General features: G+C 45.8%; 1 protein-coding gene and 2 pseudogenes across 2 annotated transcripts; all 3 read right to left on the reverse strand.

The window, feature by feature from the left end:
• Window positions 1-16,418: 16,418 nt before the first annotated feature.
• On the reverse strand, window positions 16,419-76,463 carry LOC146200095 (uncharacterized). Of its 2 annotated transcripts, none has more exons than XM_084595351.1 (2): window positions 75,617-76,463; window positions 16,419-23,127 (listed from the first exon to the last, which is right to left on the reverse strand). In XM_084595351.1, the coding sequence occupies exons 1-2, from the start codon at window positions 76,341-76,343 to the stop codon at window positions 22,742-22,744; spliced, it is 1,113 nt and encodes a 370-aa protein (XP_084451477.1). In that variant the 5' UTR covers window positions 76,344-76,463; the 3' UTR covers window positions 16,419-22,741. The 2 variants fall into 2 exon arrangements, 1 of the variants encoding a protein (XP_084451477.1); XR_014705187.1 differs by lacking the exon at window positions 16,419-23,127 and adding an exon at window positions 59,948-60,554 and having other exon boundaries at window positions 75,617-75,755.
• Window positions 34,157-40,552, reverse strand: LOC146200096 (uncharacterized; annotated as a pseudogene).
• Window positions 76,464-89,436: 12,973 nt separating the features above from the next.
• LOC146200097 (uncharacterized) lies at window positions 89,437-90,555 on the reverse strand (annotated as a pseudogene).
• Between the last annotated feature and the right edge of the window lie 14,593 nt (window positions 90,556-105,148).

Here is a 105,148-nt window from a genome sequence, read left to right on the forward strand (position 1 = left end):
GGGAGTGAAAGTGGAAAGAGAGAAAGAGGAGCCGTAGTGGAGGGCTTCGGAGTAATTTCGACCACCTGGGGATCTTTAACGTGCGTTGACATCGTACAGCACACGGACGCCTCTTCGTTTCGCCTCCATCGAAATGCAGCCTCCGGCGGTCGGGATTGAACCTGGGTACTCCGGTACAGTAGTCGGGCGTCATACCACTGCACCACCGTGGCGATAGCTAGTACTGCGTCTTCAACAAGACAAAGTTGGCTACTATCCTGCTGGATGGTTGTGAACAGGTAGTCTCTTTGGATCGCCTGAAACCCGCGTACATGAAGACTCCTCCCCAGGAGCTCCCCTCGAATGTTAATCCCCTGATGGAGCTGGGACAGATAGGTCACCGCCGCTTGCGGCGGGGGCTAGCCTGCCCAGAATTTTTATCTATTGTAGGCCGTCATTGCTCCCGTCACCGTTTCGGTGGTGGACGACGGCTGTTGTTGCGGCGCGCGTCTTTCTCTCCCTCTTCCTTTTCTTTCTTCTCTATTTTCTCTTCTGTCCGCACGAGGCACCTGAGGTGGCTCAGCTACAGAGCCAGTAGCAGGCCCGTGCATTTTCTTTTCCTTCTTCCTACAGTCACAACAACAGCCCTCGAATGTTGCTGGCTTACTGCCGACCTGCGTGCCGCCGAGGCACCCTCATTAGATTGGCTAGAGTACTATTCTATCCACTGTACTCCCGTCCCTGCCCCGTCGGCGTGTACATTTCGCCGTTTGGTCTAGGCGGGGGACCCTGTAGCGCACAGCGCCGCTGTAAAGGGGAGGCTCTAAAAGATAACCGGCGAAAGAAGAAAATAAAAATTAGAGGGTCTTTTAGATGTATATAAAGGGAATGGCGAAAGCCTACCCATTCTCTCTTATCAATCGCCTCTCATCGTCTGCCTCTTATCGGCGTTCGTAGCAGTGCTGCCTATAATTATCATTGATTTACAGGAAAGAAAAGGCGCAGTATCCTTAACATACTATCCGGCAAGTGTGACAGGCTGATAAAACTTCATTCACAATAAGTGGGAGGAATAGAGGAAGTCAGCTAACATGCCGCAGGCCCTGGAGACATGGCAACGCCTTGAACGGAATGCCAGGGTCATCGCTGGAGATTGATTGATGTATAGGAAGGGAAAGGCGCGGTAACTGTCTCACTTGTTTTCTGTGGACACCTGAACCGCGCCGTAATGGAAGGGAGGAAGGTGGGAGTGAAAGTGGAAAGAGAGAAAGAGGAGCCATAGTGGAGGGCTACGGAGTAATTTGGACCACCTGGGGATCTTTAACGTGCGCTGATATCGCACAGCACACGGACGCCTCTTCATTTCGCCTCTATCGAAACGCAGCCGCCGAGGTCGGGTTCGAACCCGGGTACTCCGGCACAGTAGTCGGACGTCTTACCACTGCACCACCCCGGCGGGGAGGGTCATCGCTGGACCTTAGCTTATCCAAGCTTCTTTAGAGGGATCAGGCAAAAGTTCTGAGGGAGGCTTATGGAATTTGCACGCCCAGATCAAATGATCGAAGTTGTCTTTCTCCCCGCAAAACCGGCAGAAGGGATTCATATCCTTATTTATGAATTTTGATATCTAGTATGGGTTGCGGAGGGTCCGCCCATCTGTCTCCACATGACTTGTTGTTGCCTGGTCAGTGTTTTATGGGGTGGTGGGAGTGTTCTTATTGCTTTGTAATGTGCGGTGAGTTCGTGGTATGATAAGGCTGGCTCATCGAAGTGCTCCGGTTCCTGATTTTGCGCTACCGCTCGGCCGGCTAATTCTCGAGCGTACTGGTGGGCAGCCTCATTTCCCGGATTCCTCGCATGAGCTGGGGTTCATATTAATTCAATCTCTCTCTCAAGAGAGAGAAAGAAAGCATTTTATTTGCACCAGTCAGAGAGTATGGACGATCGGGTGAGACACAGCTCCCCCTTTCACCGTCGGAATCGGTTGGCTTCCGGCGTTTGCGTGGGCTTGACGGATTACTTTTTTTGGGCTCCTTCTTCCTGGCTGTGAAGGGAGGATTCCCATGACTCTTTATTTCAATGTATCCCGTTTAGTGCTGGGCAAGTATTTGTGAGGCGGGATTGGAGACTACCTCTAGCAAAGTTACTGATTCCCAGTTTGGAGTCACTTACTATGACATTTGCAATAGTAAAGGCGATGGCCGCTTCCTCCGCCACTAGGGGTCTGGATGTGGAAACAGTCTCCGCCATAACGAGTCTCACTGGGTTAATGTTGGGGTGTGCGACTCCACATATCGAATATTTATTAAGGTCTTCCGCGTCTTCTGCGGCGTCGACGTAGATGACATCCTGTAGCCGGCTCAGGGTCTTGTGCAGGCTCTTAACTCGTGGTTCTCTTCGGCTTTGATATGCGTGGGGGTTCATGTTCCAAGAAGAGGTTTGACGGTGATCCTCTTTCGGATATCGCGTGGAATAGTTTGAGGGAGGTCTTGTAGGGGTTCGCCCTCAATACCTAATCTCTCAAGTATTGTCCTAATACCCGAGAGCACGGAATCGACCGAGGAATCGACGGAGATCTCCCCCGAGACCTACAGACAATATACATCAGCTCCCATCGCTCGACTATCCTTCCAACGTATGCGGAGCCTGCAAATCCAGAACTTGACGCCACCACACCACTGAGGCCGAAGTATACGCTTGTCCCTAAAGCAGCTTCGCGTAAACTCTGCCCCCGGTGCGGATAGTGTTACACAAAATCTCTACGAAACTTGGACGAAGTGTCAATCACAGCATTTACAGATTTCATGAATGTTGTCTGGAAGACTGAATTCCTGCAGCATGGAAGCATACGAAGGTAACGTTCATACCCAGTGCAGGGCAGTATCGAAGATACATGTATCTTCGATACTATTTTTAGATACATTTTGTGTATCTGTATTAGGTATCGTGTGCTGAAAATGAAAGTATCGGAGTATCGGTATCGAAAATACATATTTAGTGTATCGTGTATTTTAGCGATATTCGATACTAAAGAAAAATGCAAATATTGAAGCCGCTGTGAGACTTTGGATTGAGGGCGCGAGCTCAGGCGGTATTACAAGCCCAGAGAAAGCTCGGCTTCTAGTACCGCCTGAGTTACATCCAAATACCCCGTCCCCTCAGAATCAACCACCTTTCTAGATTCCTTTCTTTAAGAATAAAGGAACCAATGTTAAGTAGATGACCACGAGGTTCTTTACTTGGGAGCACTGAGTGCATACCACAAAGCCGCTCGTTAACGGGCACACACAAAGAAAGGAACAAAGCGGAAACGCAAGGCAGGCGAACGCGCAGTAGGAACTATGCACACTCCTATACCCCTAGCCGCTCTTCCACCTTTTACTCTCTCCCCTCCCTCACCAAAAAATCGTCCGTCTCTGCAGTGAAAGAGAGTAACAACTTTTATTGCTAAAAGAGTGTGATCATTAGGGCATGTCGGCCTGGCGTAGCACCCAGGTGGCATCTGATTCTCGTCAAACAGCGTGCTCAATGTACTGTTCAACGCAATAAATTATGCCCGACCCTTCTCCCAGCCCTGAGCTCCGCGTGTCGGCTCTGCTTGGCGGCAAGAACACGAGCTTCTAAGACCTCAGTCGGCCATTATACAGTCCGCTAACCGCCGTTCTTGTAGTTTACAGTTTTTGATTGAAAACAAAATTGTAACAGCGCACTGGACTTTACCTAGGCTTTATCTCCTGAAAAATTACTGCGTCTAAAATTTATTCAATACACAACATGAAAGTTATGAATGCAGTTTTCAGCACATAAGTTTGAATAAGAAAATATGTGTTGTCAAACAGGTTTAATTTGTCAAACCCTTTTAGTAAACTTTGAATGAAACTTGTGAAGAGGTTTTTGTATCTTAAAGGCAAAACTGGTTATTTTTTAAAAATAAACATGCGGTTGATTGGCACCAAATTAGCCACTCTGTTAAGAAAGAAGACTTCGATCTTATATCTACAGCCAAACGTAGTTCTCAAGCGACGCTATCAAAACTTGAGTTACCTAACTATGGCTCAGCCTTACCCGCTGATAAAAGGCATCTTCATTCAATGTAACACTGCTCTGTGTGTATGCATAGAGGCTTTCTCATTTGCTTCATATTATCAGGTCCACATCGGGCTCTTTCCAGGCTGATAAAACGTTTTCGCTAGGTCGCTTGTGTAAGCGATCACTTCATTGCAACCATGGCTTCAATCCAATGTGAATTCCTTACAAGGCCAGCTGCCCAGAGAGAGGAGCTTTAATAAATTCTTTCTGTCGGATTGGTTGCAGCCTTTTCTGGAAAACTACGCTATATGACTGCACTAACGATTGCGGAAAGCACGGTAAATTTTCTAACGTCGTTAATCATATTACCACCTTTATTATGTTGGGATTTCAACGATGTATTGAAGTATCGACGATACAGTACCGAGTAGCTGTATCGAAAATCGATTTCGATTATGTATCTTGTATCGGTATCGAAAATACAAATTTTCATGGTATCGAGGATACCATCAAAGATACTTTTTTGAAGTATCTTGTCCAGCCCTGTTCATACTTAAACCGGGAAAGCGGCTAGTCCTTGAAAACCTAAGGCCCATCTCTTTAACATCATGTATAGGAAAACTAATGGAGCATGTTATTCTCAATCGCCTCTACACCTATGTCGAGGATCACTACCTCCTACCAACCACAATGTTGCGTTTCCGTTCTCGACTTTCAGCACAAGATGTCATGCTGCAACTTACCGTCCATCTGCGGAAGAGGCCGAAACAAGCCATGGACTGCCTGCCAGCCTCTAATCCGCGGGCGCACGACTCCACGTCTTCCCCGGCATGCGTGCCGGGGACGGGGAAGAGGACGCCCATTTTCGTAGGAAATAAAAGTTGTCCAACCAGCCAACCAAATCCCACCACATAATACAACCGCCCATTGGCTATAGCACCAAAGCTATTCTAGGTCTAGACTTAGCCAATGCAAGTGCTAGTGTAGCACATGCAGCTGTGCTTAACAACCTCCACTCAATGAACTCCAGTCCGAGCACTTTGAACTACACAAGGGATTTTCTCACAGGTCGAACAGCCGAACACAATTTTGGAACCCTCAAATCTGACAATATATCACTTGGCAGCCGCAGCACCCTACAGGGGTCCATGCTGTCCCTTTTCCTCTTTAACTTGTCCCTCTTACCATTCCCAGAGGAATTCAACCGTATACCCAATCTGTCCCATAAGTTATATGACGACGATATAACGCTGTAGGTCACATCAGGAAATGACGCAGAAATAGAAGAAACTCCACAACTAGCAGTGGACACCGTTAACGAATGCGTAGAGAGGGTGGGTCTATCCTGCTCCCCAACAAAATCGGAACTTCTGCTGATGCGTGGTAAACCAGACACAAGGGGCTATATCCAAATCCGGGGGCACGTTAAGGGACAACTTATACCGGCGGTGTCCATCATACGGGTTCTTGGAATTTACTCCAGAACAATGGCCGAAACACAAAGTCCCTCAATCACCTTAAGGGTAGTGTCTCTCAGACAGTGCTTCTCATACGTAGAATCGCTAACCAGTATTCGGGTATGAAGGAAACTGATCTCGTAAGCCTGGTCCAGGCTTTTGTCATTAGTAGAATTACCTACACGCTACCATACCTCAAACTGAATGTAGCAGAAACACAATGTGTTGATTGCTTGATCAGACGGGCGCTCAAGTCCGCACTCGGTCTCACCATGAATACCTCATGGAGCACTTCAGTGCCCTCGGAGTGCACAACCCTCCTAGCGAGCTGGTAGAGGCCCACCTCACCTCCCACTATGGACGGCTAACCCACACACTGACAGAACGCTTTATCATTGACACCCTCTCAATTGGTTACCCCGCAACAAGGAAGTACGAAGTGTCACTTCCAATGAGCCTGCGAACTTACTTGAAAATCTATACCTCTCCCGAAAAATATGTACCCTGAATTTCATTCAGACAGGCGAGTAGGAAGAACCAAAGCCCTACTCAAGCAATACCATTCGAAACAAGAGACGGTCTACGTCGATGCAGCCGAACACGCGGACCGTAATGCCTTCATGATTGTGAGTGTAAATTATCAGGGTCAACTAATCACGACCGGTTCGGTCATTACCAACGACACGGAGGAAGCAGAGGAGGTTGCGATCACCCTTTCGATAAGCTCGACCTCAGCCCTTCATATTATTAACGACTCGAAAAACGCAATAAGAAAACCACAGCAAAGGTAGGAAATCCTCTATAGCACTCAGATTGTTGCTTGCCTCTCAAACGACTCACAGTTCAATACAACTAACCTGGATACCATCCCTTTCCGGGCAATGAGGCTGCCCACAATTTAGCCCAAGGACACGTCAGCAGGGCGACGGGACAACTCCTCATGAGTTTGGCGAGGGACCTATGGTTTCCTATAAAAAAAATTACGCTACACTTCCGTCAAACACGTACCCTGTACACAAATATCTCACAAAGGCACAGGAGTTCACCTGGCGAAAATTAAAGACGCGTTTCTTTCCAAATCCAGTCACCTACGCTCATGCATACCCTGTAATATACATCCCTTACTGTCACTTATGCCACCAGAGGGCCAACTTACACGCCATGCCCCCCCCCCCCCCCCCCCCCCCCCCCCCGGTCCAGAAAAGAAGTAGTGTACCTCAAGAACATTTTGCACTTTCGTATGCGCATGCGCCACCGAAGTACTTTTATGTACCCTTTTGTCTAAGTAAAACATCTGTTGATGTTTAACGCTCATCCTGTCTTATTCTACGTCTGTGTCCTATGTTAAATGTGTTAGTCTTATTATTAATGTTTATCTTCCTCCTCCTCCTTGGACGGTACACCATAGCTCCTGTCACGCGGCGTTCCTTGGCGCGCGTTCAAGTGTGGGATTGCTGATGGCAGGAACGCTAGACGAGAACACATCTCACGGAAATGACAGATCTCGTGCACAACCCTCGCGCACGGGATTTCGTTCCATGAGCCTAGAGAGGCTTTCGCCTTACAAATTGAACGGCGCATGCTAGGTGCGCACGTACGGCACGGGCTGTTCGAGAAGCCTGCCACGCTAGTCCTCTTGTTCTGGTGCTCCACTGCGACTCCGTATTCGTTGCGAAAAAAGGGATGGCAAATCAAGCAGGAAAACTCGCCAAGGTTTGAACGTGCGTTCTGATTGAGACGAAGCTTTTCCTTGAATATTCTAGACAGCGACGGCTTTCCCACCGAACCAGCTGTACACGCTTTCCGTAAAATGGAAATTGGTTTATATGCGGAGAAATTGGTGGAAATTCGGAGTATATGTGAAAAGAAAGAGATAGTGAACAAAAGAGAGATGTGCCGTCATGGCAGCCGTAGCTACCCCCATATACATAATTATAGTAGTACACAAAGTGGTTTATGTCATATATGTTGATAGTATGCGAAATGAAAAGCTAAACACAACAGCTAGCATCGCTTTCGTTGTGGCTGCGCGTGGCTGACACACTTGTCTACCCGGAGAACCTAAAGTATAAGTATTTCGCCAAATTGTTGCTCTTGATAAAATTTTTGAAGCACCCACACATTGCATTTTGACACTTCCAAATACGGAATAGCAGATTGCGTGGCATGAACTTTTTTTGCACCTTCGGATATGGAGGTGGTAAGCTGCTAATTAGTCAAGTTAACTGACTTGTGCTTTAGGAAGGAAAGAAAGATGGCTCTGCGTCGGCCAACGAAAGTGTACGCCATGTAAGAGGGCCATCGTTTACAGCGCTGCAGCAATAACCCAGCCATCTGCAGAATTTCTGGTGCTGCGGTCACTTCTAGTGGCACAACTTATCCGTCTGTCTTAGAGAAGTGCCTGTGATAATAATAGTCAGTTCACACTGGTAGAAAATATATGAGCATTAATATACTGAATGCTAGATCCTGTTCAAACTAAGTATGTATTTTTTGGCATTCTGTTTTGGATTTTCCTGCAGGTTTTTGTGACCTTATGAAGATGCACACAAGTGCAGTGCCATCTTGAAAATGAGAAACTGGAAGTTGCTTTCGGGTCTATTCAAAGCTCAGCACAAAAACTAGAATTTTATTCTCCCTTCTTTTACACGAGGCAACCCAATTAAAGAGGTGTCATGGCTAGGAATATTTTTAGAAATTATTCAAGTAGATTTTTTATTGATACTCCAGCTGGCCTGCTTTTTGCCATGCTCTTTTGAGAATTTTTTTAATGTAGTTTTACTTAGCATAAATTTGAGGTTGTTTATGCAGTTTTTGCAATAAGGCCTAAAAAATTGAAAGTTCAGTTTTTGCAACCAGACTTGTGGGTGTGCTGTGTGTTTGCATGTTTTCAGAGACAATGCATTTGTGCAAAGCTTGGCTAGCATATAATTTAAATTGCACACATTCAATGCTTTGTTGTATTCATGAAGTTAAAGCAGGCAACAAAAATCTTTACGGTTGCACGTCCTGTTGCCGGCTTTTCACAACAATAAGGCAACGAGAACTAGTGTGTAACTTAAATCTCTACATGAGTGGCGCACGTGCTAACTGAGCACTGGGCGGATGCTACACTAACGGGGCGCGGAGAGCAGGTTTTGGGGAAAGTGCAAATGTGTGCCTATGGATGTTCGTCGGATGTCCGTGGTACACGATCTGAGCCGCTAACTATAGTCGGACGGATGTCAGCGGTACGTATGTTGAACATAAGCTGATTTCCCACGGTTATCTGAACCTACGGATGTCGGTGAGACCTCCATAGTGCGTACATGGTTGTCTGGGAAGACGCTAGTTCTTACCGAAATTAAGCGTCTTTTAAGAATTGTCCTTTGTGTTCAACCATGGCTTGTTGCAATACGTTTGACAGGTAGACTTTTTCTTGATTATGGCTGTGACGTATATATCTGGCCCACGACTGTATTTTAAAAGCAAAGTCACTTCGTTTCCCCTTCGCGAAATGTCTCGTAAAACGGAATGTAAATGCGAAACCAAACAACTTTCGACTCCGCTACGAATCTTCGTAGTTCATTTTTTTTTTGTACATGTAAACAATTTTTCGTATGTATAGGCAAATCTTTAAAAAAATTTCGGTTCAATATTTGCGGTGAAGTCGCTTTAGACGTTGGCAGCACTGTTTCGACTGCTTCCAAAACACTACTGATACCGACTGATCTTGTGTTCTGCGTTCTTGCCTTATCGCAGATTTGCTCTAATTTCTTTTTATCGCAATTCTTTGGCATGCTTTCACTTATCGGTAGCAATAAACTGTTGTGTCTTGAGGTGTTCACATCATGATGTGTACGTCGCCAATCCAAACTTATTACTGATATGTTGCCTTGTGCAGCTAGAATGACAAGTTATCTCACTGCGATGGTGCGCCAACCATTGGGCTATACTGAACCTAACGAATCAGTTTGTTCCCGTATAACGGGCTTTGTGGGGCTCCTAATTTGCAGTAAGCTGAAATGCACTGCTTTTGGTTTTGCTTGGTTGGTTTGGTTTTCACGTCAGAAAGTGGCTCAGAATATGGGGGACCAGAAGTAAAGTGGTCGGGAAATTTTGACCCTCTTGGGTTCCTTGAAGTGCGCCGTTCTTGAGGAATGTAAGGCGTAAAAATTTGCGTTCCACCCACAAGCATACGACATGGGCCAATTTGTAGGGGCTGCCAGCCAAGGTTGGTAGCTTTACAGCTTTGCAACGCGTGCCCCCTGGGCGTCTCCATAATGCTCGCTGGGCTGTGCGCCTGACGTCAGTACGGTGAAAGCGACAGCGGAATAGGTCTGCAACAGCCCAGAGAGGAGGTGTATTGACGTCCTTCTCGCCCGATGCAAAAGTCTATATTGAAATGGGAATCAAACCATGGTACACCTTCCGGATCTAAATGTTGCCTGAATTCGCGTTATGTGTCTCTAGAATGAGGACAATAGACAGTAACAGTGCAGTCTACGTGACATTTTAAAACCAGCAGGACAGGAGACCATTCAGTCGCGCAGGTATTATTTTTGTTTACAGAATGAAGAAATATACGCAACCACCATGGATATCTGGTTATACGTACGCACCAGGCCTATGGTCCATGCCGGTATTTAAGCAAGTTAAGCCATTCGAATAGGGTAAAATGATGAATGCAATAAATAATGTAAAAAAAAAAAAAGATTGCGGGTCAATTTTCACAATTGCCACCTATACGGGGTCGCTAATTACGTGTACAGACCACAGAAAATAGAGGCGGCTGCCTTTAATTGACTGCGTCTGTTCACATTAGAATGCGTAGATAAATGCATATAAAACTCAACGAGCAGGTTACGAACCACATTTAGTACTTTACATACAGAAATGCAAATAAAAGACATTTACATACCTTGTATGTATATATGCATGGAAGCACGTTGTCGTAACTGAAATGCACCTGGGTAACAGAGCTCCGAGCTTTGTCCAGGAGTGGTGCACATGCGAACGCTGGCAGACTAATTAAGATCTAGAAGCGCCAGTCCTGCAGAAATCGAGTTCTCATCAACATATATAGAACATGTCTCAGGATAAGAGCGTTCTCTCAAAGCCAGAAAGTCGACCACTCTTCATATGGAATTTGCTGCCGCTGTGGACTAGGGTGGCAGTGGTGAATATACTGTAAAGGTTCGGTTACGTGCACGCCCCATAAATGCAACGAAAGTATACGTTAACCAGCTGCCCCCACATCACAGTTGATAGGACGACGCACGCTACAGAGATCGGGTGTTCGGATCTCAATGGTGGCATGAGATAATTTTTTTTTTTTACTAATTAATGGTTTGGTTTGGTTTTGGGGCTTAAGCGATTCAGGCTACGAGAGACGTCCTAGTAGGGGGCTCCTGAAATTTGGATCACCTGGGGTTCTTTAACGTGCACTGGCATCGCACAGCACTCAGGCGCCTATAGCCTTTCGCCTCCATCGAAAAACAACCGTTGAGGCCAGGATTCGATTCCGCATGCCTGGGCACTAGTCGAGCGCCCAAACCATTGCGCCATCCCGACGGGTTTTCTTTCTGTAAAAATGGTTACACTACTCATATCGTATCGATCAACACCAAAAATTAAAAGAATTCAGTATGCTTACCTTGATTTTGGCAGCTGTTTGTTTCTTGCATATTAATGAGCCCTGCATTTCCATAAAATTTGCTGCTCAGCAGCTTTCTAGTGCCTTGGTTTTAGCAGCCTCGATGCCAAAGGTAGCCTAAGGGGGTACTCGCACAGGCGCAAGCTCTCACTATTAAATCATGTTCCATGTTACACCTGCGCTTGCGCTATATCCGCTGCTATATGCACGAGGGTTCCACAGATGACTCTTCTCAAGGTCACGTTACAAAAGACATACACACGAAATCAATTAAGCAGTCAACGACGTAGCACAGTTAGTGCAGCACCTTATCTGAGTTACTAGTGTCGTGGATTTAATTCGGACTACTGAGACGTGACTGATTTATCTTATACTTTATAATTACAATGCAGCATAAAAATGATTGCGCAATTTTCTGATTTATCAACACTACAGATTTAAAAAAAAATGAATGAATGGTGCCTTTATTGAAACGGAAGGGATGGCTCTCGGCCGCACTTTGGGAAATTGGCGAATTAGGAGGAGTGGGGGCGTAGCTTCTCTGTTCTTCACATCTTCATGGTTCCTCTCTCTGCTCGGTTCTTCACAGTCTGCGCAGGTGCACGTTGGTAGCCGACCTGTCCACTCGAAACAATCCGCCCTCACTGCGAAAAAAAAAAAAAAGTTTTCCTACGCTCACTTTGGTTTCCATGGATGTTGGTACCGATGAGAAGGTCACGCTGAAAACGAAGAGGAAGCAGAAATACAAAAACAACAAGAACATAAATGAATGAAAAAGAGTAACGAAGGCATTAAACCGAATATTACGGTTGAAATTACAAAAAAAAAAAAAAAAAAAAAAAAATGTGGGCCAAGAGAAATGATGCGCATGCACACCACTACGTCAAACTCAGTCAATATGAGAAAACGGGAGCGAAAGAAAGGTAGAAACGGAAGTGTGGAGGCATCGTAAATTAAAAAAAAAAAAAGACGCACAAAACGAAAGGAAGGAATTCAAATAATAAGGACGGCGCACATATGCATGCACCCCTCAAGAAAAGTCGTAAAAGGAAACTGTACCAGTGTAAGAGCAAGCAAAAAATGTAGCACTCTTCCTCACATGTCTGAGAAAGCAATAGAAGTACCCAAGTGGAAAGTAGGGTGTGAACGATCAGGCGTTGTTGACTGCAGTAAAGGGTACGATCATAATATATGTAGATAGAAAAAGCATCTAGTGCTTTATTGTGGGAGTGTACGATGCCCCAGTATTTGCTATTGGAATGAAGGTGTGTCTGTAACTCCCCTCGAAGAAGGGCACGCAGCCATCCTCCGTGCACAGCGTGTCCAAAAAATCTTACGATGGGTGCTACTCGGATTATTTCTGCATTAAACATCCGAACTTTGACAGTATGGCTGTTCACAGGAGCCTTGTTATGATAGCGATGGCTTGACATGGAACGCTCCGTGTACGCAAAGCCGTCAGCCCAGCTGCGTCACACGCAGCTCAACTCTCTCTCTCTCTCATGTACCAGGTAGTCGACTTCCACTTTCATTCCCATCTTCCTCCCTTCCCTTACGGCGCGGTTGCGGTGTCCACAAAAAAAAACACAAAAAAAACAAGTGAGACAGTTACCGCGCCTTTCCCTTCCTATAAATAAAATAAATCAGTTAGCAACACGTTTACTCCTTTCGAAGCGCCGCCATGTCCAACACGGCCACCAAATAGAGGTAAATGGCAGGTCATGAGAAGCACCACCTCCGGTCCCTCTGTTATTTACATACTTCCATATAACCTTGTCTTATCTAGCTGCAACTACCCCTATTCTGATCCGCACACAAATCCTGCTGCTCCGCCATCTTTCCTTCGTACTAAATGGCCGACCCGTTTATCCTGGTTGAATATGAATAAGGCGCCATCGACAGGCGTTAGTTCCATGACCCATCTCTTATTAAAGCTTCGCCCGTAATTTTTCTTTCAGTAACTTCCTGCATTATCCCCAGTTCAGGCTGAAACTTTTTTGTTAGCTTCTACGTTCCTAACCCATAGGTGAACACATGTGATGCAGGTGACGTGACATATACTTCCGTGGTACCGCATCCGTGGTTTCGTATCACTGCCAGCGAATCATTTTCATTGGACTGCGCGTTCCTACTTCATGATACAGGTATCATAAAGTTTACTTTTGAGCGATAGTAGTTAACGGCTATCGCTTGAAAGTGCCTGCTAGATGCACTCCTACCCGAATCTTCTCTTAAATATTTCATGTTCCTCGTTCGGATCTGAGGTCACTGCCTGCTCTTGGTAGATGGACTTATTCGCTTATCAATGCTAGCGTCTCACTACCTAAAGTAACCTGCTTTTCCCTTCCGAGCCTGTCGTACTTCACGTTCTGCATAATAATTCTCGGAACCTACCTTCTTGATTTGCCTATTTGGTGCTTAGATCAATAACTACCTGCATTACGCTGCATAAAGCAGCAACTAGATTGTATGGAAGCATGTCAAAGGTTGCTTTTCAACTTTACTGCATCATCAATCTATCACGAGCGAGACCTCGTTACCAACGGAGAAGAGAGCTTCTCTGCGAAACCGAAGATCAAATCACAAAGTCTGCTTTACAGGAGCGAGAAAGTGGGAGCACTTATTTTCACAAATACTTTTATGGCTAAAAAGCGCAGGGCCGAACTGATTGCAGTTATTTAGGGCCTAACTGCCTTTCTAGTTCGCACGAAAAAAAGAAAAGGAATAGAAACTTAGTACCATGCAACAGCATTTCCTGAGTGAGTAAAAATAAACATACGAAGCGAAAACACGACCCTGAACGTGCAGATGGTCAATAAAGCGCTGTAGTGCTCGAAAGGCGCGATGTTAAAAAGATCTGCGCAAGGGAACTCTAGAGAGAGTCTCGTCGCCAATATTTAGACAGGGCAGTTCCGAGAGCGTAAACCCAAACATGATATCGATCACTGCCCCCTAAAGCAAGAAGGATGCACGCAAAACACGGTCACGCAATTCATTAAATTTTTATTTTTAACTCAGGTGTTCAGGTCGCCATTGAAAACCATTGCGCAGTCGCGCTCGTACTGCGCGGTCAGTTTGGCATCAAACATGAAAACTAAAACAATATGACACAAAATTAAATTAAAAGAACAGATAAAACAAGAAATCTTACAAGGATAACTACATGATCCATTTAAATATCAGATAGGGCACTGTCTTCGCCCCTTTAACGCACAATTTTTATATAACTAGCAGGTCCCCGAAAAAGAGTGTAATGTCTAAGAAAAAACAACACAAAACCGAGAAAACACAAATCTCTAGGCCGCCTGCAGAGAGGGAAAGCAGGCAGGCCTTTACAAATAAAATGGCAGCTCTCTCTCGCATTGCTGGCCCGCAGTCTCGAGAAATGTCCCCGCCCTCGGACGGACTGAGTTTATCAGAAAAACTGATGCTTTTCTGAAGCAAATATCAAGTATTGTTTGTTGAAACAAGCTGAAGAAGGAGATAGCGGACGAACTGCTGTATAATGACTGAACTACTGTAATGAATATGTGTAATATTATGTTCACGGTTTCCCTTGTAAAGGAGATCGTGAGAAAGCGCCAACTGCGTTGAAAAACCGAGCAACTAAACTGCGCCGTAAATGAAGAAATTACCGAACGAAACAAAGCAGAGACATCGGTGGCGTAGTGGAGGGCTCCGGACTAGTCTTGACTACCTGCAGATCTTTAACGTGAACGATATCGCACGTTTTTTTATTTTGCAACGATCCGTGCGTCTACCGGCGTCTATTTGATGTGTTAAATAGACTCCGGTCCCCGAAATTTTGCTGTTATGGTTCTGCTCTGTACTCTCCTAGCATGGGCGTAAACATCCCCAGACAAATGGACATTCGTAGACATTTTTCAAGAGCCTATCTTTCAGATTGAAGCGTCCACTGGGAAGTGAGACATTTATTGCGCATTTCCCTTTCTCAAAACCAATTATTGATCCGCGTGGCAAAGGCTTCGACCAAACATCGCATATCAGGTCACCGTGGGCCGAAAACATGACTGCTGAAACCAACAGCAGTAATGAACAGAATTCATCGGCTCACCGCGGATACTGCGAAAAATGCGAGTGCAAAGAAGCCAGAGGCTGCGCTGGGAAAAATAGATATTCTAGCCTCACTCCGGGCGACTCCAGTGTTTATCGCATCGCGTTGCATAAGATAGTACGCAACCTACACAAGGGCCAATACTGCACAAGAGCCAATATTCAAATGTCATTCTCTGTTAGAATGGGCTGCAACTTCTAGCCCAGAACGCACTTGATTTTCACCGCTTGCATGGCCAGTGCAGAAGGTCTGCTCAATGTCTCACTAAATGTTGAGAGGAACAAAAAAAAAAACAAAAAAACAAAAAACAAAAGAGGACCAAGCACGGACACAGATCCGTCCGGGGCGCAGGCATTTCTCGAAGAGTGGTCCGAGGGGTAACAAAACTTTTCCAAATTTCCCCCCCATCAGCAATCCACGCTCACTTTTAAGTACGCCAAGACCAAATGAGTCGCGCTCCAAGTGCGGTCTGGCGATCGACCAAAGCACAAACACAACGCCTGCAAGACAAAGCAGACGCGCACACACACAGAACCCAAGACCACTGACCATCTTTACCACCGCTTGGTACACCGCTCTCACACACACAGGACAGCAAGCAAACCGCCCGAAGAAACCGCGACCGCCGCAGTTGTATTCATTCCCGTTCGTTGCAAATGCGCACTGTTCTCTGGCAACTCCGACGACATCGCTGGACCACCAGTTAAATTTTCGAGTAATAGCCGCAACCTGAAGCACGGCCGGTCTCGAGGGAGCGTGCCTGAAGGGACGTTACCGTCTACCGCCACCTCGCAAGCGGCGGCACGCATGCGCAGATCACTTTGAGAGCGACAGATGGCGCCATGTTCCTGTCATATTCCGGCGGACTCTGCATGGAGGGAGCAGTCAGCGCGTGCTGTGCTGACGGCGCGCGGTAGCGGTAGACGGCCGGGCGCGGTAAGGGGCCGTATAAAAGTCTCTATTCTTTATGGCTCGACCGTACTGACACAAGTCGACCATTTCCTTTAAAAAATGCACTCAATCTGTAGCATAGTTGGCAACTGCTGGTAGGAGCCTTCGTGAGAAGGCCTGTTTGGTTGTAAGGCTGCAATGGACAAAAGTAAACTTGGAAGGCTCATTGTTTTTTTCGTCGTAGAATGGCTGTGCATAGGTTTAAAAGGGTCACCGGCGAACCTCATGACCTTGTGAAGTCTAGTGAAAGGATATGCTCCGTGTCCGTACCTACCCCCCCCCCCCCCCTCATACTAATATAGAAGGCGTATTTCTGCGCCCACAGGCAACCATCTGAAATGCAGCAAGAAATGACTCAAGTACTCACTCGTGTGATACATAACACCTGTGTTACATTTGGCATGTATTACCTCGTGCTTGATAGTGTTAATGGGTGTTAGAACCTCAAAGTGATTGTTCATTTTTTGCTTAAACCAGACACTTTCTTGGGCCAAGAGAAACGCATGAATGTAGTGCCTACCTGCATTCTTTTGAAGACCATGTGATATTGTGTGCATAGGGGATAACGGCAGGGCACTACTTTTCTTGGATTCCTCAGAATATTTAGATTTGTTTTCCATTCAGTGGTTGCTTTATATTCGCGGAAATTCTTCCAGACTTGTTAAGTCCAACTTAGTTGGGATTAACAGGAAATCTGTTTAAAATGGTGCTCAAGGGACCAAGCTCCACCTTCGAGCTGCCGGAGCAACCAGTCATCAAATTTGTTTGGACCTCAATAGACCACACATATTGGGTTTAAAAGACTGTTGGGTTTATATGTACACAGATATTCGCATAATCTAAAAAAGATTGCAGGTAGGTGCAACATTCCTGTGGTTCTCACAGTCCCCCCAAAATCTATCCGACTTATGAAATAAAAAGTAAACAACCATGGTTGTGTCTTAAAACCCACTTGCCACATCAGGCACAAGGTAGCACATGTTGAACGTGACACAGGTATTTGATACTACATGCCGCTTTCCTGCAAAATGTAGTAAGCCAGAGAAATCGGCCATTGCATAAATAAACGGTTACATGAGCATGCCAAAAACTGCAGTCCTACACGCAGCCAGGCACATTGGCTGAATATTGCCATCATTGCAAAAAATGCATGCCAATGTTAAAAAAAAAAACTGCAATCATATCGCATTCAAAGAGTAAGACAGAAAGCGAGATTATAGATGCCTTTGACTAAAGATCTGATGGTGGAAAAAGTGCATCGGCAATGTATTCTCCTCACAAAAGGAACTCGAACTGCATGGCACAATGAGTTTGCACTGACTTTCAGATCTGCTTGTGATTGTAGACATCAATGTTTTTTCATGTGCTGTGGCCCACAGCACATGGCTCCATGCACTTCTGCATAAAAGAAAACCTGTTTCACCCATTGAAACTAGTTGCCAGTTCGCGCTCTGTGTTGTGTTACCATCTCTGTTTTTGTCTGCAAAAAGTTAGCATACTTCACCACCGTGAACTACCAACTAGGCCAAATACTCGCAGTTCTAGCAATGACTCGTGGTTCTTACAGCATTAGCAGTGAGGCACACTCGCACTTGCAACGTCCGAGAATGAATAACGGCGGCTTTTCATTAAAGAAATAAACACATCGAAAAGCAGCAAAAAAAACAGTCTCTAACGAACGAGAAAACATGGGGAGATCTCAATACTGTACATATACCAAAGGCAGTCAGTACCAAAGTCGAGGAAAGAATGGCTGAGCACACATCCTCAAGCTACCCACACATAACATTCCACAAATTCAGTTCGATGGAAAACTAAAATGAAATGTGTCGCAATAAAAACAAAAGTAAAAGAACGAAGACAGCCCCATTCTGCTGCTGCCGTCAGGAGATTTGTTTGGCCAGACATGTGCGACCATTATAGAACCATAGTTTTCATCTGTTTTTGCAAAAATATTTCGCTGGTATATCCTTCCCTTTGCAAGGGAAAAATTTGCATATATGAAATATGTATATATGTACAAGTATTTACAGATGCAAAAATGAGAGCTAGAACTGTACAAGGAGCGATGAAACTTCGAGCGAGCAGCTCGGACTTTAACACCTGCTTATCAGCCTATTTAACTTGTACCACACTCAATTCAATCCATTTCACTTTTTTGTTTCCATCAGCAGAAAGTGCACTCAATCATTCGCCTCGTTATTCCTTGAAAGCAAGCAAGACCTTGTGGCACGTTGAAAGCCATCTGTTGCATGTGCAAATCACTTTTAATACATTCCAAAGTGCATGTTACACTGGAGGTGCAAGATGGGCCACAAATGAGATTTGCATACTGGTAACACCAAAAATAATGAGCTACCAGGAAACACCAGCAGGGACACCTGCTGTATGAGAATATTATGAGAGCACGGCCAAAAATCTGATGAACGGCTTCCCGTGTATGCATGCCACATATGCTGGGCTTTAGGAGGAGGTATCAAGGCCTACAATTTAAAAAAGGCTGTTATTTTTCTTTGCCCACAACTCTTAACTGAGTGATGTCTCCCTTTGCAGCCTGCATTCAGAGTACTTCTAAAAATAACAATGACTTCAAATCCTTGCAGTAACCTGAAAATGCTTGGAGCTATGTTAACTTGAGTTTACAGTGTCGAAGATGCCTCCCTTAAACATGTAAGCAGTAGATTTCAGTTTGCAAAGATGACCTTATATTGTACTGTTGCTCTTATAAGCAGTGCACCATTGCTTTTGACAAAGACATGGATGACAGCTCGACCAATGGAATTTAAAAGCTCACATAGGTAAGCACTTAGTAGCAATCAAAATAGAAATTTCTTCATTTTTGTTCAGGTAACAATCAGCGAGCTCCCTGCCATGCAGAAATCAGTTAATCTTAATGTGATACTGTGCTGACTCAAATGGCGTTGAGAACATCATGCTGGAGCACCAGACTTTCCGTTGCACAAAACGATTTGGCTCGATAGCATTTGAAATACCTGTATAGCACAGGTATTAGTTGTCTTAATAAGCTGAGGCTTATCTCAGGGAAAGAAATAGGGGAGAGAGAAAAGGGAATATCACAACCTCATTTTACAATAATTATTAACTTGCCATTCGCATGGCACTGAGCCGCTATTAATATATTGTGAGTAGCCTTTCTTTTATATCTTGTTGGCTCTCAGTGGATAAAAAAAATTAGAAGGCAGTGAAAGAGCAAGACCGCCAATTATTGTCATTGTTACTATATTTCTAAATAAAAACAACTCCTTACAAGCATCTGCAAGGAAGAATCAGCCACTTCAATACAATTCGTACCTGCAAGAAAAGAATTTGCTACACTAATCATCATCACAACTAAATGTTGTGCCTTAAACTTTTCCACAGCACACCTGTGAAACAAGGAATGGGAGTGTGCCTCTACTTTTTAGAAGAAAGGCAATGTAGTGCTCTAGGGGTTAGCAGTGATAAGGTGGAAAAATGTCCCTACTTAAGGAAAATAAGAAGCTATAAAGTAAATGTCTGTAGCAGTCTTTTTTGTAATATATAAAATGCAATGTTGTCAAGTTGAAAACAGGCAGGACAACAATCTTCAACAGTAATTTGTAAATCGAAACAACGAAGTAATGGGAGAGGTTGCCAACAAAGGAAAAATTAGGTAATCTTTGAAACCCATGCACTGTTGTTTAAACCCATATTGTAAAAAAAAAAAAAAAAAAAAAAAAAAAAAAACCCACCTGAGCCATAGAAAGAACACTTAAATTTTGATAATATCGAGCCTAAGAGTGTTCAAGTGTTACAATAATGTTCTTTATTCCTCCATTGGCAGTGTTCGCACTCTAAGCAAAAGAACTCAACAAAACATAATAAGGTGTGACAAACTTGATATAATGCGCCATTGAAAGAACACTTAAATTTTGATAATATCTAGCCTAAGAGCGTTCAAGTGTTACAATAATGTTCTTTATACCTCCATTGGCAGTGTTCGCACTCTAAGCAAAAGAACTCGACAAAACATAATAGAAATGACAAACTTGATATAAAGCACCATAGCTAAAATGCCCGACAAGCCCGATTTCTTTAGACTTAATATGCGCAAAATTGCACTATGAATTGCGTGCTAACCATAAATGTTGATCACTTTGCTTGAGGCAGTGTTAAAAAGCAACTATGATTGGCCTCTTAATTGCTGTCATGTTCGAGCAATGACAATGAGGCATTTTTAACATGAAAGGAATATTTAAGACATATTTGCCCATCTTGCACCTCATATAAGGCATGCAAATTACCTCTGTAACATGGCACAATGAAATACTCTTTTGTAACCAACAAGGAACTGTAATAAAATTAAAGGAACATCAAGCCACAGTTATTAGTCACTCATAACCCGAGCAGAGGCTTGCTACTAAAATATTTCCTTTTTGCACATCATCTTGGCCCAAGGCCACAAGTGTGTTAATGAATTTTCAAGTGTCTTTTCTTAATTCTGTACTGCTCACACTCAGATACCAAAAAACAACACATCTAGACAGCCTAGAGTAAATCCAGAGCAGTCTCTTAACCCTACACTCAGTTTGGCACAAAGATAACTTCTTTTCTGGAGCAGCCTGGAGAAATGAATTATTGCTCTGCTCAAGAGGCATATGGGCCGCACTTTGAACACAGATCGGCATAGTTGCAACAAACAGGACTGAAATGTCTGAGCTCAACCAAGTTCAGCATAAAGCTGCCATGCTTTCATACATGATAGCTCAAGGCACGTGACGTATAAGCACATAAGATGAGGCACCCAAAAATGTCTACACCTTCTCAAAACCTGTTTGAAATCCTGTGGAGGGCAGAGGCAACCCGGGCCATTCGACAAAGGCTGTACTATGTAGTAGTTTTATGCCTATTCCTATGTGCCTGCCTCCCCTCTCAACACAACTGAGTTCCTACTCGCCTGCCATGCCCACCAATTCATGATAGGGGCAACAGATGCATAAGTACGCAATTATGTAATGTGTGTCATTTTTACTGGCGTACAGAGTGCCCTTGCCTTTCATGGCATTGCAAACGACTCAGGAAATGGAGCATAGGCAAAAATAATACAGTACCTGTTATGAAGGCAGCATAACTCACAGCCACTAGTATTCCCTGTTTTGCTGTTTCTGTCACAGATATATTAGCCAAAATGTTACAGAAAAGAAAAGATATTTGATGGCAAATATTGACAAATAACATAACACAACTTTGGAAAAACCAAACTGGTAACAATTAATCCCATAAAATCGTATACTGCTTTAAAAACTGCAATAGAGAGGGCAGGCAAGGCAAGAGCTTAAAGATTAGCCACATGGCAGAAACATCAAGCCAAAGGGCCTGGAAGTTTTCAGGGTGGGTTTTCTCTCCCCACAAAAGCTGGACAATATAAAAAAAAAAAGTGGACTTTGCAAGTTATACATTCTGTTATGCATGAGTGGAACCTTCATTCTTAATTCTCTTTTTTCTATCTTTCAACAGCTTGTTCAGATATAGCTGCGTGCAGAAAACAGGGAACTAAATAATGAAAGTACTAATGCATCTCCAAAATTCGCACTCCACTGGAAGTTGGGATTTAACCCGGAAACTGCAGAGAAAGAGAGAGAGAGAAAGAGGTGCCTTAGTGGAGGGCTGCGGAATAACATTGGCAACCTGGGCATCTTTAGCGTGCACTGACATCGCACAGCATACAGACGCCTCTGAGCCGCCCGTGGTCAGGATTGAACCCGGAACTCCGGGCCAGTAGTTGGGCGAACCCGACCGCCGGTGGCCCAGAGGCGTCTGTATGCTGTATGCTGTGGGATGTCAGTGCATGCTAAAGATCCTCAGGTAGCCAACATTATTCCGTAGCCCTCCACTATGGCACCTTTTTTTTTTCTCTCTCTCTCCCCTTTCACTCCCACCATCACTTCCCCTAGGTATCCACAGAACCAGTGTGACAGGATTCGCGGGCAGAGGGGAACCCTGAACCATATAATGTGGGTGTGTTTACATTCCCCAGGCAGGGCAAACAAAATTGATAGCAGAGAAATTGATTTAGAGGACGAAAAAGGCGCAGTATGTGTCTACCACACCGTAAAGTAAGGGAGAAAGGTAGGAGTGAAAGGAGAGGGAGATAGAGGTGCCGTAGTGGAGGGTTACGATCCATCACGCTATAATGGCTTTCACCTTATCGCACTTTAGTGGTCAAAAGTGCCCTCTAGAATTTTTATATTATTATTATTACTACTACTACGGTGCCTCTTTCATTATTTGTGTCATTGCCTTCTGTGTTCAACTATGTGACAGCCCTCCTGCGAGCACGCACAGAAAAATAAGATTTGTTAGTCGCGTTGCACTATGCATGACCTCCGTGATGCCGAAGACTTGACAGCATTCGCCGAGCGGCCTGTGGCCATGACCGCCCGCGGTGTTAGGCCAGCTGGTCGCTGAGGCCAGTTAGACGCCATGCGCACTCCATGGCGTATGGCCCTCACGGAGGCCATCGCTGCCCAGATCAGCCATCTTCTCCCCGGCAAAGGTTGGCCAGTGTAGGCCGTCTACACTGGTTTGCACTATACATGGAACAAACAAAACACAGAGATCCACGACACAGCTAGGTCACTTGTGGTCCACCTGAAGAATGTGGACCACGTGTGTCCGTGCTTCGGGAGGCTGGCCGTCAGAGCCCGACTTCACATTTTCGTGGGCGCCCACCTGAAGGGCTTCGCTCCAAATTTGAGAGATTTTGTCCACGGGGTTTCTACACCCTTTACACCGGCATTGCGCACAGCTGCTGCCGGCAACGTAGCACGGGCACCGCTGACCGCAGCAGGTCAGCTTCCCCGGATTGATGCTTGCTGCACCGCACCGGCAGCCACGCCGCCCCGATGACGACACCGGTGGTCGGGATATGTGCAGTACCGTGGCCCTGGGCGCCGCCGCCGTCGGCGAAGAGTTTCCGTTGTACTCCGATGTGTCTGACTCGTTGCTGTCCAGGTCCAGCACTGCACAGAGACACGAGCGCCGGACGTCAATTGGCTAGCTTGCAGATCGCTTACGCCCCCCCCCCCCCCCCCCACCTTTTTTGTTTTGTTTTCCCCCGCCTATTTAGTAGCAACCTAAACACGCGCGACACGCAAGCGAAATCTCTCGCCGGCACGCGGATGGGTGTCTGCACGGAAGCGTCCGCTCGTTCATTCCACCGCAAGCGACCGTCGCGGTAATGACATCGGTTCAGGGCAGAGTCCGATCAGAACGACGCCTCGCAGCTCCTTACTATTTGCCTTTTTTTTGTTTCACCTTTTCGCTGCTGATTTGGGGGACCGGCCCTGCTGAGAATAAATGCTGACAGCTGCATTCTCTTTACATCGAGGGGGCATCCGTGGAGATGCCTACACGTATACATATATGGGACAACGAAACATTTATTGCCAAGTACTCAAAAGTCAGTCCAACACAATGACAAGGCAGTTGTGTGCACTGGTTAGGAAAATGCTGTCGTAAAATAGAAACTACCACTTGCTATTGTTAACTTACCCACTGCAATAAACACAGGTCGAACCCAACACTCCACAACACGGTTCATTTTCGTGAAAAAGAATTTACGAAAAACCAAACCAAAGAAGCTGAATAGCCGGTGTGCCGAAATTCCTCATACGGAAATCAAAAGATGCGCTCCTCTACGTCGCCAGCCAAGATGACAGTTACCTAAGTCCTAATTGCAGCATCCGCTACACCTGGCCAAAGCCCCGGCAACAGAAACGCCTCCGCCTCAGCAGTGATTATATATATATATATATATATATATATATATATATATATATATATATATATATATATATATTTCTCAATATTAAATATTCTGAATATAATATATATTCTCAATTCTACCCTGAAGCAGGACGGTCCATCATCCGAAACTGTTGTTACAATAAAATAGATAATCTGGAAAGTTGTGTGACGTCACAATTCGCCATTTTGTTCAAATTCTGAGGTACGCGTGACATGTGCAGTAGGACGGTGCCAGGTTACATCAGCACACAGTCGGGTTACGCATTCTGAAGAAAAAGAGAAATAAAGTGACAGAAAAAATCGCGCTGTCGTCTTCTACCATATATCTTGCGCCAAGTATGAAAAACGACAATGATCCTGCAGGAACCGATACTCTGCGGTGCATTCCATGATTCGGAAGCCTCGGGTTGCAGTGAGGCGAGTGAAGTATGTTGTGGCGTTGCGGTATTCGTGGGTCATGGCATACTTGCGGTCGAACATTCAGCATCAGCTACGCACGGAAAGGCTGCGCGAGTTTCAGTTGAAGAGCAAGAACGGCAATGGAATATTCGCAGTGGGTTGGTGCAAAATGGGAGCGGAAAGCAGCATTGCTGTTCATAAGCGCCGATAACCTCTCAAGTTCACTTATCAGCGGCTTTTAAATGCAGGAACTAAAACGTTTAAAGAGATAGAACACTGGCCAAAATATGTCATGAGATTATGGTGGAGATTAAAAGACCTTGCCTCATACAGTACAGATGGAGCACTACAATATCAAAGAAGAGAGGCTTTACAATTTTAATTTGCCATTGAAAATCACATAAAAACTACTGGGGCGATATCTAGCGGAGAAACTCTGTTACTTTCGGTGTAGTACCCCACGTGACTACATGTCAGCAAAATATCGCTGATTTTCGCAAGTGCACAGTTCTTTTTTCTTCTGGGAGTGCTTGTCATAATGTATTATATTTTGCGCTTTCTCCACTGCGTCCTTAAATAAAAATCACCCCTCCTTTCGCACCGCGAGAAGCATGCTTTCAGGTGTTTTGCCACTAGATGGCGCCACAGTGTCTGAAATTTCGCGAATTAAGCAATGATAGTACCCATTAAAACTTTCGCCGGCGAGGCGTGCGTTATTGTGCCGTTACAGCATTGAGTGTGAAACTGAAAAGGAGGTTACTCTAAACAAAAAATGTCAAATTACTGCCTGGCGAGTGAAATTTATGTTTTCGGTACGTCTTTTTTGTCGACCACCAGTCGTCATCACGGTCGCTGCTCAAGGTTTCCAGCATCGGACTACATAAAAACGGGAGCATGCACTGATCGAAAAATTATCGGTAAAATATTTTTACTCTGTTTCTACCAAACCCGTTATGGAATCGAACATTTTCGACATCAATCTTCCCATTGCGCCGAAAAACATTTGAGACCTAAATTCCAGTGTACTGTCCCTTTAAGGACTTTGTCGTAAACAGAAGCAATCGACAGATTTCCAAAGTAGCTCCAGCACTGTAGTGCCCATCTCTGAGGACAACGCTCGCAGTCAAGTAGCAATTACCGTTAGGTACTGGCTATGCTACCCACCTTTTCCGAAAAGCCGCGTTATGACCAGCTACAGTCAGGTCACCAAGTCTGCTTAAGTTTGTAACAAATTGTGTCGGCTTGAGTTGTGTAGAGCGCGGAAAGCAGCGCAGAGAGAGAGAGATGAATGGAGAGAGAGAGAGAGAGAGTATTCCACACACACACACGCACGAAGTGGAAGGCATACGCTGAGGCATACACCTAGTCGGTTAAATTTTCATGCGCTGGCGTGCGAAAAGCTCTTGCGAAACGCAAAAGATGTCCGAGAACGAAACAGAAGAACAGAATAGCAGGAAGGTTAATTAGGCGATTTTCAGGCTACCGTACCCGTGCAGAGGCGTAAAACAGGCAATAAGGAAAGAAAGCTAATGATGACTGAGAAAGTCATGGTATGAAGCTAGGGTGGCACCGCGCGCATGTATTCCCTACTGTAGAAACGGTAAAATGCAAATCAATAATGGGAGATTATTTTCAGGCTGTATTAAAAAAAAGCAATCAACACAAAATGCCACTGCTCAACTACATCATATGATTAGAGCGTACCGTCATAACGTGCTCCGAAGTACTTAATTTTTTTTTCTAAAAAATCTCAAATGGTGAGCCCGCATGCATATTAGAAAAAAACTTTATATATGAAACACACCACATGGTGCAAGCAAACATGTGTCATGAAACATACATTTCTTTACAAAATAGAAGCTGTGATTATTTTTGCTTGCTTTGCCCATCGTGGAAAGGCTGTTCAATTTATTAACATTGCAGTGAGTGCATAGTGCAAGACAAAAAAGGCAGTGTTTAGGGCCGACGTTTAAGGAAGTATTTGGTGATCCCTCGCTGCCTGTCGCGCCATGTTCCTGCACAGCCATCGAACCATATGACCCCTCAGGTTGTTTGTGCTCACGAACCGATCAGACAGATAATTAGAAAGTATCACGGTGCTCTCTGAAATTCATGTTGGTTTGGTGGGCGCTGTTTAACACAGAGGCAAATAGAAGCAAACACGGGACTGGGGCCTTTATTTCTCTTTTTTTTTTTGTCTCTGTGTTAAAGAGCGCCCACGAAACCATCATGAACAACCTACAACTCGCCAAACTTCCCCTTCTGTTGTTCTCTGAAATACCTTGTCTCGCGCAGATCAACCGCTTGAGTTAGCGGGCCGCATTGGTGCGCTTGGCAAGGACGGCGCTGATGGATGGTTTCTCTATGAGAGCAAAGCATTTGCAACGGGAGGGTAGCTACGACCCTCGTGTGGCTGTAAATCTGTGTCTTCATTATTAATCCTCTAAAAGATGACACAGCTGAAAAGTTCCCTTATGACGTCGTTTCAGTGCTTTCTGCAATTACAAGATGTGTCAGCTTACTTCACCACCCACAAAACTCTCTACCAAACAGCGGTGAGCTAACAGCCGCCTACACTGCACGTCGTCGAATTCGCCATGTTTTTTATTTTTTTTTTTATTTTTGCGGCCGCCTCAAGTGGCTTAAAATTCGGCGCCCAACTTTGGTCATTTACAGCAATGGCAGAACATCCTTTGCGCAATGAAACGTCATTTTGACGTCATCATTAAATGTTTATGCATGACGTATTTCCCGCCATACAGCGTCAGCCAATCAGAATTCAGGAGTCGGCTCTTGACAGTGGGCGGTTCATTTCAGCTCATTCGTAATACAGGGTCTGGAATATTTGGGGGCTGCAATTTTAAAAAATTCCTACGCAAAATATACTACCAGATTCGAGCTGAAATAACGTTCACAAAATAGCAAAATATCGTCTACGTTATCTGATAAGTGATTCAACATCGGTATTTGCCTAGATTTTCCGAAATCGAGAAAAAACTGCTCTCGGCGGCGTGCACAATTTTCGCAGAAGAGAGTCGAAAAGCTGTTTTGACATGGTGCGTCATCTGTCGGGCAGCGAGGCAAGCGCGCCAACGGCCGGGATGGAGCTTGTCTCAATGCTCGACAGATGACGCATCATGTCAAAATAGCTTTTCGACTTTCTGCGAAAATTGTGCACGCCACCGAGAGCAGTTTTTCTCGATTTCGGAAAATCTAGGCAAGTACCGATGCTGAATCACTTATCAGATAACGTAGACTATATTTTGCTACTTTGTGAACGTTATTTCAGCTCGAATGGGGCAGTAGATTTTGCATAGGAATTTTTTAAATCCCAGCCCCCAAATATTCAAGACCCTGTACAAGCGTAAGTGCTTCCCTTTCTATCATATATACCTCTGTTTTCCATCCACAGTTACTTATATATACCCTCCATGCATCATGAATATCGCTGCTAAATATCCGTTTTCACGCTCACGTCATTTTTACGCCACCACAAAAAGTCGTTCCGACATACTGAAATTTCGCGCCGCAAGTTTGAAACACGTGACTGTTCTGAGAACCAATCAGAGAAACAAAATGGCTTCGAACGGCGGCCATGGGCCATGTGTGTCGAGAATAGGGCCCCTGTTTGATTTTGGATTGGAAAACATTTATTGTCAGCAATAAGCGATTTGTGGGCGCTACACTTAGATGCCCTCAAGTCCGTTGCTCTCGGCGACCTTTTGAGCCCACTCAGTACAGGTCTGAGCTGGCCAGTATCAAAGTATCTATAAACGTTGGGCCAGTATAGGGGGTATTCACTGACGCGCTGTGCGCGGTGCATTGTGGGTAACTGAGGCGCAGTCGGCCATTTTTGTGTCCACGGAACGAACAGGGCGAACGTACGTATCAAGTGCTGTCGTGCGGTTCTACAAGCAGTGGCACCCGCAGCTATATGTTGTTTATTGAGCTACCGTAGACTGTAATAGGCGCGTACACAGTGTAAACAACGGAAGCTGAAGAGCTGCGCGAAAGACCTCAGCATTTTAAGGTTCTGGAAGTACACACGAACAACTCCACCCGAACGAGACACTTCACCGAGATGCGACGCTACGTATGGCTGGCACGGCACAACCGCATAATTATCATGGAATATGAGAAATGTATGTCAAAATGGGCTGGACTGGAATCTTCCGGATGTGCCCTAGCAGCCAGCTCTTGTCACTTTCTGTGCACGATTGTTCTTCACGCACTCGGAAGACGCATTCCCAGTAAAAGAGCAGCGCGGCAATGTATCGCTTGCAGTCATGCGCATGCATTCAGCGCGCCGCCAACACCTCCTCGTCATGTTTTGTTGATATAAAATCCTTCAAAGAGGACTCGCTAAACTTTGTGCCGCAGTACTTGCCTCATTCGATCAGAAGAAGTCGGATGTTCACATCGTCTATGTCGGCTGCTAATCAAAGCAGACCGCATGCAGATTCGGCGAAGTAACACGTAGGCGGGCAGAGTTGTTTTGCAGAAGGTTTGAAGAACTTCATAAACAAATTTATCTCTAATAACAAATCAAGTTTAGCTTGGCCAAAACTGCGCTGTATTTGAAGAGTTTTGTTGCAAAAAAATATTTCGAGCCCGCAAGGCAACGAGGTGGCGCTACCGGTGTCATCGCTGTGGCGTGTGGCAGCGGTTTCTTTTGCTTCCTTACCGCCACAGACGATGCAAACATCCGACTTCTTCTGATCGATTGAGGCAAGTACACCAAACAAGTTTCTATAAAAGATACTGACTACTAAACGCCATTTCTATGCAGAATATCAGCTACAAAAACTCAGCGATTTAGTTGGTATAAACGATGGACGGCACGCACGTAATTGCACAGAGAGAGTTCGTCTGCTTCAACCGCGGCTCTTAACCCAGCCGCTTGTAACGTAGTTGCGTTCTTCGAGTGGTCAGTAGGCTTGCGATTGGTGCCTTGTGATGAAGCTCGTCTGTAGGACAAGGAATTCATGAATTTAGCACATATTTATGCGTGGGCACAGGCCGACGCTTACCGTGCAGTTGCGCATATCGACTGCACACGGGTTGGTACCAAAGTTTTGTTTCGTACAGGTCTCTGTGCGCATCGCGCCCACTTTGCTGATAAATCAAACTGTCACTCATGATACCGATTGAGTTTTCATAACAACGGTGCTGGCATGAGGCAGAATGACAGAGCAAACGGACGCGCACGAAGAGCTAACCTAACCACCGCCCCGTACTAGTACTAGTCAAAACAGGACGCAAAGATGGCGTCGGCTGCATACTGACGTCAGCTGTGACGTCATGTGAATACCCCCTATAACCAAGGTCTATGTACAACGTATAGACTCCCAGCGCTCTAAAGAAGGGCTGGTAGTAGGTCCGCTGGTGGCGGCGCATTTTTGCAGCTCCATAATATATGATCGTATCCAGCTATTTCGCCGCAGTGTTTACTATTTGGATTGTATTGTGCTGGGTACATGTGCGCTAATTTAGAAGGGCTGAAGAAGGCACGCGCCAGATTACTTCCTGCCTTTTGTCTAGTTTCTTGTCTGGTGGAGGATATATCCACCTTTCTAGAATAAAGTGATTAGTGTAGTCACGAAAGGACATAAGTAGATCTCTCGAGAAATTGGGGGAATCAACCTGGCTCACTGCTCGGCTGACATAACCTCGAGCTATACTGTGAGCCAACTCGTTTCCTTTGTTCCCCGAGTGTGCCACTACCCATATTAATTCCACCTCTTTTTGGTTCCAGTCTTTATATCTTAAAATTCGCTCTGTCTCTTTGGAGATCATGCCCCTCGCAAAATTGTTTATTGCAGATTTGGAGTCACTAATTATAACCGCTTCGGTGCTGACCATCGCCATGGCGATAGCCGCCTCCTCCGCTGTCACTGAGTAGTTTCTTTTTATTGAACCTGCCATTAATATTTTACCCGAATCGTTCACGCCCACGATAGCAAAAGGGTTGCTTCCTTTGTATTCCGCCGCGTCTACATAAACAGTGTATTCAGAGCCCTGTTTGAATTTATCTTTGGCCCATTAGTTACAAGCAAACCATGTCTATATATACCATGAAATTCTCATGAAATTGCAAGAAAAAGCGTATTTTATTTTAAGCTATCAATATCCCTGTCATCAAGCAGAAAACATTATAAACATTGAGATTGCTTTGGATATTACATAAAATAAAATGGAGCAATACCTTTTAGTACTTGATATTTAAAAAGCACTTAGGATTGTTTTTAATTGATTTTGATGGATATCGAAGTCGCAGTAGTTCTTTAAATTCAAATCAAAGTTTTTGGCCTATTTTTTAAAGATAGGTGGTGTCCAAGTGTCCAAGTTTTGGCGGACATTCCGTCACGGCCAGGCCTTTGTCACGTGAATTTTAACTTCTGGGTCGTTTTTGTGGTTTGGTGTTTGGTTTGGTCTCTGGCGGCATTGCTTGCAGGCGGGCGGTTGCGACCTGTATTCTATTGATATTTGCGCCCAATTTGCTGGAAATGTAGTGTTGTGCTCGGCTTCCAACTACGGCAACTCAACTAGAACGCGATACAAGACGTTCGGAGTGTCGTCGAGTTGTGAACGGCGAAAATGGCCGTTGCGATCCGCTGGCTGACCGTAAACGGTGAGTTGCACGTGGAACACAAGGCTTTATTTCGAGTATTTTGTCAATGGGAGTGTTGAGTAGCGAGTTGTGAACGGCGAAAATGGCCGTTGCGATCCGCTGGCTGACCGTAAACGGTGAGTTGCACGTGGAACACAAGGCTTTATTTCGAGTATTTTGTCAATGGGAGTGTTGAGTAGCGCTGTGAAAGCTAGGAAAGTTTGTGAAGTAGATTGTTTTCTCCCGTTCAGGAGCACCAAGTTATCGCTCAGGCGACTACAGCTGTTTTCGCATACGCTACAGCTGTTTTCGCACAATGAAGGTAGCAGCGAGCGGTCGTTCCACATCTTCAAAAGGTTCGTAAATTGTGTTGTTTGGCCTCCGTCAGAACAGCGTGATAAGATAGTATATGTACTGAGCAATTTTTTCCCCGGCAATTTCTGCTAAATGCAAGTTTCTACAGCTTTCGATGGTTGGTCTCGTTGCCTGACTAGGCCAGCGTGCCACCGTTAGCAGTTAGTTGTAAGATTTATACATTTTTGTGTAAGCAATGATTTGCTGATTTAACTCCAGACAACGAGACATGATTTCACTAGCCAAGCAATCAGCGTGAGCATGCACAAAATTGCGAAGAAATACAAGCAAGATGGATAGTTTTCTGCTTGTGCAGACCTACTACATGGTGCTGTGGTGTTTATTCTTGTCCTGTGTGGAGAGACAGTCAAAGACTGTTTCAGGGATAAAAATTAACAGTATTTTTCTACACTCTGGGTCAGAGTCATGAAAATCCCCACTTCAGGACAGCACTAACATTTTTCAGCTATTTTTCATCTATCATTGTATGACACATAGAAAACTAACAGCTGAGACACATGGTACAAAACCAAATTTTGCTGTTCAGCAAAGCAGTTTTATAATGGCCTATGTGCTGCTAAACGTTCATGCGAAAATTAAATGAATATCTACATAAGCTACTTGACGCAAGGTGCTGCATACGTGAACTTTATGTGTTATTTTCATTTGCCGAGTGGCCTTCAAATGGAAAACAAGGCGCTGGTAGTCATTGGCTATCTCAAGAAGTGCCAAATTCTGCAAGGTAGGCAGGGGCTGGCCTAACTAGCAGCTTTTATGTCTGTAAGGATAAGAAGTATGAATCTTGCCAAGGCAAGATTTCTCTGCTCTGTACTGTGCATTTTCTTACAGCTTGCTGTTACTTGCACACAGACTTATTGAAGCTCATTTCTACAGCCTGTATACTAGGCATTTTGTCACAACTTATTATTAATTACTCTGCATGAGCCTTGCTTGGAGATCAATGACTCACATTCTGTAAAAAATGTGTTGCAGTAGTTCTGCTGAAAGGTGTAATAACAGTATGAGAATGGTTTCTCATTTCCAAGAATCTGCTCTTTCATGGCTGCATAATAAAGACTAGTAATTCTTATCTTTGGCTATTTTCTTGTGCCTGACTGTTTCTCTTGGGAGAACGATTTCCTATTTCCTAGAATCTTTGCTCTTTCATGGCTGTATAATAAAGGCTATAGACACTTTTATCTTTGGCTATTTTTTTGTGCCTGACTGTTTCTTTTGGTGCCCGTAGCAAAGCTGTGCTAAGCGTTGATACCACCAGTGCCAACGTCCATAGAAAATACATGGTAACTTGCAGAAGCTCTAGCGTGTCCAAATGCGGTTAAATTTTCATGGGGTTTGTGGCAGCGTTTTCGTCTTTAGAGAATAGAGGAAATGTTGCGGGCAGATTTTATTTTTAAGGCTTCATTTTATTTCAAATCATAGACAAATATTCTTAAAAATTGCGTTTTTAGATATGTCGGTCTTCCTTGTCATCTCATAAAAAAAACTAGGCTAGACATCAAAATTTCCTCCGCAACATTTCCTCCCTTTTTCTTTCCTGATTGTTAATCTGCAATTTTTATCCATATCGAACCTATTGTTAGCGTTTTACAGGTTCTGAAAGTTGTGAATGTATTTTCTGCGGGAATTGAAGTTCGCGCCAAATTTAACTATTTGCGTCGTGGCTCCATCTGGTGTCAAACTGTTTAGACAATACTACACTCTACCACCAACCTCTTGCTTGTCAGTGTTAGTGCGCGCATGTTTTTCTTGAAATTTTGACCAACTTGACTTCTTTGTCCTTTTTTCTTGCTTGGGCTGTGAAGTGAGATGCCAGGTGCAGTCAAGAAGAACCCCTCCCCCGCTGCCCGAGGATATAACATTTTTCGCACCAAAGCATAAGTGACTTACAGGGCCATTTATGTGGGAGAACAGCATTGTTCCCACCCCAACAAAGGTGTGCAGTGGTTCAGGCGACCTATTGTAGGATACAAGTGAAGGCAGGAGCAAACATCCTTGGCACCTATCCATTGTGGATGTAGAAGAGGCGCGACAGGAAAGCAAAGGAGATGACCCTTTGTTGGCTTTTGTGCCCATGATGTGGGAAGTGGGCTCTTGAGCTCTAATCACCTCGCACCCTTTCTCCAACCTCCCCCTTCACACCTCCGCATGAAAAGCGAACATCCACTCCCCACAGCAAGGGGAGAGAATCCTGTCTCCTTCCTTTTCCTGCCTAACCTCTGCTGCATTGCCCACGGATCGGTTGGTAGCGCCAGCTGAAATATCAATCCAGCGAGCCCTATGGTACCTATGGCTTCAATCAGGTTGGAAAGGTGTATACACGCTGACATCTCCCCAAGGCAAGGGGTGAAATAACCATTTCGTTCCTTTTCTTGTCTAGCCTCTGCTGTACTGTAGCTCCGACCTCATGAGAACTGGTCGAACCGGTCCGTCGTGTAAATAACATGACCTCAAAGGCGAGTAGCCTGGCAGGCAAAATCATTTAGTTCCACTTCTGAACCGGTTTCGCTAAGTCAAGCGTTCGACCACTGCCTTTATTCTCCCATTTAGAGCCGGCTCGGTATGCGCCGCAGCTAGCAGGACCTCCTGCACCACGCTGCAAAATACACAGCGACAAAAAAAAAAAATGCAACTCGAAGTAGGGCGCCTACTAAGCCTTCCTTGGAAATCATATGAGGTAAGGAATTTCAGCTTGCAAACCAGTCGCAATTGGTTGGAAGATTTCCTTTTAGGGTTGCTGCCCCGTTTTTGCGTGCAAAAGATCATACGCGGGTGGCGTGGCCACCACCCCTCTTTCCTTCTGTTTAGATCGCATTTTTTTTATTTGAACAAAATAAACCAGTAGCAAGAAACCTGTTCCAATACATGATCGTGACAGTGACAAAAGAAAAGGGGAAAGATGCTCTGTAGTCAGGAAGGGTGTCCTAGACGATTTCTCGGCTGTCTTAATTTTTAGTTTTTGCACTCAAAGGTCGCTTGAGTGAGCGAGTCATCTGTGCTTCGACAATGTAATGAGGTTCGCGAATTGGAAGGCCACGGCTTCTTCTTGGGTCCACGAGTTCTGGCAGCAAACAGTGCATATAAAACTTTTGAGACGTGGCAACATCTCGTCCTCCCAAAACGATTCATGCCTGGAAATCACCTCAATACTCATGCCATTTTTGGTCCAGACTACAAACAAGCACTTCTGACGGCGAGCAATATTGAGCTGGCCTTGTACTTGGTACCAATAATTGCTGTTAGTCTTCAGCTGCAATCTTCCGTCCTTGTTTTCGACACAGCAGGTTATTTTTTTGGCGCGAACTCCTTCTAGTGGAGTAATGTCCCTCGCTGAGTACGGACACTTGACTTCGACAGGGATGTCCTCCCCAATGAGTCCGTCAGGGGAAGCGCCAAGAAAGGGGTTTTCCTGGTCAACAAACAGGCCGCGCTCTTTTACCACAACGTTGCATTCCTTCTCGATTTGCTTTAGTGCTAAGCACTCGTGGTCCTTTCCGTACCTTATGGCTTCAGATGTGATTTCTTTGTACAGGATATCGCCAACTGTCCGCCCACATCCCGTCGTTGCTTTCATTTTACACACGATCAAGGATTGAACGAAACACACATGTCTTGTTGGTACGAAGGAGCGGAAGATATATGTGTTCGGCGACGTGAACGCTGCCAGGCAACTAGGCAAAGTAAACGGTCATACACTCGCGGACACCTCTCTGTGGCTATGTAACCTAGGCAATGCTGGAAAGGGAAGCAGACAAGATTTTGTGCACTAGGAGTTCCTTTCTTTCCTTTTATCTGGGGGCTGAATACTAGTGTCCCCAACACAATGGATTGTTTTCCAGTAACCAAAGGCTAATATGGGGGAAGGTTCCCTTCACGCCTTTTCAACTCTGTCAAAAGATGATTCACACCTTTCTCTCTCCCTAGTCGAAACCAGCCCTGCTTAGTACTGCCTGCAAAGAATCCTCACCCTACCACTGTAAAGAGTAGTAAACCGGTTTCTTTTACGAGTTAACCTCCCTGCCTTTCCTCCTCATCTTCCTTCTCTTCCTTCGCACAAAAGATGGGAGGGGGCATAGGCGACCCAAACTGGAAAACGCTACAATTGTGCGCTACTGGAGAAAAGGACCATTCTCTGGCCCCCACTCCGGTCCCCCAGGTTTGGCCGCATATCAACTGAAAGTTCTCGGCTCTACTTTTTGTACGCGGAAGAAGTAACACTTTCGTGTCACGGTGTAATTTACACACCTGGACGGGGAATAGAACTTTCCTCCCTTTTGTGGTGCTTAAGTGCTGCCATCTATCGACAAAAAAAGTTCAAATCTGAGTTGCCTTGCAGCTGGTGAGCCCTCTTAACTCCTTTACCTTGAACACACTGCATATAGTGCAGAAGTTATACATTCCCACATTTCAGTATGTATGCTTCAACAGCATGTTCCTGCTGGAAACATCTGAATGTATACAATCTAGTTTTTCTGTCAGACTCCAGCCCAAAGTACACAACAGCAGAACAGTTGCAGGCTCTTCCCAGCTTTTATTGAAAGAAATAATGGTTTCACATTCTGATAATGAAGTTTTTGGGGGTTTCAAGAGATGCCATTAAAAGAAAGCTTTTGTTTTCGTACTTCACTTTTTTGGCCGAAATAATGCAGCAATCAGTATCGGGGAATCAAGCATGGGAATTTCAAGCATGGAGAGCTTCCAAAGTTGTATTTGAATGGCGTAAAATGTCCCACACACTATATATGCTTGGTTAATTTTGCTTATGAGTGGAGTTTTCTCGCATGCACTGCAGCCTCGGCAAGTGAATATGTCTCTCTGACTGCCGGAATAGCTATGTTACTAGCTGACCCAGGCCCTCAACTAACATTAGTAGAGGTTTTTGGTCGTACAGTCTTGGCTACATACAGTTTGGGGTATGATGCATGCAAAATGAATGCAGCAGTGCTAAAAATGCAACTCATACATATCATGCAGTTGCATTTTCGCAATACTTGTATTCTTCAAATAACTTTTAGGCCTATGTTTCTGCTTTTCCTGTCTAGATCATTAATCATGAATCATTCTGAGGTATTGAAGGCACTAAAAATGAAATGTGCTGAGATGAAAAGCTGAGGCCACCAAACTGTGTGCCGCCTGATGGCGATCAGGAAGCAGGTCTAGTGAAACGAAGGTCATTTTAAGGCATTATTTCGAGCGATTTGCTGACATGGACACAAGAAGTGATGGTGATTGCCTTCCTCAGGTAAAATCAACTTTTGTTGTTATGACAGTGGCTATCAATGGATGGTGGAAGCTGCCCCTTAGGTTCTCTCTTGTCGATGGTCTTGTTGGTAAGCAGCGTGCAAATTTAGTAACGCAAACCCTGTTGCGTTCTCAAGCTCCACGTAATTTGCCCATTTTTGCAAGAGCTTCGGTGTCACTTCAGGAATGTGAACTACTTGAAAGCAACATTGCCTCATCCTGCCACCAAAAAACCTATGGCTGCATTTCTCGACCATTGCCCCATGTTGAAACTTGTGTGAAATTCTCTAGCAAATGAAGAAAAAACATTTATAGACATCAATGGGAATATGTTAGCACAGCAGCATGTACAGCTGCTGGACAATCTGCAGCAAAAGGAAGAGTTCCAGTTGGCAAACAAATTGTCCAGAGCACATATTGAATGGCACAGGCAGCCAATTAAAGGCGCTCATAATTACTAGAGTATTTCTGTGGCAGCAACACTTGCCGAACGTTGGGACCTAAAACTAGAAGGTTCTGCTGACTCTCAGCCCACTGAAACATTTTTGACGTGCACGAACAACACATTTGATGCACTAAATTCAAAGACCATGCATGAAAAGGACTTCAAAAAACCATTAAATGAGTGAAATCTGAACAGTCATGTTTAAAGCCTTCATTATTTTTATTGAAAGAATCTATGAATGGTTGAAGACTTATTGAGAAGGCTCGAAAAGCAGGATTTATTGGTTTCATCACCTGCATAAAGAGCCTAACAGCTTTTTACAATTTCACGGTTGGGGAAAAAGAAAGTCCTGAAATAATTTCCAGCCTAAAACATTTGTGATGACCTCCTGGAACTTTTTTTGGCCTCGCTAGGGGACATGGACAACCCAACTATGCAGCAGTTCCGCACTGGATTAAAAAAAAGTCACTGTTATCAATTAGATGATGCCGTCACTGGGAATTGTTTACCTCTGGAGAATATGGTGATCTTGTCTCTGAGCAGTGTGCCTAGTGCTTCAGCAAGCTAGAGGCTAAATGTGTCAACAAAAAGAACAATGATTTTGGATACTGAAACAGCTGCTCAGCAACAGGTAGTCAGTGATCATGACTATGTCTCTCATCTGGAACACATCACTGAATGGTAAAACAAAATAGTTGTGTACATGGCTGTCTACGTAGTGCACAAGTTGAATACAAAGCTTCTGTGTGAACACTGCGCAGCAGTGCTGCTACATCTTGGCCTGATGCACCTAGCTTCAAATTCATTCAGAAGAATGCCGGGGAGGACTATGCCACCCATCACAAAGTGCAATTAAATTTACAAAAAATGTGAGCCGCTTGGGCGACTAACAATGCATACTACGAGCATAATATCAACAGTGTTCGTACAGACTGAAAAGGGGTATATTCAAGAATATCCAAGGAATTTCAACGCCCTGTTGAAGTATTTTCAAGGACTCATAATGATACATCCATCAGTTTACAAGCAACACCATAGTCAATATGTATGATGTACAATTTTTACTGAACAAAGTAAAAAAACAAAACATCACTAGGAATAGTTTGTCTTGCACTAAGCCAACAGAATAAATAGTCAATCTTGAAAAACTGCCCACAGTGCATTGCACTAATGTCAAACAGTAGTTCGTTCTGCAAAGCTGCTTCAGGCAACTTCAGGAGGAGATCCTGTCGCTTTTCCTGAATATTCTGCTTGAGGCTATGGAGTTCCTCAGTCATGCTTCCTGCCACCTTTCTTAGACTACTGAATTTGGCAATGTACTTAAGATAATTAGCTGACTCTGCTTTTTCAGTGTGAGCATAGGCTGAAGCTTCGAGGTCAGTTATTGTTGCCTCGAGTTTCTTTTTCTTTTTTCATCAAGTCGATCTCTTTGTCGATGGAGAGCCTATTTAATTCCCTGACATCATCACGTTGCTCATTTTTTTCTGCTTCCAGAAGCACAATACTGCTGCCTGGCAGCTGATACAGCAGTCTTCAGCTCTTTTGTAATGGGGACATTAGGAGCATCCCATCTTATCCACGGCATCACAGACAATATGTTACGAAACGTACGACAGATCATTCAGGTTTTCACAAAAACCTGGAGATTCATTATACATAACATAGTAAATATCACAAGACGACAACATGCTATAAAATTCTGCTGGATACCCAGTTATGTTGGGATAAGGCGTAATGAACGAGCAGATGTATGCACTGCACGGGCAAAATATGTGCAAATAAAACAAATTAACGTGCCACACAGAGATTGTGTGAAATCAGTATGCTGCAAAATGAGAGCTAAGTGGCAGGCCGCTTGGGAAAATGAACTAAATAACAAGCTTCCTAACGCAAAGCCCATATTGGAAGAATGGAAATCATGCCAACATCAGAAACGATTCATCGAGGCAATTTTATGTCATTTACACATAGGTCACATGCACATCACTAAGACAAGCCTGTGTGTGAAATGTGTGGTGACGAGCTCACAGTTAATCATATTTCAATTTCATGCTCACATTGAAAAACACAGGAAAAAATATTTTACTTTATTTTACAACGAGCACATTCTATTTCACCTTGCATTGCTTTTATGCGAACAAGCACTCATCGATGTTTCTATTGTTTGCACATTTCTAAAGAAAGCTGATGTTTTAAATCAAATTTAGGTATCATAACCCCAGACATCTGATAGATCATCTAACCTTGTGTCAGGCGCATGATAGCCGCCATTGCTTATACGCCATAACACCCCATATAACTAACTAATCATGCTAAACCCTCGCTCCACGGTGGCCTGTCTGTGGCTGAGCACAAGCAAAAGCTTCACGACTTTCTAGAGTTCCCCATATGATTAATTAAACTTCATCAGCTCAGGCAACTCGTCCAACCTGTTTAAATTATTATCAAACATTCGCAGGTTATGCTTCTCTTCTGGCAGGAACTCTGCATACTCCACCAGTACAGTGCCTCTTTGGTACTCAGGCATTCTGCCCCCCCTAATGACAGCGTCCAGCATTCGTCTGAAGCCAGCCACACTCTTATCTGGCTTAGTGCACATTTGTCATGGGTCTAGACAAGGCAAACTCTTAATGCTTGGGAATTTTACTGGGCTTCTCTCGAGCACCTTCTTTGGCACACTAATCAAGAAGTATCTGCATTCCATGCAGAACTGGAACACATCCTTCTGACTTGCTTTAGTGTTTCTGACAGACTGTTCAGTGGCATGACCTAAATAAACTTTTTCAAGTGGAGTGTGGTTCTCTGTGCTTTCAATGTCCACCGTCAGCAAGCCGGTGACTCCTTTTGCTGAAGACAAGACCGAGCACTTCAGAAACTTTATTAGCAGCTTCCTGATTACAGTTTCCAAGTCCCTTGCAAAAAAGAACACTACGGTCTGATCCATTTGGTACTCTGTGAGGAATGGATTGAGGGTCATGACACACCCAGTGAAAACTGAAGCTTTGCAAGCGGCACGATGTCGCTGGCAAGCTCGCACAAGTTGTGAAAGGATCCACATTTGGGGGCATACTTCCTTCTTCCTTGCAATAAACATCTTAATGTCACACCACAATCAAGGCTCTCTCTAGATCAGGGACACTCTCCAACCAACGGTGCCAATGAACAGGAGAAAAGTCTCCTGACCAGTAGCTGCTGAGAAGTCCTCCCTTCTTGCAGAAGAATCATGGAAAAGAGCGCTCAGACTGAAAAGCGAACAGTTAATTTCCAATTTACTTGCTGTGACACCTGCCCTATAGGTGCTGTGCGTGATGTAGAGGCCAGAGGTGCCAATGTCCATGCACTGAACTTGGTATGCTTGATGCAGATGCTCTTAGAAATTCTTGAGAAACCTAAGGTTAACATTAGGACCATACATTGATATCTGAAGTATTTTCTCAAGAGGGAGATTCTCAAGTGCACCCAGCAGCTTGCTTTGAATGTCCTCTGATGTGGAGTGCTCCATGAACATCAAGAAGTAGTACCTCATTGCCACCTTGTGAGACGAACTCCAAAACCGGATGTGAACATCCATTTGTGTCCGCTGCAACCTTCACGGGCTCGTCGAAAAGTACCATGCAGTACTCACAATATTTTATTTCTCGCTGCAAAGCAGATAAAAAAAATGGCCTCACGTCACGTATGCGCATTTTTCCTCTTTGCAAGACAATGCTTTGCCCGCATCACTGTCCGCTGGAAGAGCGGGCCTGCTTCCAATAGTGACCGACAAAAGAAGTGCACTGTGACAACCTTCAAAGTCCACAGTATCTTGATATTCGTCACCAGCTTATGCGCTTTACAAGCGTCAGCTACCTTTCCCAATTGCAAAGGAGGTGGGACGGCCGACGTCCACTCATACTTGGAGCAAAGTACCTTCGCACCGAGCTGTCGGCTGCAATCGTCATGACACCAGCGTGCTTAGCACTGTTCATATGGCTCTTCAACGCCGTCTATCCCATGGTTGTGATATCGAAGTCTTGCTGCAAGGCCTGCATTTTGCACGGTGCTCACTCGTCATATCTGGCACAATCCAGTCTTTGCAAGCGTCATTGCAAAGCCACGTGCCTTGAAATTTGCTTTTCCCAGACATTTGCATTATAGGCAGATGCTTCAGCCACAACAAGTTGGGTGCAGAACGAACGACAAACTACAATGCCACCAACCACCACAGCAAAGCCTGAATCCAATTGGATTCAATAGGCTGAAGTTGGCTTCACAGCCGAGTAGCTGCAATGAGGCAAACTGCAGTGTGAACATGGCTATATTAACCCACATTTTTTTACACCGATATAAAAATATTAAACGAAAATGCAATTATTGTAGCCGCATTTTTTTTACTAATAGCTATTTGCATGTACTATGCTAGGAATTTCAAGGACGAGCAAAAAAACACAGATCTTTAAATGCTTTGAAAATGAAAATTTTTATTCAAAGGTATTCAAGGTTTTCAAGACCCTGTGCACACCCTGTGCACACCCTGCATCAACACATTTACTAAGGGACTGTGTGTAAGAATTTTTAATCTCTTTTGAGCACAAAAAGTGTTTCCCAGAGCTTCATGAGCACATGTTGAACACTTCTCTGCTAGAAAATCATTAAATGCTACTTGCAGAAAGCATCATAGAGTGCTTCTTGAACATGGGGACTTTTCATGCAGGCAAACTGATCATGGAAAGCTCCCAGGATACTATTGTATGGCAAATGTAAGCAAGATTCTCAGTTTGAGGGTCAGTAGCATGCAAATATTTAATATTTGTTTTCTGAGATATGAAACAAATTTAGATGAAAGCAAAGTAGCGATGGAGGCTACTTGGTTGAACATTTTGAGAAACTGCACGCTACAGTATGAAGAAGACAAATGAGGAAACAGGACAACCAATGAACACAGGACAAGCACATACTGACAACTACTATTTATTCGTAAAAGGGTTACATTTAACATAGTCCACACGGATGAAGGAAATCTCGCAAACCCTTTGCACAGGCAGTATCACATCCTTATCTCATCACTTGATAGCAAAACTGAGGGTGTCAGTCTTGCTGTTTCGCACTGCCACACACTCAGTTTTGCTATCAAGTGAGGAGATAAAACTGATAAAGAGTAGGTGCGTAAGGATGCGACACTCCCTGTGCAAAGAGTTTGCGAGATTTCCCTCATCCAAGTGAACTGTGTTAAATTTAACCCTTTTACGATTAAATAGTACATGTCAGTATGTGCTTGTCCTGTGCCTGTTTCCTCGTGTGTCTTCATACTGTAGCACGTAATTTCTCAAAAACAAAGTTTCGATGAAGCTCACTCAGTTTAATTCTCAGCAGCATTTACATAAAGGATATATATTTTTTTATGATTTCATAGTCAGACTGCATCCCCAACAAGTTCATTTGGGGAAAATGGGAAGAGACTGTCTTTTTTGCTGAAGCTTGGGTTATGTGTTATGTACAGCTGTCATAACTTGTGCTCGCTACAAGATCATTTTTTGCGGACAATAAAAAGAGCTCCCCTCATTTCAGGAACTTTGGCATCATGAACAGTACTCCGAACTTGTACTGATTGGAAATATCCACGCTTATACTGATTACAAACAGGTTCGCTGCATAAGAGCTGTAGAGTGCATTAATGGTTGTTTAAACGCTAGCCTGTTTGTTAAGCCCGTGGGGTGCAACAAATACTATGGAAATAATAATGAAGGAAATATCTACAAACATACTAATAAAGGCATATCGTTTTTTTGTAAAGGTTACTGCCCTTAAACTTGACTGGAGCTCCAAGAGAGGCCCCAGTGTAAGGCTCCCACATACTTGACCATTTGGATTTCGATTTTTTTTTTCTTTTTTTACCTTTGAGAAACTTCAATAGCTCTCAATAGGTGCTGAGGAATCCCAAATATCTTGGCCCTCATCCCTTGCAGTCTCACATGGTGCGGAGAAGAGCACTCAGGAGCATATATTTTAACAAATGGCCAAATTCAGTTAGTACTGGCTGGCTGTGTACAGTAAAAGTCTTCCTAAAGACGACTGCAACATCTGCAATTACAAAATGAAACAGCCAAATGAGAGGTGGCTGATGAAGCATGCATTATGGAAGCCCTTTGGAAATTCCAAAATGCACTCAATGAAGACTCATGTACATTTTTGTTTTCTCATTTTACAGCAACAAAACTGCACTCAATGTAACAGAGGTCAAATATGCAACTAATGCCATGCAGCATAATATATTAGCCTCTTTTCTATATTTTCCTATTTTCTATTTTCTACATCAAGCTTCATTTAACACGTCCTCAAAGTGCATGTTGACTATGAAGGGTCTTGGGAAGGCATTCTGATAGCACCAACCACCAAAAGTCTTTGGCATGCACTGACATTATTTTAAATTTCACTGACAGTAAAATGTAGTAGCAGCACCCCTGCAAGCTGCCCTGCCATCACAGACTGGGCACATGTAGACAGTTGTATGCAGGCTAAGGATGAATATAACAAAACACGTCATTGTTTCAAAAGTATGTCTTGAAAATTTGCATATTTTATCACAGCATGTGTATGCTTAATATGCCATATGCCTAGCACAAGCATAATTCGCAGTTGGTAAAAAGCTTTTCTATGCAGTCATAAGTTATGCAGATTTATATGTTGCCATTTATATTATTTCGCAATGCAATTCGCTAAGAGTCTAGCTAAATGTGTATTTGTTAACATTAAATGTCTTTTCGCTGGCTACAGTGCTTGGTCGAGATATCTTGAATAAATGCTTTGGTTATGAATCATGATATGCCACTGTACAGTATTTTGACTGTTAGTTTTTAGAGGAAAAATAAATTGATGCAAAACCCTAGGCCATACACATAATTTTGTTTATGAAGACCTTGCTGGCCTACAAGAAGCAATGATATGGTTGCATAGGGAAATAAAAGGTAGGCTACCTTGCATATGACTAATAGCAAGAGCTACTTGCCCCATACAACCACCATTAGAAGCAGACCTTGCATAACAAGACTGAGAAATGTAGAGCATACTGCAGAAAGTGCATATGCATAGATTTGGCTTCATGTTTTTGCCAAAAGAATAGATGTGTAGAAGGTAAGGCTAATGTTATAAATTACCGAGAGAAACTTTTGAAGTTATGCTATAAAAATGAACACTCGTACGACCAAACATTTTGCCACTGGAAGCAATGGCAGTGGAAGTATATTTTTTGTAGGGCGGTTGGGAAAAACCTTTTGTTTTATTCCATACTTTGTTAATTTTCTGGTCCATGCACAGACGCGAAGTACATTCCGGTACCAAGAAATGTGATATCGCAAACGTGCGCGCCATGTGTCCCTATGCGATGTTACAATAAAGCGCAGCGGCAGCAACGCTGAAAATCACTTACCGTCAGAGTAGCTTTTGCACAGGCTGCAGTAAGGCATTGATCGAATCAATACTCGGCGAAGCATCGTGCCTATATGCAAGCGATTGGCACCATCGTAACCCATCGCGGTGAGTAATAATAAATCTTGATTTGACGAGAAAAAAAAAAAAAGTGACTCAGAGCTAAAATGAAAAGTGCAGAAGTGTGTAGTGTGGTGAGACGTGTATGGATTCGAAACCCACACTTTCCGACGATGACTCCGACGATAGGCCAACCATTGGCACACCCTACGAGTTATGCGGCAGAAAAGGGTTTCGCAACGGGTCAGTGCTTAAAGTCTGGCTCTACAGGAGTCACTAGAGCTTCGAGCACACGTATAGAGAGAGAAATAAAGAGGGAGAGTGAGAAAATGACTAGTGGCCTGCTTTGCACATCATGTTATACAAACAGTACAATTTTTTTTTTTTGATCTAGGGCTTTAGAAAATATACATTGTGTGTAGGTGTCTCACACCCATGGGGCTGGGGTCGGTCATATTTTTATGTACCGCTTAACATTTATTACGCCGAGCAAACGATCATGAGACGACGGAACGGGGCTACATGCTGCGCTGTCAGGTGCGCACTGTTGTATCCATCGGCTTTAGTGTGCGAGGTACACGTAGTTGAAACTGCATGGCCAGGCCGTGCGCTTTAAAATTTTGCATCCGGGCTCACCGCACCTTCCGTACCCTTTCGTAAACAGACGCCGCTGAGCGTCAGGTTGGTTACGTACGTATGGCATGTAAGACGTCAACGGGAATTTGAAAACTGCTTTTTCTCAGAGCGCAATCATTTTCGTAACATATCGGGGGCTTATAAATTTTTTTGCACGCTCAATTTTTATTCATGCAATTATTTGCGAAAGGCGTTAGTTGTTTGGTCGTTAAGCAGAGCGTAGAAAAAATTATGTTAAATTGAACAAGTTGAACAATTGAAGGAACAAGGTGGGAATGACATTAAATTTTCCATGTGGCAGGAATATTGCTGCGTGGAAAATAATTTCACTCGCAGCTAGGCGAATATGGGGTCGGTATCGACTCGAGAAAAAAAAAAAAAGAGAATTTATAGTAACGATCGGTCGCCCTTATATGTCAGCCACTTGCATCAGGTTTGTGTGTGCATAAATGGCTTTAAAATTCTAGGAAATTGATTCTTCATAAAGCAATAATATAGCCGCATTCAAGATCGCTCGCTAGTTCTGCCCTCATTAGCCATGCATGCCAAATATTGATTTTTTTTTTTTTTTTTTTTTTTACTGCATTTGGATGATTATCGTCCTAGCTGTTCCCTGTCCGATGACATCGAGGGTGGCTCACCAACATCGCATAATATGTTTCACATGATGCCGTACGCGACCACGATTGACGTTCGCACACCTCGGTAGAACAAAACGGTAGCGGGTGCGTGCGGCGCGGCTGCACGCCTGTGTCGTCATCATCTGACGTCACGCAAGGCACTGCTCTCTGGGCCACGCGCGGGAGTTTCAATTGATTCAAGGATTTTGCTTTCTTTAAATTATTGCTAGCGTATTGTGAAAATTGGACTAGGCCTACAACGGCGCCAACCAAACCGACGACCTCCCCCTCCTTCTTTATTGATGTAGCCCTGCACTAGGCCGACAACAGCGCGGACACAACCGACAACCAGAAGATGTCAGTGTGACATGTTTGAGACCGGGGACGCCGACAAAACCAGTCTGCGATAGTCGGATGCTCCCGAGAAGAAAAAAAAAGGGTTATCGAAACGCGAAGCCGATTCCGCAGGCCATGCCAACGACGAATACCTTTCAGCACTAATATATGTATGTATAATTACCGCAAAATCCTCGACCTATACGTAAACGCGAACCGCAAAAAAAAAAAAAAAAAAAAAAAAGAAATTGCAGTGCGCGTTGAAGCTTTGAACAATGCGTACCATGCTGTATTTATGCAAAGTGAACGAAGTGGGCGCCAATGAAAGGAAAAAGCGTTCATCTTTCCTGGAAGCTGGCAACACAAGTCGTGCGGAATTATGTGCGTCGTTACTTCGCAAGCCAACTTCAACTGCTACATTACGCGTCACGCAAGAAATAGTTTGTGTGCGAAGAGAGCAGAAGTGGAACCAACAGCAGCCGGCCCTGCGGTGGGCCCCGTGAAACCTGCCGAAGGTTTTTACCGGTTACAGCATTGCACGGCATGATACAAAATACGAGTAGTTTCCTCCCCGCAAGCTGGAAAGAAAGCCTAAATTAGTCTAAAGTCAGGTGCAAACGCCTATCGCTTATTGCCTTGGCAAATTCATACTGCAAAAAAAGGAAAAAATAAAAATAGGAACACTATATCGGCTAGAACCATACACCTATACGTCTCAAAGCAGTCGATCGATTCGGTTCCTTGCTGCAATAAAAATGCTATATATATATATATATATATATATATATACACATATATATACTGCTTCTTTCATTAGCTCGAACTGAATTTTTCAAGCCTGCTTTGCTCTTGGGGCCAATAAACAAAGAAGTCACTATTTTGTTTTATTAACTGCAGAAAAACCAAGGCGGAAAAAGCCACTGGAGACTAAGGTAATCAACTCTGGATAGTTCCCGATTGGTTTCACTAGCCTAGACCACTCTACCTAATTTAAAGTTTTATTAAATTTAGCCGGCATACTTACAATGCATGGTTTGCTGGCATAAAGACAGGTAAGTTTTCCTCTTGGGGTCACCTTCAAGTGAAATGGTCATGATGCAGCTGTGGTGTCAACTGATATGGTGGAAGCTGATGCACTGCCCCCCCCCCTCCCCCCCTCCCCCCCTCTCCCCCTCTCTTCCAGAAGCCTGCTAGCAGGTAAAATTTTTCTCTGGTCATTTTTAAAATCGAGATATAAAGACCTTGGAAGCAGAACACTACAATTCAAATATAATATTGCAAGCTAAATATAAAAACATTATATATGAATATTGCTCACAGAACTGTTGTATGCAAAGCATGAGCATTTACTTTGTTTGCCATTTATTGTTCAACAACAAAGCACATGGTATTATTTGACAAATAAAAAGTAAACAAGGAAATTGTTTCTATCCTTTTTTGGTTAAAAGGAAGCCCTTTTGCTCACCCTAAAACCAAACCCTAGGACTGCCACCATCGTGATATGAAAAGGATTGATTACTCAATAATCAACATGTCCCGTATGACATGGACGGTGTCATGCTTTTCCAGGTCATAGTTACTTGAGATGTAGATTTAAGGCTGCTATGCAAGGAAACGAGATGTCCACTTTGGTCGCATTGCATATGGGAAACACATATACAACAACATGTAACAATGTTCTCCTGAACAACTAGCAGAAATTCTGCAGCCTTTTCATCTACAATGACAAAACCTTTGCTTTCAGTATCTGCTTGCGCTCTAAAGAAAGGCCTCAAAAATTGGCTTCAACATTACTATTTAGAATTCTGTCAAATATGCCTCTTCAGTGACGTGGTGAAGGTATGTTGCATTTGTCACTGCTGTTAAATGGATTAAAAGGTATGCCAGTTGTAATTTTACCTCTAGAAATCTACTGCACAACCTACATTGTGCTCAATATGAAATGAAGTGCTATTCTTGACTGCCAATGTTATACATTCTTTATACAGGTTGGTAATGCATTGCGACTAAGTACATAGGTAAGAGTCAGTATAGATGATGTCTACGTCATATGCCGTGCTCAAATAGTCCTGTAGTCTCTTATCAGATGCTTTATCAGAAGGGGTGCATGCTACTGAAATCATGATGAGAATAAGCAGCCTTTTGAAGCCAATGTATATGAGGTGGGCAAATATAGTAAGCATTACAAGTACTACACATATACACTGCTTCCTGTACTTTGACCTGTCGTCACTTTAGGTAAATTCTAAAGGGCTTGATCTCAGTGCACTGTAGAGCTAGCTTGTGGACAAAGAAAAGAGGAAACTGCATGAAGAAACAAGGAGAACAAGAATTTCTACCTAGTACATTGGCATTTATTCTTTCCTATTGTCCTTGCCCTTTAGCAGTGTTTTTGCAAGCTCCGCAAGACCCATTTTAATGTGTTGTGTAAAAGTTTTAAGAGCAGGTTAAGCCGACATATTTTCCACTCAACAAACTTCTGTTCCATGAAGCACAGTGTTGTAATTGTCTTGCACACTTTCCAGAGAGAAATATCCTTTCTCGAGTCCCACAGTTTAAAAACACGCAGCCTGGCTGTTTGTGATATTACCATAACTAAAAAAGAAATAAGTTCACATATACAGCTATGCCAAGTTAACATGGACCCTGTTAATATGGACATGTACGACTAATATTACGAAAAGATTTTCTGCATATGAACTTGCAATGCCTTTACACTTCATTAACATGGAAGTTTGCTGTTTGGACAATAATCAAGAGCCTATTGGGACCCTGCGAGCCATGTATTTTTCATTAATATGCAGAGCAATGCTTGCAAGCAAAACTGCCACTGTGGTAGCGAGGTTTAAATTGTAGTGTGTAGGGCTTTTAAAGCTCTTTGTGTTTGAGTAGGAAAGCAGAACAGACCAAATTAGATGGCTGTTACTTTGTGAAACTGCCATCGTACTGTTCATTGCACTGTGCACAATATTTTTGTAAACCCATGAACTGTGAAGCACACAGAGTCCTTCAGCTCGCACTCTTTGGTTCCCAAATCACTTTTTCTTATATTAAAATAGTTAGCAGTAAGTAACCACTGCAAGGCTTGGCAGCTCATTTGCTGGTCATTGCACAAAATGAATTAAGCAAGGGTGGCAGCAGACTCAAGCATTTTGGAACAGCTTTGGGAGCAGTAGTAAAGCCATTTTGAAGCAGCTTTGGAGCAACAAACGAGTTTTGGTGCATTTGAATTATGTTTTGAAGCACATTTCTACGGTCAAACGCCCTTGATAATTGCAATTTTCTTTTTCGGAAATACAAAATCTCAACTCCGATTCCTTTTTATGCAAGTTCAATGGCTTTGCAACTTCGCACTCATTTCTAACATGACAAACGAACAAAGCATGTAAAGGTATATAACACAGGCCGACCTTAGCAAAAACTTGGAACAGCTAGCAACAAACGTAACACTTGCTTGTGCGCTTCCTAACTGAACATGTAGTCTGACCTACTATGTTTACCTATTTTGACTTGATAGATTCAAAAGTCCAGTCTACCACTTCGATACGTTCTTGCAGCAATACTAACTTGGAGTTCAGATTAATGGGCATGACATTTCCGCTCCCTATCTTGCAGATATCTATTTTATTTTATTTATTTAGAATACACCTCAAAGCCCCCCAATATAGGCTATTACATGATCCTTTTAGGTCCTATATCTGGGCTGACAAATTCCTCAGTACATGGATATTTTGTCTGCCAAAAAGGTACCTTCCGACCACAATAATGCACCTTGACAAGCTTGGTGCTATTGGTGCTCCCGTGCTTTTTGCCTGCTGTAGGACCGCAAACGACTACAGCATGACCTCGATCGCCTTGTCTGTTTGTAAATATGGCGGAGGTCTACAGGAGTGGACATAGGCTCGAGCATTTTGGAGCAGCTTTGGGATATAGATAGACGGCATTGAAGGGTAGCCAGTCCATCCTACAGCTTTTTTACTTCACTGCCTCCTGCCAATATAGTTCAGTCTTTGCTTGAACAATGCTGGTGCTCAAGCAAAGCCCGTACGCCTTTCCAACACTACTGAGAAGCTCCCTAGCGATTGACAGCTTTGGCGTACCTACCCATATTGCTCCAAGTATGGTTTTGTCTGCCATAAGCCTGGCAAGCTTGTCACTGACAAAGAGGCTCGATGGTGAAGTACCTGCTTGTTTTCACAGCAGAACCTTTAAAATAACTCATGCAGTTTTTTGAAGTCGGACAAATGTTCTTCCTAACGGTTCACAGTAGTTTGTGCTACCTGCTTTGCTTGCTGATCTCGCTTCTCTCCACCGGCAATTCAAAAGACAGAGGAGGTGCTACATCACATGCACAGTGCATTTTTTTTCGCAATTATCTCCAATCGCTGGAGGCTCATTTTAAATTTACTTGTGAACTAATATTTATTATGCTCTATGCTTCCTTCCCTTACAAAAATTTAATTTGTATTAAACCCAGTGCAAGATACGTTATATCTCTGCTACTGGTGCAATAACATTGTTCCCATGTTCTGCTAAATTTGATGGCAGGACATCAAAACAGCTAGTTTGGAGCAGTTTTGAAGCAATATTGCATTTTGAAGCAGGATACAGCAGGGAAAGCAGTTTGGAGAAGAATGGAGCAATTGGAACAGCACTTCCACCTCTGATTAAGCTGGCCGCTTCGATTGTAACAATTCTGTTATAACCTTACCCTGCAATGCTAAGGTAAGTCTGCATAGGTGCAAAGCAAAGCAGTGAATCTGTGAATGCAAACGGCAAATCCAATCCAAGCAGAAAAGGAAGGAATTCAGATTAGGTTACATGTGACCTCAGTGTCAAAAAGTCAGATATGTTACATCCATGCCTCAGGGCTTTCAGGATGGATCAACATTAATATTGTAGAACTAAAAGCCATGTGATAATGCTTAACACATGATGAAAATATAAGGTAATTAATCTTTGCAAATGTGGTATGAGGCCATGTACAGCGGTGGCCATACAATAAATGTGTACTGACATGTGTACCCGAAAACCCAGTTGGGCACTGTGCAAGGTGCAAACAAATTTAGGCGAGCAGCAAATGCAACAAGGACTAAAGAAATCTGTAATGCATCCTACATTGTCGAAGAACTTAAGGTTCACGCATGCCCACCATCGATATCACTCAGCAGGCAAGTAATCATGGGCGTCACAGCAAAATGAAAGCAGCAAATAGGCACGAACATATGCATCATTGACAACTGATTTTGATGGCGTAGGAAATATCTAAATTAGTGCACCTTAGCAAAGAAATGCAGCTGAATAGCTATTCAATATCAATAAAATTGAGTTGGCATATAGTCTGGTGAGAGTAGAACTGTCAGTGCAACAACTCACTGCGTTCCGTTGACACTAACTGGAAATTATTTAAGTACACCGTTGAACGTCTCACTAAAACTTTCATGCCGCTTAGATCCTTGAGGTGCAACAGGGAATCTCCTTGGTTTAATAATCTTTTAAAAAGACTTTCTAATAAAAAGAAGCGTTTGTTTCGCTCTGCCAAGTTGTCGAATTCTAAGCAACGATGGGAATCCTATTTCCTCGCGGCAGCAGAGTACAAAGCTGCGCTAAAAAGCGCCAAGGACTCATTCTCTAACCATACTTTACCTGCTATGTTGATTAACAATCCTAAACAATTTTGGAACATTGTCAAGAAGAAAGACACATCCACAATATTGCTCACATCTTCTGACGGTGTTGCGTTTCCGCCTAACGAATGTGCTTCTATTCTAAACAATGTTTTCGCGGCAGCTTTTTCTGACAATGTTTCTATTGCTAATCGTGAGGGCCCTGTTTTTGATGTTGTTCCCATGGATCCAGTTCTGTATGATGTATCAGGTCAGGCATTCTGAATCTTATTGAAAATCTTAAGGTCTCCTCCTCCTGCAGTGTTGACAATATTAATTCTAAGTTTTTGATAAACACAAAGTCATCGTGCTCCATAATCCTTACTAAATTATTTGATCGGTCTCTTGAAACAGGTTGTATTCCCAATGATTGGAAAGTTGGGAAGGTGATTCCTTTGCATAAGTCTGGAAATAAACATTGTCCTCACAACTTTCGTCCTATATCACTCACTAGTATCCCTTGTGAGATCATGGAACATTGTTATATACTCGCATCTTGTTTCTTTTTTAGAGTCGAATTCCTTTTTCAGCATAACCCAGCATGGATTTCTTAAGTCATTTTCATGCGAAACTCAGCTAATATGCTTCACACATGACCTTCATTGCATCATTGATCGCGGGCTTCAGGCAGATTGCATATTTATTGACTTTTCTAAAGCGTTTGACAAGGTCTCTCATGCGCTTCTCTTCCTTAAATTAAATAACCTGAACATTGACCCTAAGGTGCTTGCATGGCTGAAGTTTTCTTTCAAACCGTTCACAATACGTTACAGCAAATAACGTTGATTCAGATTCTATACCTGTCCGTTCTGGCGTACCTCAGGGGTCCGTTCTCGGGCCCCTCCTTTTTCTCATCTATATAAATGACTTACCAGCTAACATTTCTTCTTCAATTAACCTTTTTGCTGATGACTGCATTATTTACTGTGTAATTAATAATGACAATGATGCCTCTTGCCTTCAGTCTGATATTAACAAGGTTCTTGATTGGTGTAAGGAATGGAATATGAAATTAAATATTAGTAAGTGTAAGCATGTGCACATTTCTTGTAGTTCCAGCTTACCCACTACTTATCAGATTAACAATGCTTCTCTCCACGTTGACTATATCATAAATAACGCAAACCGCGTGCTAGGGTACCTTCGGAGAAATTTCTCTCATTCATCCAGTTCTTCAAAATTATTGCTTTATAAAACTCTGGTACGCTCCAAATTAGAATATTCTGCATCTGTCTGGAGCCCTGGCATTGATTCACTCGTTTCCGATTTGGAAGGTGTGCAGAACCGTGCCTGTCGCTTCATACTGTCAAACTATCACAGAACAAGTAGTGTAACTGCCATGAAATCAAGTTTGCCCCTTCCACTTCTATCTCACCGCAGATCAGTAGCATCATTATCCCTTTTTCATAAAATTTACCACAACAGCTACCTGAAAGAAAGATTACTAACAAGACCATCTTACATATCGGTGCGCATTGATCACTGCCATAAAGTTGGGGTTTCATCTAGTCACACAAAATGTTTCCATGACTCATTCATACCTAGAACTTGTGTCAGTTGGAATCACCTTCTTCATGATATCGCATGTATAACAGATAACTACGCATTTTGCAAAGCCATTGTTTTTCTTTGAATGTATCTATGCTTGTTACGATGTTGTTTGCCCTTTACTTCCTGACATCGTTTTTACTTATCCCCACTGCATTTGTGTTTTGTTTTCCTTTTTCTTTTTGCGCATGTTTTTTGTGTACTTGTACTGTATTTTTTCTGTAACTTTGCTGTACTTTCATATACTTTTATGTATCCCACTCCCCTCTGTAATGCCTCCGCGCTCTGAGGGTAAATAAATAAATAAAGTACGGGATGTAAAGTGTGCAGCTCCATAACAGCATCATGTCAGTATAAAGCCTATATCACATCATTTGTCTAAGCAGCTGTCCAATGAACCTAACTCATCCAAGTTATGCAAGAAGAAAGCAGACTGTAATCACAATTTGTTCCAAAATTTTTTTTCTTTCTTTTTAAGCAAATACGTTTTTATGCTCAATATACCTTAGGTACACGAAAGTGTCCATATCACGAGGCACAGTTGCATTTGGTGTGCCTTTTTGGTGATAAGGTGTTTAGCCCATCACATACAAAAGTTGTTTTCAGTCGACCGATTTATCGCGCAGATACTTATTTGTAGATATAGGTGCACATAGCCAGCAAGAAATAAAAATAAACACGAAGGCACTCTCAAAGTGACAGCTGCCATAAAAGTACTCATATATTAGAGAGATTTAGCTTACCGTGATCCGCGATCCGCCACCGTGACCCTCTACCGCGCGTGGGCGGGGTACACAAGCCGATTGGTCCCAACGCGGCAGAACTATGTGCCGACGTCCAGTATGTGGCACCATCTATCGGCGTTAAGGGGATCTGGGCATGCGCAGTGGAACACGCGGTAGCGGATCACGGTAGTGGGTCACGATAAACTAAAGCTCTCTATTTTCACAGTTAACACCCATATCAGCACAAAGCTCAAACCGCGGAATAGTAGCAAGTAGCCCGACAGCCGTGCAGCTAACGTCGTTTTGTGTACAATATCGTTTTCGAAGGGCTCGACGCACGTACGGCATTTCTCAAGCACAGCACACACACACAAACCGCGATCAACACAGGTGATAGACACGTCGCGGAAACAACGCCGTGTGCTCGTTTCTGTTGTGGTCATTGCGACTAGCGGAACGGGTGTCCGACTAGCTGTCATCGAGCTAATTTCAGCACTAGGAAAACACAGTGTGTGACGAACTTTGCAAACATAGACAGTGCTCTTCCTTGCCAAGAGGCAGTCGCTCAAATTGTGAACACTTTCGCAACACATGCACGGGCACTTTTCGATGCGCTATGGAGCCGATTCGTGCGCACGAAAATCACTGTGAACTATTTTTACTGGACGTCGGCCGTGAAGATTCTCGCGGGTATTAGAAACACTTGCGATAATCACAAATATTTCGTGACACCGGTGCCACGTACACTTCGTCGGTTGGAAGATTGGTCTCTTTAGCTCAGCGCAGATAACAGTAGCGCAAATGATCCTAGACTTGGGAGATATGTCCGCATTAGAAAGGAACAATAGTATTAGCCACGCGCTAAGTGTTATTGGTTTTTGCGGCAAAGCAATAACCACCATCTACGCTGCGCTTGTCACTTCGCACAGCTGGCGGCCATGTCGCCCTGGCGAGATCGAGGAGGCCGCCTTGGGAATCAGCTCGTGCGGGCGAAAAGTTGAGATTGAGACAACTTTTCTGCGGACGACGGATGCGGGTGAGCGCTATTAGAGGCTTTTAGTTTAGCGCTGCCGCTTACCGCGGCCGTCTACGGCCGCTACCGCGCACCGTCAGCACAGCACGCACTGATTTATTTATTGTACCCTCAGGGAAAAGCATTGGTCCCCGCGTGGGGCCTCAGCCAATATTTGTCAGGAACGTGGCGCCATCTGTTGCCATCGGTGTTATCTGCGCATGTGTACTGACGCTCGCACGGTAGGCGATAGCGCTAAACGTCTGGCCCCTCCGGACCGGCTGTCTCGGTGCGGTCGCATACGTGCGGAGCGGGTCAAAAAACGACCGTACAGCGGCGTTTACAAGGCATGAGAACTTCTCCAAATTTGTGATGAGTTGAGCATCGATTTCGGCTCAACAAAAATAAAAACGGAAATTCTTGAGATCACGCAGGCAGAGAAAGTGATGGCTGAGGAAGCCGCAGAGGTCTGGGATTGATATTCACGAGAGAAAAATGAAGCAGGAAGCCGAAAGGCTAGAATAAAGCTAGAACGCCAAGAGTACGATGAACGTGAAAGGCTAGAACGCGAAAAGCGGTTTGCCCGCTTAAAGAAGCTTATGCAGCTCGAGCTTTCAGCACATGGAAAAAGCGTTGAAAGGCGTGAAGCTTTAATTGCCATTCTAGGTAACGGTTCAACACCGCGAGACGGTTTGCAATCGTTTGTCATTGCCGAGGATATGGCAGAGTATTTGGCAGATTTTCGAGCGAGATAGTCGGGCACAAAGATTGGTAGCTCTTCTCTCCGCTGAAGTGTCGGAAGAAATCAAGCGCGTGTTAGACGGCGACTTGAAAAACTACGATTACTTGAGTCATTGCTTAAAAGATATAGGCTGTCACCGATGGAGCTTGGGGACAGGTATCAACGCGAGAAAAACTCTACCAAAACGTACTTTGATTAGGCGCATCAGTTGAAAGCCGCTGTAGCCGAATGGCTAGACAGTCAGGAAGTTCCGGAGCAAATTGAACTTGCACCAAAGAATGACACACAGCTAGGTGAAGTGGTCGAGCAACGCGACTGCAGCAGCGAGCCGACCGAGCCTCGAACAGCTAGAAGAGTATCGGGTTAACTTAATCGAGCCACGGGCAGCTGAGGCGGTTGGCGCCGGCCCCATCGGCGAGAAATCCATAGTGGTGCCGTCAGGCAAGGTGAATTGCACGTTGCCCCACGCAGCTGTAAGCAATCTAATTCCATCAAGCGAGAGTGGGGAACTGGCAGTAAATGAACCGCCTGACAACTCAAAAGCAGAAGTTGTGAAGCGTGGCTGAGATGTAGTCAGTCTAGGAGCCGACAAATTGGCAATTTCCGAGATCAGCGTTGTCGCAGATCATCACTTGCGGAAGAATGAAGGGGCACTCATGGAAATTGTGCAGCCCGCGAGTTTTGATCAATAAAGGCAAACCCATGACGCGGACGCTGTCGAGAACCGCACTTGTGAAGTTGACAGCGAGCGACTAGACAGCAGCCAGGAATTTTCCTGTCCTGACGCGCTCAGGTGTATATTCGCGAAAAGAACCCTAGTGCGAACATAGACCTCCCGCGATCCGAAGCGCCCTAGCCGTCGGACGAACTTGATCGTGCGCCAGGCTATAACCCTATAACCACCATAGCTGAGCGATGCGACAAATCGGCGGATCAGGGTAACCAGAGTGGCAGGCATGGACAGAAAATGGGGGGCTGGCGTGAGCGAGCCTTGTTCATACGCGACTGGAAGTGAGTCATGCGCTGCTGGCCGCGATGCAGGCGCGGCCGACGCCACTGCCATACTCGCTCCGGTTACCGCCAGTTTTCAATAGCTGGCAACAAAAGAAAGAAGGAAGCGAGCATTCACGTGCTGCCGCCGAAAAGAGCGGATAGGCAGGCGCATGAAAGAATGCTGTCATCAAAAGGAGAGGACTCACACGATCGCGAAAGGAAAAGAAGCGATGCTCCCAGCAGCACAAATGCGCCCGTGCTGAGAAAATGCGCGACTGGTGCGCAAATCAACAAAGATCGTTCAGCAAAGCGAGTAACTTGTGCTCCTCTGTTCCTTCACGCACAAAGTGGAAAGAAAGGTTTCATAGAGAAATGGACAGCCGAAGCTGCAGCGGAGGGAGGAGAGCCAAACCGCCTGAATACTGCTAGGCGCTCTGCCGCTTGCGGGAGAGAGCAAAGTGCGAACTCCGATGCTCTGTGTTGTGCTTTCGAGACATAGCCGCCTTCGACAAGCGTTTCGTCGCAAACTTTAGGCAGATCGGGGCAAAATTGAATGACCTCCTTCCTTCCTAAGTTTTGTGTTCACGGCCCGATGGAATTTACCTGATTATTAATTACTGTTACCGGTGATACAATGCCGTTCAAGCCTTGTATGCTGCATCATAGCCTTGTCTCTTGTTGCAGCGGGAACAAAAAGGGGACAGCAACGTAGTTATTTTGCATTGAACTATCCTACGTCTGTTGTTTGACAGGTGACAGAGGGTGCTTGTTCGTGTCGGGCAGTTTTGGTGCCGACCGGTTTCAAAGGGTGTGGCCCTGGGAATCATCATCATCATCATCATGTTGCCTGTTGTCGGCCGGTTTTGGAAGCTGCAGAACGACCAAACGTGACCAGAGGCGAGAAGCAAAGCGACCCGAGCGAAGCTGGTCGGGTTACTTTGGCGACACGGCTGTGAGCAAAGATCCTGGCCTGGCGAGTGGAACCCGAGGCACATGGAGCTACCTGGCGCCTGGGCACAGGACGTCAAATTTGTAGGACCTGGCGAACGAGCGCGCTCGGTATCCGAGCCACATGGAAGGTGGTGGTGACAAACGTAAAGCTTACTTATTTTTTTGCACAAGGAGGTGCTTGGACCAAGGCCCTATTGGCCCAGCAGCTCGTCTACCCGGCGCATTGCCTGATGGCGGAGGTGCTTTATGCCCGGACGAGCCACCCGGATTTTGCTCAAATGAACGGCGGGCTTCTGCTGACACCCACTTTGCCTGCTCCAGTATTGCTCAAGACAGCGGCGCACTGTCAGAAAGCATCGGGCGGTCAACATGATCAGACATGTCTGGAATGCCAGAGTCAGACAACCGGACGCCGGTTCCCTGGCGGCGAGTCGCCTTCGCACTGCGGGAGTTGCGAAGCGAGTGATCAGCTCCGCTCGCTGATTGGTCCTCTCGGGTTGCCGTCATGTGCTGCCTCCGGATTGGACAATCTGAGTGCTAACGTCTTTCCCACGCTATATAAGCGAGCGCACTGCCTCCGGAGAGCGTGACGTTCGTCGAGTGCTGTGCCGTTCGCAAGGTGGGGACGCGTCGTAGTCTCCCCGGTCGTCGCTGTACGACTCCAGTTGTGTCTAGCTGTTAGTCCTCGTGCCGATTTTGCTGTAAATATGCCCTGTATGTATAAGGCGCCTTGTGCCGGTAATATCTTCGACGCTGATTCGATTTCATCGATACCGCCAAGGGAACAGGCAGCTCTCGTTCATGAAACGGGTGACCTGAGCTACGGGCCATACCAATACCACCTATTGACCATACTCCATTCGGCACAACATTGGTTGGCAGCGTTGGAATGACTCAGGCCTGGCCGCACAACAGGAGCAAGTTATATCGCAAATTTTAGCCACAGCCGAATAAGGTGCTCGCTAAGAATCACATTATAGAAGAATATTCAACGATGTTCCGGAATTTTTTCACAGCTCTACCGATGTATACGACGGGTGCGCCGCGTCGCAGGCCGCTTAAGGAACGTGCAAGGCGAACGGCCGAGTGTCCAATTTCGAGGCTACGTGAGGTTTCGCTTTTTTTTTTTTTAATTATGCATCGCTACATGTCGCTTGAATACCCTCCAGATGGGCAAGACGCTATCACACGTCGTTCGCAACTGTACCGGTTTTGAAACATTCTCCCGCCTCAACCGGAGGCTTATTTGAGCTGAAACCGTGCACAAAGCTTGCGCGTTGTTGTCCCCTTCTATACGAGATAAGTTTGAACATGGTGCTTATTTGGTTTGACCGCTCATGATGAGCAACCAGAACCGTCTGAGAAGAGGCTGGGGAGCAGAAGACGCCATAGTTTCCAGCAAACGGCAGCTGTAGCGTCATCTGGCGTCGCTGGAGGAAAGCACCGGCTTCAAAAGCGCCGAGGCAAGCATGGTACGTTCCTGCAATGGTGCTAGATGGCACCACCGCTGCCCTTCGGCTGAAAATAGGCGCTTGCGTTTTTTGCTCCTCAGTCTAGTCCAATTTTTCATCATGCGCGGCCAAACCAAGTAAGCACCATGGTCAAACTTACCTCGTAAAGAAGTGGACAACAACGCGCAAACTTTCTGCGCAGTTACAGAGCAAATGAGCACCCGGTTGAGGCAGGATAATTTTTCAAAATGGGTACGATAAAGTTGCAGAACACTGCACAAGTCAGCGGCTGCACATGCATGCGCTTTTCGAAAATCCAGTGACAGCAAATCACAAACTTCGAACAAGTCATTAAATTCGGGCTAGCTATTTGATTAGTACGTTTGAAGGGAATCGGAAGCTCAGGGGTACCTCAGGCGGCGGAAAGGGGACGCTGCCTTCTCACCTTTTTCCTCTTCCAACCTTACCTCAAAGTGGCCAAAAAGTTCGATCAACGCGGCCTGTGTGGCGAGTTGAGCCAGGATATATCCAGGGCACTGACTGATTACTGGGTCCTAATGACGACGACTCTCGATGAAAACGACAGCTTTATATGCCACTGCATGCTCCATAGGCCATGATAGTCCACGAGATGAGCTTGCGAACGACTTCCAGTCGAAAACCGCGGTTTTGTAAAGGCTATAACATGTTGGAAAAAAGTATGAACATAGTCATTCTTCTACCTGCCATATTGCACGCACATATCAGTGTGACGTCAATAAAGCACAACTCCCGCCAGATTTGACGGGCCATGATAACGTGTATATGAACCAGCTGAAAGTGAAAACGACAAACACAAGCTCGGATGACGACCTCCGCAAGTCACACTGGAGGACGCTTCGGGCTATTACAGTAGCAAGTGCTCCAAAAAACGCTCTTTCACTGTGAGTATATTGCATCTGAGCAGGCATAATAAGGCAACATTTACACTTTGCATCCTTGCGTCGCAGTATGTTGTCACCATTTGTGACTGACTAGATTACCGGTCAAATAAAAGAAGCGAAGCTGAGAAATAACAAGCAGGCCAAAACTGTGGACGCTGGAAAACAAAAGGTTTATATTGTTTCCCTTATACCCGTACACTCCGTACACGTAACAAAATGTAAATAAACAAAACAAACACAGTCCACTTTCAGAGATCTGAGTTCGACTAGCCAGCGCATGCTGCGCTGGTGACTGGTTCCACACGGACGACGCGTCCCGGGAAAAATTAACAGAACCGAAACATTATAGCGCCGCTCGCACGGGCTGATGGCGAGGGATCACGGCAGCAGGACAGGTGGCGGAATGGACGTCCGAGAGATGACTTCTGAGGGCCAGGACCGTCAGCTATCGGGGATCCTCTGCCTGTTCTTTCAACGCCGAGACCGCCGGAGTCCGAGACAACCTGCTGTGCGTATAAAAAAATTGAGACGCCCCTAAAGATCCTGGGCCCAGGTGGCTATATGTGCTCGCGTGTATGTTGCGCCTGTTTCCAGCGTACTCGGAGGCCTCTCAGCACACCCAGCCCGATCCGACTCCCGTCCTCTGTGCGCGCGTCAAAACACGCCCACGAGTTGGTAGACTACAGCGGCGCGACAAAAAATATATGTAACAAATTATTTCGAAAATATAAACCCTTGGACGTTACCGATAACCTGACTGCAAAAAATGCACAAGTATGTTGGCATGCTATAGGGTAGTTTCTGAAAGCTCGGAAACGATAACACTGCGCAAACGTATGTACTGAAGTCGAATAAATTCGAGAAAAAAAGCGGCGGGTGCCCCATCAAGGGAGGTTCTTCAGCCAATGACGCCTACCGACCTTTATGGCGTCGCGGTTGACCCGAATGAGGCATGGCGAACTTCATTTCATCTGCAACACTCTGCCTAGTCCCGCTAGCAGGTCCAAGGGGAAGAGCCGGTCCTATGAGGGGGCAAATGCAGCTTTCTTCATCAGGTGTATCCTACTACAGGGGCCAAATGCAGCTTTCTTCATTAGGTGTATCCTACTATAAGGGACACATACACAAATGTCATAAGCAATTACTCATTAGCATCTTCCTAGGTGCAGCCACGAGGATGAAAATGAGAGCTATGCAGCTTTTACACAAACTTCCTTCAAAGTTTCAGGTGACGGTCCCGGGTTTCACTTTCGGACCGGGATGAAATCGTATTTAGCCAGCTATACGAATTTCTGAGAAAGGTGTATAGCCTTCCTCTGTGACCGTATGGCTGCCCTTAGAAGCAGGCTAATGACTAATCACTCCCCTATCACAGATCTACTAAACATTGAGCGATTCCTCGACACTCAGTGAAACAAGATCACAAACAAATAACACGACTCAAAATCGTTCTGTCACGCACTGAAATCTTTAGTTGCTTCTCTGGAAAGGTTATCTCATATCTTTCAGCACGTCTTCCGTATCTCTGGCAGCTGACACAGGCATTGTTCCACCTGATAAGTAGACGATTGCAAACGGCGCGGCCTACTGCAACATTGCGCCGTTTATCGGACACTGCTTTGCGAGCAGACATACACGACTTGCTGGCTTCTACGCTATCTGTACTGCGATACATACATGGTTACTTCGCATGTCGAAGGAAATAGCATGCGACTGGTACAACCGCGAGGGCGGACAAAAGTAAACAAAAGCAAACGAGGATTGCCTCCTAAAGCTTTGTTAAATGGTTGCCTAACTAAAACTTGCTACTATGTATGCGTTATCGTGCTTTGGCGTGGACAGAAACGTCTCTCTTCTCTCATAGAGAAGGCGTGACTGCACTCTGAACGGCACCACGCGCTCTGCTTACGTCTGTGCCTACGCAATCCACATTCTCCTCGCGCCGAGCAACCTGTGAAAAAAAAAAGAAAAAAGAAAAAAAAAAGAAAAAAAGAAGCAGCGGCCGTAGCGTCACCACCAATGAAGAACCAAGGTCGATCTGCGCACGACAAGCATCGCGCACCCTTTCTCCGTTCCCTTTCCTTTGCCCAACCGCGCTGAGGGTCACTCCGCCTATCCTATGGACTCTTAGGTTTAAACCGAGCAACACCGATAAAGGTACGCCGAAAGCATTTTAAAAGGTTCGGTTTAAACCGGTTTAAACCGAACTCTCGATGACGGGAGAAAATTACAACAGTGTTCTGTTCAATCCAGGGCATGATGTGACAGTGGGATCGGTGGTTTAAGTACAGCGGTTGAGAGTTTTGAGGCATAGTTCATGGCCTCACGAATGGGGAAACAATAGCAACCGTGTTTCCCGACCCTCATAAGCATATCAAGTGTGCAAGGAGGGGCGCCTGCGTCAAGGCAGGTACTTTGAGGGGCGAAGGAGAGAGCATATCATTTGAAGCACAAGAGCTTCCCAAAAATCGCGAAGACCAAAGCCCACCAGTTCCTTGCCACGTGAAGCTTCTCAGATACAAGCAGAGAGAAGCGCATTTGTTTTTAAGTGATTTGGTTCACGATTTGATCGTAATAAATAATATTTCAGTTACTTCTTTGTATAACGTGTGAGTTTGTTTTACATACGCCTTTTATCACAACGCTGATTTTCATCAATGCAATATCATTTTCTTCCAGGAGGTAGCTGTATACATGAAATAAAAGTTCATAAAACAACATACAAGAAAAAAAAATCGAAATTAACACTACGGCACTTTTAACTGCGAAAAAAAAAAAACGAGAAAAGAAACGATATTTCTTCAGCAGAAAATAATGTCAACCGAAAAAAAAAACAACCCAAAAGTTGTGCTTACAAATAAACACCGAAAAAGTCCGCCGAATTTTCTGAACATAAAAATCGAAAATTCCAACCCCTGCGGCTATGCCACAGAGTACCGCTACCGCTAATCCGCCGCACGCCGGAGAGTGGAGTGAACCCTTGCAATAAAAATACCACCGTCGACGGCAGGAGAGTCCCCCCATCTCTGTTTACACTCTTTCTATGCGCGCGGAAGAGGCAGCATGAGCAACGCCAAAACGACGGCAGAAGCGAGTGTGGAGCCAAGCAGACAGCGCGCGCTCCACGCTTTCAGCGGAACGTCATCACGGCGGGGGGGCACAGTAAAGACTCTGCGGGGAACTATTTCGTACGCAGTGGAGTGTGCGCGCGCGTTGAAAATAATCCGTGAATGGCCCAATATTTGGCTAAATGAACGCTCGCCTATGGCGACAGATGAGTTTATGGGCTATAGGACTGCAGCCAAAGCGGAGGAATTTGCGGGACACACGCAGTCCCGTGCAGCGATGTTTTGTGTACAGTAAAAACGGGAATTCGTCCCGCACACTGGACTTGCGAGGCGCACGCAGTTCGCACCGTAATGAAGTAAGCTTCGTGCTTACTTTACAGCGACTGCTAGATCTGCTTGCGACAAAGCACAGTACGCTCGCAATAAAGTATGTTATCGCCAGTGACTCAATAATTATGCTTGCAACGGTTCGATCCTGGGTGTATTATCGTTATTTTTTTATTTATTTTCTTTTATTTATTTATTTTATTTTATATTTTGGCATTACAACTACCCCCGTCCCGGAATACGCTCGGAGGATGAAATTATGGGGTGATGAGTAAAACCCGGGCTTATTTTTTGGGCAGCCTCACGAAAGAAGGGAAGGGGGGTGGGGGTGACGCCATTGGGGCTCCGAAATAGGAGCTCCACACAGATTTGTGAGGCATAGAGACTGGATACAAATACCTCCTCGTACAAAAGAATAAATAAATGTTTGCCACCTGGCCGCAGCGTGCCCAGGCTGGGCCCCCCACCGAGCTTGGTGGCCCGGGCTCCGGCTACAGTGTTAGTACAGAACTTCCGCGGTGACGGAGCGGTTAAGGCGCTCCACTACTGAGCCCGAGGTCACCGTTTGAAGCCCAGGCCGCAGCTACCGCGTTTTTCATGAAGCCGGAACTCAAGGTGTCCGTGTGCGAGCCCAAAGGAATAAAAATTTCTGTAACCTTCCACTACGGCACCCCTCATAGTCTGAGTCGCTCTGGGACGTTCCTAGGTCCTTCGCAGCCAAGATGGCGATGAGGGCGCGTCAGAGCAGCCAAGCGCGCGACAAATCAAAAGATAGCAATAAAATCGAAACTCGCAAGATATCGGATGTCTCTGAGACGCATTTAGCGAGCGAAGCATCTTGCGCGGCGGCCGCTTTGCCTTTAAATAGACCGCTACTACTAACTTCCGGGTTTTGGTCACTGCGCTAACGCAACACATTTGGCAGCGCACCAAGGCGTTGCCGGGCTAACAGCGGCACGATGCGTTAGTGAAAAAATATCGGCTTCCGCGCCACAGGCATACTTAAAACCGTTCAGCGAGTGTTTTAAGACGAAGGCCTTTAATAGCTGATGACTCGGCAGCGTGTCCGTCGGTGCGTCCGCGAGAAGTGTCCCACTTCCTCGTGAGATTCAGCGGGATTACACTTGTCAATCATGCTCATGACGTCACCAGAAAAATAAAAATTGCGTTTTCATCGGGATCGAACTTCCATCCCTCAGATCCCAATCCGAGAGCTTTAACCAACTGCGCCACGTTCGGGGTCGTGAAACGCACATCATAATTCTCCTTGTATACCGTGAGGATGATGGTAGCGGGATTACGCGAGTGACAGATACAGCGCCTTTCCTTAATTTCTTCCATACCACTTGCCGAGCTACGAAAACGGCAGGAAGGTGGAAAAAATTGACACAATAGGAGAAAAGGAACGCAGTGTGGGTTCCTACATGAACGCACCAGAAAGTTTCGGCAAGGGAGTCATACATGGAATCGATGAAGAATACCCAAACAGGTATGTGCTAGAAGGACTGAACATAATCGGATTCAACCCATCAGTCATTGATGCACGAAGAATGGGAAAGACCAAATCTTTCCTAATCATTTTCGAAGAAGAAAGAGTACCACGCACCTTCAAGTGCTTTCTCTAAAAAAAAAAAAAAAAAAAAAAAAAAAAAAAAAAAAAAACGATACGAGGTATGCTACAGGTTTGAAGGACTTGGTCACCGCTCAGACGTCTGTGACAATGAAGTGACTAAGTCATGCGGATGTGGCATGACATCGCCCCCCGAGGGGCACCTGTGTATACCGAAGTGTCAACTATGCGGCAAGGAGCACTACACCGGGGATAAGAGGTGCACAAATATCTTTCGCGCCCCGTACATCGTTAAGAAACGCCAGTGGGAAGCCAAAAAAGAAGCTGAAGAGGCGAAACAACAAAGCCGGAGGAGCAATCGGACTAGGGATAGATTAAGCAGCACAACGAGGGACCGGTCAGCGTCCTTCCCCCGGTTACAAACCGGACTGCAACAGCAACGCACGGAGCCAGCCTCAAAGGTGAGCTGGTCAGCTAGCTAAAGTTTCCCGGGACTCCGACACAGTTAAAGAATTCAAAGGACTCATTAAACAACAGGCAGAGTAGATTAAGACTCTTACTGAGTATATTAAGAAGCAAGAAGAGCGGATAAAAATGCTAGAAACGGCAGCCGAGAAAACCGCGGAAGACAAACCGGAACAGGCACAAGCAACGGAATCTATGCAGGTGGAACAGGATAAAGAGGCAGATGCTATGAAGGTGGAAAAACCCCCACTTAAAAAGAAAAGAACCAAAGAGCCAGATCTCGAGACCAAATTCGAACAACTGAATGATAAACAGAAACAGGACATAAAACTGCTAAAAGGAACGCTAATTCAATTCATGAAATAAGTGACAGAAACTATCACAGTGGAATTTGAAAAGCGAGACACTATTCTCAAGGTGGATTTTGAGAGAAGGGACCGATGGATATGCGCGGAATTTCAAGCGATAAAAAATGGCTTGGCTAAACAGCAGTAATACTATCTGGTAATGGAACCGTAGGGGCTTCCTGCGTAAACGAGCCGTTTTACAATCGTTTCTTGCAAACGGAGAGTGCGGTAAAAATGCTAAGCTGTCCGGATACAAATAATACCCGGGCCTAGGGGACACAACGCAGGTTGCCACCCTCGTCAAACGGAACGTTACCGCACTGCTGCACGAGACAAGTCCAATTAGATCACATTCTCATTGAAATGATACCGCGAAAGCGGAAAGAGAAAAACGTATGTTTTAAATGTACACAGATCTCCGAAAGAGAAAGAGGATTGCGGCTTCGACTGTCTATTCGCAAAAACGGAACAGATTGCGGGCAAAAATCCAATTGTCATTGTAGGGGACTTAACGCACATCACCCCGCATGGGGGTACAAAATTACGCACATTAAGGGAAGGGAACTCTGGGACAGCATTTTACAGAATGAGCTAACCTTAATCACTGACCCTATGAAACCAACAAGACAGGGAAACAGCGTGAGTAGGGACACTGCACCCGACATAACACTTACCGGAGGCCAAATCACGGCCAGGTGGTGTAACACGGGGGAGAACCTAGGAAGCGACCACAAAATTATTGAGATCGTGGTAGAAGCCGGACCGCCCGCGGCGAAACCCAAAAAGTTCGCAGCTGTAAACTGGGACCTATTGAGGCAGAACCACCATACAGAAGACGAAATTACAGACATAGCATCTTGCGGCACAGACATTTTCACGGCAGTTAAAGAAGCCACCGAAGAGGTGGAAGCAGACGAAGCGCAAGAAGTGGTCGACAAGCGCTTGATAGATTTGTGGCGCAAGAAAAGGAAGCTAGAAGCAAAGCTCGCCCAGAACAGGGGGAACAGGAATGTACGCAAGCTCCTGGCCAAACAGTACAGAGGTTTTGAGGAGCATGCGCTGTACTTAACTAGACAAAACTGGGGCAACATGTGCGAGCAGATGGACCGCGGAATCAGCAAAGCTGGGACGTGGAAAATGCTTAGACATCTTTTAGATCCGGATAAGACAAAACAAGAGGCACGCCAAATACGAAGGTACTTGTGACCAACGGATCTCTGAAGTGAGAGACAGGTATTTGAGATGGACGGCTCCTACACCCCTCCCCGAGTGGAAGGGTGCAGAGAATTCCGTTCTAGACGAGTCCATCACGATCGGAGAAGTAAGAACAGAATTAAACATGCTTGGAACAAAAACAGCGGCAAGTCCAGACAAAATCAATAATCGCATGCTAAGGAATTTGGATTACGCATCAATAGCTAAGCTAACAGCATACATGCAGGAATGTTGGGACTAGGGCCAAATCCCACCGGAGTGGAAAGCTTTCGACAACGTTGACCACTCAGCCATACTAGAACGCCTAGAAACTCTAAATGTAGGTAGAAAGACATATAATTACGTCAAAGACTTTCTTTCAAATAGAAGAGTTAATATCTACCTGGGAGGGAAGGAAGAGAAAGGAATAAGACTGAGTAACAAAGGTACTCCCCAAGGCTCAGTCCTATCTCCAACACTCTTCAACATTGCAATAATTGACCTACCGAAGAAATTGGCAGGTATAGGACTCAACTACACAATATACGCGGATGATCTCACCCTCTAGGTTACCAGAGGGAGTGGTGATGCGCACATCGAAAACACGCTCCAAACAGCGACTGAGGAAATTGAGTCGCACCTAAACCAAATAGGACTCAAATGCTCTGCCGAGAAGTATGAAGCGCTCTTCCTCAGCCGACAAAATAGACAAAGAAAGCCCCAGGAACACGGGATAATGCTAACGGTAAATGGGGACAAAATGCCCTGGGAAGAAACAATTAGAGTGCTGGGTCTTCGGATCCAGTCAAACGGTAAGAACACCGAAACGATACAAAAACTCAAATCGACTGTAGGCCAGACGTGTCGGCTGATCAAGAGAACAGCAAACAAACACGCGGGAATGAAAGACGCGAACCTATTCAGACTTATTCATTGATTTGTAATCAGTAGGATCACATACGTGGCGCCATACCTAAGGCTGGCAAAAGAAGAAAAGAACAAAGTTGGAATCCTAATTAGAAAAGGTATCAAAACCGCCCTGGGTCTCCCTCCGCACTCATATCCACCCATAAAATTCTCAACATGGGGATTTCAAACACGTTAGACGACCTCATTGAGGCTACCAACGTAGCCGATCGAGACTAAAAATACTGGAAAAGCTAGGCTTCGAACCTCGTGCAAGGCTAAAACTGATTAAGGATATCCCACAAACAAACATAAAGAACAAATTAAGAATCCCACCACTTCCAAGGAACATGCATCCGGTACACCATGAGGGTAGAAGAAAAGACAGAGCGAAAGCTCTACAGAAAAAACTAGCAAACAGACAGGACGTGGTTTACACGGACGCGGCGGAATACGAACGCAGACCGGGTTTCGTAGCCCTAGCAACCAGGGGGGATGAGGACCGGGTCTCGTGCGGCAGCATTCGACAGAGGGACGCAACAGCGGCTGAGGAGGTGGCCATTGCGCTGGCCTAATACAACAGAATGTAAGGGTGATTGTAACCGATTCCCAATCGGCTGTCCGAAACTACAACGCAGGCAGGATATCTGCCGAGGCGGTTAAAATTCTGGCTGCCGGACCGCCACCGGCAGAGCTGATTAACCTCGTCTGGACTCCGGCCCACGAGGGCCTGCGAAGAAACGAGAAAGCGCACGCACTGGCCCGAGACACCGTGCGGTCTCGTCGAGCAGAGAGCCCCATAAGAGCGAAGAGTTGAAACATACCACGATATTCTCAATCATTACAGATTAGGAAGACAGACACTGCCTCGAGCAGACAAAATTTTATCTGAAAAGAAGAGGTTATATAAGAGGTAAAGTTGCAGTTTTTTCCAACCAACTCGCACTAAGCAGATGGCATCCGGTGATACAGTGCTCGCGGTGCAAACACTGTAACGAAATTGCAGGTATGATACACATGGTGTGGGCATGCCCTAGATACAACGAACCAGACACGAACTTGGAGTCCTGGGAGGCTTTAGTGATCAGCCAGAACAAAGAGGTCCAAACAAAAATCATCCATCTGGCCCTGGACACCGCTGAATCCCAAGGGATTCCAGCCTTTTGAAAGGGGAGGAATCTATTCCTTGGTGGGTGTTAACAAAGTTATTCATCATCATCATCTCTCGATTTCTTAGCACCTCATTATGAATAGGAGTAGGAGTTTTCTGCTTGAAACTAAGAAAAAAAAAACGAAAAACCCACGTCAGTTTGAGATTCGATTCTTAAAAAAAAAAAAGAAAAAAAAAAAGGTAACTAGCCTTTAGATGTGCATGCACGATACCCTGCCGGGGCCTGGGGCAGACCTGAGAGGCTCTGCTACATCGCCAAGCTTCTCCTGCTCGCGCGTTGCGCCTCACGTTCACAGACTGTGATCACCTTATCCAGAGTCACTTAGCTTTCTCACCGGCGTGTAAGGTACGTGGTGCATCGGGTTGACTCAAGCTACGAGGGACGCCGTAATGGAGGGCTGCCTATAATTTTGACCACATGAGGTTCTTCGACAGGCGCCGACATCGCACAGTGCACGGGCGTTCTGCCACCATCTAAAGCGACCGCCGCAGTCGATATCGAGTCCATGTCCCTCGAGTTCAGCATTCGAGCGGCCTAACCACTCAGCCAAAGCGGCCAAGGTCACCGACAAAGCTTGCAGACGTAATCACCCACCGTTAACTCGAAACCATGCATGCATAAGCGCGACGAAAAAGCGCCGTGGTGGCTTCAGCGACTGTTTAGCAGTATATAGTTCCATCACTGCCGTCATCATCGGGCAAAGCTTCACTACGCCGTGTATCGCCCAATATCACCCTGCTCGTCCGCTTGACCTTCGACGAACCAGAGGGGTACCTAACCACCACTCGACTTTTAAGGCGAAAGCCTTTAATGGCTCATGCTGTCGTGGACAAAATGTGTCCCGCTTTTGCGGCGGCTCTGATTGGCCAAGGCGGGATGACGTCATAGCGGTCTCGACCAATCACCACCATAGTATGCGCGAATGCGTGCCTTATATGGCCATATGTCAATCAATGATCAATTACTAATCAATGAGTAATTAATGAATTATGTAGCAATTAATGACTAATAAAATATTTCATCAATTAACTGATCCATAAAAATTACATACTTAATAACTAGTTTTCATTAACGGGTGACTAATTAATTACTAATTAGTGCCAGTTGCGTTACATACTTAATAACTAGTTTTCATTAACGGGTGTCTAACTAATTACTAATTAGTGCCAGTTGCGTAGCGGAATGCGGCACTCAGGCTTTCGGCTTTCACTACTTCAGTCGCTAAAGTTCGTCGTAATTTTTGACCTTGTTAAACTTCCCCCAATTTTTTTATTTTCAATCCGAAGCTTTGTTCCTGCAGTGAAGCGATCGCTTTTGCAACTTTCATTTCCACGAGTGAAGGAACGAGAAGAGAGACTTCCTCAAGCATTGCATTCATCACTTGTAGGTAAAGCTATTCCGGCATAAAGGAGACTACAGACAGAAACGCCCGGTTCCGCTTGACTAAGTGAGGCAAGTGTACACGCGTGCTGCTCGGCTGCTGCTGTTTTCGTTTTGTTTCCTCTTTTTTTATTAACCTTTCTCAGGCAGCCTCGGTGACAAAGAGAAAAAAATAATTCACGTTTTTATTTCCCGCGGTGCGATTCCTTAATTTCAAAGCTGTTACTTCTTTTTTAGTCTAAGCATGAGAATCTGTGCGCTAACAGCCTGTACAGAAAAGTCTCCCTAACAAAAAAATAATAATAATAAAATAACTTTTTCGCAAACAAGAACTGATCATTCTTCCGCAAAGATATTATACCGCAAAGATAGATCGGCTGGTATTCCGATCCTGCTGTGCCCGAATTACTGCCAGCGCTAGACGTTCCAACCAACCATTAAATCCACATTTCAGGGGAAAAAAAAAAACACGAAAATTCCATTCTCACTGATAAAAAAAAATGTAAACAAGGGAGAGGGGGGCTATATACGGCAGCGGAGCGTTAGAGTAGTGAGCATGCGACTGGAAAGACTGCGCTAGGCGTAGCAGCATATATCTAATCCAATGCAATACAGTGAGAACCCGAAGCGAAACAATAAATCGAAAGTCACTCATTGAATTAAGATCTATTTGTAACTGAAAGCTGCTCGGGAAAAACTGTTCAAATATACATGGCAGCTCAGCGCAGTCCACTTAGGGCTATCACTTTGGCTTCAGGATAGAAATTAGTAGAACAAGTCGTCGTTTGAAACTATGCAATTAAAACAAGCTGAATATTTGTTTACTTAAGGTTTCTACATCGTTTTTTTTTTTTTTTTAAGCGTATGGTGAGCGGTGAGTCCTCAAGGACGCCTTCAGATACCAATGGCCACGCCCGAACAGCCGCTGAGTCGACCCCCAGCGAATTTGACGTTCACTGAAAATCATCGTGTGGCGTTTGCCGATAAATGTTGGATTCAATGACATATATTATGTTGAGGCATGAAAAGGAAAGAAAAATAAAGAGCCTCTGTCCGTGCCACATAGTATAACGGGCTTGAAAGATTCAATGACAAGTGATATAACGAACTTTGCGCTGTGTTTGTGTCCTTCTGATCTTCGTCCTCGTCCTTCGCGCTGTTATTCCAAAATTTGAACTCGCCGTACGAAATGAACCATGATAGCAAGTCGTGGAAGTGTTGACTACTCAGCTATCCTAGCCTCGTTCGCGATAAAGCATACGCGCTCCTTTCGTCACGCCGATCTTACCAGTTTCGCACTACCATCATAAATCATATGTGGGACAAGTGTCCCACATACGGGTGGTACCACCCTGCATTCATCACACAGTGACATCGCCTTGTAAAAGAACAGCAGTGGGATTTTTTTTTTCTTTCTTTAAAGGGAATATGCAGGACAACTGTACCCCATTTTCGGTCTTGGGCAAATGCGACCGTCTGACTTTTTGTGCCAAGCCTGAAACTGGTGACACTATAAACAGGACTCCGTGATCATCAACCGGAATCAAATGACAATGTAGTCTAACCTCAAAGATCCGCGCTAGAAAAACAAAAAACAAAACAAAAAAAAAGGACTCGAGGATCTAGCATCAGATTTGAAATAAATTAGTTGTGGTTGAGCTCTGGTCAACCCTAGTTGAATTGCGATAGCAACGGCGGAAGCTTCTTTCGCCTGCTACATTATTCTCCTGTCACGCCCTATCACTGTAAGGTGCTATATTATTGGGAACACTTAATCTCATCCATTAAGAGCAAGACGCGAGAGCGTAAGCTACCAGCCCACATATAAATGAGAAGGGTTCAATGCTGCTGAACCGAATGTGGAGCGAAAGCATTAGCTGCGGGTGACCAAGCGTTCTTCGTCTTAGTCTCCTTCTTCGTCGTCGTCTCTTTCGTCTTCTTCGCGGCTGTTCAAGGTCAACCGTGGCCCTTCCCGGGACTACACCACGGCCCGAAACCTGGTGTAGTATTGCTTTCGCAATAAAAGAAACAAGCCCCCAAATTTTAGGGCGAACTCCGAACTTCGTCCCTTCCCAGCAGGGGCTGTTCGTAGGAAGCCGACGCATGCCGGCTGCTGCTTCAACCTCCCCTCTGATCACATCCAACGAGCGGCTTCCGTTGAAAATGGAATTCTCTTCGAGTTTCAGGGAATTTTAGGGAGGTAAATTGCGCCTCACTATTTCTCAAACTGACCGAGTTTTCAAGGTGCCGAAGGGGAAAAAGGCCTGAAAAGAGGAATTTGGAATACAGATTAAAGGCACTTTGGGCTGCTGCGTCACTGCGTGGAACATCGCTTCAGCACTCGACCGCTGCGGAACAAACACAAAGTCTCCGCCAAGGACGCCGGCATCGGGGAAGGGGTAGAGGGGCTTTATGAAAGGGTTCGCATGTAGAGGCTCACCCCCAACCCCATCCATCTACCTGAATTCCTGCCTTTATTTCTTTTTGCTGCAACCTAACTCCGGATCACCTCGTTTCCATAAAATCGGCTTCTTTTACTTTGATGACACCCACAAAACACGAAAACAGAAAACAAGATAGGATAAAAAAATAAATAAATTAGAGTGGTGTTATAGGTGCACCATTTTGGTTTTCACAGAAAGGCAATTTCAACAGAAACAACGGTGCCACTCTGGGCTTAACTTGCTCGATGGCATCGTTCTGCGCAGAAATACGAGGAAGGACATATATTGAGCGAGTAGTTTTCAAGCTGGTAAGCAATAAATAAAAACAAAAAATATCAAAATATTCTTATAGCCTTCCCCACCCCCCCTTTATTGAAGTCACTGGTCGCCTCTGTATTTCTCGACGCAATATCTCGCGCTAAGTGGTTGCATTCGCGCCTATTTTACTGGCTCTCGCCCCTAGGCATTGATAAAGGAGAGAAAAAGAGCTCGTTTTCAGATGAATTGGACTCAACTCTGTACAGCCCACACCGTTGTTATAGCAACCACATTGGACAAAGAAGTTGTTCTTTAACTTCATCCGTCATTTAAACCGATGTTTAAATTCATTTATTCTTCAAAAACCATTTCTAATGCTTTAAAAAGCATTGAATGCGTCTATCATTGCCATTATAATTACTAAAGTTTCATCCGCACACAGCTGAGGAGCTTTGGCTTAGTCATACTAAATGGCGCGTCACGATGTATTACGCTTCTAAGTCGAAAACAGTCGTCAAGATTGGTGGGAGTGCGCCGTAACGACGCACTCTTTGCACACGCCGAGCTCTTGCGGACGCACAGTTAAAACTATCCCCCACTAAAACAAAACGTGCGTTCGAATGATGAACGTCGAAATAGCCTTCGAGCGTGCGAACATGCTGGGCGGGGAACGAATTGCGGGTTTCCCTTCTCATCATGCTATACATATCACACCAAAGCGATCATAGGCTGATCCATGGTAACCCTACCTTCCACCTAGGTGGACGGCCTTCATTATGAGACCACACATGGTAGCGAGGGCCGTTAACTGCTGCATGTAGTGTACCAAAATGATAGGATTTCTTCAATTAGCAAGCTTTGACTGCCGCTCGATTCTCCTACATTGAATAAATCGAGCTCGTGCGGGCTCCTGCGAGGCATGTTAACGCTCAAACACAAGTATCCATCATCATCACCTGCCATCCTAAGAATTAGTTCGTGAAAACGGTGCGTGGCGGCGATAACAGTATTCCATTTATCGTTATCTTTTAGCTTATACAGCCCAAACTCTATTCAGAGAAAAAGAAGCCCCTTTGTTATTGATGTTGTACTATATCGGTACAAACAAACTTCCATGTGTCTTCAGAGTCCTTTTAAGTACCGCCTAGCGGAACTGATGAGTCATGGCTCCAGGTTGACAATCAGAAACCAGCATCTGTAGTGCAAGCTCCTCTATTTTAGAGGAGCCTTAGTGCAAGCCAGACTCGCAGCGCCATCTCTAAATATGCCGCAAGGTTCACTCGGAGCATCTCCGTGTACCTAGCGCGACGTATGCTGTCTGATAGGGTAGTAGAAAAAATGGCACTGGTCACGCTACCATGACCATCAGTGAAGCACAATTCAAGCTTTTCTCATGCTTGCTTTCCAAGACTCTATAAAAAAAAGAAAAACAAGCGTGCGCACACAGATTACTAAGACCGCTTCAATCTTCAACACATGCCAGTCGCTTCTTATTGAATATTACTGCCTTCGTAAAGTGCGGGACAACAATAGCACCGCCGAATCGGGAAACCGGGACTGGACGCACAATTCTAAGCCCTGGTACCAGTTTTGCGTCAAACGTGGCGCGTAGCTTTCACCGCTGATCAAGTCCACTGCGACGAAACGTCAAAGCACCGTTTAAGCATCACAGCACTCAGGAGTCAGAATAACCAACTTTGATTAGATTTGGGAAGCAACCACCATATGTACACAAATTCATGCAAGGTTAAAAGGCCTATACGACTGCGCTTACCACGCGAAGTGACCATATTTCCTGACGTTCTCTAAAATACGACGCGAACAGCGTAACGACATAAGCACTGCAAAATTGAAACAGCCCGCTATCCGCCAGTTGCGAAGGCCGCCATCTGGCGATACATTTAGCAAGTGCTCAAAGCGCGGGTGGTAACGCGCGCCATCGTGCGAGAGGTCGCGAAAGCTAAGGCACTCAAACCAGCCAGCCCTGGAAACAGCGGGGGCAGTACTATTCAAACTATTTGTCCCACAGCGCACTTAACTGCGTGTAAACCTGCATGAACTCCACAGCGATTAAAAATAAACAAACTGGTGGCTTCCGAAGCATGCAGATGCCAAGAAACGCGTGCACACAGCGTTCGTCTGTATGTCTCAATAGGAAACGGGGAAAACCGTTACAATTCGTGACGCTGAACTTAAGTTAAATCTCGCGACGTAACAATAGCTCAGTTAAAAGCTCGTAATCGCTGTCAAGTTCATGCACAAGTGTCTCTGCGTTGTTAGCAAATGTGGCACATACGAATGCGCGCAAGGTTACTGTCAATGCTCAGCGATACGCGCTCCGAAACTACACGCGGGAATGAATGCAATGGGTCTCTTTGCACGCACATTTGCAACCAAAGGCAAATCAAAGAGGCTGTTTTGATACGAAAGCACTTACCTGGGGGTACCTTTACCAACTTATACGGCGCAGAATTGGCCCGGTCGTGCGCCAGTGCCATTGCATCTCCGTTGAGCAGCGCAACACGACGCGTCCTGTCACCATTGACACTTTTCGTCACTGCGGCCGCCGCCACTGCTGATGTCCGATTCACAATACGTGCAGATTGAGGTGGTATTGTTGATGATGAGGCTGCAACGCCTGGTGACGCTAATGTGGATGAAAACGATGAGGGTGCTGCCAAGGAAGGCACTACCAAAGAGGTTGAGGGTGAGCTCGTTGAAGTGGGCTCCGCATGCCGATAGTTATCGGCTAGGCGAGACCCTTCGACCACAATATCTCTAAATGTGATGTTCGTACCTCCATTTAGGCTCCCCCACTTCCTCTGAAAGCTTGGTGAGCTCAAATATCGGCATATCTTCTTGTAACACTGCAGCACAATACGAAGATGCAGGTTCTCGGTGAAACCGACCGTGCTGCTGTTGCAGTCCGCACAGGGCGAATTTAACCGCATCGTCTGGCCGACACACACCTTACACACTGAGTGCCGACACTTCGAAGAAGTGGACGACATGGGGACGACGAGTAGGCTGGAACAAACACAACACGCTAGCGTCTGCCTAAGCAGGGAGAGCAAACGATATATGTCAGCCCAGGCACCGTGGTCTTCAGGGTCCGATTCGAACACTTTCCGTGTTACCTCTAGGTAGAGAGACAGCGCACTCATTATTCACAATGCGGGCTGCCGCTGAACGTCTTCTTCAGCCCGCACAACATGAAAAATACAGTTTTCATGCGCATTCGCGCTCCACACAGCGCATGTTTTGTTTGTGGCGACCGCGATGTCGCTGCCACTTCGGCTTTCGGTTCCGATTTGAGGCATGGCGAGTCAGCTGTTCACGGCATGGGGCGCCGAATTTGACGGTCATTGCTCCTTAGTAGGTCTCCAGAACTGTCTCTCATAAAGCTTCTTTGCATTTGAATATTTTCAGCGTTATGAGCGTTGAAAATATTTAACTTTTTTTCTTGTCTACATTAGCCCTCAAGGAAATGACCATATACAAAAACAAACAAACAAAAAAAACCTTCGTGAACTTTTTTTTTTTTTTTTTTTTTTTTACTGCGTGTTATGTTGACTATGTTACTAATTCACCCTATTGAAATGGAAATAAAAACAACAAAAAAAAAGATTGCTATTTAAGGTTGCTGCGTATTGCATAAGTGCAAGATGCCGAGATGTCGACGGGTAGCAGATGCAATAATCCTAATAAATACAACGAAAATCGACGGTCTTTTAGGAGAATCGCAAAAGCCTACCCTTTTTCTCCACTGATTTGCCTCTTATCGGCGCTCCATGCAGAGCTACATATAATTATAACTGGTTTACAGGAAAGGAAAGGCGCGCATCTGTCGCACACAGGCAATTGTGAGTTTAGACGGTACACCATAGCTCCTGTAGCGTGGTGTTCCTTGGCGCACGTTCAAGTGGGGGATTTCAGATGGCAGGAACGCTAGACAAGAATATATCTTGTGGAATATGACAGATTTCACGCACAAATCTCGCGCACAACTCTGGCACACGATATTTCTTTCCATGAGCCTAGAAAAGCTTTAACCTTAATAACTTTGCTCGAGCGATGACACTCTAGGCACGATAATGCTATCAAAAGAAGACTTTTTTTCGCAAAGTGTCCTTCTGTGAGGAGGGAGGAAGATGAGGAGGAAAGGCAGGGAGGTTAACCAGTAAAAGCAACCGGTTTGCTACCCTGCACTGGGGGAAGGGGATTAGTGGATATAAAAGTGTCTTATATACAGATGCCGCACAATGCGCGAAGGGTAGGGGACGTGTCTCAGTAGCAACTAGAGAAGACGGGGGCTCGGCAGTTTGCTGCAGCACCCTAAATTCGACCACAACGGAGGCGGAAGAGGTGGCCATCGCGCTAGCTCTAACACAACAGCAGGTCAAAATTATAGTTACAGACTCGAAATCAGCGATTAGAAACTTTGACGCGGGCCGCATTTCGGCCATAGCAACAACAGTGTTGGCCAGTGATTCACCCCCGGCAGAGCAGGTCGCGCTCATTTAGACACCGGCGCACCAGGGGTTGAGGGGGAACGAGAAAGCGCACGTACTGGCCCGAGGATTAGCTACATTCCGGGATCCCAGTGACGACTTATGCGCAACCCCGTACCCCTTGCGCGATGAGGAGCCCCTGCAGTTCGACGATGACCTTAACACCTACCAAGATATCCTAAATCATTACAAATTAGGCAGATCAGTACTACCAAAAACGTGTAAGCAACTCACCAAAAGCGAGGAGGTTATGTGGCGTAAGCTACAGACTGGAGTATTCCCGAACCCCCAGCTTTACAGCAAGTGGCACCCGGAAATTTTTAGCCCCAGGTGCAAACGTTGCGATGGCATAGCGGACATGATCCATATGATATGGACGTGTCCTAGATTTGGAGAACCTGACCGAACAGATGAGTCCTGGGAGGCACTACTTCTCAAGCAGGACGAAAAAGGGCAACGAGAAGTCATCCGTCTTGCCCTGGCCGCTGCTAAGATCCAAAGGATCCAGGTCGACGGCTGAGGGGGAGGACATGGTTGGGACAGAGCTTCGCCTCGAATCCTCACCAACCTTTTGACGGGTGCAATAAATGTTATTTCTCTATCTCTCTCTCTGTGAGAGAGGGATAGTTGAAGTTAATACAGTCCCATAACAGACACGCCACATCACATTACGTTTCAGTCATGTCATAACAAACTCATAGTCTTGTGAGCATCCTGGTTTTCTCTCGAGCTCGAATAAGAAGCGCAAATATCCGAGTAGTGAACCATTGACGTTCATGATGCGGGAACGTTGTACAAAATGAGTGAAGCACCCATTTGAAACATTTCTGCGAAGAAAAACCTCGCTAGGTTTCTGGTTTGGGCAAAGTGGTGGTGAAAACGTTTATCGAAAATAGAGAGTTACATAGAGGTTGCTCTGAGGTCAGGCTTAGTGCCCTTCCCCTCTCAAACACTAGGTGGAGTCCTTAGTACGCGACCCATAGGATAGAGGGGCTTTACGGGACCTCAGTTGCTTCCGCTGTCGCCATTGCTCGTTTGACCAACGCCTTTTGGGCTTTCAGGTTGGTGGTGGTGATGGTGAAAAACATTCGGAGCAAGCGAGGCTGAGGCTGATAAAACTTTATTCACAATAAGTGGGAGGAATACGGGAAGTCAGCTAACATGCCGCAGGCCATGGAGACTTTTGGTGACACCGGCCCATTCGACGGCCTTGAACCGAATGCCAGGGTCATCGCTGCGCCTTAGCTTGTCCCAAGCTTCTTTAGAGAGATCAAGCAAGAGTTCCGAGGGAGGCTTATGGGCTTTGCACGCCGATTATATGCTCGAAGTTGTCTTTCTCCCCGCAAAATCGGCAGAAGGGATTCATATTCTTATTTAATAATTTTGATATGTAGTTTGGGTTGGGAAGCGTCTTCGTCTGTAGCTGTCCGAATAGGGTCGCCTCCAGACAAAACAAAACAAAAAGTACAAAAGAGAGTCAGAGAAGGCACGCCAGGGCACAGCGATCTAAGCGGCCTCCAGGGAAAAAGGAAAGTTGAACTTTCGACCACGCTTTTTACACGCGATTTGAATTATTTGACAACCGTGTGTAACCCTCAACAGCGCTTCACTAACCCCTTGCAAGGCAACCAAGCACCGCCTGGGACAGCAGGTCGACGATAAGGCCAACTGTGTCTTGTGAGTGTTGTTGTTGTTGTCGTGGCTGCAGGAAGTAGGAAAAGAATATGCATGGGCCTGCTACTGGCTCTGTAGCTGAGCCCCCACCGCTGCCTTGTACAGACAGAAGAGAAAATAGAGAAGACGAAAAAAAAAAAAGAAGAGGGAGAGAAAGACGCGCGCCGCAAAAGCCGTCGTCCACCACTGAAGCAGCGGCTGGTGCAATGACGGCCTACAACATAAAAAATTCGGTGGCTGGCTAGCCTCCGCCACAAGCGGCGTTGTCCCAGCCCTGTAGGGCCAGAAACTGCCCCTTTAATTGTGCAAATATATTTTGAAATCAACAGAGCTTCAGGTTGCTTAGTCGCATATCATATATGTAATATGTTACATGTTCAAACAGCGAGCTGTTATCGATAGCATCAGCATGAGTGCAAATTTTGGCATGTCTTCCGCATGCGATAATGAACCTTCTTTTGTTGTGTTGCATTGTTTACCTTTCCCCTGTTTTCGTTAGAGCAAGCGGTGTGTGTGTGTGTGTGGGGAGGGGGGTAAAATCAGGCATTCTCCAAGTTGAAAATACTAAATACTCTGGGACGAAGCAGAAAAAAGTGCCAGGTTGCGCACGCAGCCACAATCCGATTGCCTTACCGATTCAGGCGCGCCTCCTCTAGAAACGTATGTGCTACTTTATGAAACAAACAGATTTCCAAGGTATAAAAATCATTTGAAAGCAGGTTGAAAGCCCTCCTTGGAGGTGGCAGTGGTTTATAACAAATAATAAAAAAAAGAACCGAAAATAACGTTGCCAGCCGTGGCAATTTCTACCAAATGTTACGCATCCGGGCTGCAGCCGATGGAAAGAAAAGAGACAGAGAGAGGATAGCGAGGAGAAATATACAGAGGGGAGGATAGCAAGAAAGGATACGAGGAAATTTGTACATCATCTACAAAATACAAAAGGTAAACGAGATCGCGTCGCTCGCGCGCACGTGTCCAAGCACTTTAAAATTTCAACAAAGAGAGAGAGAGAGAGAGAATGATTGCGCGCCAGCGGCCACTGTAATCATTTAAACAGTATAAACGGCATTTTTTTTTTCACAACTTCACCATATCTCAGATTTAAAAAAATCAGCGAAAGATGTTTGCTGTCAGTTATACCATCTCATAACGGGGGTCACAATCATATTTAAGGTTTCGTACCTGTTTTGCATTCCGCACTTTTTTTTTTCTTTCCACAAACGGTTTGGTTTGGTTTTGTGGGGTTCAACATCCCAAAGCGACTCAGGCTATGAGAAAGGCCTTAGTGAAGGACTCCTGAAATTTCGAAATTTCGAGTGAAGGAAATTTCGACCACCTGGGGTTCTTTAACGTGCACTGACATCGCACAGCACACGGGCACCTGGCTTTTCGCCTCCATCGAAAAACGGCCGCCGAAGCCGGGATTCGATCCCGCGTCCTTGGGAACAGTAGTCGAGCGCCGTAGCCACTGCGCCACCCCGGCTTTTTTTTTTCTTTATTGCCTAATTTATTATCAGATATTTCACATATAGAACATCACATACATACACACACAGAGAGAGTGAATATTACGCGACAAATACACTACATGAGTTGGCTGCGTGATCCATTACAAATCAGTCATTTGCAGCAACCCTTCCATTCTCGGAAGCCACTCAGGCACTTCGTCTTGTGTCTTGAGAACTTCAATAACACTCGCAACGGCTTCGAGAAAATACTGCCGTATTTTCCTCGCATCAAAGCCTGCATGCCTGAAAGCCATTTTGGATCGCCAGATACTATGCAGGCCCAAAAACATGATCATGTCCAGCGGTAGCCCATCATCATCTTGAATAGGTAAAAATCGAATTCCGAAAGCATCCACGAGTAGGTCTTTTTTAATTGTTCGGTGTAGAATGTCCCAGAAGAAAAAGGCTTCCCAACAGTCTAAGAAAACGTGTTCGATAGTTTCCGGTTTGCGGCATATGAAGCAGTGATTTCCCCAAGGTACAAAAAATCCTTTCATTTCTAAATACGTCTTAACGTCTAGTGTATTACTATGGAGTTTGAAAAAGAAAGTTTTTGTTCCCCCTGGTACAGCCATATTTTTTACTCGTTTAAGAACTGACTTCCATGGACCTGCACAGTACAACAATCTGTACAATGAAATCGGGAGAAAGACATCGCACAAGTCCTTGTAAAGTTTTTTTCGCGTCACAGTTGATAAACATTCAAACGAAAAACGGGCTTGCAATACACGACATATGTACACTTCTTTAAAGATTCCGAAAATCCTCCCTTGCATGCTCGCCGAACTTACAACAAAATTTGGTAGCACTCTGTTTAATCTACCTGACACACAGTTCGTAAAAATGGGTCCTTTGTATCACAAAAGAACATAAAACGGTTAACCACTTGGCGCAAATACAAATACGCCAAACCAACTCCTCCCGAGCGGACGCGATGAAACAAGCTGGTTCGGCGGGTGCGCTCCCAAGTACTTCCCCAAACAAACATGGCGAACACACGGTTAAATCTCTGCACATTCACCCAAGAACAATGCAGTACGTGTAACAGGTACCATATCTTGGTAACAAGAAATAAATTACAAATTGTAGCACGTGCAAACATAGACCAACTGAATACTTTTAGTCTGTCGGCCATCTCACGTACTTCTAAAACCTGCTGGTTCTAATATGACTCACTGTATCGGTAGTTTTCCAGTGGCACTCCTAAATACTTCACTGGGGTTGATACCCAAGGCATGTTCACGAAATTCGCAGGGGTTGTGTGCCACTCTCCATGCCAGAAACCCAGACACTTATTCCAGTTCACCGCACTACCACTAACAGAACCAAAGTCCTTCACCAATTTGACAACACTGCGGATGCTTTCGTAGTCGGTACAGAAGACGGCAATGTCATCGGCATACGCAAGTATGCGGAGCTTTGCTGCATGCAAACGAAAACCTCGGATACTGCTGCTCTCGATAATGCTCAGACAAAATGGTTCAATATACAAGCAGAAAAGCAATGGCAACAGGGGGCAGCCTTGTAGCACAGAGCGTTGCACGTGTATGCGCTCACCCACCTTCTTATTTACTATCAGGCGCGTCGTGCACCCTCTGTACGCCATTGCGACTCCTATGCAAATAACTGAGCCCACATTTGCATGCTCTAAAACAGATAACAAGACATCATGCGGCACCTTGTCGAAAGCTTTCTCTAGGTCAAGCTGGAGCATGGCAACACACTCATGCAAGGCGTCGCAACACGCCAGCACAGACCGTGCCTTGTGTATATTAGTATATATGGTTCGGCCTTTATTGCCGCAGGTCTGATGCGGTCCTACTAATTTTTCCATTACACTTTGAAGCCTTTTAGCAAGAATTTTCATGAAGATCTTATAATCGGTGTTCGTTAGGGATATTGGTCTGTAAGCTGTTGAAGCTTGGCTTCGTCAGCGTTTTCTGGTATTAAAAATTCTATGGGCTGTTAGAAAAGACGGGGAAGCATATCTTTGTCGTAGACCTCATTAAATAATGTAGTCAAAACTGGGGCGAAATCATCTTTGAATTCTTTATAAAGGGCGGCTGCAAGCCCGTCTGGTCCTGGAGATTTTCCAGGATTGAGGTCTTCTATGGCTTTATTTACTTCTCCTTCGGAGATTGGCAGCTCTAAACGTTTTTTTTTTTTTGTTTCGTCATCCAGTCTTGGCATAAGAGAAAGGAAACTGGACTTGAATTGTTCGATTTTACCTTCTGTGTGACTAAGTCCGCTGTAGTATTCATAAAAGGCCCTCTCTATATTCGATTTATCTGAATAGAGTACACCTTTCCATTCTATTTTTGATATGTGATTCTTGCTGGCGTGCTTCTTTTCTAATCCAAGAGCACGTTTTGTGGGCATTTCGCCCGCTAACAGGCGCTGTGCCCTCGCCCTCACCATCGCACCTTGAAACCTCTCCGTATCTATTGCCTCCAATTTCTGCTTGACGGTCAGGTGCTGTCTGTTTATCACATTCAGATTCGCCGTTGCCGTTGTTGGTACGAAGGCCAGTTTTTCGACCAGCTGGTTCCCGGTGAAGTTGACGAAGTGAGAATTAATCCCTGGAAGAATGTACTGACCGTGGATGTCAAATCCCAGGCTAAAGTGGACAAGCTGAAAGGAATTGGTGCGCTAGGCAACATGCCGGTCCGTTCCTTTCTTGCACATGGGAAAAAGACTACTGCAGGTGTAATCACCGACGTTGACCCCGAGATAAGTGAAAGCGATCTCTGCACGCTGATCAAATCTACGGCGCGCATTGTGGATGTTCATCGATTCGGGCGCTCAAAGTGCGTTAAATTAGTCTTTGAAACTGAATCCCTCCCATCCCACGTTAAAGTGGGCTATGTGAGACACCCAGTTCGGATGTATGTTCCAAGACCTGTTCAGTGCCACAAATGCCACAAGATCGGACATGTGAGCGCCGTTTGTCGAAACGAGGTATCCTGCCGTCGATGCGGCGGTACGCATCCTCATGACGCATGCCAGACGGAGACTGTCAAGTGTGCGAACTGCTCAGGTGCCCATGAAGCGACGGCTAAGGACTGTCCTAAAATTCGGGATGTAAACGTATACTAAAAAAGATGGTGAGAGATAACTCGACTCATCAAGAAGCGGCCGCGTCTATTCGTCGTCGCAAGCACCGTTCCCGACGCCGACACAAGGAATCGGAAGGCAAGCCTAGCCTGGATAAGTCAACTTCAGAGTTAACGTCAGCTCAGGTGCCACAACAGATTGAGGCTAATCCCGTTAAGAGTACTCTTGCTGTAATGTCGCAGACAGTGTCACAGGCCAAGGATCAGACAGAGGCTGTTGTATTACCTACCGCATCTGATGCTGAGTGGCCAGCTCTACCATCAAAGGCCAACGCCAGACCTAATCCCAGTTTGGTTGCCACACGTACTGAAAATTCCGACAACCCCGACAGCCAGCAGGTAAAAGAAATGCTGAAACAGCTGGTTCGTTCAACGCGGGTGCTGCTCTCCAGCATCAACACGCAAACAGCAAAGTTTGCTGTTCAGTTTTTGGACGCATTTGAGCCACTCTTGGCGGCATTGCAATAATTCACAATGGCGCAACAAACTAACCCCACCTTTGTGAAGATGCACTTGCGCCGCAGTGTAGTGATGCAATGGAATGCCCGAGGCCTGCGTGGTCGGCTGAGTGACTTCCGACAGCGGGTACAGAAGTACCGCTTTCCTGTGATTGTGATCTGTGAGCCCGACATGCCGGCTGCTTTCCGCCTTTCTGGATATGTTCTGCTATGGTCTAGAGAAGGAAACGAAACAAGCAAAGTGCTGGTATGTGTACGCCAAGACATTGCGCACGTCCGCCATGCTCTGCAGCCCCACAACACGAACCACTACATTTGTTCGACGTTAACCCTGAAAGGACGAGTATGTTCCGTAATTGGCGCTTATATTCCACCGAGAGATGGCTTGGACAAATCATATCTATTTTCAACAATCCAGTGTTGTGCAGCTCCTCGTATTATTGTGGGGGACTTTAATGCTCACCACCCTCAGTGGGGTAGTGCAATAATGAGCAATAGAGGAAGAGACCTGGCAGACTTTATGCATACGCAAGATCTCGTCAATATAAACGACGGCTCACCGACGTTTCTACGCGGAACAACCTACAGCAGCTGCTTGGATGTGGCGTTTGTTTTCAGAAGCCTCCATCCCTCCGTTTCTTGGTGTAGTGATGTGGAAACACATGGGAGTGATCACATACCAACGTATATATGCATCAAGTGGTTTGCACCTGCCACTTCACCTCGTGTGCAATACACAGACTGGCCCGCATTTAGGGCAGCGGTGGAGACTTCCAGCGTGGACCTCCAGTCACCATCTCAAATAGAGGGCCTCGTTACTTCCTCTCTCAGTGAGAACACTCGTTATGTTAGTGTGCCGGTGTCAGTGTCCAGCATCGACGTGGAATTCGAGCGGCTTCGCGCGATCCGTCGGCGGGCTGAAAGGAAGTACAGAAGAACGAAATCCGCGCAAGATCTCGCACTTTCTCGCCGAGCTAAACGACAAGTTTTGCGTCACCTGGAGAGGTTAGGACGACAACGTTGGAGACAGTTCTGCTCATCACTGGATCCCCGTAAGCCCCTGTCGCGTATCTGGCATGTTGCGAGAAGCTTGCGCGCACCTCCGCGAGAAAGGCACCCTTTTCGTGCCCTGACCCTTTACCAACGCCGCAATGAAGTTGACGTAGCTGAATATTTTTGTAAAATGGTTGTGGGCACAAACCAGGCACAGTTACCAATTTCAGAGGTTTTTGCACCACCTTCGCCCAATGATCAATACGACGTGCCCTTTACAATAACTGAATTAGATGCCGCTCTTGCTTCCTGTCGGCATTCATCTGCACCTGGCCCTGACGGGATTACTTATTCAACCTTATCGAACCTAGGCAAGGATGGTAGAACTGCACTACTTAATTATTTCAATGATATATGGGCTTCCAGTACTGTTCCTGAACACTGGAAAATTAGCCGCCTGGTTGCTCTTTTGAAGCCTGGAAAGCCTCCTCTCGAACTTACCTCATACCGGCCAGTTGCCCTAGCAAGCTGTGTTGGAAAAGTTATGGAGCGCATGGTGCTGGCAAGACTTGAGTGGTATCTAGAGTGTAATGATATTTATCTGAATATGATGACTGGATTTCGCCGGTGACGCTCTTCCATCGACAGCATCATCGACCTTGTGGCGACAGTAGAACACGAAAAGCGTCACCGTCGACTAGTAGCTGCTGCATTTTTAGATATAAAGGGAGCTTACGACAACGTCCTACATGAAGCTATTCTTGATGGACTTGACGACGTGGGAGTTGGTGGCCGGCTGTACTTGTGGATTGTAAGCTATCTCAGCGGCCGCTCTGTTTACATGACTACGCCTGAAGGAGATACTACCACTTTCAGGTCGGTCGTGGAGTTCCACAGGGAGGAGTTCTCAGCCCAACTTTATTTAACGTTGCGCTAATTGGCCTGGTGAGTGAACTGCCAACTAACATCCACATAAGTGCATATGCTGACGACATCTGCATCTGGGCCTCTGGTTCGACGCGCCCACAACTACGTGCGAGACTGCAACGAGCTGTGTCATCAACATCGATATACTTACGGCGTCAAGGTTTATTTTTAGCGGCAGAAAAGTGTGCAGTGATCGCGTTTACGGGAAAATGTGTCAGCCGCTACCCGATTACCCTTCATGGAGTCGTAATACCATACGTCTCCAGGCACAGATTCTTGGGAGTAATTATTGACCACCGACTATCTTGGTCCAAACATATTGCTATGGTGAAGAAGAGGCTAATTAATTTTTGCCATGTACTTCGTTACATAGCTGGCATCAAATGGGGTCCAACTGAGCGCTCCTTAATACGGCTTTACGAGGCTCTGTTTGTTGGCTACATCCGGTACAGTCTCCCAGTACTCTCTAGTATGAGCATTTCCTGCTTGCGGGCTTTAGAGAGCGTGCAAGCGCAGGCACTGAAAATATGCCTTGGACTGCCCAGATGCACCTCTAACAAAGGCACAATTGAAGAGGCACACGCTCGCCCAATGTCCATATACTTGTCACACGAACCACTTCGTGTATATTTACGAGCACTTACAAGACACCGTTTTCACCCACTCAGCAAGATTCTGGATGAGAGGCCGGACTGCAGTTTTACAAGTGCACTCCGCTGCCATCAGTCGCAAGTACCGACAGGATATGCCCTCCCATATCGTCCCACCCAACCACCATGGACGATGGATAAACCTTTGGTGCACCTTCGTGTTCCTGGCATACTAAAGAAATCAATGGTACCAATCAGTGGACTCAAACAACTTACTCTGGCACACATCTGGTCAGAATATTCCAGTTATATTCACGCATACACCGATGGATCTGTGTCAGCACAGGCATCCGCTGCAGCTGTGGTCATACCAGCTCAGAAAACGACTCTGCATTTCCTTTTGGGACATACCTCTACATCAACCGCTGCCGAACTTGTAGCCATTCGGGAATCCATTCGCTATATATGTGGGGAACCACCTGAAAAATGGTGTATATTCACGGACTCGAAGACTGCATTACAAATTTTGGAAAACTTCTTACGCCACACTGCCTATCAGTCCCATGGCTCTAAACATTATGGAGCTCATCACATCTGCCCAGCTGCAAGGCCACATGATAATGTTTCAATGGATTCCTGCCCACTGCGGCCTCCATGGGAATGAGCAGGCCGATGTTGAAGCGAAAATCGCACTCATCAATGGCTTCCAAACAGCTGTGCCTTTTTCAAGAGCGGATACGACGTGTCTTCTAAAGAGTTATATGAATATTGCTACAGCAGCTTACTGGGCTCAACCAGACGCCCGACACATCCGTCTAAGAAGGCTCGATCGAACATTTAAATTTAATGTTCCGCGTGATATTCCGCGTCATCAGACATGCTTGATACATCGACTTCGTTTAAACGTGGCTTTCACGCGCAAGTACTTACATTTAATTGGACAGATGGACTCACCGGAATGTTTAGCTTGTGGCGTCCCAGAGACCGTGGACCATGTATTATTGGTGTGCCCAGAGTATGCGAACGAGAGAAATGTGCTAGCTGCTTCCTTGAAGCGTTTAGACAAGAGGCCTCTGTCGCAGGAACTGCTGCTGGGCGCTTGGCAGGACAAGGGCAAGGGCGTCCAGGCAGTGCGCGCTCTTTGCCATTATTTGACCGCCAGCGGACTTGATTCACGTTTGTAAAGCAAGCTGCTGTGTCTGTATATATATATTTCATATGCCTTCTCCCACATCGTCACCCATCATGACCTTCTTTCTTCTCTCCTTCCCCTTCCCCAGTGCAGAGTAGCAGGCCAGATTTGAATTATTCGGGCCAACCTCTCTGCCTTTTACTTTCAATAAATCCATCTATCTATCTATCTGCTTGACGGAGCGGATTTCTTCCATGCACGAGCCCGGCTGCTTGCACTCATGCGTCAGTAGAAACGTTAGGTCGTTTCTAAGCGCCTTTTCTTTTACCCTTTCTTGCTGTTTTATAGCACACGATCGTTCAATCGCATTCATCTTTATTTCTTGTTTAAATCTTTCCCATTTTTCCCCTTGAGATTTATTACTTGCAAATTGTATCTCATTTAAAGCTGACACTACTTGTCCCACAAAACTATCGTCTTTCAGAAGCCTCTCATTAAGTTTCCAATTTTCCCATGCAAATTTGTTTCGTTTTCCATTTCTTTTTCCAATCCCAAAGACAACAAGACAGTGGTCACTAAACGGCACTGGTTGTACGCGGTATTCACAGCAGTATGGTATTAGTTCGGCAGATAAGTATGCCCTATCCAAACGTGCGTGGCTTCTTCCCTGGAAATGAGTGAAAAGCGCTCCAGTAGCGTTCCCGATGCAATCGCCCACATCATCAAGATGGCATATCTCAATTATGTCACTCAGACAGGCAGTACTCGCATCTCGGAAAGGCGTAGTACTAGTCTTGTCTCGGGCCGTGCATACGCAGTTGAAATCACCAATTAAAACGACCATACGTTCTGTGTCACAGTAATAGCCGACATTCTCAAAAAGTTTTCGCCTCTCATCTGAATTAGTGTGCGCGTAAATACAGATAATGCGCCACTTCAAACCAGCTAATGTGATGTCACAGATAATCCAACGACCGCTATCAGTGGTCACAACGCTCTCCACAACCGCACCCAACGATTGGCGAATGAAAAGCATACAACCTGCCGAAGTCCCTACCGCATATGACACACGCAAACATCATACCGACTGCTGAAAGGGCGCACCATACTGTCGGTCTATGGTCTTGACTCTTAATTTTGGTCTCCTGCACCGCTACAATTCCTAGTTCCTGCTCTGTAATTAGTCGCAACAGTTGGTTTTGCCTCCTTCTGGAGGACAGACCCCTGATACTGAGCGCTGCTACTAGAATGCTCCTTTCAAACGACGCAATCGCTTAGCAAGACCAGGACGCCAGTGTATACCTTTGCGCGCACAGCGCCGCGCCATGTAGTGTCGTCCCGCAATTGTTTAGGATTCCGGGTTGTCGCCGCGAGGAAGCGACGACGATCATGTCCCTCTCGTGACGCGCTGCTTCTTCACATCGGTGACGCACCACTGACGTTCTAGACGCCGCAGTCGCTGCTCCTGGCTCTCTCTAGTCACCTCATGATGACGCCGTTTAGCCGTCGCCAAATCAAAGTCCATAGCTGTCATACTGTCTTTTCCAGTAGAGTTCAGGGCAACTTGCGGCAAACCGGTAGTACTGCTCGTGGTATCCGGCTCTGGTGGACTAAGCCTTGTTGCAGGAGTATCTTCAGCGCATCCCTCTCCATTGCTCTGCACTGCGTCTGTTAGTTTATCAACCGCTGCGTTCGAGGCTGCCTTCTCCGCTTCATCCTCATCCATGTGCAGATCGCTGTCATCGCCGAACGCTCCTCTTCCAGCAGCTCGGGCATACGATCTCGTGCATTCCGCCTCTTCGTGTCCAAAAGCGTGGCACTCATTGCATTTGGGTACACTGCAGTCACGCCGGATGTGGCCAGTCTTGTGGCAGCGCAGGCATATCGGCGGCCGCCCTGGGACGACGACTAAAACGATGGCGTTCCCGATACGCATCTGATGTGGTATGCGATCCAGGCTGTTACCTTTTCGAAGTATCAACCGACCAACTCGGGTGGTCGAGTCAGCGTTTTGAAAACCGCCGGTCTTCCATTTGTCGCCAGATACTTCTTTCACTTCGCCGTATACGGCAAACGCGCGTTTCAACGTATCGTTGCTGACGTTGAACGCGCACCAGTGCACTTGCCTTTCGGGGTCAAAAAGCACGCACGTTTTTCCTTTAACAAGGATGTGCCCTAAGCCAAGTAACTTTTTCTTTGCCTCTTCGGTTCGAAAGTTGACTAACCAGACATGAGACATCTGGTATGCGCCGATACCCCCTACCTGTTCGATGACACCGGCGTCTTTCATCGGTTGGCAGAAATCTTAAGGCCTTCCATTGATGTCGCAGTGAAGAACAAGCATAGTTTTAAGTCCTTCCTCGGTAGGCAGCGGTGGCAGTACAATCCTGTAGTCTTGAATTCCTTCCAAAAACGATGTTCCACGGCCATCATTGGCCGTTACCACAGCTCGCGAGGAGCCAACCATCCTGCGTCTGCACCCGACGGCGTCCAGAAGCAGAATGACTGCGCCACCCCGGCGAGGTATTCATTTCACTTTGTTTTATAGCAATGTGACGCTGAGAGTGCGTGGCCCACGTGCACCACAAGTTAAGGAGACTGTAGCTCTACATATCTTCGTGGGTTCTGAACGCCGGGAACATGCGAAGAGCATTCGAGAAAAGCGGGTTGTTGTTGTTGTTGAAAACTTTTATTGTCCAACAGAGAAGGACCACACCGCCTGGGCCGCTCTGTCTCACCCCCCTGTAAGGGGGAGGGGACTTGGCGGCCCAGCCGCACGGGATGGTCGCATTAGATGCTGGCCGGTTTGGTTTCGCCGGCGGCCTCTGCTGCCAGTTGGACGGCGGTGAGTTGGAGCTCAGGGTCCGAGCTTCGCAATAAGGTTTCCCAGGCTTCCCTACTGCTATTGTTTTGCGCCCTGCCTGGGGAGTAAGCGCACTCCCAAATTATATGGTCGAGGGTTCCTCTCGCCCCACACTTTTTACATTTATCGTCCTCGCAGTCCGATCGGATATGTTTATTTAGTACTGGGTTTGGGTATACTCCAGTCTGCAGGCGTCTCCACGCCATTGCCTGACCTCTATTTAACGCCGTGTTTGGTGGGGGGAAACGCCTCCGGCATTGCCTGTAGTGTTCTGTAATGTCTTGATACGAGATTAATCGCCCTTCTCTATTATGTTCTGCCTGAGCCGAGCCATCGTGTACAGCTCGGAGGTAGAGATCTCGAGCTGCACTGTGGGCCGCCTCGTTACCGCTGACAGATTCGTGCGCCGGGGTCCAGATGATGTTGATCGTCCTATCAATCACCCCTTGTGTTAAAATTTTGGTGGTGAGGGGGTTTACCCTCCCCCTACTGAAATTTTGGATTGCAGTTTTACTGTCGCTAATAATATATCTAGCTTTGGTGCCAACGCAAGCGATCGCTATCGCAGCTTCCTCCGCTATCTCGGTTTCTTTCCCTAGTATGGTAGCCACCGTGATGAGGGTGCCTCCCCCATCTACCGCCGCTATGGTCATGTATCGACTGTGTCTGTTTCCTGCCGCATCTACGTAGGCAACTTCATTTGGGGGTTTGCTCCGATATATTGTTCCTATCGCTTCCGCCCTTTTCTGTCGCCTTTCCCTATTAAACTCAGGGTGCATGTTTTTGAGTAGGGGAGGGATTCTTAGATGCGCCCTGATTTTCCTGTCAATGTCAACCCTTTCCTTTTGCCCCCTGTCTGTGGCTATTCCAAGGTTGCTTAGCGTAGCTCTTCCCACTCGCGTCCTGCTGAGTCTTTCAAGTTGCGAGTTTTTAACCGCTTCCGTGATTTCTGAAATCGTATTGTGCAGTCCTAGGGCCAGTAGCTGCTCCGTCGATGTACATGTTGGGAGGCCCAGGGCCTTTTTAACGCATTTTCTGATGAGCGCGTCTATCTCTCTCTTCTCATCTGCCTTTAGGTTCAGATATGGCGTGGCGTAGCCCACTCTGCTAATGATGAAGGCTTGTACCAATCTCAGGAGGTTTTTTTCCTTGAGGCCGCCTCCGTTACGTGAGACCCTCTTGATGAGGTTTAATGTCTGGGTCGCGTGGTTTTCTAACTTTTTAATGGTGATCGTGTTCCTTCCATGTGTTTGTAAGTGGAGTCCCAATATTCGTATTGTCTCTACTTTTGGTATCTCCCTTCCTTCCACGTACACCTGTGGGTCAGAGGGAGGTTTGTTCCTGAGTGCCTTGTCATTTACACGAAGGTTTCTGATTTTTCAGGCGAACATTTAAGTCCTCTGTCCGCCGCGTACTTAGAGATGACATCTGCTGCCGCCTGCAGCGTTTCATTGATCTCTGCGTCGCTCCCTCTGTTGATCCAGAGATTGATGTCGTCAGCGTACAGGCTGTAATTTAAGTTGTAATTCCCAATTTTCCGCAATTCCTTCGGGAGCCCTCTCATGGCCATGTTGAAAAGGGTGGGTGACAGTACCGATCCCTGAGGTGTCCCCCTGTTACCTAGCCTAATCACCCCAGATTGTATTTCCTGGAAAGTTATAACCGCTGTGCGGTCCGTTAAGAAATTTCTGACATAGCGATAAGTTTTTAGCCCTATTCCTGCCTGCTGGAGCCCTTCCAAGATGGCTTCGTGCTTGACGTTGTCGAAGGCCCTTTTTAGGTCCAGTCCCATAATGACTTTCGCATATTTGGTTCTGGAATTAATTATGTCTTGCTGCAGCCGCAGCATGACGTCCTGTGTGCTCAGATGGGGCCTGAAGCCATACATCTCGTCTGGCCATTTCTCTTTTTCCTCCATATAATTTGAAATTCTGGTCTGATTAATGTGTTCCATTCACTTTCCTACACATAACGTGAGCGATATAGGCCGGAGATTTTGCAGTTTCGGTTGCTTCCCGGGTTTTGGGATCAGGATCACGGTAGCCTCTTTCCACAGCGGTGGGATCTCCCCTTTTTCCCAGCATTTCTGCATGTAGCTGGTAAGGGCCTCTATCGAGTTGTCATCTAAATTCCTGAGCATCTTATTCGTGACTCCATCTGGCCCTGGAGCTGACTTGGTTTTGAGTTTCGCTATCTCCGCCCTTACTTCAGCTCTCGTGATGGGCGCATCTAACTTCTCATTTGGAATTCTCTGGTAGTCGGGTAGCTCTCTAATTTCGGTGTCCCCTATGTATGTCTCGACGAGTTTCTTCATGAATATGTCATCGTCCTGCTCTTCGCATGCGTGTCTAACCTTAGCCATTTTGACTCGTGCTTGTGTTTTGGACGTTTCAGGGTCTATTAAATGTCTTAGGATATTCCACGTCTGTGGGGGGTTCATATTCCTTTCATGTCGCCACATTTGTTAGTCCAATTTTGTTCACATAGTTTAGAGGCGTAATCTTCTATTTCTTTGTTATGACGCGCCAGTCTTCTTCTGAGATTTTTGTTGTTTCTGCCTTGCCTTTTAAGTCGACGTTCCATGCCCTGTTTGGCCTCCCACATGTGTAGGAGTCGGGCATCCGCTATTTCCGGAGCTTTTTCCCCTTCTAGCGTCTTAGTTGTTTTCCTGGTGTCTTTCTTTACCGCTTCGCACCAGTCCTCCATATTTCCTATCTCTGTTAGGTCTCTGTTCCCCATAATCTCTCTAAATCGGTCCCAGTCTGTGATTTTCGTCCGGAAGCACTTTTTTCCATTGACTTTACTCCTGATTTCAACCGTACGTGGTTTCCACTATTGAGTGGTCGCTCCCCAGGTTGAGTTCCGTATTTAGCCATTGCGTTGTTCTACGTTTTTAATCAGGGTCAGGTCCGGTGAGGTATCGGCGGTAACGCTGTTCCCCGCCCGCATGGGGTGTAATGGATCAGTCAGCAATGTTATCCCGTGGTTATGCGTGTCCTCCCACAACTGTCTCCCCTTTGCGTCTTCCTTAGTGTACCCCCACTCCGGATGATGGGCGTTAAAGTCCCCCACTATAATTAGCGGCTGGTTCCCTGATATCTTAAGTGCCTTGTTCATTATTGCCCTGAAGCGGACCTTCCGTTGTCTCAGTGGGCTGTAGATATTGAGTAGGAAAGTGTTTGATTCCTCCTTTTTTCCTGTTAGAATTTCTACAAAGACATTTTCTATGACGTTGTCTTCTAATTCGTGTTGGATTGTTGCTATGTTTCTCTGCACCAGTGTTGTAACTCTCGATTTGTCCCCTTTCCCACTGTGGAAGGCGCGATACCCTTGCAATTTGGCCGGGCCGCCGGTCTCCTTCAACGCTATAGCAAGGGGGGCTGATTCGCGGAGCGACAGCGTACTCTGCAATACCGGTCGTTTGCGTCGATACCCGCGACAGTTCTACTGCCAAATTTGGATGTTATTGGGCGGTCTGTCCATTATTCAACTTTGTTTTGTTCTCCTCAAGTATAGTCACTCTCGCATTTAGGTTGGCGGTTTCCCCCTTTAATTGCTGGAGCGCCTCCGTCATGAGGTGAAAGTGATTTTGCATCTGTAACTGCATATGTTGAATCTGCTTGGCTAAGTCCTCAAGTTTACTGTCTCTTTCCTCAGCACATCACACCGCATGCGTCGACAAGCATTTATTAAGGCAATTCGCCGCGAGATCGACCTAGAGGTGGCGCCACCGTCACTCCGGTAGTGCGGATCGGCAGCCGGCGGCACTCGCAGAAACGCACGCTGCGTAGGTCTGCTTCCGGGTTTACGGCGGGTTTGTTAGCAATGAAAACGTGTCTTCTGCAGTATTTCTGCAATATTGCAGAAAAACATCCAAAGATTTCGCCAATGCAGCAGAAGAAGAGCGAATTTTAGGAAAACAAAGCACGCAACCTCCAGACTTCCAGATTTACTTTGCACGTTTCTTGTGCTCTACCGCGTTCACGCGCACAATGCTTGGGCCTGCCTAATGACAGCTTTGTTTTTCTTATCGGCTTTTAAACAGTTTGCGCGTGTCTCATGCCAGTGAGTCCGGCGAATTTAGTGTCAAGCCCACCCAGATACCTGCAATACCTTAGATTGAATCGAGAAAGCCTGGTTCATAATATCGTACTTGACTCGAGGATTAAGCAGGTTAAATGTAGCACTGGCAGCGCACTGCATGGCGAGTTGCTTTAGATTGAGTGCACAACAACTCTGGCCCAGAGAACCACAAGTATTCCCCAAAAATGAGATCACGCCAACACTCTACAGGAAACCTCGCCGCACAGGAAAGCTGATTGTTCACGTGTACAGCGCTGAGTGGATTGAATTTGCCGAGATGCTTTTTGCGACCACTGTCATGGAATGTGATACTGTATTACTGCATGCGCCACTAACTGTAAATAATTTCCTGATACCGAGGAAATTATAAGGGATTTCTGATGTGTGTGATGTTAATATGTAACGGTAAATTAGTACTGTAAATATTTTGTTTTGCAATGCCAATAAATTTCACCGTGTGAGAGAACTTTTACACACTTGACAGAATTTACAATAATCAGGGATTAATTTTCAGTAACGTTAAAGTGCAAGCTACGAATTACTCGCTGCGGAGACATCGTTATAAACTGTGCATGGGCACTGTCATGTTCTGGGAAGCAATTTTACAGGCTTAAAATTTATCACTAATTATTTAGCAGTGACTAAATCTTATGCGAAGTAAAATATTAGGATTGCTTCCAAAACAGATGCCGGATATAAAACTATTCAGAAATAAATGGATGTCATCTTATCATGCGACTATATATTTATTCCCCAACTAAACACTGATATTTAAGCCCGAATGAAACTGTTTTACTCCCCTTGTCAGAAACGACGAGTTTGCTCGGAAGACAGCACTTGGACGAAAAGGGATTATAATGATTATAATAGGCTACCAGTAAAGTACATTAATCTAGGTGTATTATGTAATATTTAGGGTAACAATTAGGTGCAGGGAATATGTTTCTCAAACATTCGAGCATTTCTCGAAAGCAAAATGTGCTCACTAAAACTTTTACGGATGCACAGAAGCCTTCAGCGACAACAACAACAAAAAAACGAAATGCATATTGGCCCGGGTTTACCGCACGAAAGCGGCATCGGCTATAACGGATGATTGCAGAGGCTGGTTTTGGTGTTTTTTTTTTTGTCATTATTAACACCACATTTACCACGTGGGATTGTTTATTGTGTAGTCAAATCCCACAGCAGAGGAGCGCCTTTCGAAACGGTTGTGATTGAATCCCCCGTTCTCGAAATCAGCAGTCGAGCGCCCTTACCATTGAGACACCGCGACAGAGGTTTAAAAAAAAAAAAAAAAAAAAAAAACTACTCGCACAATTCTATCGTGAATACAGAAGGCATAGTAGGCATAGAGTGGTCTGTTTAAACTGCATTCTGCTATATGAAGCAGTCTGCGATGGCATATGTTTCAGTAGCTGCGGTATTCCAACCAGAAACGGGAATATGCGATTTCTGAGCGTTTGCATTTACTTTTATTGACGGCAGCGACCTATTTTGCTTTGACAAGGCGGTAGCGACAGTACCACTTCGTTTGAGACATTGCATGTCAAAGGATCACAAGCGCCGAAGACCGCGATGGATGATGTCCTTATCCAAGCATGATATGCTCGATACGGACAAGTAATTTTTTTTATGAAGCATGGGGTTATAGACTGTTCATATTAATTTTGCAAGAGGCATATAGGTAAGCGAAAGCTCACAGGAACCGCGAAACCAACAAAAATACTCCTGTACACGCCGCATGCGCGCGTAAATCACTGCGGGCTGGCACGCGACGCGAAAACGCATCCACACTGAGTAGGTTTCGCCGCTGAGCCGCAAGGTGGCGACTCTGCTCGATCTCGAGGCCAATAGCCTTTAGTTGCTCATGCTGACGCAGACAAAGTGTGTTGATTCGCGTGAAACCTTCTGAATCAAATTATAAGAACATGGCGTGCATACCGTATGTGCATAAAGTTTCGCACAACCTGAAAAAGATTGTCAGCAAAGCCGGCGTGAAGCTTCTTTTTTCCTCCAGGAATAAGTTAGGAGGGTTGTGCAAGAAAGTCAACCAAGAAAGTAGAAAGAAGGCTTGTGAGACGAAACACCGGAAGAAATTTGTGAACTGTTTTTGTGGTGTTGTTTTCAAGATTCCACTCTCATGCGGCCGATTTTACATCGGGGAAGCTGGACGGTGCGTTAATGATAGACTGCGCGAACACGCCAAAGACATAGAAAACCAGTCATGCCGAAATAGCATAGTCACCCATTCCATCGCTTGCAAGGACTGTGAGGCGTTTTTGAACTAAACCCCAATTATCGCCAAATATAAAGATTTGACCTCACGCCTCATATCTGAGGCTTTTCACATTCACGAACTTGGTGACACGTGTGTCAACCCACCGTCCGTAGCTCTATTCCCACAAGAGCTCACGTATCTCAATCGCGGACGGTTTTGATCATCGCTACGTGATATCAGGACCATGATTGTGTCGCAAATTGATTTTTCTTATGCGCTTTGGCTGTCTGCTATATATTGCTCTTTGTGTCGCAATAAACTATTTGGTTGTTAGTCAGCTGATGTGTCTGTCTCGCCTTCCTACATGTTCCGTCCATTTGAGCTGTTCCTTCCTTCCATTCAACATGAACCAACCAGCCCGACAAAGCTCTCTTCTTAAATAATCAGAAGCACACAAAACTCTTCACAATCCAACACACGTGTTCGTTTTTAAATCTGTTTTTAGTTACCAGAAACACTATTTTACACTTCATATACAGCTCACCAAACTTTGCACCGATGTACTTCATGAGGATCGTGAACCCTGCATGAGCACAGCTGCCTGCTGGTCGCGGTGACAACTTGGTGGTGACTTGGCCTTCCTCGAAGCTCTTGACATAATCCTACGATGATGACTCGCAGGCAGCTGCTTAGTTGAGTCACCATCGAGGGTCTCCAGGTCCAATGAGGTGGAGTCGAGTTCAGCAGCTGCTGAGACTGGATGAATAGTCGGAGGGTTTCATTCTTCATGCTTCTTCAGCATACTAATGTGAAAAAGTTTCCTTTTATGTCCTAGGTCCACGATGTAGTCCACATCGTTTTTGCGGTCTATCACATCGTATGGACCTTCCCTCTGCATGAGCAGCTTATTGGCTTCGGTCGGTAACAAAATCAGAAATCTTGTCACCTGGGGTCAGTTTTCTGGGACGACTTTTCCGGTTGTAACACAGTTTCTGTTTCTGACGTGCTCGTGTTAGTTGTTCGTGAGCAATCTTACACGTGTCCTCCAAACGGTTTCTGAGCTCGACGAGATAGGTGTATGTTGACCGAGTATCTCCATCGATATGCTTATTGGTCCAGAGCTCCTTAAGCCCTGTTAGTGGTCCTCGCACATGACGGCCATAAATCAACTCAAAAGGAGAAAATCCAAGGCTTGCTTGTGGAACTTCTCGGTATGCAAACAGTAACGGTGCCAGGTACCTATCCCAAGACCTAGGTTTTTCTTGGCACAATCTCTTCAGCATAGTTTTCAATGTTCCATTGAATTTCTCCACAAGACCTTTCGCCATGGCCTGTAAGGTGATGTCTTCAGAAGCTTAATGGAAAAAAGATGGCCAGCTTCCCTCATGAGCTTTGAGGTGAACGTGGCTCCTTGATCGATCACCATTTCTTTCAGTATGCCAATGCTGGAAAACATCTCAACGAGCGCTTCGGCAACATGCACAGCATCAATAGCTGGAGGGCGACGGCGTCTGGGTACCGTGTTGCAAAGTCTATCAAGGTGAGCACATATCGATCTCCTTTATCAGACGTAGGTGAGAAAGGTCCTATGAGATCGACGGCTACACGTTCGAAGGAAGTGGTAATCAGTGGCATGTTGCCTAAAGGGGCAATGCCAACTTTGACTTTCGGTGTTGTTCTCTGACACTTAACACATGACTTAACAAATCGTTTGACATCTTCATGTATGTCAGGCCAATAAACGTCCTCAAGTATACGATCAGTAGTGCGTCTGATCCCTTGATGTCCGGCCATAATTCTTTAATGTGCTATCTGTAGGACTGATAGCCGGAGTTTTTGTGGTACAACAACCTGCTTGATAGTCATGCCCGATGTCATACAATAATATCGATAAATAATGTGATCTTCCTCACAAAAATGGTACGAGTTACCTTGACCTGATCGAAATTTATTATCTTAAGGAAGAGGCGTTTTAAGGTTACACCTTTCTGCTGCTCTTTCGCTAACTTGTCCTTTGTCATGTCACACAGAAGAATGGGGGGCACGCACAGCGGCGTTTTCTTTTCTGTTGGCTTGGCCAAGGCGACAACACAAAGTTTAAAATTCACAGGTCGCTCCTGTACCTGGTAATTTTGAAGTATGAAGCTCTAGGCTGCTTGAAGTCATCCAGTCATGATTGGTATCATCTGGGGCCCTGATACCTGGTATATTCCCAAGCACGAGATCATACAAGGGCCGCTTCATGCAAAGCGCGGTCACCTCGCCTGTGAAATAGAGCGTGCCCACTTGTACTCTTGCCACCGGTAACTGGGTGACGGTACCATCGACAAGTATTATCCTCGCGGTCTGCACTGCGAAGCAGTTATTCGGGACCAAACTCCGGCGGACAATAACGACATTACTACCAGTGTGTCGAAGCACGCAGGCTTGTTCTCCAGTCACAAATTCTTCTACAATGCGCATTCTTCCAGTTGAATTCTGAGGTGCGTCTTTACTGATCTGCACATAACTGCTAGAGTCGGATGGGCTCCGGGCCGTATGCCAGTCAAAACGATCCGCACGTTTGGGAGCATGCATTGCAGGGCATGCGGCTCTCTGTTCTTCCTCTAGGTGCCGATTCCTGCAGTTTTCGGCCTTGTGTCCGACCTTTCCACTCAAGTTGCATTTAAGTACCGGTCTAGTGGACGTGCGGCAATCGGAAGCCCGATGTCCTGGACGATTGCACAACATACACCGCAACTGGGGTTTACTCGGCAGGCTGACGGAACTCTTGGTATGAGGTTTCTCTTCGTCAGGAACTTTACCGATGTTCGAACAGTTCTGAACTCCCAAGAAGCGATCGGTTGCGTCTCCCATTACGTCGAGTGTCTTGCACTCCCGTTCTTTCAATGACACAACGAGTTTCGGGTGGCAACACCACAGGAACTGTTCACCGATCACATGATCGCGCAGGTCTTCAAATTCCTTGGGAACACTCGCCATTTCGATCCAATGGTCGAAGTAACCCGAAAGCCTGGCGGCTAACTGCTTTCCTGTCTCGCCATCTTCTGCTCGAGCCTTTCGAAATTTGTCATGGTAACCTTGAGCCGTGAATTTAAAACGCTGCAGAAAAGCTTTTTTGATCTTTTGGTAGTCTAAGGAATCTGCGGCTGACACCCTGCCGATCACGGTCAAGCCCCAGTTAGGCACATGCTTACGGCCATTGCCCATTTATCTTGAGGCCAGTCCTGTCCCACTGCCACACGCTCAAACCGTTGCAAATAGGCATGCAGGTCATCCCGTCGCTCATCGAATAGGAGTAGCAGCTTTTGAGGGTTGAGAAGCTGTACTTGTGGCGCTGACACTACGGGCTCGATATCCTCTGTCGCGTTCCTCCTCGCTCCTTCTTGGACTCTAAGTCTCAATTCTAAGATTTCTTCCTCTCTCTCTGCGGCTAGACGATTTTTCTCTCTTCCAGCAGCGGGTTCGGCTCTTTGCTCCGCGCGTTCCTTATTTATCCAGTCCCGCAACTCGGCTCTGGAGAAACCCAGCTGCGCGCCCAGCGAGGCAAGACGTTCAAGGTCCATCTTCGCTCAAGCGTATACCGATGCGTGTGAACCCATCCTCGATACTGTGCCCTCTCTCTGACGGATTAATTCCTCGAATCCAATAAATTCTAGGAATTCTGGCAGGCTCGCCATATTGTGATGTTATGGATTCCATCCAGGAGCTTTGGGCAGGTAACAGATCAGGTTCACGGACACACGCACGCTTTTATTTTCTTGACTATTACCGTATCCCGGGCAACACACATGCATACAGCCTAGCTTAATACCTAATAGGATGTCCAAAAAACGTCCTACTTCTATTTAGTCCGCTCGTGGACTCGACGTCGGTGCAGGCGAGTCCGATGATGCTCGGAGTCCGGTTGAGGAAGTCCTACGACGCTTGAAGTCCGGTTGAGAAGCGACCGGTAGCCGGGATGTGACGCGGGCCTTGTTCCCGCCCAGGCGTTCGAGTACCCTGTTGCGCGGCACGTCACGCCCGACGTCTCAGTGCTAGTACCACTGCGGTGGGTCACGCCGGGTACTGCAACGGCACCAGTGCGGCGGCCAGGTACGATGGAGCAGTGTAGCTGCCTCCGGGAGTAGTTCGTGGGATAGCGACGTGCTGTGCGGAAAATGTGACAGATTTTCTGTTCTTGGGCTCCAAGATTACCCCGGAAGGAGACTGCAGCCATGAAATTAGGAGACGCCTGCTTCTGGGAAAGAGAGCCATGGTTAGCCTTGACCGCCTAGTAAAGAGCAGAGACATTAGTCTGCCAACCAAGATCCGTATAACTCGTGCTACGGTCGTTCCAGTTGTGATGTATGGATGCGAGAGTTGGACTGTGAAGAAGGCTGACCACCGAAGAATTAACGCGTTTGAATTGTGGTGCTGGCGGAGACTCTTGAGAGTTCCTTGGACTGCCAGAAGATCAAATCAGTCGATATTGTCGACCATAAACCCTGACTGCTCATTGGAGGGTCAAATTCTAAAGTTAAAGCTCAGCTACTTTTGTCATCCGATGAGAAGAGAGGAGTCGCTGGAGAAAGATTTGATGTTGGGAAAGGTTGAGGGTGGCCGGAGAAGGGGTAGGCAGCGAACGCGATGGTTAGATGGCATCCTCAAGGCGCTGCAGATGAAGTTATGTGATGTTAGGAAGATAGTGAGAGACCGGAAAGCGTGGCGTGACATGTACCATAGGGTCACGAAGAGTCGGACATGACTGAACGACTCAACTGAATTGAACTGCGCGGCACCAGACCCCGGACCAGGTGCCCGGCGGGTGCTGGCGAGTCGGCCTTTTATGCCAGGCCCAAGACGATGAACTCAACCGCCAGCCACGCTCAGGGAAGTCCGTGCTGTCCTCTTGCCCCGAACAAACACGCGCACTGGCACGCCCCGCACGCGGCCGCACTTCACAATCCGCGCACTCGCCACGAGCACCATCATCACAGATACTGCGCCTTTCTTTCCTGTAAACCATTTATAAAGCACTGCAACGAATACTGGCAAGAGGCTATCGATGGGAGGCAAATTATAGGATAGTAAGGGTACGCTTTCAGAGACCCTTTAATTTTATGGCGAAAGACTAATGGCTCGCATTGTCCTGGACAAAGTGTGCTCCGCTTTTGCGGCAGCTCTCGCGTGGCGTTCCTTGGCGTGTCATCAAGTGTGAAATTGCAGATAGTAGGAACGCTAGACAAGATTACGCTTCTCAGGCTTTCGCCTTTCGATACTTTAGCCGCTAAAGTGCCCCGTAATTTTTCTTGTTGGAGCTCTAGGAAAAGAAAAGAAAATGCATGGGCCTGCTACTGGCTCTGTAGCTGAGTTGTTATTTTCCGCTGCTCGTGCAGACAGAAGAGAGAAAAAAAGACTGATTTATTTATAGGAAGGGAAAGGCGCGGTAACTGTCTCACTTGTTTTCTGTGGACACCGCAACCGCGCCGTAAGGGAAGGGAGGAAGGTTGGAGTGAAAGTGGAAAGAGGAGCCGTAGTGGAGAGCTGCGGAGTAATTTCGACCACCTGGGGATCTTTAACGTGCGCTGACATCGCACAGCACACGGACGCCTCTTCGTTTCGCCTCCATCGAAACACAGCCGCCGAGGTCGGGTTCGAACCCGGGTACTCCGGCACAGTAGTCGGGCGTCTTACCACTGCACCACTCCGGCTGGGCATAGACAGAAGAGAAAATAGAGAAGAAAGAAAAGGAAGAGGGAGAGAAAGACGCGCGCCGCAACAACAGCCGTCGTCCGCCACCGAAGCGGTGGCGGGTGCAATGACGGCCTACAACAGATAAAAATTCGGTGATAGGCTAGCCCCCGCCGCAAGCGGCGGTGACCTACCTGTCCCAGCCCCATCAGGGGAGTACCAGGATAACCTCCAGCTGACATCGCACAGCACACGGACGACTCTTCGTTTCGCCTCCATCGAAACGCAGCCGCCGACTTTTTGATTGATTTGTAGGAAGGGAAAGGCGCGGTAACTGTCTCACTTGTTTTCTGTGGACACCACAACCGTACCGTGAGGGAAGGGAGGAAGGTGGGAGTGAAAGTGGAAAGAGGAGCCAGTAGAGGGCTACGGAGTAATTTCGACCACCTGGGGATCTTTAACGCGCGCTGACATCGCACAGCACACGGACGCCTCTTCGTTTCGCCTCCATCGAAACGCAGCCGCCGAGGTCGGGTTCGAACCCGGGTACTCCGGCACAGTAGTCGGGCGTCTTACCACTGCACCACCCTGGCGGGGCACGCAGCCGCCGAGCATGCGGACAGAAGAGAAAATAAAGAGAGAAGATGAAGATGGAAAGAAAGACGCGCGCCGCAACAACAGCCGTCGTCCACCCCCGAAGCAGTGGCGGGTGCAATGACGGCCTACAACAAATAAAAATTTGGTGGCTATTTCGATAGCAGATACCGGGGCAGCAAAAATCTCCTCATTCCTTTATTATTTTTATTTTATTCTATTATAATAAAGAACCACTTACTAACACTACTAGCCCTCGCCGCAAGCGGCGTTGACCTACCGTCCCAGCCATGTAGTACATCAAATGTGACATGTGACATGTAGTACATAAAACAACAATGCTTTAATAGTACGGATGAGTCTCACTTAGATTTGAATGGGCTCTAGATGTAACGAGTTTTTCTGGCGTCAAGTAAATAACTACAATACTTTTTCCTGCAATAAATAGAATGTAATAAAGTGAAAGTATTTATAGTATCCCGTACCTGCAGTAACGCCGGTCGCGACAGGGTTATTGCGAATCAATACGAATGTTCTGTAATACCACAATTTTTTGAACCTCCAAGACACTTTTTTTTTTGCATTTAATTACTTATTGGTTGGGCGGGATCCCAATAAAGAAAATCGAATACGCGGCCAAAAGTTTTACAACTCAAAGCAGACTTGAAACGCAGTCAAGAGTTACAGTCGGGACGCATAACATAATGCTTGAACTGCATAAACAGTGCCGAAAAAATAAAATAGTGAATGTTGGCAGTGTACCACCGGCACTGGATCATCATTTCGGTAAATAAAACAGTGAGGTAAAATGAAAATTATACCGCCTGTAATAATTTCATGCTGTGATTCTGCATACACGTACGTATAGAAATAAATAACTATATTTGATTATTCGCTTCCACTTCTCAGTTTGTAATTCAGCAGATTTAAATGTACAATTTTAGAATCGTAGTGCAAATCAAGCTCCGATCGACTGCCATCCATTGCATTATGTGTCGGTGTTTATACCACCTTTAGTACACCCGTATTCAGTTGATGATTTATACTCTATTATAAGCCCAGCTACTTTCTGCTGCGAAAGACTTTGGAGGGGTAAAATCAGCTGCAAGGTTACGAGGAACGTCTTGCGTTCCACTACTTGTAGAAACTTCTAGCCGCGCTCTTAGTTTCTTTAGTGCAGCAACCTGCTCATCCTATTTTAATTATCTGCCTCCCTTCCTAGGCCATCAGAGGAACCCAGCTGCAATTTTTTAAAATTGTTGGCCGGCCAGGCTTCGTTCATGGCAATGAAATGTTCATCAGTCGCGTACAGGTCATCTATTAAAATTGGTACATCCTGACTTGTTGCTCGGCGATGTCTGCACGTTGTTCCTCGCGGCGCCTCTGGCAAACCTGGAGTACCAAAACACAGAATCGGGGTAGGTAAAACAGCGAAACAACAAGCAGCAGCAAGTTTACTTCGCCTGTTTCTAGCTCCATCCCTTTTATACTGTACCTTTAAGAATTAAGACCCATTCTTCTGATGCAGGTACCATGGAGGCTGCCTATTAATAGCCAGGAACATACACACAGAGGAGCGGGCATTCGGTGTGTGGAAATAGTCGTAATGCATGGCTTGACATGCGG

The sequence above is a fragment of the Amblyomma maculatum genome, chromosome 2, assembly GCF_055883805.1.
Source record: "Amblyomma maculatum isolate TAMU_Amacu chromosome 2, ASM5588380v1, whole genome shotgun sequence".
In the NCBI taxonomy this organism is placed as follows: domain Eukaryota; kingdom Metazoa; phylum Arthropoda; class Arachnida; order Ixodida; family Ixodidae; genus Amblyomma; species Amblyomma maculatum.

What these genes read in the sequence shown, in the direction of transcription:
- LOC146200095 (XM_084595351.1), bottom strand. Translation starts at nt 76,343, where the DNA reads ATGAGTGCGCTGTCTCTCTACCTAGAGGTAACACGGAAAGTGTTCGAA. An exon ending in GTTGGTAAAGGTACCCCCAG is followed by an intron (nt 23,128 to 75,616) that starts GTAAGTGCTTTC and finishes GTCTCTGTGCAG; the next exon opens with TGCTGGACCTGGACAGCAAC.